Source organism: Molossus molossus, unplaced genomic scaffold (genome assembly GCF_014108415.1).
Source record: "Molossus molossus isolate mMolMol1 unplaced genomic scaffold, mMolMol1.p scaffold_m16_p_12, whole genome shotgun sequence".
In the NCBI taxonomy this organism is placed as follows: domain Eukaryota; kingdom Metazoa; phylum Chordata; class Mammalia; order Chiroptera; family Molossidae; genus Molossus; species Molossus molossus.
The window spans coordinates 73,846,252-73,968,147 of NW_023425347.1; the positions used below are offsets into that span (position 1 = coordinate 73,846,252).

The window sequence follows — 121,896 nt, forward strand, 5'->3', positions numbered from 1 at the left end:
CGTGTAAATAGCGTGTAAGTGCTTGGAATGGAAACTAAACAAAATTGCCAAACACTAAATAATTTCATGTAGAGAAGTGGTGGTTGTTTCAAGCATAACAAAACAGGATAGGAAATGGTTCCCAAGAGAAGTAATAATTAAGGTAAAAACAAACATTAAGATTACTTCTAGGTTTCGGCCAGTGTGGCTCAGTGAATTGAGCATCACCCCATGGACTGAGAGGTCCCAGTTCAATTCCTGGTCAGGGCACATGCTCGGGTTGCGGGCTCGATCCCCAGTAGATCAATGTTTCTCTCTCACATTGATTTCTCTCTCTTCCTCTTCCTCTAAAAAAAATCAATTAAAAACATATTAAAAAAAGATTACTTCTAGTTTTAATTCCACTTATCCCCATTGTATACTCATAGATGATGACAGTCATCTGCATAAAGCTATAGACGTAGGGAAGAAAATCAATCTTTTACTTCCTGTCCCTTCAGTACCGCAGCCACTGCTGTCAGAACCCATTGCTTTCGAAGTTTTGCCCATTGGATGTAAAGTTAATTAAAATTATTTGTTCAATGGGACTGCTGCTTCCAGAACAGTTCTGATTACTCTGCTCAAGGTCACACTTTCTAATTTAATAAATTCAGTGTATCTTCGTACTTCTGTTCAGATCTTTTCTACTAAAGTTTATTGTACCTCTATTATGAGTCACATTGGGCTACTCTTCCCAACTCCAAAAAACATCACAAATTGCATTTTAAATTAAATATTTGTGTGAAGCACAGTACCTGCTTCTACCTAGTTTTTAAATTTTTTTCTTTATTGATTTTAGAGAGAGAGGGAGAAGAGATAGAAATATCGATGAGAGAGAACATCGATTGGCCACCTCCTGCATGCCCCTCCACTGGGGATTGAGCCCACAACCCGGGCATGTGCCCTGACTGGGAATTGAATTGGCAACCTCTTGGTGCATGGGTCGACGCTCAACTAATGAGCCACACCGACTGGGCTCCACCTAGTTATTAATGGTAGTTTTTCAAATTGCGCTGTGGACCATCCTATGAATCATTTAGGGGATTTTTCTGAACTACATTTTTTGTGCATTCCCAACCCAAAACACAGGACACTGAGAGCTTTGAAAACTTCTCAGGAATTCAGAGATCCAGCAGGGCACTAGCCCAATACTGTCTTGCTGAGTGAAGAAAACAGTAATTGCAACCATTTATTGAGTGTGAATTATATGCCCAGCACCAGGCAAATACTTTATCTTCAATTTTATTTAATCTTCACAACAAATGACATTGTTTTGTAGAGATTATCCTCCTTTTACAGACAAGGAAACTGAAATTAAGTCAGGTGTCTAAGTTTATAGAGCTATTAGGTGGTAAAGCTTTGAGAGGTCAAACCTGTCTGACTCCAAAGCCCATACATACTCTTTACCACACTGTAATGCTTCCCTCAGGTAGGGATGATCAGTTGGTTCCAGGTTGAAGCCCAGGTTCTGTCCCTGAAGAGCAGTTCTAAAATACTTGAAAGATACATTGTTAATTCAAACATGGAGTAAATCTAGGACAAGAAAGCAGAGAGTAAAGTAGTGGGAAGCTCATCATTCCTCAGGCAATCAATCTTCAGAGAAGTGTCCTTCTCTCCTAGTCCCATCTTTGATAAATCCCAAAGAACAACATTTCCACTGTGTCAACTTTTGGGCACACACTTTATTGCACTTAATTTTTTATAAATCCATTTCCCAAACTAGATATGTTTATTCATCTTTTTAATCCTCATAATCATTAAGGCCAACCACATTGTAGGCATCAACAACTATTTGATCTTCAAAGCATGGCCATTCATGAATACATAATCCACTTTATAGTATGAAGAAGGTTGCTATTCAAACCCCACATGTATATTTTAAGGAATATAATCCCCAATTAGCTCTTTTTTTAACGGTGAGAAACAACTCATGTTCATTTTCAAAATCAAGATGACACATTCAGGTTGAGTGTGTCAGGTGGGTTGGTCATAACTGTTTTGCTTTTTTCATTTTTAATGAGTATGAAATGACCTTTAAAAGACAAATAGCAAACCATATTTGCCTGCACACCACTCACTGCTTTTCCCCTTCATTTTCTCTCTCTTTATGAAAGTAAAGGATTTATTCCAGTTCTCACCATCTGTAAGAGCCCTGGTCCACTGAATAATTTTTGATCCTATAGTTTTTGATCCTTCAGTTTTTGCCTTGTATAAAAGCTGTGTGTCGAGACTGAAGATCATCCACTATCTTCTCTTCTATCTCCATGCCTTTTTCTATTTCTTCCTCTGATAGCAATAACTTAGTTTCTGAGTCTTTGGTTACAATAACCACAAAGGACCTACGAGACTCAAGGATATTAGCCACCACCACTTGATGTCGATAAATTTCCAAAGCATTGCGTGCACGATCAATTACGATAGAGGGGTTAGTCTCCAACTTAAAGGAAATTACAAATGCTTTGGGAGCCCAGTCTTTAACCAAAGGAGAAAGCATTTTTGGCACCATCTTCATTGTTATCTGTGTTGGAAAAAGAAAAGCTTAATAAGTAAACAAAGGTCACTACCTGCCAGGTCAAGCTCATGGGAAACTAAGGAAGCAGGGGTTCAGATTTTTGGCTACGTCAATTTATGTGGGATTTCTCATTGTCAAACTTTTCAAAGCATATTAAATGCTTAGCTTAAAAACCTTGGCTCTGTAGGATGCTTAATTTCAAGGCTTCATACATATTCTCGGGCAAACCATGTCTTATGAATCAGCCCTGCTTTGCCACCCTCATCACCATTAACAGAACTCTAAAGAACAGCATTACACTTTCAGATGTTTCTCAAACATCTCCCTTTAATTTTTTTTTTTCTTTATTGATTTTAGAGAGAGGAAGGGAGAGATAGAAACATCAATGAGAGAGAACATTGATTGGCCACCTCCTGCATGCTCACATTGGGGATCAGGCCCACAATCTGGGCATGTGCCCTGACTGGGAATCAAACCGGTGAGTTCTTGGTACATGGGTCATTGCTCAACCACTGAGTCACACCAGCTGGGCTCTCCCTTTATATTTTAAGCTAAACCTCCAAATAAATGCCAATAATCTATTCATGCAAAAGTTACTTTGGCAGCTCAAATAAAGTTGGGTTTTTAAGGCTCTTAGCCTAAAATATTTCTTGCACTGGTAGAATAGCTATTGGATTCCATTGAAAAATTGTCACTTGTAACACATCTTAGCACTTAGAACTGATTTTCTTTATTTTCATCAGATCAAAACTCCTACTATACCATTCTCAATCCCTTCTAAAAGGAATGTTAAGTTGTTTTGAGAATTTCCAAGATAGCACTAAAAAAATACAAGATAGCCCAACCCATGTGGCTCAGTGGATTGAGCTTAGTCCCATGGACTGAGAGGTCCTGGTTCGATTCTCTGTCAGGGCACATGCGGGGGGGAGGGGGGGTGTTTCAGGCTCCGTCCCCAGTAGGAGGCAGCTGATAGATGTATCTCTCTCACATCGATCTTTCTATTTCTCTCTCCCTTCCTCTCTCTCTAAAAAAATCAATTAAAGCATATTAAAAAAACAAAACAAGATAAACTAAAGCTCCCAGAATTTAGATAGCATGAAATCACTAATCATCAGGTTTTTCCCTTATAAAATTAGAAAGTGTGATAGGGATCATATACCCGTTGTCCACTTTATTTTTCTTCTTAGCATTTATCACTATCTAACATAGTATGCGTTTGACTTATTGTCTCCTCTACAGAGTATAAGCAACAGAAAGGCACAGTATATTTCTTTTCCCTTCTTTATCTCCAGGTCCTACAACAGTGCCTGGCATATAGTAGGTACTCAATAAATAAACATTTGTTGAAGAAACAAACAAATGAACGATCCTACAAGGTCAGTAAGTACCCCAAAGGTAGAGTTTCTCCTATTTATTTATCCTATTTATGGTACAAATTCTATTTGTATCATCTAATAAATGACTAAGAACTCCCTGAGGTTACAAGAAGCCAGATCACCTCACATCTCAATCACGCAACTACACCCCCATACCTCTTCCTTAAAGTACAGCAATAACCCCCATCCAACCAACGCATGCCCCTCTCGGCTTCTCTAATTCACCTTTCATACTGATGCCACAATGTTCTCAAACAAAAACACTACCTCATTCTCCTACTTATGTTTCCTGTGGCTCCACTGGATAAAAAGCCCAAGCTCATTTAGAAGGAATATAAAGTCTTCTTTGAATTAAGCTGTTTCTTCTGCCCTTCACTCCCACCACTCTCTGCTCACCAGCCTTATCAAACAACTTCAGTTGAGTCACTGCCCATTCCCAAACGCCAGATGTGTACTCTATCTGGAATGACCTTCCCCACTTTGACTGGCATACTCTCTGCTTATCTTTTAAAACTCAGTTCAAGTCATCTCCAGAAAGCCTTCCTTGATTTCTCAAGATTCACTCACACCATGCTCTGACTTCACTTTGGCATATATCACTCTGTGTTGTAATTATGTCTGTGTCCAGTTCCCTTACTAAATTGTGAGGTCCTTGAGGGAGAATGATGTCATACTCATCTCTGTATCCCTAGTGCCTAGATCATATGAAATGCATCAAGGCCATCTCTAGATCAAGAGGGAATTAACCCAAGATAGGTTTCAGGGGATCAGATCTCTGGAAGAGAAGCGCCCATCACCTGCAGTGGGCCCCCAGACGACTGGATCTTGTGTTCGGGCATTTCTGAGACAGGAACATAGAAATCTGACACGGCCGCAGCCAGGTAAAACATCGCAGAAGAGCCTGCAAAGAGAAGCACAGTGTGTAATAAATCGGAGGGGTGTATGGGATCAGCTCCTTTTCAACTCAGGGTCCCCTGCTGTGAGACCCATGGGTAATGAGGGTGTAAAGGGTGTCTGCGAAGAAAGACTGCCTCCGAGCAATCCAGGGACTCCGAAGGCACGCACCTAGCGGATTGAGCGCCTGGGCCGCAGCCTGCAGCAGATGTAAATAGTCCGCCAAAGTGGTGAACTCCACCGCCAGGAAAGTGCCCGCAGCCGCAGCCTGCTGGTAGCTCCTCAGAGCCGCAGCGAAGCCCGGGAGTGTCTTCTCCTCGACCTCCAGGCTCAGTAAGCCCGAATTGGCTGGGCTGGTGGGCCGCAGAGCCGACAGCCAAGTCTGGGGAGGGAAGCGGTGGGCAAAGGGGAAGGCAGAGCGAGCGCGATACAGGAACAAGACTGCATAGCCCGCAGCCAGGAAGGCCTCGGCCGAGGTTGCCCCGCGCCGCCCGCTGCTGAAGTTGTCAAGGAAGCGCACCGGCCGCGCTTCCAGGGGGACCTTGGTGCCGCCAGATGTCACTAATACTACCCGTCTTCCCTGCGCGCCCAGCCGGGCGGCGAAGCGAGCCATAACCTCGGCCCAGCGCGCAGCGCCGGCGGGCTGGGGGAACTCTGCGACCAGATCCATTTCCGCCATTGAATCCCAGGGCTCCCCCGCGCCTGCGCACACTCCAGGGCCGCCTGCGCCATGCCCCCTGCCCCAGCTGGCTCGCGCGCCGTCGCAATATGTGGGGAGGGTCGCTTCCCTACGCTGGGTGCCAGCTCCGGATGTCTCCACGTCTGGAGATGCGTGCGGGTTCTGCTTCACAGCCCGGCGAAATTGACACTGAGCAGACGCGAGTCGGCTGGGCAGGCATCTGGAGAGCTCATAGTCCCCATTTCCTAGTCTGGGTCAAGAACTGGTGGCGTTTGACCCTTACCGGCCACCGTACAGTCTTTTCTGCATGGACTCCATTGGTATTAGATTGCTCCGACAGCAAACTCTGGGGTTGGGATTTGTGTGTGGGAGGGATGGTTGGTTGTCTTTTTTTTTTTTTTCCGCTTTGTAAACCCCACAAACGTACTCCGGTTGTTAGTCAAGCCACGCCCTCCCGCCTACCCTTGCAATGCTGGGAACGAGGGTGCCCCGTGGTGGTCACGTGCCAAGCGCGTCCCGCGTATCGTCACCCGGCAACCGTTCTGGAGACTGACTCCGCAGGCTGCACCATGAATGTGATCTACCCCCTGGCGGTGCCCAAGGGGCGCCGGCTCCGCTGTGAAGTGTGCGAAGCGCCAGCCGAGCGGGTGTGCACGGCCTGCACAGTCACTTATTACTGGTAGGCCCTGAAATGTGGCCCCTAGGCACCTCAACTGCCTCTCTCCCAATCACCCGTCTGGGTCTGGGTGTCGGTAAGGGGGTTTCCAGACAGGTCGCCAAGACTTCTGTGCCTCGTTTGCGTCTTGTTCTCATTGATCCTCATTTTGCTGAGCGCCTATGCTCTGTTAGTCATTGAGGGAACTTGGCGGACCATGTCCGTCAGAGAGCTAATAACATGTTCAAATGCGACAGACAGATATGTAAACAAACAGAAAATAAGATAGTTTCGGAGAATGATAAATGCCATAACGACACAGGAAATGCAATGGGAGGTTGGGCAGATTGCCGCTCTGAGGGTGGACTGTCTATCTGAAAGTAAAGTGGGAGCAGCCTGCCATGGAAGGGGCGGGGGGAAGAGTGTCACAGTAAGGCTCTGAGAGAGAAAAGACTTGGCTATGTTTGAGGAATAGAAAGAAGGCTATTTGGTGCACAGCCAAGGCTGAGGGTGTGGGGAGGGTAGTACTGGATGAGATCAGTTTTCATTTATTCAGTGTAATATCCCTTGACCTTTGCTTTAGAAGAGACCCTATTTGGGGCCTGAGACAAATCAGCTAGATTGCTGACTTCCAGAAACCTAGGGCAGAGCAGATGAACTTGTTTAAAAAAGAAAGTCATTGTAATACACCCTACATGACAAGTACTGTCACTCGGGGTGTGCTATTCCCTGGGACTTCTAAGGTGGAAGCATGGTGATTGGGGTAGTATCTGGAAATGTTCTCTGAAGAAGTAACATTTGAGCTGAGTCTTGAAAGGGTTAGTAGAAAATTGCTAGGTTAATGAAGAGGGAAGTGTAGGACATTCCCGACACCCAGGACCACCTGAGTGAAGGGTGAAAGAACAGTTTATTAAGAGCTGGGTAGAGAAGGTAGTAGTGGAGGGAGCAGTCACTGATTTTTAAGGAGTCCAGGACCCTTTAGCAGATCATGAATAAGTCACAACCAGCATTTTAAGAAAATAATAGAATAAAAATTATCGGAGTAATCCTACTTGAACTGTCTCTTGAAAATTTTAGTGTTTTTATGTGGGTATGTGCGTTTCTATTGGTAAAATGTATTTCATACTATAGGTTTAGTAAAAAAAAAAAAAAGTTTGAAAATCATTGTGATAGGTAGTAATAGGAGTTTAAACCTAGAACCAGTTTGGCTCAGCGGTTAGAGCATCAGCTGGTGGACCCAAGAGTCACAGCACACATCTTGGTTGCAGTTCAGTTCAGTCAATGTGTCTCGCTCACATCGATGTTTCTCTCTCTGTATCTCTCTGTCCCTCCCTCCCTCCATTCTTCCCTCCCTCCCACTCTATCTGAAGATAAATGGAAAAATATCCTCAGGTGAGGATTTAAAAAATAATAATAATAAAATAAAAAATAGCCCTGGCCGGTTTGGCTCAGCGGTTAGAGCGTCAGCCTGCAGTCCAGAGAGACCCGGGTTCGGTTCCCGCTAAGGGCACGTACCTGGGTTGCAGTTTGTCCCCGGCCCTGGTTGGGTCGTGCAGGTGGCAACCACTTGATGTGTCCCTTTCACATTGATGCTTCTTTCTCTCTTTCTCGCTCTCCCTCCCACTCTAGCTGAACAAAAAATTGAAAAAATGTCCTCGGGTGAGGATAAAAAATAAATAAATAAATAAATAAAATAAAAAATAGTTGATCATCGACCCATGCACCAAGAGGTCGCCAGATTGATTCCGGTCAGGAAACACGCCCAGGTTGTGGGCCCAATCCCCAGTGAGGGGCATGCAGGAGGTGGCCAATCAGTGTTTTCTCTTATTGATGTTTCTATCTCTCTCTCCCTCCCCTTCCTCTCTCTCTAAAATCAATAAAGAAAAAAAGTTAAAAAAAATAAATAAACCGAGAAGATCAAGATTAGGGCCAAACAGTGACATGAGCTAAAAGATTTTTGGAATTTACCTCTGGAAGGTCATGGATGATTTTGGTAAGTTCTCCTTTGTGTTAAGATGACAGATAGCAGTATGGAAGTTAGTCTGGAAGGTCGACACTGGAAGCTGCATAACTAATTGAGAAGTGGTTGCAGTGGTCTCAGTGGAGAGTGAACATACTGTACCTCTCAGACTGAATTAAGTGCCCATCCTTGCTCTCACAGCATTCTATGTCCCCATCCTAACTTATGACACGCTTTAAAATCAGTTGTTCAATGATGTATACTCCTCACTAGGCTGTGTGGCCCAGGAGGGCAAGGATGGCCTCTGTGTTTTCATTGCTGTTACTTTATTGCATTTAGAATACAATTCAGAAATTGTGACAGAAACTACAGTCCTGTTTACCTCTCTACCTTCATTTCCCACCACACTCACCCCCTTTTTCTTGATGTAGTTACAGAGACTTTCTTTCAGTTCTAATTTGCCAAATCTTTTCCATTTTCAGTTTCTTTGCCCTCTGCTGGGAACCTTCCCTTCATCCATGACTCTTCCTAGTTCCCCTCATCCTTCAATTCTCAGAAATGTTATTCAAAGAGGTTTTCTAGAAAACCCAATCTGAATACTCAATCACTTTTCTTCTTCACTTTACCTGTGCTTTTTTTTTTTTTAATTCTCACCGGAGGACATTTTTCCATTTTTGTTCAGATAGAGTGGGAGGGAGAGAGAGGGAGAGAGAGAGAGAGAGAGACATCGACGTGAAAGGGACATATCGAGTGGCTGCCTCCCATATGACCCCAAGCAGAGCCAGGGACAAATCGCAACCCAGACTACCCTTGATTGGAATCAAACCCATGACTCATTGCTGAACCTCTAACCGCTGAGCCAAATCGGCCAGGGCTACCTGTGCTTTTATTTATTTATTTATTTATTTATTTATTTACACACACACACACACACACACACACACATCTATAGTTTGTTTGTTTGTTTACTTCTTTAATATCTGTGTCTCTTACTAGACCTAGTACCTGCACATACCGGGCACTCAATGATCATTTATTGAATAAATGAACTTCTAAATGGATAATAAACCTATTAACTGGGGCAAAGAACAGAGGAGGTGGTGGATGACAGATTGAATTGGGGACATAGTTTGAGTGACCTCAGGCCACTTGGAAGAGGTGGCTGGGAAACAACTTTAAGTACAGACCTGGTATCCCTTTGCCTAATTATAAGCATCTACCTCTTCCCCTGTCCCCACTTCATCCCTCTAGGCATAAGTAATTACTTCTTCCTCTTCATTCATTTTGAAGTTATTCTGTACCTCACAGACAACTTTTTATTTTCCCTCTTCATTTTATTTGTTGGAAAGCATATTATCTCAATTTTATGATGCTCCATTAATACGGGATACTGCATCGAGTATGTGTAGAAGGACTCTCGTGTGCATACCGTCTTTTCATCTGTTTCAGGCCCATCTGAGTATGCCCACAGTCTTCAGAAAAGAGTCTTGAAATAGCTGAAACTAAATACTTGATGAATGTATGAATGACTAAATGATCATGTCCTATACCCTTATCCTCCATTATTTTTTTTGTCATTTCTCACTGCTTTTATTTATTTTATTTTATTTTTTATTTTTTTATCCTCACCTGAGGACATTTTTCCATTTTTTGTACAGACAGAGTGGGAGGGAGAAAGAGGAAGAGAGAGAGAGGGAAACATCGATGTGAAAGGGACACATCGAGTGGCTGCCACCCGCACGACCAACCAGGGCCAGGGACAAACCGCAACCAAGGTACATGCCCTTAGCGGGAACCGAACCCAGGTCTCTCCGGACCGCAGGCGGACGCTCTAACCGCTGAGCCAAACCGGCCAGGGCTCTCACTGCTTTTAATACTCCTTAAAGTCTTCTTTTCATTTTTTCCCCTCTCTTTTTCTCCATATTTCTATATCATTGTGCCCAGGAGATTACAAGATTTTCCTATAAAATAAAACTGAGGTAATTGTTCTATATCTCAAAAATAGGAGCTTTACTGCCCTCTTCCTCACAGGGTTTTCATGGTTGGATATTGAGTTGGCACGCAGTATCTATGTATTTATTTCCCTCATCCCAAATGTAAAGAGCAGGAAGGACAATCAATTTGAATTGGTGAAAATTTTTTTTACAGCCCTGGCCAGTTTGGCTCAGCGGTTAGAGTGTCGGCCTGTGGTCCGGAGAGACCTGGGTTCGGTTCCCGCTAGGGGCACGTACTTCGGTTGCAGTTTGTCCCCGGCCCTGGTTGGTCGTGTGGGTGGCAGCCACTCGATGTGTCCCTTCACGTCGATGTTTCTCTCTCTCTCCTTCCTCTCTCTCCCTCCCACTCTATCTGTACAAAAAATGGAAAAATATCCTCGGGTGAGGATAAAAAAAAAAAATTTTTTTTACAAAAGGATTTTTTCCTGAGTCTAAATATAATTAATGCTCACAGCAGAAAACTTGAAAACACAAAAAAATAAAGAAGAAAAATAAATCTATAATCCCACAACCCAGAGATTAATAACCTGATATTTTGGTGAATTTTCTTATATTATTTACCTATAAATCTATTTATTTTATATACTGTGTGTAATCTTGTACATATCTTTCTGTATTGTTCCCAAGGAATAGAACCCCCCCCCCTTTTTAATGTCAGTTTTATTAAAGTATACACTGAGCCCTGGCTGTTTGGCCCAGCAGTAGAGTGTCAGCCTGCGGACCAATGAGTCGCAGGTTCGATTCTGGCCAAGGGCATGTACTTCAGTTTCAGTTCATCCCCGGTCCTGGTAGGAGTTGTGCCGGAGGCAACCAGTCAATGTGTCCCTGTCCTGTCGATGTTTCTCTCTCTCACCCTTTCTCTCCCTGCCACTCTGTCTGAAGATAAATAGGAAAATATCTTCAGGTGAGGATTAAAAATACATAAATAAATAAAATATACACTGAAACATTACAGAGAGGTATAAGAGGCTTCAATATTATAGGTTAACAAATTATAGCATAGAGATAAGAGAATTTGCAATAATTTTTCCTTTTATTTAACATATGGGGCACGAATTAAAATGCCTTCATTGGCCAGGAAGAGAAAACAAACAGTGAAGTGATATTCAATAGTAGGAAGCAGTAAGAACTGTGGTGAATTGGAGAATTAATGCCCTGCCTAAAGACATTCAAATTCAGTTTAAAAACATGATAATGGCCAAATAAAACACGTCTAGCTCACTGTGACATGTGAGCCCTGGAAAAATATATTTTCAACTCCTTTTTTATGCATGGTCCTGTATTGGGGGTGAGACGTGAATAAGGAGAATATATAAAATATATAAATGAAGTTCACTTTACTTAGAAAGGTAAGATATGTCAAATTCTCTCAGTGGAACAAAAGTTCAGATAGCTAAGTTAATATTTTCATTGCTCACACAATTATCAAGCCCCTATTTAATAAATACCCTGTGGAACTCAACTATTTCTGTGTCCTGACTGTTAAGTGCTTTTATTGATTTGTTTACAATGTCTGTTTTTTAAAAACCCTTTAAAATGCTTTATGTCATTTCTGTGGTAGCAGTTCCAGTTTATAAAGAAAATACTTTCTTGCAGATCTCTTGTCCCAGGAGGAAGAAAAGAGAGAGAGTGCTATGTATTCTTGTCTGTGACCACCTGTGTGCTGTAATAGCAGAGTTGAGTAGTTGCAACAGAGACCATATAATTTTCAAAGCCTAAAGTATTTACTGTCTGGGTTTTTATCGAAAACTTTGTGGACCCCTGCCCTAGATTATTGTTATCTATTTTGGAATATGTATAAATGGAGCCAAACAGTTAACATTCTTACATTTAAGTAAAAATGTGTAATAGACAATAGCAATGCAAAAACCCATGGTTGTATGCATCTAACAACAGTCTTTAAATACCTGAAACAGTTATATGTCGAACATACCTCTTTTTTTCAAAAAGGTGAACATGAAAAAAACACATGAAGCTATAACTGTCAGAATTGAATGGAGCAATAAACAATTTAGTTGGACACTTAATAGTTGGATAGTTGGATACTTCAGTAGTATTCATTCCACTTTCAATAATGAATAGAACAACTAGACCAAAGATTAGCAAGGAAATATAAAACTAGAACAACAGTATAAACTAACTAGACCTAGCAAACATCCATAGAACACTATCCAACAACATCAGAATGCACATTTTTCTCGAGTGCATATGGAACGTTATCCAGGATAGATCATATGTTAGAGCATAAAAACAAGTCTAAAATTTGTAACGATTGAAATCACACAAAGTATGTTTTCCAACTGTTAACTGTTGTAACTAGCTAGCTAATATTAATAATAGGAAGGGAGCAAAGGGCAGGCCAGACATAAGCATGGTTGTCTGGGCAGCTTCACCTGGAAGCTGCAACTTTACACTCCCCGGAGAACCACTGGTCCATTCCCTGAAAATCACTGGGGGAAGGAGTCCAACAAAGGGAGAAATGGATGAATGTGCAGTGAAGTTGCGATGACCTATGGAAGGTGCTTGCCCATCAGTCTAACCTGGGAACAAAGATCATTGACTAGGAGGGTGGACCCCAATGGAAGCCTGCAAAAATTTGGGAATACGTAATCCTCAGGCAACACAATTCCCTCTCTCTTGTTTCTCTTGCTTTGCTCCTGCTTCCTTGCACTTACCCATGCTTCCTTCATAGCCATGTGGCCCTAGAAGCTGAATGGACCTCATGGCCATGCCATCCCCACATGCAATGGACTGCAGCTGCGAACACAAGCTAAGCTAGCCAGATGCTGGACTGAACTATGCAAGTATGGAATGGAAATTGGGCAATGAAAGGCTTTGATCGTAGCTCTGCTGAAGATAAAAATGGAACTTTTTCCGTGGTGGGATGGATGGAGATGGGACCTGGGAAAGTCAGGGGTTTAATTCCACAGAAATAAAGCTTTCCACAATACCTCATCCTCCCATTGGGGCCTCAGGAAATTCTTATTTCCAGGGTGCCCCAAGAGCTCCACTTCTACCAGCAACAGGTGGGGACACCGAGACAACCCCGCTGATTATACAATCACAGTGGAATGAAATTAGTAACTAATAACAAGAGAATTTGGGAAATTCTTCAAATGTGTGGAAATGACATTCTTAAATAATCAGTGGGTTGATGAAGAAATCAGAAGAGAAATTGGAAAATGCTTTGAGATGAAAAGAGAACAAAAGCACAACATACTAAAACTCACGATGCAGTGAAAGCAATACTCAGGGAAATTTATAGCTGTAAACACATACCTTAAAAATGAATGAACATCGCTTCTCAGCCTTTTGGCTAAGATCAAGTGTAAAAAAGAATGAAGATCTCACATCAGTAACAGTCTTCCACTTTAAGAAATTAGAAAAAGCCCTGGCCAGTTTGGCCCAGCAGTCAGAGCGTTGGCCTGCGGTCCAGAGAGATCCAGGTTCGGTTCCCGCTAAGGGCATGTACCTCAGTTGCACTTTGTCCCAGGCCCTGGTTGGGCTGTGCGGGTGGTAGCCACTCGATGTGTCCCTTTCACGTTGATGTTTCTCTCTCCCTCCCTCCCACTCTATCTGAACAAAAAATAGAAAAAAATGTCCTCGGGTGAGGATAAAAAAATAATAATAATAAAAGAAATTAGCCCTGGCTGGTTTGGCTCAGTGGTAGGACATTGGCCTGCGGTCTGAAGAGACCTGGGGTTCGGTTCCCGCTAAGGGCGTGTACCTCGGTTGCAGTTTGTCCCTGGTCCTGGTTGGGTCATGTGGGTGGCAACCACTTGATGTGTCCCTTTCACATCGATGTTTCTCTCTCTCTCTCTCTTTCCCTCCCACTCTGTCTGAACAAAATATCAAAAAATATCCTCAGGTGAAGATTAAAAAATAATAATAATAATAAAATAGAAAAAGGAGCAAACTCAAACCAAAGCTAGCAGAAGGAGGGAAACAGTAAATATTATAGCATTAAAAAAATGAAGTAGAGAATAAGAAACTATAAAATCAACAAAACCAAAAGTTGGTTCTTTAAAAAGATCAACAAAATTGATCATCTTTAGACTGACCAAGAAAAAGAGACTCACATTACTAAAATCAGAAATGAAAGTGGGACCATTGCTTCCAACTTTGCAGAAATAAGAGATTATAAGAGAATACTATGTACAGCTGTATGCCAACACATTAGATAACCTAGATGAAATATATTCCTAAAAAGACAAACTGGTCCTGGCTGGTTTGGCTCAGCGGTTAGAGTGTTGGCCTGTAGTCCCGAGAGACCCAGGTTCAGTTCCCGCTAAGGGCATGTGCCTTGGTTGCAGTTTGTCCCCGGCCCCGGTTGGGGTTGTGTGGGTGGCAACCACTGGATGTGTCTTTCTCACATTGATGTTCTTCTCTCTCTCTCTTCCTCTTTCTCCCTCCCACTCTATCTGAACAAAAAAATGGAAAAATGTCCTCGGGTGAGGATAAAAAAAAACAGACAAACTGACGCAAGAAAAAATAGAATATCTATACAACTAGAGAGATTTAGTGAGTAATCAAAAAACTTCCTACAAAGAAAAGTCCAGGACTAGATGACTTCACTGATGAATTTTTATCATATGTTTAAAGAAGAATGAACAATTATTCACAAACTCATCAAAAAACAGAAGAGGAAGGAATAATTCCCAATTCATTTTATGAGACTAGCATTACCTTGATACCAAAACCAGACAAAGACATCACAAGAAAGCTACAGGCCAACATCCCTGAATAATGATGCAAAAATCCTCAACAAAATACTAGCAAGCCAAATCAAGCAGCATATAAAAAGGATTATACATGATGACCAACTGGGATTTCTCCCATGATTTTAAGGTTGGCTCAGCATACAAGTATCAATCAGTATAAGAAATCATCCTAATAGAATTAAAGGACAAAATCCACATAATCATCTTAATAGATGCAGAAAAGGCATTTCACAAAATTCAACACCCTTTGTGATAAAAACACTTAACACACTAGGAATATAAAGAAGCTTCTGTAACTTGGTAAAGGGCATCTATGAAAAACCTATAGAGAAACACATAGCTAACATCATACTTAATGGTCAAAGACTGAAAGTGTTCCCTCTAAAATCAAGAATGGAACAAGAATTTTGCTTTCACCACTTTTATTCAACATTGTACTAGAGGTTCTAGTTGGGCTAATTAGGAAATACAATTAAATAAAAGGAATCCGGCTTAGAAAAGAATGAGTAAAAGGCCCGGTCTGTGTGGCTCAGTGGTTGAGCGTCAACCCATGCACCAAGAGGTCACTGGTTCAATTCCTGGTCAGGGTACATGCCCATGTTGTGGGCCAAATCCCCAGTGGGAGGCATGCAGGAGGCCACCAGTCAATGTCCTCTCTCATCAATGTTTCTATCTCTCCCTCTCCCTTAAAAATCAATAAAGAAAAAAAAATTTTTTTTTTAAAGAAAGAATAAAAGTACCTCTGTTGACAGGTGACACAATCTTATAGTGAAAATGCTAAAGAACTCACAAAAAAGCCCTGGCTGGTGTGATTGGCATTGACCCATGCACTGAGAGGTCACTGGTTAGATTCCCAGTCAAGGCCCATGCCCGAGTTACTTGAACCCCAATAGGGGTGTGCAGGAGGCAGCTGAATGTTGTTTCTCTCTCATCGATGTCTCTATCTCTATCTCCCTCTCCCTTCCTCTCTCTCTAAAATCAATAATAAAAACATTAAAAAATTTATAGGAACCCACACAAAAAACCTATTAGAGCTAATAAATGAATACAGTAAGGTTATAGAATTGCCATGCAAAAATCAGTTGTATTTCTATATGCTAATAATGAGCAATCTGAAAGTGAAATTAAGAAAACCATTTACAAGAGCATAAAAGAAAGGAGATGAATTTAACCTAAGTAATACAAGACTTATACACTGAAGACTACAAAATATTCTTGAAGGAAGTTAAAGAAGACCTAAATAAATGGAATGGTATTCATAGTTTGGAAGACTTAATATTAAGATAGCAGCACTTCTCAAATTGATCTACAGATTCAGTGCAATCCCTATCAAAATTCCAAGTGCCATTTTTGTCAAAATGGACACACTGATTCTGAAATTCATATGAAAACGCGAGGGACCCAGAATAGCCAAAACAATCTTGAAAAAGAACAAAGTTGGAGGACTCACACTTCTCAGTTTCAAAATTTACTACAAAGCTATAATGATGAAGAAATCATGATACGTATTGGCTTAAGGATAGACATTCAGAGATCAGTGGTCCAGAAATAAGCACATACATCCATGGTCAATTGGTTTTCAAAAAGGTTGCCAAGACACTCATTTGGGAAAAGAATTGTTCCTTCTGCATGGTGCCAGCATAACTGGGTATCTACATGCAAAAGAATAAATTTGGACCCCTACTTTACACCGTATACAAGAAAGACCTAAATGTCAGAGCTAAAAATATAAAACTTTTACAAGGAAACATAGTTGTAATCTGTGTAATCTTGGATTAGGCAACAGTTCTTAGATATGACACCAAAAGCACAAGGAAAAGAGATAGGTTGGACACCATCAACATTAAAAACGTTGTGCATCAGGAAACACAAAAAATAAAAGGAAAAGACAGCCCACAGAATGGGAGAAAATATTTGCAAATCATATATATCTGATAAGAACCTAGAATCCACAATATGTAAAGAACTCTTAAAACTCAACAATTGCTCTGGCCAGTTTTGCTCAGTAGTTAGAGCATCAGCCTGTGGACTGAAGAGTTGTGGGTTTGCTTTCCCAGTCAAGGAAACATACTTCAGTTGTGGGTTTGATCCCCGGCCCTGGTCCATGTCATGTGGGAGGCAACCAATCAATGTGTCTCTCTCACATCAATGTTTCTCTCTCTCTCTCTCCCTCCCTCCCACTCTGTCTGAAAAAAATCAATGAAAAAATATCCTAGGGTGAAGATTAAAACAAAAACAAACAAACAAACAAAAATTCAACAATAAGACAAAAGACCCTGTTAAAAAATGGGCAAAGGATTTGAATAAACATTTCTCCAAGGAATATATACAAATGGCTAGTAAGAACCTGAAAAGATGCTCAACATTATTAGTCATTAGGGAACTGCAAAATAAAACCACAGTGAGACACCACACACACTAGGATGGTTATAACAGAAAACAAGTGTTGTTTAGGAAGTAGAGACAATGGAACCCTTATACATTGCTGGTTGGAATGTAAAATAGCACAGCTTTTATGGGATATAGTTCGGCAGTCCTCAAAACTTTAAACATAAACATATAGTTACTATATGACCCAGCAATTCCATTCTTAGGTATATACCCAAGAGAACTGAAAACATTTGTTCACACAAAACCTTAAACACTAATGTTCATAGCAGCATTGTTCATAATAGCCTAAAAGCAGAAACAGCCCAAATGTTCACCAACTAATGGATGTCTGAACAAAAGTGATAGATCCATACAATGGAATATTAGTCATAGAAAGGAATAACGTTGATACATGCTACAACATGGATGAACCTTGAAAACATACTAAATGAAAGAAGGTAGACACAAAAGGTCATATATTGTCTGTTTCCATTTTTATGCAATGTCCAGAATAGGGAAGTACATAGAGAAAGTAGATTAGAGGTTCTAGGCATTGCATAGGTGGAAGGAAGAATAAGAACAACTGCTAGAGTGAATGGTTTCTTTCTGGGCGATGAATGTGTCCTGGAATTAGATAGGGTGATGATTATACAACCTTGTGAATATGTTTTTTGTTTTTGTTTTTTTAAACCACTGAATTGTACACTTTATAAATTACATATTAGTTTTAAAATGTAAAAAATGAAAACCCCATGATTGGAGGAAAGGTCAGATTTAAGTAATAGATTTGGGAGTCATTTATAGAGGAAATTATTTAAGGAATGGGAGTGGATACTCTGAAGGAGTACGGGCCAATAGAATTTTTCTGCAGTGATGCAAATGCTCTACATTTGTGCTGTCTTACTGAGTTTTTAAAAATACTAAATATGCATGTAAAACAGAGAAGCTATATACCAGACTATCACAGTGCTTCCCCTAGAGAGCTAAGAAACAGCTGGCTTTGGAGTACAGGCTTAGAGAAACTATTTAATGTCTCAACACCCATGCTTCTTTACCTTTAAAACAGTAGTAACTGATTTTGTTCTATTTTCAAAAGTTAATTAGGTACCTGCAAGACCACCTGTGGCACCTCTCGCTGGGGAGGCATTCCCAGTGTGTCCTCTGTGACAGCGCCCCCAGGAGCAGAGACAGGCGTGCAGGGGGAGCTCTCCAGAGTCCTGCAGCACGATGGCACCTATTGTAGGAAAGTGTATCCCAGAGCCTCATCAAATGTAAATTCCTTTCTCTTCCCCAAGAGAAAGACTCTCAAATCCCTCAGCTTCAAAGTTCAGCTATTTTGAAAATGACCTTAGAACAATGCAGGATTAAAGCTGTCTTTGTTGTTATTAAACACCAAGACAGAATAGCCACAGCATCACCATGTGGCTTTGGAACGTGAACCTGGGCCTGCACAAAGGACATCCTTCACCACCCCTCCCCAACCCCAGCATAGTTTTTCCACCCTCAAGTAATCACACAGCAGGAAAGAGACTTGTGTCAAAATGGCTTTGGGCTCCCTGTCTGGTTTGTGTTGGCCTTACTTTTTCTAGTTTCTAGGGCTAGGCCAGGAGCAAAGCCAATAGACTCTTAGGTCAGGCCTAAAGTAAAGATAACGAAGTCATGTTTTTATTGTCAGTGGAGTGGTTCATCAAAGAGCTGACTGGGATAGCATCCATGAGAAGATCTGCCAGCTCCTGATCCCACTGCGCACGTCCATGCCCTTCTACAACTCAGAGGAAGAGCGGCAGCACGGCCTGCAGCAGCTGCAGCAGCGGCAGGTGGGCCCTAGGGGACAGTTACAGGGTCAGCTCATGGCTGCAGCGAAACTGCTGGGGGGAAGGGGTGTGCGGGGTCGCGGTCACTAACCTGTAACCTCTGTGAGGGCAGAGATTTGGTCTTGTGTCATTATGTTTTTAATGCCATTCAGTCCATCGTTCTCCACATAGTTACTGAGTATCTGCTGTCTTAGTCTCCTGAGGCTGCCTAGCAAAACACCACCGACTGGGTGACTTAAACAACAGAAATTTATTTTCTCACAGTTCTGGAAGCTAGAAGTCAAGATGAACGATAGGTGTCGGCAGGGTTGGGTTCTTCTGCGGCCTCTGTCCTTGCCATGTGGGTGGCTGCCTTGGTGTGTGCCCTCATGGCCTTTCCTCTGGGCACACATAGCCTTGCTCTGGCTTTTGTGTCCACATTTCTTCTTACAAGGACACCAGTCGGATTGGATTAGGGCCCATCCAAAGGCCTCATTTTAACTTAACCCCCTATTTAAAGGCCGTATCTCCAAGTGCAGCCACTTTCTGAGGTACTGGGGATTAGGGCTTCAACATGTGAATTTTGGGGGACATAATTCAGCCATAATACCCATCTATGTCAAGTACTGTGATGAGAGCCAAGGCACACAGTGGGAAGTCAACAATGATGTGTGGATATGTAGAGGAGTGAATACATAAAGGAGATTAGGAAAACTATGATGGCATTGATAGCCTCTCATTTTTTATTTAAATCTCAAAACACTGGATTTCTCGATTTCAGTGTCACGTTGAGAGTGGCCTTAGAACAATGCGGAGTTAGAGTTGTTTCTGATATTAGATAAGCAGGATAACTCCAGAGGGAAAAGTCTCTTAAAATTAATTCAAATAGAAAGGCAGAAAGTTTTAGGTGGTCCTAAGGTATGACAGCTTTGTTAAAATAAAATTTTATTATAAATAGAAGAATAATATCCATTTAATAATTTTCTGTTGAGCACGCATCTATACCAAGTAGTGAACTAAGATGAAAATACACTTGTTCCTGGACCTGAAGGAACTCACTGTCCAGAGTTTGCCTTTTCGTATCACCTATTTTGGGTCTTGTGACCACCTTAATACAGGCAGGCTCACTATGTGCCAGTTCACTAGGTGTTGGCCTTGTCTCCAGTGTACCTATATCCGTCATTGTCTTTTACCTTTAGACTGTCTCAGATGGTCTAGTTTTTTCTTCCACAGAAGCATTTGATTGAATTCTGCTACACCGTAGCCCAGAAATATCTCTTTGAAGGAAAACATGAAGTTGCCGTCCCAGCAGCTTTGCATTCTCTTCGCTTCCGTATGAATGTGTACGGCCTGAGTTCAGTGGAGCTTGTGCCTGCCTACCTGCTGCTGGCCGAGGCCAGCCTTGGTAAGTGCCCCCCGGAGTCCTTAAGAAGTGCCATGCGGGTCGTAGCAGTGGCCAGAGTCCAGCCGCGGCAGTGGCACCAAGGCACCTTTTGAGGAAGAGCAGGGTTGCTGAGAATCCGGCGCAGGGTGGGGAAGGAGATGGCATGGACCTCTGGCCACAGCGGACAGGAACCCACTCGAGCTGGCCTAAGCAGGAGGACGTTTATTAGGACGGGGGCGTGTCCTCAGGGAACTGAAGCTTCACAGGTACTGGAATCAGAAAGTGGTAACGAACTAAGGCTGGTGCTCTCAGCTTCTCCTACTGAGGAGGCCAATCAGTGTTTCTCTCTCTCTCTCTCTTCTCCCTTCCTCTCTCTCTAAAATCAATACAGAAAAGGAATTTTCTAAAAAAGAGGAGAATTAACATTTTTGAGGTGAATTAACATTTTTGAGTAATTACAGTATTTTAGGTACCATGCTACCAATTTCTACTCGTAGCCACATTTATGTTTGTTTGTTTTTTAATCCTCACCTGAGGACATTTTTCGATATTTTGTTCAGATAGAGAGGGAGGGAGAGAGAGAGAAACATTGATGTGAAAGGGACACATTGAGTGGGTGCCACCCACACGACCCAACCAGGGCCCGGGACAAACTGCAACTGAGGTACATGCCCTTAGTAGGAATCGAACCCGGGTCTCTCTGCACCATAGGCCAACGCTGTAACCGCTGAGCCAAACCGGCCAGGGCTCGTAGCCACATTTAAAAACAACAACAAGCCCTGGACGGTTACTCAGTGGTTATTAGAGCTTTGGTCTGCGGTCCAGAGAGGCCCAGGTTCGGTTCCCGCTAAGGGCACGTACCTCAGTTGCAGTTTGTCCCCGGCCCTGGTTGGGTCATGCATACAGGAGGCAGCCACTCGATGTGCCCCTTTCACGTCGATGTTTCTCTCTCTCTCTCTCTCGTCCTCTCTCTCTCTCCCTCTATCTGAACAAAAAATGGAAGACTGTCCTTGGGTGGGGATTAAAAAAAATTTTTTTAAAAACAACAACAAACTTTAAAAAGTAAAACTGTTGGAAATACAGCACAAAGAACTGTTTTCTCTGAGCTACCTGAGAGTAAGTTGCTTACCTGATGCCCTATACCTTGAAGATTTCAGTGTGTATTTCCTGCAAAGATGTTCTTCATAATTGCAATGCAATCATCATCTACTGTCATCTACTAAGAGACCCCGTTGAAGTTTCTCCAGTTATTCCAATATCATCTTCTAGCAAAAGGATACAGTTCAAAATCATGCTTTTCATTCTATTACCGTGTGTCTTTAGTCTCCTTCATTTTGGAATAGTTTCTCAATCTTTCCTAGATATCTATGACTTTGGTTTTTTTATTTACTTGTTTATTTATTTTATCCTCACCCAAGCGTATTTTTCCATAGAATTTTAGATAGAGTGGAAGGGAGGGAGGGAGAAAAAGAGAGAAACACTGATGTGAGAGAGACACATCAATTGGATGCCTCCGCATGACCTTGACCAGGGCCAGGGATTGAACCTACAACCCAGGTATGTACCTTTAACCGGAATTGAACCCACAACCCTTGGGTACACAGGCTGATGCTCTAACTGCTGAGCCAAACCTGCCAGGGCTGATTTTTTATTTTTATTTTTTATCCTCACCCGAGAACAGTTTTGCATTTATCTTCAGAAAGAGCAGGAGGGAGAGAGGGAGGAAGAGAGACAGAGAAACATGGATGTAAGAGAGACACATTGACTGGTTGCCACCCACACAGCCCCAGTTGGTACTGGGGACAAACTGCAACTGAGGTACGAGCCCTTAGCAGAAACTGAACCTGAGACTCTCCAGTCTGTGGGCCAACACTAACCGCTGAGCCAAACTGGCCAGGGCCAGGGCTAATTTTTAAATATTAAAGGCCAATGATTGCATAAAATGTCCCTCAATTTGAGTTTCTCCAATGTTTCCTCATGACTAAATGCAGATAATGAAATTTGGCAGGAATATCACAGAAGTGACAATGTGTTCTTCTCATCCCTTCCTATAAATTGGCACATGTTTCAATTTATTCCATTACTGATGATGCTCATTTAAATTACTTCATTACGTGGTATCTGTGGGGCTTATTCTCTGTAAGTTACTTTCTCCCCTCTTTGCAATTAATAAGTAGTTTATGGGGAGGTATTTTGAAACTATGTAACTGTTCCATTTCTCATCAAACTTTCAATGTATTCATTCATTTATTTATTTACATTAGTATAGACTCTTGGCTTCCTGTTTTATTCAATGGTTTATAATCCCTTACTATCATTAATTTGATGCTCTACTGTCCCTGATTTGGCAAGTGGCTGTCCATTCAAGCTGGCTTCTGTCTCCACTTTGTTCTTTGATCACTTTCCTGCTTTCTGGAACATACCTCCAAGGAGCCCGATTTCCTTTAGTGAAAAGTGGAATTCAGAAGCCAAGGTTGTGCACTAGGTGTGTGCATTGCTATTGGAGTATGGCTGTTCCCAGGTCTTCTCAGTGGACAGATTTAGGGAATATGTGTAAATATAATAATGTGTGTACCTATACACACATTACATTTAAATTTACTTTTATCTATCTATATATCTGCCTCTCTCTCTCTCTCTCTCTCTCTCTGTCTCTTTCTCTATATATATATGTGCATACACACACACACATATATATGTGCATACACACACACACATATATATACACACACACATATATATGGTAGGTTAATAATAAATAATGTAATAGTTGTTAAATAAATAATAACACAAGAATAAACTGCTTCATGGACTCACAATTGAAAACCTACTTTTGCCCACCCCTGTATGTATGACCATGGGTCCATACCAGTGTACAAAATCCAGTCCGATGCCACCACAGGGTTTATTCTAATTGTCTCCCATTCCATATTTATAGTTCTCTGACAGTGAGAAAGCTGGCTTCCTTTTTCATTAGTATATTTACATATTTAATCCGCTCTCCTTCTATGAACCCATCTCCCATCTCCAACCCTATCCTTTCCCTTTGCAAGTTGCTCTCCTCTCCATCCATGGGCTCTGACCCCTGATTCCAGGCTACTTCCACATGGATCCCCTCCTCGCTGGTTTGGGCTCTGACTCCCTACACCAGGCCACTTAACTGTAAGAATGTCCTCCTTATCCCACTCAGGTCTCACTCCCCATCTGGATTATCCTTCCTCCAAAACTAATGGGAAAAGCACTGGACAAGGAGATGCAGCCCAGGTTCTCTTTATTTCTGACACTGACTAGCCATGTCAATGCCCTCTACCATTTTTTTCTCCATCTTAATAATCTTAGTTAAGAGTCATTTGCTCCTTTAAATTTGAAAGAACCTCAGCCTAAAGCTCTTATTTTATAGACAGAACCCAGATGAAAGATGTGACTTGCCATGAACCAGGTTCATGAGCCTAGGCCTCTTGCTTCTAACCTAGAATTTTCCCACTTTAGTTCTCCATGTTAGATTGAGCTTCAGTCAAGCAAAGTTACTTGCTTCCTCTTGTAGACTACTTCTTCTTCATCTCCCCTCCTTTAAATCAGTGGCAGATGATTACAACTAGAATGAAGCAATGCTTACATATGAACTAGGCCTGGGAGGAAGGACAAAGAACAGAAGGTTGACTTATGAGTGGTTTGTGTCCTGACTTCTCGACCCTTTCTTGGTGCCATTTCTGCTGCAGCATCCATCACACAAAATGCTTCACCCAGAGGGTGCCTCCTGCTCTGCAGAGGCTGTCAGTGGTTTTTCTGTTCAGTTCTGACAAGCTCCTTGGAAGCAAACAGGTAGGCATACAGCTGTTATGTATTTCTACAGCTAAACAAAAAGTCTTAAGTGTCAACAATATAAGAATATTAGAAATAATGTGACTTTGGCTTAGTAACCATATGTTGTCCATTCTAGCTCCTACGTGTCTCTTTATGTCTGTTTCACCTTCATTCGCTGTCTTAGCTCAGGCTCTTATCCGTGCTTGCCTGAACTATTTCAGAAGTCTTCTAGTGAGCCTTCCACTCTTCTTCCTCCTCTCCGGTCCCTCCTCCACACTGGCTCCAGAAAGCCTTCTAAATCTAAATCCAATTCTCTCTTCCTTTCTGAAAACCCTCTAATTTTTATCCACATGCCTCAAGCTCTTTGATGCAATTTACTAATCTCTCCATGATCTGTCCTCTGCCCACCTCTAACCTAATTTCCTGCCATTCTACCCTTACATTTTGTGCTCCAGCATCACAGACCAATATGTAACTCTTCAAATATGGCATACTATTTCATACCTCTATACCTTTGCATATGTGTTACCTCTGCCTAGGATGTTCTCTCCCTCATCTACCTGGAACACTTCTATTCATTCTCAAAACTCAGCTCTGACCTTCCTGATTGCCTTAGTTTGGCTGCCATAAAAAACACCACAGCCTGGGTGGTTTAAATAACGAGCATTTATTTCTCACAGTTTCAGAGGCTAAAATTCCAAGATCAAGGTACCAGCAGATTGGTGTCTGGTGAGGGCCTGTTTCCTGGCTTCTAGACAACCACCTTTTTGCTGTATCTTCACATGGCTGAGAGAGAGATCATCTCTCTTGTGTCTCTTCTTATAAAGGCACTAGTAAGGGCTCCATTTACATGGCCCAGTTACCTCCCAAAGGCTCTACCTCCAAATACCATCACTTCGGGGATTAGGGCCTCAACGTATGGATTTTGGGGGACACAACAGTCAGTCCAAAGCACTGAACATGCCTCTCCCCACTCCCTTGTTTTGGTCCATCCCACCCATAGAATGAAACACTTCTCACTCTGTGCCACTTCCAAACCATATGATGTTGCTCTTCTTGCACTTACACTATTTTATATAGGTATTTGTTTTCATGTCACCCATTCACTCCCAACCCAACTATGAACTTTTTCAAAGGTAATGGTTTTGTTTCATCTTTGAATCCCCATCATTTAACATAAGCCCTGGTACTTAAATTGATTATATATAATTCACATACCATAAAATCCACTCTTTCAAAGTATAATTCAGGGATTTTAGTATATTAGATTGTGCAACCATCACTATATTTAATTCCAGAACATTTTAATCAAGCAGAAATGGAACCCCATACCCATGTTAACAGTCATACCCCATTTTCCCATACTCACATTTCCTGGCCACCACTAATACACCTCTGTCTCCATGGAATGGCCTATTCTGGACATTTCATATAAATGGACTCATATAATATGTCTGTAGCCTTTTTTTTTTTTGAATTACAAAGCTACTTTTAATACTTTGGGGTGAGCCCCACAGGAATAAAAAAAACACTGGGAAGGGGTAACCCCCTCACCCCCAGGAGTGGCCCAGGGGGAGAAAGGCTACCCGAGGGGAAGGTAGCACACAAGGGACCCGCTGCAGACTCGGGGCAAAGGGAATACCCTCGGTGCTGGGACCTGCGAGCGCTACAGGAGGAAACGCGAGCTTGGGGGACTGGCTCCAGGCACACAAGCGAAGGGCAAGAGGGTTGGACACGAAACCACAAAGCTACTTGGGTTCCTCCTTCTTCTCGTTTGCTTTTTTCTCTTCTGCTCCATGACCTCCGAGTCCCTCTGCTTGTGGGCGACAGCAGAAAGCCCGTCATCTTGGCCCTTGCCTTTAACCGAGTCGCTCTGCTTTTTCATATTCTGGCCGGCGAGCTCGCGGTGGTTACTGCGGGTCATGGCGATGGCAGCGGCTCCAGCCTGCCTCTGTTGCGTCCCTTTGTTCACTCTGACGTTGTAGCCTTTTGTGTCTGGCTTCTTTCATTTAACATAATGTTTTCAAGGTTCATCCACATTGTAGCATGTGTCAGTACTTCATTCCTCTCCATGACTGAATAATATTCCACTCATGGATATGGATAGACCACATCTTGCATATCTACTCATCACCTGATGAACATTCACATTGTTTCCATTCTTTTGGTTATTATTATTAGGCCGCTATGAACCTTCGTGTACAAATTTTTACATGTCAATAAATGTCTGAGTTAAGGAATAAATGAGTGAATGCATGATGACATATTGTATTATGTGTTTTCTGGCCAGGATATTAATTATAACCTTCTTTCCTTCTTTTGGACAGGTCTGGGCCATATTGTCCAGGCTGAGGAATACCTATCCCAAGCCCAGTGGACAGTCCTCAAATCAACTGAATGTTCTTATGCCACCCACTCTTTACTGCACCGGAACCTGGGACTTCTCTTTATGGCTAAGGAAAACTATGAGGAAGCCCGTTATCATCTGGCCAATGACGTAAACAATCTAAATTATAACACCTGAATATTTCTGAGACCAGTTCTGTTCAGTTTGTTTTTGTTTTTGTTTTTTAACTGAGCATTTCTCTATAACTTTTTTGGTCTACAACTAACTATGATGAGGTATTAGCAAGAACACAATTTTAACCACCTGAGTTCAAGCCTTCTGACTTCTTGGCTGTGCAACTTTGGCCAGGGCACATCAATTCTCCAGGCCTCAGTTGCTCTGAGAATAATAAAGGGAGGCAGAGCAGTGTACTGGTTAAGAGAAGGGCTTTACTTCTAGTCCCAGCTCTGTAGTTCACCAGCTACTTAGTCCTGGACAAATTGTTTAACCTCTTTTATCATCTGTAAGACAGAAATCATAAACGGTCTCTCCCTCATTGAGCCATTGCAGAGATAAATAATAGGACAATATATGTGCAGCACTTTGGCTATTATTTTTATTATAATAGAGTGCGGTTAAGTTTCAATGAGCTGGTGGTATTTGAAAGTGCTTTACAAACTACAAAACTCTGTGCAAATGTTACGTAGGTTCATGAGGGTGATGATTGAGCAGTTCTAGAATTTCTGAGGTTTCTATTAGGATTTCAGTATTGGACAATATTACCAGAGGGGTTCCTGAGCCTGAAATCTGGGTGAGGTTAGGGTCAGACTGCAGTCTTCAAGTGTGTTGGTTTACTCTTCAGCCTCTCCACTGGGCAACCCTTCCTCTGGTTGGCTGCTGCTGCACAATGCCCATAGATCCAATGGAAACATTCTTGTGCTGATTAGTCCCCATATCCTCTCACCCCAAATTCATTCTCTGCCCTGGGAAGGTGACCTCTATGGAATACACAGCTCGGACTCTATTGCCCTGGCTTGGGTTTGGAGAGAGAGAGGTGTGTGAGGGGTTGGAGGTTGGGAGGAGAGAGAGGCAGGGACATTGTTCCTCTGTGGTCATGACTCCTGTCGGGTAGCCTTCTTCCATGGCTCGAGCTCTTACTGGGCCCTGGTAACTCTGCTCCACTTGCTTTTTCAGGAGTCAGGATGGTAGTACTTTCTTGCTGTGATGATCCCCAGTGCTTCTCTAGCTCGTGTTGGTTCCTCAGCCCTTCTGCACCTCTGTAAAGAATTCTTTTCATTAAACTGTCTTCAGGAAATAGTTTTGAGGGTGCCTATGAGCCTGACTGATGCACTTCTTCATCTGTGCTTCTCTATACAGAGAGACTCTACACCCTCTGACAAATTAAGCAGAAGCTTATTCTGTCTTGGGCTGGGCCACACTATTAAGAATTAGATCAAGCTCAGATTCCTCAGTCTAGCTTTAAAAACAAACAAACGAAAGAAAACAAAAAAACAACCACAGCTTTATTGCTACATACCATAAAATTTACCCACTTTAAGTGTAAAATTCAATGATTTTTAGTAAGTTTACAGAGTTGTGCAGCCATTAGCACAATCTAATTTTAGAACATTTTAGCACTCCAAAGAGGTCCCTCATATCCATTTTCTGTCACTTATCATTCTCACCTCTGTCACCCAGACAGGGACCGGCCTGAAGTGGGTCTGCCTCAGGCTGGCCTGTAGTGTGTGGGTTCTTGACTTTGTGCAGGAAAGATTTCACAATACAAGTCCAGGTACATTTGTTAAAGCTGGGACAACGAAACAAAGGAAAGACTTAGGATAGAAGAAGCAACAGGAGAGAGCCTAGGCAGGGCTGCTTTGGCTCACTGAGAAATAAAAGTCACTGAGAAAAGTGAGCCAAGGCAGGACTGCTGTTAGCTCACTGGACAGTCTGAGAAAAAGAGGGCCTTGGAGACAGGATCAGGGGACAAGCCCAGGACAAGCCGCCATTGCCTATTGCTCCCCTGGTTGCAAGCCTTGTGGGGACCCTTAGAGTTTAGGAGGAAGGAAAAAAGTTCATGCCTGAGAAGGGGCATGGGTGTGCTCTTGAGAGAGCCCATGCTGGGTCTTGGTCCTGAAGGTTTTTATTTTTCTTCTGTGGGCCAGAATCCTAGAGGAGGGTTTCAGCAGAATACTCAGCAGCTTTCCAAGTGCATTTGTAATATGCTGATGCATCAAAATGAGTGTATGAGGGAGTATGGGATTATTCTTTGGTCTGCTTTACTGTTTTAGTTTTTTCTTGGGTCTGTCTGGCTTTAATGGGGTTTTTGTTATTTGTTCCCCTGACTTCATCTGCCCTCGGGTTTGGCTGGCACAAATGGCATTAATTGGGTCTCTGTCCTCTATCTCCCCAACCAGGGTGATTTAAGCTATGTGTTCTCTGGTTAGGGAGGAGAGGTATACACCATTTGCTCTCAAGTGTCAGTGGTTAGGGAAGACAAGGTCTTGGTATTTACTAGTTGGCTGTAAGCTGTTCAAATTGTTTGATCTTGTTTAATTATCTTGTTTCAGTTTCCCCATTCCACTTGCCCAGGAATTTTCTTAGTTGCTTACTGTCCTGCCTCACCCCCAGTCCCAGGCAACCACTTTTAGTTTCTCTAGATTTGTCTTTTCTGAACATTTGATATAAACAGAATGATATGTGGGGTTTTTTTTCCACATCTGACTTCTTTCACTTGGTATAATTTGCAATTCATCCAGGTTGTTGTGTGTATAAGTATTTCACTCCTTTTATTGCTGAGTAGTAGTCCATCACCTGAATATACCACAGTTTGTTTAGCCATTCATCACTTGAGGGACATTTGGGTTGTTTCAACTTTTTGGCTTTGTGTGGACTCATGTTTTCGTTTTCTTGGGCATATACCTAAGAATGGAATTGCTGGGTCATGTAGCAACTATATGTTTAACTTTGAGAACTGCCAAACTGTTTTCCACAGAGGCTACATCATTTTATGGTCACACCAGCAATGTACAAGGGTTCCATTTGCTCCACACCCTTGACAATATTTGTATTCTACCTTTTGGATTAGAGACATTCTGTGTGTGAGAAGTGGTATCTCATTGTGGGGTTTTTTTGTTTGTTTGTTTGTTTGTTTTTTGCATTTTCTTAATGACTAAAAATACTGAGCATCATTTCTTGTGCTTATTAGCCATGAGTATAATATGTTCTTAGAGACATGTCTTTTCAGATCCTTTGCCCATTTTTAACTGGCCTGTTGTAAAAGTTTTTATATATCCTGGACGTGAGTCTTTTGTTCAGATACATGATTTGCAAAGAGAATGCAAACACCTTCTTTTTCTACTATAGATTTACTTTGCCAGTTGTGCATTCGGAACAGAGGACATCAGGACCTCAGGAGGCTACTTCCACCTAGCTAATATCTTCTATGGCCTTAATAAGTTGGACCTGGCAGACACGCTGTACACTAAGGTGAGCTAGGGAATATGGGAGCTGAGCCTTAGACCTTATGTCTTATAACTGGTGTCGGATCATTCATGAGAAATTTGAAGCACAGAGAGATAAAGTAACTTGCCCAAGTTTATGTAGACTGCTATATTATGTATTTCAATCTTTTTTTTTTTTTTTAAATCCTCACCGGAGGACACTTTCGCATCTATCTTCAGATAGAGCTGGAGGGAGAGAGGGAGGAAGAGAGAAAGAGAAACATTGATGTGAGAGAGACACATCGAGTGGTTGCCACCCACACGACCCCAACCGGGGCCGGGGACAAACCGCAACCGAGGTACGTGCCCTTAGCGGGAACCGAACCTGGGACTCTGGTTCGTGGGCCGACGCTCTAACCGCTGAGCCAAACTGGCCAGGGCATATTTCAGTCTTTTCTTCCTGTTTCTCCACTACCAAAATAGATCAGTCCTTAGAGTCCATAGGACGATTAATAAATAATAAGTGACAGGTCAATAAGAACCAAACACCTCCAAATAGATTGCCATATTCTCTGTTATACTGACAGGAACAAGATAACGTGGGTATATTGAGGTATGTGATAGAGAAGGAGATGATGTTTTTAAGGGAAAATTATTGCTAATAGGTCATACAAAGGAATAAAAAATATGAGCACACTTTGAAATTTCCATCTTTGCATGTGAAAGATTTTAAACTGTTTCTAATTTGTTAAAATGTTAGTTATGTTCATAGAGTAACACCTCACTTAGCAAGCGACCATTTCTGTGTATGATATAGGCTTTGGTGCTGTGACTGTTCCTATTTTAGGCCCACTTGTGAGGAAGAGGCATTGTGGTGTCGCTGAAAAGAAATGAGTCAGAGGCAGACAGACTTGAATTTAACTCCTGGCTGTGCCACAGAGCAGATCTTACCAAATGTCAGGTGTGCACTAATGTCTCTGAGCCTCTGTTTATCTCTCTGTAAAATGAGAATAATAAGACTATGACCTCATTTGATGTTTTGAGGATGTAAAGTTTAATTGTAGGTACTAAACAAATGGTAGCCATTGTTATCAGACTCCACCAGGGCTGTCCCCAGATCAGCCACATGCCCATTCAGCCCAACACATCTCACACTCACTTTGGCCAGGCCTGTTTGGGCCCCTGAGGCTCCCCCTGCCTCCAGGCACAGTGAGAGAGGGAGCCTGCAGAGGGCCAGGGAACCTGGCCAGAGATGCTGCCCTCCTAGCTGGCTGGTCCAGTGGCTAAGACCTGGCCTGCCTGTCTGATTGCATTTTCTTTCCCAACAGGTCTCTGAGATCTGGGATAAATATCTGAACAATCACTATCAAGTCCTCTTACAGGCTCGCATCCAGCAAATAGATTTACTGGGCAAACAATTTGAGACTGACACTGGCTTGGGTAAGTGGCAGTCCTCTGTCGGAAGCAGAGTAGCGACTTCCTCTCAGTCCACAGGCCTTGTCCGGAAAAGAGGGGGGGCTTCTGAGCCTGTTGTGGAGCACACACCCTCTCCCGCGTCTTGATTATGGGGAAACCGAGACGGGTGCAAAGGGATTTTACCAGAATTCACAGTCCTAGCTCTACACACAGCCTTTCAGGGGACATACTTGGAGGGAAAAAGACCCTGCCGGAGCCCACTGTGATTTCTGCAGTGCACCCATTCCTTAATGTGTTATCCTTCCAGGGCGCATAAGCCAAGGCAGACTCAACACAGATGTCGCATTACTCAACTGTCCGGGGCCTTAACCTCTTCCTTTACTGAACAGCAGGCTTCTTTGTGGCAGCGCGGAGTCTGGTTCATCTCACCATCCCCGGGCTCCGCAAGGGCTGCGTGTCGGGTAGCCCTGAACGGTATCGTTCCCTCTGAGGTAACAGAGACAGAGGATCCAGTTGGTGCTTAAAAAGTCATACAGTGCAGCTGGTGAGACAGAGCCCATTTGAAATACCAAAAGCGAATTTCTGTGAGTGCAAATGATATTATAAGCCAAGCCCCAGAACAAAGAGCTGAGATGGTGTTGAAGGCAGAAGACTTCTTACAGGAGAGGTTTTAAAAAAACCTTGAGTTGCCCTGGCCAGTTTGGCTCAGCGGTTAGAGCGTCGGCCTGCGGTCCGGAGAGACCTGGGTTCGGTTCCCGCTAAGGGCGTGTACCTCGGTTGCAGTTTGTCCCCGGACCTGGTTGGTCGTGTGGGTGGCAGCCGCTCGGTGTGTCCCTTTCACGTCGATGTTTCTCTCTCTCTCTCTCTTCCTCTCTCTCCCTCCCACTCTACCTGAACAAAAAATGGAAAAATGTCCTCGGGTGAGGATAAAAAAAAACCAAAAAAAAAAAAACCAAAACCTTGAGTTAAGGTTTAAAAAATTAGTAATTTTAGAAGGTCGTGAAAAAAGGACTTGGTGGGATAGCGCCATTTCTTCTTTCGGCTTCTGCGCCTTTCGCAGGGCTTCCAACAGCAAAATGTTGGGACAGAGCATCCGGAGGTTCACTACCTCTGTGGTCCGTAGGAGCCACTATGAGGAGGGCCCAGGGAAGAATGTGCCATTGTCAGTGGAGAACAAGTGGCGCTTACTAGCCATGATGACTTTGTACTTTGGATCTGGATTTGCTGCCCCTTTCTTTATAGTAAGACACCAACTGCTTAAAAAATGAGGATGTTTTAGTTAATCCATGAAACAGATATGAAGAGGAGCATTTTAAGAGGTGCAGTTGCTTTGAAAAATGGATCAAACTGTTTAACTCAACATACTAGATGTATTTGTAAATAAACTTATGGCATGAGTCCTTAATGCCTCTTCTCTGAAATACAAAAATGTCATAATTGAAAAAATAAATAAATAAATACAAAATTAGTAACTTTATTGAGCTTTCTCTTATGATAAGTGGTTCATGTTAAAGCAGAAAATGTGGAAATCATAGATATCCAGAGATGGCCAACTTTAACATTATGGTGTATAACTGCTCTCTGTTGCTCTAAGCTTAACACAGTGACTCCTCACTGTCTTTGACAGGCCCTTGGAAACTGGCGTTAGGCGAAATGATGTATAAGGAAACCAGTTTTACCACAGGCTAATTGATGTCCACAAGAGTTAAGTTCCTTCGGCATATTTCTGGTCATAAAAACATCACCAAACTCATAAATAAAGACCCCAAACACTTCTAATACTAAACTCTGAAATGAATGTGAGCTACATGTATGTTTAAGAAAGATTAATAAAAACAAGTAAGATAGCCCTGGCTAATTTGGCTCAGCGGTTAGAGGATTGGCCTACGGCCCAGAGAGACCCGAGTTCAGTCCCCACTAATAGCATGTACCTTGGTTGCAGTTTCTCCCTGGTTGGGTCGTGCGGGTGGCAGCCACTCAATGTGTCCCTTTCACATCTCTCTCTCTCTCTCTCTTCCTCCCTCCCTCCCTCCCACTCTATATGAACAAAAAACGGAAAAATGTCCTCAGGTGAGGATAAAAAATAAATAAATAAATAAAAATTAAAAAAACAACAACAGGCAAGTAAGATAATTCTTTTCCAACCTGATCATTCCAGTTCAAGGTCACAGGTGACTGGAGCCCACCCTGGCAGCACAGCACACAAGGTGGAGGTGGGCACCCACCCTGGACAGGACGGCCTTTCATTCCACGGCCACTTACACACACGCCCACACTCACTCAGACTGGGATGATTTAGACACAAGTCATCTACTGGGCACATCTGTGGGCTGTGGGAGGAAAACTGAGGACCAGGAGAAAACCCACACAGACGTGGGGAGGACATGCCAACTCCACACAGAGAGTGGCTCCTTTTGGGAATCGATTTTTCCCCCCCCTCATCAGTGTTAGAATGAAATGACGTTGAACAAAACAGTGTTATTCAGGACTTGCTATACTTAAAAAGTACTTTTAGGTACCTGGCCCATAACTCATAATAAGTCAATAAATGGTGACTAAAGGATAACCAAACACTGCTGGGGACATTGTGCACAGCCTCCTCAGGGAAAGCAGAAAGCCTCATTGGATTGGGGGAAGAAAAATTAAGATGCTGCAGCTGCAAGAAGCCCCCCTCTCCGCTCTTGCCGTAGAGTAGAAGCTGAGACTCAAAGGGAGAGAGCTTAGCAACACGGGCTGAGCGTGTTTAAGTCACTCTGACATGCTGGGCATGGCTGGGAGCTGCCCGAAACTGCGCCGCGTCCTGCCCCGCGAGCCAGCAGTCCTCCAGGTGAGAACTTGCTGTGGTTTGCGCCACCTCCCCCGGTGTCCCCGCGAGGGAGCTTCAGGAGGCCAAGCGCCCCCACAGCTCAGTGCCTACCCCGAGGTGGGCTCAGCTGCCCCCAGGACCCGATTCTTCTTTTCCTCCTTTCCACTGCAGATGAAGCCCAGGAAGCGGAGGCCGTTCGGATCCTGACTTCAATCTTAAACATTCGAGAATCTACATCTGACAAAGCTCCCCAGAAAACTGTCTTTGTTCTGAAAATCCTGGTCATGCTTTACTACCTGATGATGAATTCTTCAAAGGCAAGTTTCCCTAGAAAAGCAGCATGTCTAAAATGGAGATAGAAATTCCTCAAGTTGAATCCAGCTGTGTACTGCCCAATTGCATTAGCTTCTGCCCTAAGAGTAAGCCCTTACTCCAGAAAAGTTCAGATGCTCATGACATGTTTCATTTGTTGAGTCCAGCCTTCATACTGGAAACTGGATTCCCTTCTCCCCTCCAGAGGACCTTCCCAGGGTTGCGTAGGTAAACTGAGGTTGGGGCAGTGCTAGGAAGCCTGCAGGGCAGAGGGGCTCTGGAGAGTCCTTGCAGGAATGGAATAGTAGTTTTAACCATGCTCAGTTCGTGAGTTCCCACAGGATGGAGTTTACTTGTGGCCCCTATCATCTCTCTGCCTCCCAATGTTGGTTCAAAGGGCCCTAATTAAGATCCCACAAAGATCTCACTTTGCTTAGTTTGTCAAGCCAGGTGGCTTTTTCTGGTGCCCCTTTTCCCACCCAGCACACGTGTGGCTAGCTCTAGGGACCCAGTGTGCATTCACAGGTTTCCAACAAGAGCTCAGTGCCTGGTGTGAGAAGCTGAGGGGCCCTTTCCCATATTTCTGGGATTGAACACAGATGGGGCTTCCCAATGTAATGCTTCCCGGTGACAACTTCCTTTTGTCACTGCAATTCTATTCCAGGCACAAGAATATGCCACGAGAGCCTTCAGTCTAGCTCAAGAACATCAGCTCAGTGTCCATGAACAAGACACCATTCAAGAATTACTAACTCTCATCTCAGCTGAAGAAGCTTCCCCCGTTACTCAGTGACCCGTGGGTTCGGCGTCAGGGCCTCTTCAAGGGACTGCTGAACATGTAATGTGTTCCAGCCTTCAGCAACTGCTCTGAGGTTATGGATGAACTGCTGAAGTCCCACCTCTTCCCCTGTGATTTCACACCCCGTGCACTTTTATTCTTGCACGGCATATGTGAGGGAGTATAGAGCTTTGGGCACAGAAATCAGTAAAACTCGTTTATCGTGACCCTTGCCCTTGGTTTATCATGACTTTGTATGAATTTGAGGTAATATACTGTCAGCTCACTAATATGGTATTTGTAATTAAACTGAAAATAGTTTATCGTATTTCCCAGAAGTCTCCCAGCAATGCTTGTTCCATAGGTCTTTACCCAAAAAAGGGGGGTAGGGAACAAGCTATATTGGAGCAGTTTCCCTATTTTACTGGAATTAAGTTAGCATTAATCTGAGGTAGTTTGTGATTAAAATGTCCATTATAATTCCTAGAGCAATCACTAAAAAAATTACCCTAAAAATAGTTAAGATCAACAAAGGAATTTAAAATATACTAGAAAATATCCACTTACTGCAAAAGAAGACAATGGAGGAGAAATGGAGGGACAAATAGGACATGAGATATATAGAAAACAGGTAGCAAAATGCAGACACAAACCATAGGTCTTTGCCAGAGAAGGCCCCTGGGCGGCGCAAGGAGCCCAGTACAGACTGGCTGAGACACCATTCCAGGTTGGTGTCTTTCTCTTCCTAGACAATGATTTGAAGTAGACGTGAACCATCTATACTGTCTAGGGGAGACGTACTCTTAAAGGCCCCCTGTGATGTAGAGGACAGAGGGCAGGCCTTGGACTCTGATGTGCCTGGGTTCAAATGCCAGCTGTCTCATTTAATACTTTGTGACCTTGATCTCCTTCATAGCCTCATTCATTATTGCGATAAAATGGCCTAGATGTGGCCATGGCTGTATTAGCTTGTCCCCTGGATGACTGTTGTCACTTAGCATATCTTTTTTTTTTAGCTCCAAACTTGTCAAAGAGCCTGCCCATTAGCACACTTTGCTTCCTGGGTAGATTTGCACCCAGAAAGAGGATATGCAAGTCAAGGACCTGTCAGAGAATTTTATGTTCCTCACCGTAAATTAATTCATTCAGGTACATAATAAAAATAGGTCAGGTAGGCCGTCCTATCCCTTCAGGTCTAGGGAGAATCTGCTGGGAATCCCATTCCATAACTTTGGGAATTATGTTTCTCCAACACGCCTGTGAAGTCCCAGGGCCTGACTTTTCTACCAGCCTCTCACTCTGTCAGCTTCAGTTGCATTCTCACTCTTCACTGCTCATCTTGTGGTGGTTTTTTTCATCTCTTTAGGGACACCAACCCTTCTTCTTGATTCTCACCCTCTAACCTCAAATATGAGTTAGCTCTCTTTTTAAAAAACAGTTTTTTAATTGATTTTTGAGATAGAGAGGAAGGGAGGGGGGAGAGAGAGAGAAACATTGACTGGCTGCCTCCTGCACACCTCACACTTGGGACGGAGCCTGCAACCTGGGCATGTGCCCTGACTGGGGATTGAACTGTGACCTCTCAGTGCACTCAGTCCACTGAGCCACACCAGCTGAGGAGTTAGCTCTTTAAAATAGATGTTTAGTGAAGATTTGGAAGGGGTAATGAGGAATAGGGTCAACAACTCTTAGCAGATAAATTAAAAGAAAATATCAGAACGTCCCTATTCTAAAATGTCCTTTAAAGTCCCTTTCATTAAACTCTAGTTCTCTCCTTTACTATATCCATTGCCCTTTCTATTTCACCCCTCCATTATCTATTCTGTTTTCTCTACTGTTGAATTCTTGTTCATGAATCCTTCCCCACTGAGTAAATTTTAAAAATTATTGATTAAATTAGGTTGTTTAAATTTATTATTCCTATTCTCTGATTTTTCTCTTCATTATGTCTTATTAATTTAGTTTTCAGTTATTCTGCTTTCCTAACACTTGCATACAGGCTATAAATTCTCCTCTAAATACTGCTTTAGTTGATCTGCATATTTTAACTTCAGTATTTTAACTGTCATTTTGTTCTAAATATGTCTTAACTTTTTACTTACTCATAGTTTAGAAGTATAATTTTAATTTTTAAAAGAAGGTAACTTCTTTGTTGATTTCTAGCTTAATTTTATTGAGGTCATAAAATATGCTGTGTACAATTTTGACTTTTAGGAATTAGTTGAGATTTGCTTTATGGCTGAGGTCAATATTTGTAAATGATCTGTGTGGACTAGAAAAGAATGGAGTTATTGGGCACTATGTACTGTATATTGTCAAATCTTGCATATCCTTGCTGAGTTTTTGGTTTAAATCTGAGAGGGCATATAAAATTCGTCCTATGATTATGGATGCATCTATTTCTTCTAGTTCTGTCATTTTTGCTTTATATATTTTGAGGCTTTGTTATTAGGCAAGCACACATTCAGATATTGTATTTTACTAATTAAATATAAAGAATTAAATCCTTATATTTTATATTATGAAGTGCTTCTCTTTATCTTGGTAATGCTTTTGACTGTAGAATCTATTTTGGTTTTATAGTAACATATAGCTACGCCTATTTTCTTTGGTTTGGATTACTTCATCAGCAAGGCATCATCACTTACTTCTGCTTCAGCATTTACCTCTGCTTCAAGGGGGAATCTAGGAACTACAGTTTCTCTTTCCTTTTATGACTCTGGATGAATTTCAGCCAATGAGGGGCAGCTTTACCCAAGATATGGAAACTGGATGAGGAGCAGCCATTGATCTTCCTGAGAATCACCCACTGTTGCTTTCTTGAAAGCAGGTTTCCTGTGAAAGCAGCTTGCTGACCTTTGCTCCCTGATCTTTGTCACACAGCCCGATCAAAGACTGTGTAAGCCTCTAATTCCCTGTAGTGAGTAAATCCCTTTACTCAACGTGCCTACAGAAGCTTCTGTTTTCCCAACTGAACCCTGACCAAACACCTCATATCTCTTCTTGCAGCCTTTTACTTTCAAATAATCTATGAACTGATGTTTTGGATGTATCTCTTGTAAAAATAATATAGTTAGATATTTTCATAGCTGTAATTTTTTATTTATTTTTTTTTTTTATCCTCACCCGAGGACATTTTTCCATTTTTTGTACAGACAGAGTGGGAGGGAGAGAGAGGGAGAAAGAGAGAGGGAAACATCGATGTGAAAGGGACACATCGAGTGGCTGCCACCCGCATGACCAACCAGGGCTGGGGACAAACTGCAACCGAGGTACGTGCCCTTAGCGGGAACCGAACCCGGGTCTCTCCGGACCGCAGGCGGACGCTCTAACCGTTGAGCCAAACTGGCCAGGGCTCATAGCTGTAATTTTTAAAGAATCATTTAGTCCATTTATATTTTATTTATATGCTGAATTTTGGGGTTTAAATTTATGATCTTATTTTGGCCTTCTATTTGTCCTGGATGTTCTGTTTTCCCCTTTTATTTCTTTTGGATCAATTACATATTTTTTCTCATTTTATTTCTCCTGTCTGCTAGTTTGTAACATATATAGTGTGTTTTTATTATTTTAGTAATTACCCCAGAAATTAAATGATCAAAGTCTGAAGTTATTCAGGAAATTTATCCTCATCCTGGACATACAAGGTGTTAAAACTTCTCCTTTTTTTTTTCAAGGTGTTAAAACTTCTTAACTCCATTTACTTCCTCCTAACATATATTATTACTATTATTTATTTCAAATATATCTTAAACCCACAAGTCATGATTATTATTTTATAAAGTAGCCATATTTGTTCTTGCTTTTCACACCTTCTAGCTGGGCTTATATTACTAATAAATCCTTTAGTATTTATACACTGAGGGTTTACTGATGGCAAATTCTCAGAATGCAGGTGAAGTGTCCCATTATTCACAATGGCTCTATGAAGTGCGACATCTCTCAAGAACATTAGGTCACAAAAAACAAATGTTTAGCAAAGTAAATGCTTCCAGAAAGACAATGAAGCATCACTTAAATGACAGGCCATGTCATCATTTTGTTTGATAGAAAAAGTTTGTCTTTCCTGATATTTATCAAAATTGATGACATTGTGCCCTGGCCAATGTGGCTCAGTTAGTTGGGCATCATCCCATGCACTGAAAGGTTGCTGGTTTGGTTCCTAGTCAGGGCACATGCCCGGGTTGCAAGCTCGTTCCCCAGTCGGGGGCATGCAGGAGGCAGCTGACTGATGTTTTGCCCTCACATTGATGTTTCTCTCCCTCTCCCTTCCTCTTGCTCTAAAAATCAATTTTAAAAAATTGATGACAATCTGATGGAGATAAATATTTCATATATACACACACATACACACAGTTTCAGTAGTTAATAAATACTTAAACAGCAGCAAATTTTCAAAGCATATAAACAAGTTTACTATTGAGACCAGGATATAAAACCAAGATAATATATTATAAATATTGTCCTTTGTTTGCAAAAACCTTTGTAAGGGCTGTGGATATTCCAGAACATGTTAATGAACAAAGAAAGTTTTCCATGAAAAATGATCACTAATAGTTTGAAAGTCAAGTTTCACCACAGAAACGGAATTAGATGCAGGGGATGAGGAAGGTTGCAGGCAAAAAGGACTACTAGAATTTTTCCTTTTTCTGGTTTGAGCACACGATCAGCACTGAGCACTGAGGTGAGGGGGCTCTGGGAGAGGGGTGGGCTTGTGGGAGAGAGGTAAGAATCTGAATTCAGATTGGGGCATGAGAGTTTGAGATATTCATTGGAGAAGAGATGAAAAGGTAGGCAACTGGACATGCAATCTGACATTAAGAAAAGAAGCTTGGGTTTGAAAGATTAATTTGAGAGTATCATGTAGATGGTAATTAACACCATGGAAAGAGAGAAGATTGCCTAGGGAAGAGAAGAGAGCCTACGGGAATGCCTTGAAACGGAATGTCTAATGGAGAAGAGGCGAACCCAGCAGAAGAAGCTGACATAATTTCAGATTTACTCAGACTCTCCATACAAAGAATTCCCATATCCCTCTCACCCAGATTCCCCAAATGTTAACATTTTACTACATTTGTGTTATCGTTTTCTCTCCATGGATCATCCATTCATACGAACCATTTGAAAGTAAGTTGCAGGTGTTTCACCCTTTTATTCCTCCATATTTAATATGTATTTTCTAAAAACAAGGATACCCTCTTACATATTCTTATAATCATGAAAGTCAGGAAATTAACATTGATATGATACTATCAGAAAATAATATACAGACCTTATTCAGGTTTTACCAATTATCTTAATAATGTTCTTTCTAGCAAAGGAAAGTCCCTGAGCAAGCAGTGCGTTCAGCTGCCGTGTCTCGTCAGGGCGCGACCACACTCTGCCGCCCAGATGTTCTCTGGCTCGCCTCAGGAGCAGTTCAGGAAGGAGCCAAGGCCCTTCGGAGATCTAAAGAGCTGCGACACGGAGGGTACAGCAGATGGAGGCTGGTGCAGGTGAGGCAGGACAGTAAGAAGCTGGGGAAATTCCTGGACAAGATAATGAAAGAAGGCTGAACAATTTGAACCCTTGTAGGCAGCAAGTGAATCACAAGACCTCATCTTCTCTAACGAAGAACACTTGAGAGCAAATGGTGTATACCTCTCCTCCCTAACCAGAGAACACATCGCTTAAATCACCCTGGTCGGGGAGATACAGGACAGAGACCCAATTAATGCCATTTGTGCCAGCCAAACCCAAGGATGGATGAAGCCAGGGAACAAAGAACAAAAACCCCATTAGAGCCAGACAGGCCCAAGATAAAAGTAAAACAGTAAAGCAGACCAAAGAGTAATCCCAAACACTCATTTTTCTGTAATACTGTCAACAATAAAATATAAACAAACAAACAAAAATAAAACGCACCTGGAAAGCTGCTGAATAGTCTGCTGAAACCTCCCGAGATTTTTGCCTGCAGAAGGGAGATAAAACCATCAAAGGATACCAGTGCGGGCTCTCTCTAGGGCACGCCCATGCCCCTTCTTGGGCATGAACTTTTTACTTCCTCTTAAACCCTCAGGGTCCCCAAGATACTTGCTACCAGGGGAGCAGCAGTAGCGGCAGCTTGTCCTGGGTTTACCCCCTGATCCTGTCTCCAAGGCCCCCTTTTCTCTGACTTCCCAGTGAGCTAACGCAGCCCCGCCGTGGCTCACTTCTTTCCTACAACGTCTCTAAGGAGCCAAAGCAGAGCACCGCCTAGGCTCTCTCCTGTTGCTTCTTCTACCCTAAGTCCTTCCTTTGCCTCACTGTCCGCAGCCCTAATAAACGTACTGTCAAAATCACCTGGGCTTGTGTCGTGACCTGTTTCCTGCACAAGGTCGAGAACCCACACGCGACAGGCTGGCCTGAGGCAGAGCCGCTCTGGGCGGCCCCTCTGCGACAGAACGGTGATCCTTGGGAGAAGCCTGTTCCCTCATTTAGAAATCCCTGCAGCGAAAGACACAGCTGCAGGAGAGCAGTGACGTGGGGGCCCGTGTGACAGCTAGGTGGGTACCAGCAGCATGAAAGCTGTGGAAGTCCCACAGGAAGACTGGGATGTTAGAAAATAGAAGGGGACATTTCATAGGCTTATTCCTTGAGGGGAGGAAATTCAAAGAGCCAACAAGTTGGAAAGAGGTCTGCAGCCAGCCTAAGGATGTCCCCACTGGTGCCCTTCAGCCTGATTTCTGCCAAAGTCACAGTCAGGATGGGGGGAGGGGGAACAATCACCACCCCTTTCAAAGTACCTCCTGCCCTGCCACATACACTGGTCTGTGATGCGGCTAAATGTAGTTCTTTGAGACAGCCGGGGGAATTCCAGTATGAACTGGTACTCTGATGGCAGCAAGGCATTATTGTTCACTTTGTTATCTGTGAGAAAGCCTTAAAGAAATATCCTCTTTCAAAAAAGATGCATGGCCCTGGCCAAGCGGCTCAGTTGGTTAGAGCGGCGTCCAAGGTTGTGGGTTTGAGTCCCGGTCAGGGCACATACGAGAAGAACCAACAGATGCATAAATAAATGGAACAACAAATCGATGTCTGTACGTCTGTCTCAAGTCAATTTAAAAAACTGAAAAGAAAAAAAAGAGATGCACACTGAGGCCTGCCGGGGAGAAAAGACAGCATGTGTGATTTGCTTTACCATGCTTAAGAAAAAGAAACACATGGTTTAAAAATAGAAGTGTTTCATCATTTTAAAATCTGGTGAATTTACGAAACTATTCTACTTTTGTCTAGTTTGAAGATTTTCATATAAAATAAGAAGGAAGACCGGTCTCAGTCCACAGTGTCTGGGTTGAAGGACAACATGGATGATAGGACGGGCTCTCTACCCTCACAAGTCCAAAACAGCCTTGGTTCAAGGGTCTCAGACCTGTGCTGACCGTTGTTCGTTCTTATTTCTCTTAGTCACTGTTTCTCCCAGGAAACCTTCTGAAATGCCACGGAACACAAATCCCAACAGCTCAGCCCAACCTGTCAGAGTTTTTCCAGTGGGTACACAGATTCTTTCAGTGCCCCGGGGCCCCTGTGCACCATGCAGCCACTTTTAATGGTTTTCAGCTCTCACTTGCTATTTGAATCTTAATTCACATGTCAGTCCAGGAGAGCATGCTGAGCGGGCTCACGACGAGCTCATACCATCTGCATTAGTATTTTCCTCCATCATCTTGACAGTTGAGAGCTGGCAATATTACAATTCAGATGGCACTCTGCTTGAAAGGAAAATTATGGTTTTTCAGATGCAGCTGGTGTGCACGTGAACAGGATGAAGTTTCAATGAAGCTTGTTCTTCATTTTACGATATGAACATGATAAAATGGGGGGTCTCGGCATGTGATTCTTACTTTACACGAACAACAAAAAGACACAGAGTTGTGGGGACAAAGGCAAACAAAGCAGTCTGTTCCACAGTAATAATTTTAATAAAAAGCAAAACGATCATTTATAAATGATTTCTTCTCTGTTGGAGATGTTAACATGGTTATTGTGGTATAAATCACTTGGAAATGAGCTCTTTTGGCGCCCAGTTAAGATGTGATTTTTACAGCACATTTCCAGTTTGCCAATTAGGCAGGGAAAGCTACAATTCACTTCCAGGGAGAGGACTTAGTTGAGGTGCAGGCCACAGGTGAGACAGAACCTCACAAATCACTCCATAAGTTTAGCAGCAAACTCAACAGATTTCTCACATGTGAAAAGCAGAGGCAGGACAAAACAAGCAGAGGAGTGTTTTCACGGGTTTTTCTTTTATTGCAAGTCAGTTCTGCGCATTATATGGACACTTGCTTCCGAGAAATACATTGCACATGCTACCCGCCTAGAACTAAGACGTCTCAATGTTTATGTAGATCAATTTCTTTCTCGGTCACCAGTGGTACTAGTGTGCTGATAAATGTTTAACAACCAGCTCTCCAGAGGGCGAAACTTGATATGCAGCATTTGCCCATCTCTGTGGGGTAAAGACTCCCACCGTGGCTGATTTCAAGCTACCAATGCGATGTCACTGAAGGTGTGCACACAGCACACCATTGTATAGGATTTCCACCACAGAAACACAATAGATGCCAATAACCTCAAGAGCATGGAGAACAAAATGTACTAAAATAATTAGAAAGTGATGAATTTTGGGTATTTATTAAACTATGTCTTCAATATGGTATTTTAATTGTAGGTTTTTATAATTTAATTTTCATTGATGACTGTGTTTAACAACCAGCTCACAAGATGCCTGGAAATTTACCAGTCTGCTCTCTTGGGCTGGTACAAATCAGCTCCAGCACACCACTGGCATTCTGGGGACCTCCAGGTGGAACCAAACAAACCAGCCCCCTGCCTGGTCCTGCCTTCACCAAGACCTGTATTAGTTCTGCAGAGTGAGCCCAGCTCTCCCCATATAGGAGATCAGAGTTCCTTCTAAGTAGGAGATTCTGGGAGTCCCACTCAGCAGAATTTTAGCTGCTTTACTGTCTAGATCTCAGGGCTGTCATCCCTGCCAAGTCCAGATGGTGCTGTTGGACTATCAGAGTTCCCTGCACAGACCCCCCGGCCTTCCGCACTCCCCTCACCCTCTGTTTGACAGATTTAATTCAAGTCCCTGGCAACTCCTCTTTCCATTTGATGCAAAGCCAGCAAACCTAATACAAGAAGAGCCAAAGAAACCAGGTGGTAAATCACCCAAGGTCAGGCTGCTCATCAGCTTTCCAGCCTCCCAGTTGTCGGAGGCAGCTATCCTTCTCCAGGATTTGTCTAAGCCAAATGCACCGCCTATACCTTACACTAGAGCATCGTAGAATCTCAAGGATGGATGGGACCTTCCAGTCATTAAGCCTAAACCACAACATGCCTGAGCAGCCGCCAGCACCCTCCGCCCTCCCCAGCGTCTCCTTTCCCAGCTGTAGAGCTGCTGTCTGCTGGCTTTTATCCCTTGGCACTGAGCCAGGATCCAGGCAGGCGCTGTTTGATAGCTGACAGGGGAGGAAGCCAGAGGAAAAGAACCTGCAGAAAGCCAGGCATGTGGTTAAGTGCTTCACACTCATGATTGTGTTTATCACATTTATAGGTGATGAACCAAAAATTTAGCAAGATTAAGTGACTGTCCTTAGGTCACGGAAGCTGTAAGTGAGTGAGTCAGGGTTTGAACTGGGGCTGTCTGGCTCTAACTGGCAACACTTACATTAGTCCACGTTGCCTTCCACAAAGTGTGACGACCCTGACAGCTAGTGGTGAATGTGGTTGTTGTGATGACTGGCTACACTAGTGGGAAGAAGAGCGTATCACCTTAAAAGATGACACTCAAGTTCCCTTTGAGGAGGGGGCCATCTTTGTTTAGGAAAAAGCCTTTAATAAGCCACCCATGGTAGAAGGTGAAATCTTGAAGGTAAGGGTGTTGGCAGGAATCAAATTAAGAAAAGCAATGCCTATACTGCTGTACATGAGAACATAAACAGATTTGGTTTATCTCAGGAAGGGAGCTAGGTAGCACGTGGAGTGCAAGGTGAGTGGGCTCCTCTGCAGCATATCAGAAGAGCATTTTATGAATGGGGTGCCGTGCCTGCATGGCTGTAACGCCTTCCCCTTCCTCCCATGTCACTGAAACACACAGGCACATGTGCACCCACACACACTGACTCCTTTGAATTTTGGTGTGTGGAAACGGGAGGGAACTGAGCTTCACGTCTCAGCGGATGCAGTATAGGGATGAGACACCCCCCTGGCTTAAAATGAGGTAGCAGAAGCCTGGCGTCAGCAGTGACTGCCAAAATGTAGGTCCCTTAGAAATCACAGAGATCCAAAGGCCCAGATATCAGACTCACTGGATCTCGGGGTGGTGGAGGTGGAGCAGGAGTTCCCCAGCTGTCGTAGAGCTACAGCAGGAGGACTCTGCACCTAGTGGCTGGCAGCCAGGGGGAGGCACTGTGAGCTGGAAGTGGGAGGAAACTCTCAGCTTGGTGGCTGATTGCAGCTAGAACATGTGCATCAGTCCAGACTCCCCCTCACGTGTGCCTGATGAGAGAAGCTTGGAACCTTCTAGCCATTGGCCCCTTCAGAGGCCCCCAGAGTTCTCCCCAGTCTCAAAACATCTCGCAGTGAGGGAACATGAACCACACTGGGGCCGAAGAAGCCTTCAGTCGGCTGTGCAGGGGACCTCTCCCTCGCATCCCATCACTGATGGTGTGTGGGGCTAGGTGGCCTTGGCTGGTCTAAGGAAGACACAGGCCAGGAGCCAGCTTGCACCACGGAAATCTCACACACGCCTTTGAGGCTCTCACCGAAACGCCAGCGGAGTGGAATCAACACATCAACACCATTTCAATCCAGAGCAGAGGCTCAGCAGATGAGGAATGGGCAGAGGGTGGGCCCGGGATGGCAGCAAGTACTAGATACCATGGAAGAATACAGCCACCTCTGGAAGACAGCCTGGGTCCTAGCCTTGCTGACTAGCGAAGCGAGTGACCCTGGTTTCCCGGACTCAGATCCCCCACCTCTAAAACGGGACTGCGCTGGTCTCCACAGTGCTGCTATTCCTGTGGCCTCAAATCTGGCTTGATCCGTGACTTTCTTAGTGTTGCCCTGGAGCCCCCGTGCACGGGAAACGGCAGAGCCAGACCACCAAACAGGGCTGGGCCGGAGCACCGGCCCAGGAGAGGGCCCCCTCCAGGCTCCGGAACCACCCTGGAGAAGGAGGTGAAAAGGCTGGAAGAATGGGCGTGCTCAGCTGTGTGCGTTTAGAAGGGAGAGCGGCAGGTCCCACCGCAGACCTGAAATGGAAGTACAGTACTGTTTTAAGACAGGATTAAAATGACAGATTCCTGAGACGAATGGCCTTCCAGGTAAACACATTTGAAAGCCATCATCTCATCTTGAGTCTCAGAGGCAGTCAAAACAGCACCAGGCTTTCTACTGGTCAAGCACAGCTGCAAAGATGGCTGTTGTCAGACTCCTCCCAGAGCACCTGCACAGAGGATGCGGACAGAACCCTCACCCCAGGCGCCAAGGAAAGTGTTCAGCTGAAGCGCGTTACTGACTTTGGATTTCCTCTCCGAAACGACTGACTCCTTAAACGCACCTCAGAGAGCTGTGGCTCTGGCCTCCCGCACAGGTTATTCTGCCCCCTGCACCTCCGGGAGGGTCGGCTGCTACCTGGATGATCTTGGGAGCGCCGGTGAGCTGCTCAGTCTCCCCTGATTCTGTCAGTCCTCAAGGCCAGCATTTATCAGGACTCAAAGGTGGGAGGAGGCATGTCTCTCCCATTGCAACAGGAGAGCATGGGCACCCAGACATCCTGTTACCTTTATACAGACTAGTTTCAATGGGCCCTACTTCTTATCAATACATAGCCATGATTCTTTCATTAAAACAGAAGAGCGTTCTCGCTAGAATTCCAAATGACCCCCGTGTCTTATTTCTCTCACTGAAATGCCATAACGTTATCCCAGACCTTTCTCCTTCCCTTCCCTCCTCAACCCATGCCCGACTGTCATGGAATGCCCTCTCAGCGGGAGCAATGAGCCTGCAGTTGTGACAGCAGTAGCGCATTACCCACGTATATGGCATGCTGGTAACCCCACACCCTTCAGCAACCAGACACAGAGCATGAAGACATTTTTCCCAAGTGCAGAATCACATATATTCTGAGTGACTGAACTACTGGCATTCAGGTTTTGACCAGTTTCAAGATGCTACTACTAGATAATGGGAAGACCATATACAGACACTGCAATTTATGTTACATAAGAAAGACTGTTAGTTGGTATATGAGTCAAGAGTTTCAGGTTATATACGATACATTCAGAAGGCTGCTCAAATGCATGGTGAGACTTACTCCTTTCTGGTCGTAAAGACTCTGAGAAGCTGCACCCCGCCCTCTTTTTAGAGCCCCTGCCACTATTTAGTGTGCTGATGCCCAGACTTCATGGCCTCTTTCTGTCTTAACTCCCTCAGAGGACGGGTGATGAGAACCTGTTATAAAACCAGATGCGAGGTGTTCTTCTACCACCTCCCACATAATGCAGTCCCATTAATGAACTCACTTCAACCTCAAAGCATCCCCAAGAGTTAAACAGAACCGGCAGCTTCCCTATCTGAAGAATGAAGGCAGAGACCACCTGACTGTACAGGTTCAGCCAGCTGTTTAAGGGGCGAGCCAGAACCAGGATCTGGCTCTGTGCCCCAGCCACCTGCCTGAGGCTCAGAGTCCACAGCCGGTATGAGAAACCCTGGGTGGCTAGGATCCAGTTGTGATCCAGCTTTCTCCACTTCAGACAAGGCTGGGTTCCAAGTGATGAGGCCAATGACTACAGCTGTCACTAGCAGCTGGACGGTGAGCCCCTTTGACACATCTGGAAGCACTCTCTAGCTGCTCTGCTCAGCACAGGGCCCAGTAGCATGCTTTTAGGTAAAGTGGAAAGGCTGGGCTTACACTAAACAGTGAGAATGAGTGAATGCAGCTTCCAGAAGGTCATCACAGAAAGCATCTGGCCAACCCCAGAGAGAACAGATCTAGAACTATCTTTCTAAACCTACCCTGAGTGATAAATGTAAGGTACATGTCTTAACCTATACAAAGGTGAAGTATTACCATTTTCAACGGTTTAAGACACATTACTAAAGGTACAGTTTAGGGGCACGCACCCTATATTGGACTGCATTTAAACGACACCTGAGTGGTGTGGCATCTCCATGGCATGGCGCTGAACATCGTCCAGTTGTACAACTGTTACTTGGTGAGATCTGATTTTAGCCACGATATTTTAAAAGCCAATTTCAATTGACATGTGTTGTGGAAAAATGGGACTGTTGGACCTTATACACATTTTACATTTACAGCAGAATAAGTACAGGAGTTTATACACTCCAATGGTGCTGTTGACTTCAAAGTAGTCACCTTGGGAAGATGTATGTTTAGTCTAGTGAAGCTGACCTTACTCAGAACATTTCTAGAACTGTCCTTGGAAACTGTCTCCTTAGAAGTTTTCCTCGATGTTGTTAAGTCTTTGTCCTTTAAGGCTAGATTTATTTTTCAAGAAATGATTTTTTTAACAGCCAAAGAACATTAGAAGATAAGTCCGACAAATAAAATGGGTGCTGGGGCTTGGGACTACACTGGGGAGGGGTGATGTAAAAAACTATAAGGTGGTGAGCCCTCGTTCCTTGCATGGTTTCAAAAATAACTCCGAACAGGAATTCTGTGTGTTCTTGGCACATGCAACATCACAGCTCAAGAGTATGGCCTCCCAAGGAAGTAACCCTGATTATGGTAACTCTTGAGCGCGTATGTTTGGAGTATTTGGTTAAAAAGGTAGCCTTGCTCGTTTGCAGTCATACCTCACGTAGCAGGAGTGGAACACTCTTTCCATGGCTTCTCCCAAGGGAAGGCTCATCCTCTACTGCTTGAAGAGTTGAAATGAAAAGCACTTGGTGTCATGTCTACATTATCCAACTCCCCCCAAAATGTGCAATGAGTAAGTCCTGATACCTGAGTCTCCCCAGTTTGGAAAGGTGGGTGGAACCTGGATAAGACTACAATGTCAAGGGGACTGGAGTGTGTTTCCAATGGCTCTATCTACCTAAAGAGCTCACATACCAACTCACACAAGAAAACCTCCTACAGCTAAGCAGTACACAAAGTTTCAGTAGAGGAGGGAAAGTGGTGATCTCCCAGTAGCTTTCCATGATATAAATGAATGGCTTCCAGATGACAAGTGAAAATTGTCCACTGAAAAGAAAGTCCATGGTGTTTGGTTCTAGTGCACGCTTAAGAAATAAAGTATGTGGCCACTAGCTCGTTGAGGTGCATTTCCAGCTGAGGCCAAAGGCAGCAAGGGTGCAAGAGGCTGCTGGGCTGGCGTTAGTTGAAGCAGGGTCTGTAAATTCGAAGTGGCAAAGCAATTTGTAGAATGCCCAGTTACAGAGTAGGACATTTGCCAACAGTGAAGTCGAAGAATGTTCAATTTTACTTTCTACAAAGTGCTTCATTGAAAATGCTAATGAGGAAGCTCCCTGGAACACCATATCCTGAGTGTCAGAGAAATATGATCAAGATGGTGATGGATGGGGAGCAGAGACTGATCCTCTAATAGTATTCGAACTATGTATCCTCCAAGCATATCACTCACACACACACACACTCGCTCACTCTCTCTCTCTCAATGAAAAGCTCATAACTGCAGTCACATTCCACCTCTTCTGCACATGCCTCCATCCGGTGGTTGCCTTGAGAACAATATTTCTAGGAGCCTTTTCAAGTTAACAGCTCTACTGCTAAAAGCCAGAAACAGCAGCATAGAGTCAGCGCCTTAAAATCTGTCGTGATATCCAAGTGCTTACAGCAGACCTCGGTCTCAAATTGATCAGTCGGGATGTTGTTCCTGGTGAGTGTTTTTAGATTAGTCTTTGTGAAAACCACAAAGCTAGGCCATTTGCTTAAATCATCGTTAGAAAGAATGCTGAGTGCCCAGATGGGATTTCTAGTTTCTGTGCAAATGAAATGTTAGTCCAGATTTTATTCATTCAAAACTACTAGGGAAGCAGTAGGATTTGGTTTAAATGCTGCCAAAAAAAAAAAAAAAAAAAAGAGGCAGGAATTCACTTAAGTTTTAATTCGGAAGCAATCCTGTTGTTAATGTTGTAGCTGGGTTCGGGCAGCGTGGGGGGCTGGGGCCCCGTTGTGCTTGCTGTGGAACCCCGGACCTCTCCCAGTTCAGGCTCACTCTCACTCGAGGTAGACCCACTGTTGATGGTGTAGATGCTCTCTGCAACTCCCTGAGCTGAAGCACAGCCATCTGGCTCGCTCTTCTCCCTGGGACCAGACAGTCCTGGGAGGACGGCCATCTTCCCAGTCTGCATATTTGGCAGCAAGGACATGGCATAGTCTGCAATGATTGCACCCACATCTAAGTTGCACGCCTGGTCGAAGGCGAGGAAACCGACGTTGGCGTTTGCCTCACACACCACGAAGGAGCCATCATCCATGATGAGGAGATCAATGCCACAGAAGTCCATGCCCAGGATGTTGGACACCTGAACAGCCAACTGCTTGCCTTGTTCTGTCAGCGGGCACATGACGCCCACACCACCTGCGGGGGAAAGCACAGTGATGTGACGATGACCTCAGACACTGACTAACAAGCCAAATGACCCTTCGAGGAGGAGAGGGGGAATGCTGAGAAAGGGCAGCGAGCGGGTCATTTTCATTACTCATACAATGTCTGGAAGAAAATCAAGACACCCTTTCGGAAAACAATATGGTCATTTCTTTATCTAGAGTCTTAAAAATCCTTTGAGACGACATGGAGGGACCTGGAAAGTATTATCGTAAGCGAAACAAGCCAAGCAGGGATAGACAAATATCACATGATCTCACTTATTTGTGGAATATAATGAACAAAACAGTCTGAGGAACGGGGTAGTCCCAGAGACGTGGAAGTGGGGTACAGACTGACAATCCCCAGAAGTGGGGGGAGATAAACCACAGAACTTATATGCATGTGTGCATGAACAATGGACATGGACAACAAAGCTGGGGACAGGGCGGGGAGGGGGGGGAAGGGGGGGAATCAGTGGGGGGAAAAGGAGAAACATCTGTAACAAAAATAAATAAATAAATTAAATAAAAAAATAAAAATAAATAAAAAAAATGCTTATATCCTCTGACCCAGTTATTCCACTATTAAGGAAATAACCTTATGTAATAGAGAAAAGGCTTGATGCAGACAGATGTTGATGACAGAATTATTTAAAATACTGAAAAATCATCGTGTCTGGAACATAGTAGGAACTCAATAAATGTTTACTGATGAATAAATGAAAAATTATAATCTAAGTATCTCATAATAGTGGAAACAACATATTTTACAACCATTAATAATAATGCTCATAGACAGTTTGTGATCCTATAGGAAAATATGTAGGATTAAAGACTACAGCATAACCATAATGATGCAAAACGATACTACTAGAAAAGAAGATTGGAAGGAATAATGATATCAAAGTCTTCACATTGGATGTCTCTGGACGATGGGTTAAGGATAAATATCTATTCCTTTGACTTTGCTGTATTTTTCAAGTTTTCTACATTGAGAATGTATTCCTTTTATAATTAGGAATAAAACCAGAATTAACATCATTTTTTAAGTAGAGAGAGTTGGAGAGGCTTGTGAGACAAAATCCTGTACCAATGACAGAAAGAGTCTGATTGCCTTTACTTGTTAAAAAGCTAGGGACTCATTGTCTACCTAGAAAGACCTATGACTTGTTTTCTCAGGTCCAATAACTAAGAGTCTTTACCTTAACGCTGTCCTTCTCCACTTACTACACTGTACAAGAAAAAGGCTGCAGAAACAGCTCAGCAGGAAAAGTAACATGGGTAAAGTACAGAACCATGTGGCTCCTTGTCAGAGACCAAACAAGACGAAGCAGTAACACACAAGGCTCGGCACTGTGGCAGTGCACGTGGCTATCGTGAAAATTAAATGAGATAATATGTTAGGTACTTAGTCTTGTGCCAGCCTGAGCTTAAAATGCGCTTCTGTCACACCGCTTTGTCACAATATCTTAAAACCATCTGTTTATGTGTCTCTCCTTTACTGGACCACCAGCTCCTGGAGGGCAAGCGTCCCCTCACTGATCGCTCTACTCCCAGTTTCCGCTCATGGAACTGCTCACAGGTACTGATGAAGGGAAGACGAAATCAATGTCTCAGACTCTTCCTCAGTCGCTAGACTCGGCACCCTCATCTGGCGATTTAGGAAATAATAAAGATAGGTATTTTTTTCATATTACCAACATACAAATTCATTTAGTGAGCTTGACAATAGCTTTCTGTGTTGGGGATAAGGATTTACAGCCTTCCGGGAACATCTTCATTCAGCACAACAGAAAACAAACTTTATCAAGAGGTTCACGGGGCGGGGTCACGCATTTGACCCAGACATGAACTAGCTTTCTAATAACGTGACACACCTAAGGAAAGCACACCTTTCCACTGCAACAGGAGAGCGAAATGCTGCTCCCGCCCCTGCCTCAATTGCAACCCGAGCTCTTTCCTGCCTGAGCTGTGACAGCGGCTTCCGTTCTTGTCTCCTCGCCTCCTGTCTTATGACTTCAATTCATCCTCTGCCCAGATGTCAGTTTTTCTCCAACACAGATCCTCATGTCACTCCCTTGTGTAACCTGACTGCTGAGTCCTACACTACGGGACAGGGGTCAGACCTCAGTGTCCTGACACCCCTGGCCTGACATCTGTCACAGCACTTATCACACCATCTGTCCCCCTCCTGGGCTGCCTGCTGCTAAAGGAAAGGGCTTGATTCCAATGCCTGGCTGCTGAGCCTGGCACCCAGCAGAGGGTCTGACTCGACAGGAGGGACTGGTACACATTTACTGAATGGGTGCAAACATCCTGATGAAAAATCCTGGTGGCCTCTGGGAAGCCGCGGACAGACTGAGTTTTGACCCCTTACCGAGAGAACAGTTGCTCTGCATCCGTCCATCGGTGGAGCAGCGCAGCATAGAGCCTATCACCTGGCCCCCGACCACCACCACCCGGATGTCTTTTCCATGTGACTCCTTCACATACTTCTGGAACAGGTAGGGCACATCGTGGCGGATCAGATGGCAGATGTCTGAGAGGTGATGTTTATCTCTGGCAAGGAAAACAGCTTTTCCTTTAAGAAGAAAGACAAAGAACAAGAGGAGTGAGAGAAGCCTCTGAACCCTCTTGGCCATCCCTCCTCCCGGTCCCAATAGCCAGTTCTTTCTGAACTTGCTCACCTTGGTCCCTTCTGCTTCTCTGACTAGACTTTCGCTTCTTATCAAATGGCTATTGAACCTTATTTTCTCTTGCTTTTACTCAGGTCTTAATAATGTTGACCTTCTCCCTTTACCACCATTCTGTTTTCCAAATGACATAATAATAGACAAGGGATCAAAATAAAGTCCTAAGGATCTAGTCAATTCAGTTCCAAACCATTGAGTTATTAGCATCTCTTATCACCCTGAGGATGCAAATTAGGCAGGGTCCATGTCTAACTCATTTTTTAAAAATCCCCCCAAGCCTCATAGTGGACTTGATGCACAAAGCAGAACATAATTAATTGAACATACTTCAGAGGAATTCCAAAATAGATGGAGAGAGATCCAAAAAAGATAACTACAACACAGCATGATTTTGCACTGAGAGGTCTATGAAAACTACTATGGGAATTAGTTCAAAGGGGGAGCCACTGACAGACATCTTTCACCTTTTAAATATAAGAAACATAATTTGGTGACACCTATTAATTCTAAAAGGAATGATCTATACTTCTATTGATCTCTTGGGAAAGCATTCCTTTTGGACTCCAGATTCTTTATTTTCTGCTTGAATGACCAATGCGCTTTTGCAATTATGTGGCATCTGCTTTCCATTTGCATATTAGCTAACAGATCTGACAGGGGTTCCTAGGGGGTTGGCTCTCCAAACCTGACACGAGCATAGTCAATCTGAGCATTCTTGTTAACAAACATGGAATGGTTTTCCTAAGATTTGTGTTATTCTCTGAAAAGGAATGGGATCTTTCAGAAGCGTAATAAAGAGTGCTGGGCATCAGCCCCCCCGGGGCATAAAAGACTGGAAATATGTCTCCAAAACACTGGACGTTTGGCACCAGGAGATCTGGCACGTGGCACTGAGGGCTGGGACTCGGCTGTAGGCACTGTGGGTTCTCGGGACATCAGGTAGGATTTTCAGCAGAGATGGGGGCTGGAGATGGAGACTTGTTCGTTGGTTCCTGGCACAGAGGTTCTATTATGGGGCTTAGTCTTTGGTTAATAAAAGAGCCACAGTTTTTAAGGCAAGGAGAAAAAACGGGGGGTGGAGGGTGAGGGAAGGCACTAAGATGAGTTAATAATCTATGATGTGCCAAATACGTTTTAAAATAGTTTCATTTATACTTCATTACTAGCCTTGTAAAGCCATTAGGAGAAAGAGAGCTATTTGTGTTTTATAGATGAGGAAAATAAGGCTCCACAAGATGAGTCACTTTCTCAAAGGCACGGGCCACACCAGTGCACTGCCTTCTTTAAATTTATTTCCATATACTAGAGTCTAACAACAGCTGTGACTTTGTTTACTCCCTCTTCATTTTTCCAAAGATACTATGTATTACACTAGTAACTGACAACCTGAAAATAAAATTAGGAACACAATTCTATTTACAATCATATTTAAAGAAATAAAAAAATTCAGGAATACATTTAATCAAAGAAGTATAATACTTATACATTGAAAACTAAAATATTTCTGAAGACATCTCATGTCCAGGGATTAAAAGACGTAATATTAGGATAGCAATACTCTTCGAATTGATTTACAGATTCAATGCATTCCCTACCAAAATTCCATCTTCCTTTTCTGCAGAAATTGACAAGGCGATCCTAAATTAATACGGAAATGCAAAGGACCCCATATAGCCAACACAATCTTGAAAAAGAAGGACAAAGTTGGAGGACTCATTTCCATTTCAAAACTTACTATAACATTACAGTAATCAAGACAGTGTGGCCTGTCATAAGGATAGACATATAGATCAATGTAACAGAACTGAGAGCAGAATAAACCCTCACACAGATGGTCAATTGATTTTTGACAAGAGTTTCAAGGACATGCAATGGGGAAAGAACAGTTTCTTTAACAAATGATACTGGAAAAACTGGATATCCACAGACAACAGCATGAAGTTGAACTCCTACATCACACCATACACAAAACTGAACTCAAAATGGGTCAAAAACCCAAATGTAAGGGCTAAAACTATAAAACTCTTAGAAGGACACACAGGTGTAAATTTGTGTGAGCTTGGATTAGGCAAGCACAAAGCGACATCAAATGCAAAGTAACCAAAGGAAAAAAAATAGATGGATTGGATTTCATCAAAATCAAACACTTTTGTGCATGATAGGGCACTATCAAGAAAGTGAAAAGACAACACACAGAGTAGGAAATACATATGTTTAAATTATATGTCTGATGAGGGTGTAATAGCCAGAATATATATATAAATAACTCTTAAAAATTCAACAATGAAAAGACAAGCCAATTAAAATGGACAAAGGATCTGAACAGACATTTCTCCAAACAAGTTATACGAATGGCCAATATGCACATGAAAGATGTTCAACACCATTAGTCATTAGGGAAACATAAGTAAAAACCACAAAAAATACATTATACCCACTACAATGGCTATAATTACACAAATTAATAATAAATGAATTGATTAATTAATAAGATAAGGGTTAGGAGGATGTGGAGAAGCTCTAATTCTCATTCAGCCCTGGTGGGAATGTAATATGGCATAACTGATGTGCACAACAGCTTGGCGGTTCCTCTCCAGTTAAACACAGAGTTACCCCATGACCCAGCAGTTCCACTCTTAGGTATATACCCAAGAGAAATGGAAATGTATGTTCACACTATAACCTGTACACAAATGTCCACAGTAGCCACAAAATGGAAACTACCTTAATGTCCATCAGCTAAGGAACGGATGAACAAAATGTAGCATATCTAGACAACAGAATATTAAGTCATAAAAAGGGATAAAGTACTTATATATGTTGCAATATGGATGACCCTTGAAATTATTAGGCTAAGTCAAATGAGCCAGACACAAAAGGCCACATATTATATGATCCCACTGATATAAAATGTCCAAAATAGGCAAATTCATAGAAACAGAAAGTAAACTAGTTATCAAGGACTGAGAAAAGACAGTTGGGATTGGACCCCTAATAGGTATAGCATTTTTTGTTTTTTGTTTTTTGTGGTGATGGAAATGTCCTAAAATTAGATAATGGAGATGGTTGTACACAATAGTGAATTTACTAAAATCCACTGAATTGTACTCTTCAAAATAGTGAATTTTTATGTGACTTATATCTCAATTTTCAAAATGTTTAAAAATACTATGTATTGTATATAATTTTTTTATTGATTGATTTTAGAGAGAGAAAGAAAGGGAGAGAGAGAGATTTGTTGTTCCACTTATTCATACATTCACTGGTTGATTCTTATATGTGCCCTGACCAGGGATCGAACCCACAACCTTGGCATATCAGACGATGCCCTAACCAACTGAGCTACCCGGTCAAGGCTATTCTATTTAATTTGTTATTGTCCACAAAGTGAGCTCCCTGAGGGCAGGAAATTTTGTTTTGTTCCTTTCTGTATTCCCTAGAATAGTGCCTGGCACTTTGTAGCCACTCCATGGACATTAGTTGAATTTTATGTTATGTATATTTTACCACAATTTAAAACACACACACACAAGTTGAGAGACATTGCACTGTAGCACTGTACCATATCTGAATAGTATGGAGCCTCACCTTGCCACTCACACTCATTTTTCTTGCTCCTCAATAGGACCCCTTTAGGCTCACAAGTTGCTTTGCTCACACCTGCTTGTTCGTTTGCTCAACCCACTTCCTCCAGTTCAAACTCCACATTTCAACTTAAGTCTCTTTTTCTTCCAAAGAAGCTTTCCCTGCCGCACGGCAGAGGTGGCCCTCCCTCAGCTCAGCTCAAGCGGGTGCCTAGATATGCGTGCTGAACATCACCCCGCAGGGCAACCTTCTCTACTCTCCTTGACAGTGCTGACTGTGTCTAGTTCATCTCTGCTGCAGTCTCGGCATCACAGCATTGCTCAGTACATGTCTCTGTGGGGTACCCTGGGCATTTATGTATGCCATGTGGGCATCATCATGAGGTATCTGCTCACAGACTGGAGGAGGACTGCTTTCTGCTGCATCCATCCTCTTCAACATTGACTGAGCCCCTACTGTGCACTGAGCACAGAGTGGGTCTTACAGAGACAGAGATGCACAGGACCTGGTTCCCACCCCCAGCAGCTCCCAGTCAGGAAGGGGAAAAGGGCCTGGGCTGTAACTGTCATCAAGTGGAGCACTGTGCTCTCTGGAAACAAAGGGAAGAGCAATTAACTTTGTCTGGAAGGGCAGGAGGGAGGCCAGAGACGTGTAGGGAAAGGAAATGACACATGGAGCTGCCCTCAAGGACGAGCAGAAGCTCACTGGAGGGCAGAGGAAGACGGCATTCCCAGCAGAGGTTCATGGGAGGAAAGTGCACAGCCTCCTGAATAATATGGGAGGGTCATGTGGCCAGAGAAGCTGCAAAGGAAGTGGGGCTCTCCGTCCTGGGCCTTTAGTCCAGGAGGAGGAATATGGACTGTGTCTAATAGGCAGCACAGGCTCTGAGAGCGTTTTCCAACAGAAAGTGACAATAATGGAACTGTTTCAGAGAACAGAGGACGTGCCCTGGCTGGTTTGGCTCAGTGGTTAGAGTGTCGGCCCATGGACCAAAGAGTAGTGGGTCTGATTCTAGTCAAGGGCACGTACCTCAGTTGCAGTTTGTCCCCGGCCCTGGCCCTGGACGAGGTAGTGCAGGAGGAACCAGTCAATGTGTCCCTCTCACATCGATGTTTCTCTCTCTCTCTCTCTCCCTCCCTCCCTCCCACTCTATCTGAAGATAAATAGAAAAATATCCTTGGGTGCCCAGCTGGTGTAGCTCAGTAGTTGAGCATCAACCCTGATCAACCAAGAGGCTGCGGATTGATTCCCAGTCAGGGCACAAGCCCAGGTTGTGGGCCCAATCCCCAGTGAAGGGCATGAAGGAGGCAGTCAATTGATGTTCTCTCTCATTGATGTTTCTATCTTTCTCTCTTCCCTTCCTCTCTCTCTAAAATCAATAAAAAAAATTTTTTTTTTAAAAAAGAGCCCTGGCCGGTTTGGCTCAGCAGTTACAGTGTCGGCCCGCGGACCAGAGAGTCCCAGGTTTGGTTCCCGCTAAGGGCACGTACCTCAGTTGCAGTTTGTCCCCGGCCCTGGTGGGGGTCATGTGGGTGGCAGCCACTCGATGTGTCACTTTCATGTCGATGTTTCTCTCTCTCTCTTCCTTCCTCTCTCCTTCCTGCTCTATCTGAAGATAAATGAAAAAAAAAAAGTTCTCGGGTGAGGATAAAAAATATATATATATTTTTTATCCTCACCCGAGGACATTTTTCCATTTTTTGTTCAGATAAAGAGGGAGAGAGAAAGAGAAAGAGAAACATCGACGTGAAAGGGACACATCGAGTGATTGCCACCCACACAACCCAACCAGGGCCGGGGACAAACTGCAACCGAGGTATGTGCCCTTAGCGGGAACCGAACCCGGGTCTCTCTGGACCGCAGGCCGACACTCTTAACTGCTGAGCCAAACTGGCCAGGGCGAGGATAAAATAATATTAAAAAAAAAGAAAAATGTCCTTGGATGAGGATTAAAAAAAAAAAAGAACAGCCCTTACCGGTTTGGCTCAGTGGTTAGAGTGTCGGCCTGTGGTCCAGAGAGATCCGGGTTCGGTTCCTGCTAAGGGCACATACTTTGGTAGCAGTTTGTCCCCGGCCCCGGTTGGGTCGTGCGGGAGGCAGCCACTTGATGTGTCCCTTTCACATCAATGTTTCTCTCTCTTTCTCTTCCTCTCTCCCCCTCCTACTCTATCTGAACAAAAAATGGAAAACTGTCCTTGGGTGAGGATTTAAAAAAAAAAAACACAGAGGATGCACTGGCAGTGGAGTTAGGGAAACCAGTCAAGTCAGGGTCTGCCTCCGTGGTCCAGGGAAGGGAGGGGGGTGGGGATGGAGAAGAGGGGACAGAGGTAAGGACTACACCGCAAGCTCCTCAAGGGGGAGCTCTTGCTCCCAGCAGCGCTTCTGCCATGCCTGATGAGGGTCTTGTGACAGAGCTGTGGCCCTAAAGGAACCCAGGAGCAGCACTGACCCTGGTGTCCTCGTGTGCTCTTCACCACGACCGGGTAGCCCAGGGGCTCAGCTTCATCAATCATTTTTGAAAAGTCTTCATGCCCACCTGCCAAAAAAAGGTAAAAGTCAGTGAACGTAAGGCTGATGGTTGTGGAGCATCAGCCCAATACAGCACCCTCTGGGGGAGTTATTTTGAGGCCTTCGGTCTCTCTGAGTAAAGCAACTCGAACCCGTTCAATCCAACAGGCATGCACTGTGCACCTGTAATATAAAAGGAGGGAGCGGAGAGATAAGGACGCCGACATTTATCAAGACTTCTATGTGGCAAAGGCTTCATAGGCTCTGGTTCGTGTAATCCTCATCACAACCTCACAGGCCGGCCACGTATTTTTCTCTTTAAAACGGCAGAATTCTAAGACCACTCCGAAGAGTCCTACCTACTGGTGTACACGCCTTGTCAATCCCCTCCCTTGAGTGTGGGAGGGACCAGTAAATATGATGGCCAATAAATATGATGGGATATCACTCCTGAGATTAGGTCTACTTTGAGTTAATTAACAAGGGATGGGGTTCATAGTGGGCCTGACCTGATCAGGCAAGCCCTTCAAAAAAAGGTGAGGTGCCTGGCCAGTCTGGCTCAGCAGTTAGAGCATCAGCCCTAGGACCAAAGAGTCATAGGTTTGATTCCAGTCAAGGGCACGTACCTCAGTTGCAGTTCATCCCTAGCTCTGGTTGGGGTTGTGTGGGAGGCAACCAACTGATATGTCTCTCTCACATCAATGTTTCCCCCCCACCCCTTTCTGAAGACACACAGAACATACCCTCGGGTGAGGATTTAAAAAAAAAAAAAAGGTGAGGTGTCAGAGAGACTCTCCTACTGGCCTTGAAGGAGCGAACTGCCATGTCGTAGAGGAGGCCTTGCAGTAGGGATAGTGGGCAATCTCTAGGAGCTGAGAACGGCCTCAGTTGATAGCCAGCAGTTCCTATAACTGCAAGGAACTAAATGCCAACAACCAGTGAGCTTGGAAGACCCCAGACCTCAGGTGAAATCATAGCCCAGCTACCCTTTGATTTCAGCCTGGTGAGACCCAAGCAAAGAACCCAGCTATGCTGTGGCTGGACCTCTGACCTACAGAAACTGTGAGAAAATAATGGGTGTTATTTTAAGCCACTAAGTTTTCAGTAGTGTGTTATATAGCAACAGAAAACCCATACCCAAAGAAACCAAGCCTGGGGATTTGTCTCATCCAAAGTTAAGACATGACTCAAAAATATGTTTTTATTGGTTTTATTTATATTTTTTAAACTTATCTTTATTGTTGAATGTATTACAGAAGTCCCCCCCCCACACACACACACACACATTTTTATTGGAGAGGGAGAGAGAGAGAAACATCAATGAGAGTGAAACACTGATTGGCTGCCTCCTGTATGCCCCCTACTGGAGCTCCCAACCCAGGCATGGGTCGATGCTCAACCAATTGAGCCACACCGGCCAGGGCCACATTTGCCTCTTTGGGGGACCACTACTCTGCCTACCAAAGGTGGTATTTTTTTTGCAAAGCAAAATACTCTGGAATACTAATACTATTACCTGTTCTGTTCACAAAAGTGCTAATGAGTTTTTAAACATTTTTTAAATCCTCACCTGAGGATATTTTTTCATTGATTTCTAGATAAAATGGAAGGGAGGGGGAGAGAGAGAGAGAGAGAGAAACATCAGTGTGGGAGGGACACATTGATTGGTTACCTTCCACACGACTCCAACCAGGGCCAGGGATTGAACCTGCAACCCAGCTATGTGTCCTTGATTGGGAATCAAACCTGAGACCCCTTGGTCTGAAGGCTGACACTCTAACCACTGACCAAACCAGCCAGGGCGCTAATTACTTTTTAAAATAAAGATGCATTGTAGATAATTAGGGCATCTTCAAAAGAGGATGTTTTATAAAAACATAACTCCCAACTGCCTGACACCTGCTGATAAATTCAGCTCTTTTCTAGCCATCCTCTTTTTTTTTTTTTTAAATCCTCACCTGAGGATATTTTTTCCCCCATTTATCTTCAGATAGAGTGGAAGGGAGGGAGAGAGAGAGAAGCATCGCTGTGTCACACCGCCTGGTTGCCTCCCACACAACCTGACTAGGACCAGGGACTGAACTGCAACCAAGGTACGTGCCCTTGACGGGAATTGAACCTGTGACTCTTTGGTCTGTGGGCTGACGCTCTACCGCTGAGCCAAATTGGCCAGAGCTCCAGCCATCCTAATACAGTGAAAGAGGAGTCCTTGTCTCAGGCATCCCTGCACCTGTGCTTTGAACCCCTTTCCCTCTCACCTCCTCAGGGATCTTGCACCATTCAGTGTCCCTCTCTGCTGTATCTTCAACCTCCCAGTTCTTGGTTCCATCACCATTTTAAACATACTCAGTTCTTTCCCACCCTAAACAAATAAAACCCCTGTTCCTTGACCCTGCCTCATTCCTTCACTGCAAGTCTGGGTCCCTATAATCAAGCTACTTGAAAGGGTTTCCATTTCCTCACTTCCTATTCATTTCGTCATCCTTGACAATTTGGCTTCTCTCGCCATCACTGAACTGAAGCTGCATTCATTCGATTCCCTGCTGCTAAATCCAACACACGTGTCTCAGTGCTTATGTTACTTGTCCTTTCAGAATCGCTCAACACTTTTCATTGTGCCAGCCTTCCCGGCCATCTTTCCACTGGCTCTGTCATCTCTCGTTCTCCTCTCACCTCTCCAGCTGCTCCTGCTCCGTCTCGTGTGGGGGTTCCTCTTCCTTTACCCGTTCCCTAAAGGAGTCCCTCTTGAACCCGCTTTTATTAAATTTAGTTTTTATTGTGGTAAAGTATACGTTAACGTAAAATGTATCTTTTAAACCACTTCAGGTGTACAGTTCAGCCTTCTTCATTCTACATATCCCCCTGGAGTACTCCCATCCCTTCTTGTGACTTCATTCAACATAACAAAGGCTTCCAATTCTACCTCCCCCGTCTACACTTCTCTCAGGAGCTCTGGATCCATTTATGAGGTTACTGATTATTTTTACTTGCATATACTACAGATACCTCAAACGGAACACATCCCAAACTGAAATCCTCTCTCCCCCACAACCCCTCGGCCCCCCACCCACCGACCTGTGTCTCCTCTCCCACGTTTCTGGTCTCAGAGAGAGTTTGCTATCATAGCGGGTTGCCCAAACCAGAAACCAGAGTCACTCTTGATTCCTCTCCATACTCCTCCTACCCGGTCAATCATCATGTCCTATCATTTCTCTCCTTCATAATTCCTGAACCTGTTGACTTACCTTCATTCTTACTGTGGCTGCTTTTGTTTGGATCTTCACTGCTCTTTTGAATGGTTTAAAGAGAATGCCACTGCATATATTGTTTCTACTTTGCTTCTGCCTAATTCCTTCTTCGTAGTGTAGCCAAAGTGATATTCTGAACTCTGATCAGGCCACCTCCTTGCTTAAAGCTCGGTAACTCCCTGTTAGTCTCAGGATTAACGCTGCTCTCCTTCCTATACTGTACATGGCTACCTGTTTGTTTCTAGCCTTATATCTCAACTCGGTCTCCCTTTCATTCCACAAACTACTCAAATACCACCAACTGATTGCTCTCTCTTGCCTCGAGGCCTTTCTATGTGCTTAGACCACTCCCCTACCCCCCTTGCTTTAGCGGGATAACTTCAACTTAGTTTAGACATTATTTCTTTTGGGAAGCCCTTCTCAATATCTTCTAAACTCATTAGGAGTCCTCCGTATGCCCTTACCACCGAGCACTAACTCTTATCGTGGCACTGACTACGCTGCACTGAACTTGCCTGGGTCACTTGCCGTCTCTGCCTCTGGGAATGCCTCCAGGGCAGGACTCTCACTGCTGCTACAGTCCAGTGCCTAGTATGGTGGCCAGCGCGTAGTGTGTGCCAGATGCATATTTAATGAATGAATTACAGAGAGAAAGAAGCAGAGGCATTTCAGACAGAAGGAATGACCATGATAAAGACTCAAGATGTTGAGTTGCCTAAGATGAACAGCTCCGTATTGAAAACCAATAAGACACTTGGGGCGACTAGGGAGAGAAAACAGAGATGCAGCTGGAAAGGATAAACTTCAGCCCTGTTTCAAGGACACTCACCATAGGAGAAGGTGTCTGGCATGGGGACCCCATGTCCAGCCAGTTCTTGGAATGTCCAGAATTTGTTGATGCAGTTTAAAATGCTCTGCGGGCGGTTGACTAGGCGGCAGCCCAGCTTCTCCAGGTGTCGCAGGACTGTGATGTCACTGTCCGACTGCAGCAAGGGCGTGGACACCCGAACAAGCACCACGTCTGGGAAAGTGGTGAGTGCCTTCTGGTTCAGCTGCAGGCCTGCAATCGAAGGACAAGAGTGAGCTCTGTGCTTGCCGCTGTCTAGTCCCACCAGCAGAGCTGGGTCCGACAGACGCCTCGAGACTGAACCCAGCAGGAGGAGAGCGTTAGGGATGGCACTTGGATATCCTGCTGTAACGAGAAAGCCACAGTCAATCCGACACTCCAAACACACGGGCGGAGCATGATGATGAGGAAACACAGAAGGACGGACAGAAAGAAAGGCAGCATGTCAGGAATAATCCACAGTACAAGAATCCACAGGTGATACTCTAGTTCAGCACCCTCCTCCCACACAACACGAGTGGTTCTCAAAGTCTGTGGCTTAGGAGGCCAGAGACCTGATGAAAAGGAAGCACTAGAGTTGACTTAAGGGATCCTTCCTTCTCTTGTATGACTTCACCATTAAAAGTCCAACTGAAATAAGCATTTAAATAATTTTTATGAACATAATGAATGCAAAAATGTCAATGTTAAGTGAAGAAAATGGTACAAAATTACAAGTACAAGTTAGAAAAAGCTAAAAGTAAATCTACCAACACTTGAACAGTGGGTAATGAGATTTCGGGGGATTTCCTATTTAATATTTATCTGAATTTTCCAAAATGTCTCCAAGTACACATTACCTTTATAGCAAAAACAAAAACAAAAATACTTTTAAAAGCCAAGCTACTAAAAACCAATTCTAAAAAAATTCTAAAACTAGGAGGCATCCGAAGACAATTGCTCCATGTAGCAAAAGAACTTGAACCTGTATTACACTGGATAAACTGGGAGTATCAGCTTGAAGTGAGGACTCAGGAATAGGAGTGTAGTCTGCAAGTATTTGTAGGGTGTCCATGGAGAAGAACTATGTGGCTTGTCTTTGATGACCTCAAGAGACAGAGCTATCCATGAGCTACCCATGTCTGTTCACTTCTGTAGCCCCAGCCCCTCGAACAGTGCCTGGTGCATGATAGGCCCTTGATGCCCTTTGAATTGTACAGAAGCTACAAGGAGATTGATTTGGGATCAGTGAAAGGGATACCTTTCCAGTGCCTTAGGGTGGAACGGGCCGAGGCTCACAGGCACCTGAGGATGGCACAGAGGGAATGCAAGGGTCAGATAAGCTCACAGCAATCTGCTCGGTCTCTTCCAACTTCGATATCCTACGGTTTGTGTTGCCGCGAGTGGTTATCTAGGCACCTGTGGTGCACCCAGCACCTGGGGCTGGAAGGATGGACATGAAATGAGATGTGAGCAGAGAGTTCAGGGAACAGCTGGGTCTGCCTTCGTGAACCCTGAAGGAGCTTCCAAAATGCTCTAAAGAAAATATGTGAGACACAGTTTCAGAACCATTTTACAGGCTTTAACCTAAAGCACCTTCTATTTCAAAAGTGATATTCTGCACAACTGCATGACTCCAAGAAAACAAGAGGTGCTAATGATGTTACTAGTTCTCCCTCAGGGCATGAATAATATTAATACAAAAACAACAAACAAAACAAAATAGGACAAGGGCAAGCAAACATAAACACAAAAATACAGTATGGCTCTAACTTGCACAGTTTCCCCCCATTTCTAGGAGACAGTCCACCAATTTAAAAAGAGGGAGTAGGTCTAATCATTAAATCGCTTTCAGTATTTCTGCTGATAGTGTGAACCCAAGGAGCTGGACCGTCATTCTTATGGATGGTTTGTAAAGAGCGTTCAGGTTATTTTCACTTCGCCATCAGGAAATAGTACCATTTATAGATGACTTTCCCTTTGCCACTATATGCTCTGTAGGAAATAATATGAAAGGGGGGGAAAAAGCAAGCCCAGTACAGTATTCTCAAAATTGGCAGAAGAAAGAAAAGTATTCAAGTTGGTGCAGATGGTGAGGAAATACAGAACACTCAGGGAAAAGCAACAGCCCGGGACAACATTATATAATGAGATAAAATATTAAAAAATACTTAGAAACTATGAAATGCTATACATAGTATGCAAGGCGCTGGCATTAGCATTGCACAGACATTCTGCTAAGCAAGGTAACAATTGATGGAGACTTGTACCACCCGATGAGAAAAACGGCTTTGCAACAGAAAAGAGGCCTAGAGAAATGAGAAGCAGCAGAAATATCTGGCTTTTAAATCCCCAAATGAGACCACAGACGGACAGTTACACTTCCAAATGCGAAGAAAGGAGTTCAGTCATTTCTGGAAATACCGACCACAAGTGGACAGAGACAGCTCAGCCTCAACAAGCAGATTCACATATACCTAGGAAGTCTTACCAGGACTTCATCTCTCTTCTCCAAAGGTAAATCTTTGGGCCTGGCTCATTCCAACTGAAGCCTTTAATAAATGAAGAATGGAATGGGTTAAAGTGTAGCTGAAAAGGCTCTACCAAACAGTTAGACATGTCTGGGCTCTGACTGTGCTGACTGTCCAGCTCTGTACAGACAGGGACACGGCAGGTTTAGGGTTACAGTGCTCACACAACCAGTTACTTCACCCACTGGACACAGCTCCATCATTCTTGCTATGGGCAACTTCATTTGTCCTCTGCTCATTCCCATCCTCCATTGTCTGAACCTAGTTTACATCACCATTTCTAAGAGTAGTAGACAAGAGGCTGCCACTCACTGTGGCTTCAGTGGGGACAACATTTCCACACAGTCATAGCCAAGAACAACTTGGGTTTAAGTCTGGCCCTTGATAAACCTGTCAGTGAATCCTGAGACCTGCAACCGCTTAAGTAATCACTCTCCTTCTCTTCATTAATCTCTGTCCTTACGAAGGACCTGATAAACCTAATACAGGACGGACCTTAATGCGTCACCCTTCCCAGGATCCACTGTAATCTACAGGCTTCAAGCCAAGGGAATGAAGAGCTGATGCAAGACATCAGGGAGGGCAGGGATCTGCTTGGCTGCAGTGAATGGAAGGAAACCCTCAATGGGCAGGGGCTTACTCCCTCAAATCACAAGGGATTACATGAGCTTCAGTGCCCTAGTGCTCTCGGGCATCACCTTGACCTAGGGAGCAGGGCTGGGAGAAGGGAGCTGAGTTTCTTCTGGGATATTTGGGGTCACCCAGACACCTAAATTGGGCTTGAGATTTACTATTTAGCTTCAATAATATTTTCTCCATACTACAATCATTTACTTTCATGGGTAATTATATTCTGATTCCCTTTGGAACTCTATTATTTATATTTGGAAATATTTTAATGTATTAAAACAAGATAGAAAATGCATAACTTTACCTAAAGAATTGAGTCTGTTTTCTCACTTATATATTGGGTGGAATTAAGTTACTTCTATAGAACTAGACTTCTGTATTTGTATGTGCAACAGCAAAGACATGCACTTTATAATGTAGAGAAAATGCTTTAGAAATAAGCAAATCATTATTGGAAAGTAGAGCACTAAAAGTTAAAAAACCAGCCTCAATCACTCCTGTCCACAGGGGGAAGAAGCAGCATGAACAGTAAAAGGCAGTCATTCAGATCTGAATCTGGCTAGCATTTTTATTAAGCATTAAGTAGTTCTGACTGTAAAAGTCTTTGCCTTTACACAGAACTGACACATAATGGGTCCCCACCCTCTCAACCTGTGCACACGGAGCACTAATTTACACACACACACACACACACACACACACACACACACCCCTAGCTTCACAAAGAAAGCTTCCAAACTAAACTGGTTTCTAATACACCAGAAATATACCATAAAAAACCTGCACGTACAAAGCAAGGAGCAGAAACAAGAAAACAGGACCCATAGCATGAGAGCAAGCAAGGACCCCAGTCATGGCGGCTTTCAGAACCATTACATGTTAGCAGGCTCAGGTAACAACGGTGGCTGGCAGCGAAGCTCTGAAAGTTGTCAGAAAGGAATCAATAATATAAATAAAGTAAGTGGATAACCCATTAAGGGCTTCACATTCTGTAGTGTTACGAGGGCAGCTTGCCATCCGAGACATGACCTGGCTCATCACACGCTCCAGGTCCCCCCTCCCGCACCCTCCCCCCAGTTCCTTCTATCCTATCCTCAGCATTTTCTCATAGGAAAAGTTAGTTTTAGTCTTAACAAGTAGATGTCATTGTCACTCCCCCCGCCCTTTTAAAGTTCTTCTTTTTTTTTATCCTCACCCGAGGATATTTTTCAACTTTTTGTACAGATAGAGTGGGAGGGAGAGAGAGGAAGAGAGAGAGAGTGAGAGAAACATCGACGTGAAGGGACACATCGAGTGGCTGCCACCCGCACGACCAATCAGGGCCGGGGACAAACTGCAACCGAAGTACGTGCCCTTAGCAGGAACCGAACCCGGGTCTCTCCGGACCGCAGGCCGACGCTCTAACCGCTGAGCCAAACTGGCCAGGGCTAAAGTTCTTCTTTTTTTAAAATAAGTTTTATTGATTTTGAGAGACACACACACACACACACACACACACACACACACACACTGATGTGAGAGAGAAATATCGATTAGCTGCCTTCTGCACACCCCTCACTGGGGATTGAGCCGGCAACCCGGGCATGTGCCCTGACCAGGAATCGAACGAGGGCCTCTCGGTCCATGGGCGACACTCAATCCACTGAGCCACACTTGCTGGGCTAAAGTTCTTTGTTACAATGACCAGAGAAATCTCACCTCTGCCTCATTAAAACCCCCAGTGAGGCCCTGGCCGGTGTGCTCAGTGGTTAGAGCGTTGGCCCAAGGACCAAAGGGTATCAGCTTCAATTCCTGGTGAAGGGCACATACCTGAGTTGCAGGTTTGATCCCCGGCCCCAGTCGGGGTTGTGCAGGAGGCAACCAATCAATGTGTCTCTCTTACATGGATGTTTCTCTCTCTCTCCCTCCCTCTCTCCCTTCCACTTTATCTAGAAATCAATGGAAAAATATCCTCAGGTGAGGATTAACAACAACAACAACAACAACAAATCAGAATCTACAGTGAGTATGTGGCTAACTTTCTCTTTCCACCAACTGCTATTTTGAGGTCATTTAATTCAAAGCAACCTTTACTGAACAGCTGGAATGAGTCAGATACACTATGAACCAGGTGGGCTTTGCCTACCAGGAGTGTACAGTCTCCTTATGGAAGAAGAATTATACACAAATATCCATTCATTCACTCACTCAACACACATTTATTGTTTCATGCATTCATTCGGCCAACATTTGCTTAGCGCCTCCGTTGGGCCATGCCCAGTGCTAGTATGGCCTTCCCCAGTAGCACTCCCGAGAGCAGGACTTAGGTAGGGAGGTTTATTATGACAGTGGTTAATGTCAGGAAACACTGCTAACGAAGCTGAAAAAGGAATGAGGCAATAAAGGGTGTGTTGTCACGTGAGCGCCCACCTTGGCAACTGGGGCTTAATCCTGCCATGTAGCAGTAAGAAATGGTGCCGTGCATGCACCTCGGTTACCCCGCCGAGGGGCGACGCAGCTGGTGAGATGCAATTTTAAATCTTCACTTGAGGATATTTTTCCCTTTTTTTTTTTTCAGATAGAGAATGAGAGAGAGAAACATGGTGAGAGAGACATTGATTTGTTGCTTTCCACATGACTCCAACCAGGGCCAGGGATCAAATGGTAACCGAGGTACATGCCCTTGACCGAAATCAAACTTGTGACTCTTTGGTTTATGGGTTGACGCTCTAACCACTAAGCCAAACCAGCCAGGGAGAGATATAATTTTTTTAAATGTTTTTATTGGTTTTTTAGAGAGAGAAGAAGGGAGAGAGATATAGAACACTGATGAGAGAGAACATCGATCAGCCGCCTCCTGCACGTCCCCCACCGGGGACCGAGCCCACAACTGGGGCAGGTGCCCTGACCGGGAATCAATCAAATCAGGACTTCTCAGTCCACGGAGGATGCTCAATCCACAGAGCCACACCAGCCAGGCAGAGAGATAATTTTTGATACACCAACTCTGTCTTTGGTGGAGAGCTGCCCCGGGGGCATGGCGTTGAATTCTTGGCCCTTCTGGCTTGCCAGGCATGTGTGGGCTAAGTGAGCTCCTATGACAGGGAGAAGCCCTCAGGCAGGTTCAGGTGCTGATGGTTAGAAGTGGGGCCCCATAAATGGTAAGAGCAAAAGAGAAGGGGAGGGCCACTGACAGCTAAGGAACAGGCAGCATCTTAAGGGCTGGGAATGGGGGTTGAGGTGTGTGAACAAAACAAACAATAGTTCCTGAAATTTAAGAAAGACAACACACAGCTGTGATAATGCCGTTGATGTCCTCTGCAGAGCACCTGGGTATTAAAAACAGTATCAGCCCTGGCCAGTTTGGCTCAGCAGTTAGAGCGTCGGCCCACGGACCAGAGAGTCGGCCTGTGGACCAGAGCCCTGGGTTCAGTTCCCACTAAGGGCATGTACCTCGGTTGCAGTTTGTCCCTAGCCCCGGTTGGGGTGGCAACCAGTCCATGTGTCTCTCTCACATCGATGTTTCTCTCTCTCTCTCTTCCTCCCTCTCTCCCTCCCGCTCTGTCTGAAGATAAATGCAAAAGGAAAAAAAAAAAGTAAAAAGAAGAAGTATCAGTCTGGGGCAGGGCAGGGGACCTTTTACAACAGTGTGAGAGGTGCTTGAGGGAGCAATTAGGTGATTACCTCTGAGGGAGAATCAGGAAGGTTTCAGAAAGGAGATGTTGACTCATGATGCCTCTGGCCTCAGAAGAAACGTGTAAAACGAATAAATGCATAATGTCTACCTCTCAGAAACAAATCGATAGGAACAGCATGGCATCTTATAATCAGAGTTCAGGGATACGTAGTATCTCAGGGCTAACCTATTTTTAAAGGCATTTCAAGGAGTTGAGACAACATGAGATGAAAGACAATTATGGCAGAGTGGCCTCCAAGTCAGAGGCTTGATGTCATTCCTTGTCATTTAACAGCTTGGCAAGACATAAAAGTCTCTCTGGGTCTGTCTCCTCTTCTGCAAAATGAAAGGGTCCCAGAACCTGGAAACCTCCCTCTCCCCCGCCTCCCACGCCCCCCACCTCACCAACTGGATCTTTCTTGCAACCATGAGACAAAGCCCTTCACCTTTCACATCACTCACCCACGACTCCAGGCTCCAAGGCCATGTGATTTCCCTGACCTCTAAGCCCCGCCTGGCTTTGACTTTGCCTTTTCTCCTCCCACCTTCCACTCCCTCCCATCTCCACTGTGCCCCTGGGGACTCCATAGGCAGTAAATCCCTTTCCTTCACTTTCCAGTGAGTGTTCCCTTCACCTTCTTATTCTGGGTCCCACTGAACCCCGGGTGTCCCCAATAACACTACTTCCCCAGCAGTCCTCCCAAGTTGTGGCTGTTCTCTCTCCCTCGCACCTGCGATTACTGGGCTGAGAGGCAGGAGGGATGTGCTCCTTGCTCCTTGTTGTGGCTCGCAAAGCATTCTCCTTCTCTCCTCCTGGCACACACAGCCTGACTCTCAGCAGACTGCACAGCATCCCACCTCTGCAAGTCAGCTAAGGACCGGTCACTCGCCTCTGTCCTGGAAGCTTTAGCGCCTGATTCGCTGGATCTCCCGCTCTGCCACAGATATTGGTGATTTTGGCCTCCTTAGGGAGAATTCTTCCAATGCTCAGGCCTCTGTTTTTTTATTTCCTTTTCTCCGTGGGTCTTGTCTACTACCGCACCTCAGCCACCCCTTCCAGCGACATTTTAAATTTCAAGCACTCATCATAATTCTAATCTCCAACCACTGTCTCTTATCTTTCCAGCTTCTCCCTCTAGTATCCCAACTCCAGCCATACCTAGACCCCACCAGGAACCGCCATGCGTGGATCCCCTATCTTTCCACTGCCCTTCACCCCCTTCATTCACTCTTTCCCTCTTACTCTGTTCAAATTCCACAGACAAGCACCACACCAAAAACCCTAAATTCTTGTACCTGTTTCTCTTTTTTGTTTTAATCCTCACCTGAGGATATTTTTTTCAAATATCTTTAGATAGAGTGGGAGGAGGAGAGAGGGAGAGGGAGGGAGGGGGAGAGAGGGGGGAGAGAGAGAGAGAGAGAGAAAGAGAGAGAGAGAGAAAGAGAGAGAAACATTGACGTGAGAGGGACACATTGATTGGCTGCCTCCCATACAACCACCACCAGGGCAACAAACCACAACTGAGGTACGTGCCCTTGGTCGGAATCGAACCCGGGACTCCTTGGTCCTCAGGCCGACGCTCTAACTGCTGAGCCAAACCGGCCAGGGCTTGTACCTGCTTCTTGCTTGGCTAAATCACAACTCTGGTTAGACTGCTCCAGCTTTCTGCCTACTGTGTGTGCCCTCCTGTACAATGAAAACATGCCCTGGCCGGCATGTTTTCTAGATTAAAAACACACTAACATGCCCTGGCCGGTTTGGCTCAGCGGTTAGAGCATAGGCCTGTGGTCCAGAGAGACCCAGGTTCGGTTCCTGCTAAGGGCATGTACTCTGGTAGCAGTTTGTCCCTGGCCCTGGTTGGGACGTGTGGGTGGCAGCCATTCAATGCATCCTTTTCACATTGATGTTTCTTTCTCTCTCTCTCTCTCTCTCTCTCTCTCTCTCTCTCTTTCTCTCCCTCCCACTCTATCTGACCCCCCCCTCCCCCAAAGGAAAAATGTCCTTGGGTGAGGATAAAAACAAAAACAAAAACACACAAACCTTGCTGACTGGTCTCAAGGGCATCCTTATTGCTGTGTGGCAAGTATTATATTTCCTTAGTCCATTCACTCTCCCACAACCCTACACACCTGTTTCATAATTTCTCTTCTTGTCTCAAACCTTCACTACTTCTGACCTCCTCCTCATTCTCACTCTTCCTGTTTCGATGAGAAAAACCAACGCAATCAGAAAAGAACTTCTCTATAAGCTCCCATCATCCCATCATCTACTGGAGCACCTGTGCCTGTGCCATGTAAGTTACCTTCTCCCTTATTATAATGGCTGGCGTATCCTTACTCCTAGCTTAGGCCAACTCTTTGTTCTTATTTTATTTAATTATTATTATTTTTTTATTCCTCACCCGAGGATACTTTTCTATTTATCATCAGATAGAGTTGAGGGGAGGGAGGAGAGAGAGACGAACAGGAACATCAATGTGATAGAGCCACATCGACTGGTTGCCTCCCGCACAACCCGATCAGGGCCGGGGACGAATTGCAACTGAGGTATGTGCCCTGGGCCACAATCGAACCCGCGACTCACTGGTCTGTGGGTTAACGCTCTAACCATTGAACCAAACCGGCCAGGGCTAGGTCAACTCTTTGAAACATGCAATAGATCCCAACCCCTCTCGCCCACTTAAGCCACTGTTCCTGCAATTCACCTTTCTCCTACATTGCCAGGTCCTCTCTTTGTACCGAATTATTCATACCAGCATATAGCATGTTGTTATTTCTCCCTTCTTTAAGAAAAGCCTCTCAAATCCATCTCCTTTCTGAGCAAAGTCTCAGTCAGTTCAAGCTGCTGTAACCAAGTACCACAGACTGCATGGCTTAAACAACAGGCATTTATTTTTTACAGTTCTCAAGACTGGAAGTCTGATATCAGGATGTCAGCATGGTTGAGATCGGGTGAGAGCCCTCTTTCTGGTCTGCAGAGAAGACAGTTAGTTGCCTTCTTGCTGTATCCTCACATGGCAGAGAGAGAACAAGCTCTTTGGTTTCTTCTTCTTTTTTTTAATCTTCACCCGAGGACATTTTTGCATTTATCTTCAGATAGAGCGGGAGTAGGGAAGAGAGAGAGAGAAACATCGATGTGAGAGAGACACATCGACTGGTTGCCACCCACACAACCCCAACCGGGGCTGGGGACAAACTACAACCGAGGTAGGTGCCCCAACAGGAAACGAACCTGGGACTCTCTGATCTGCAGGCCGACACTCTAACCGCTGAGCCAAACCAGCCAGGGCTGGTTTCTTCTTATAAGGGCACTAATTCCATCATGAGAACCCCACCCTCATGACCTCATCTAAACCTAATTTCCCCCCAAAGGATGCATCTCTAAATATCATCACAGTAGGGGTTGGGGCTTCAACATGAGTTTGGGAAGGGACACACTCTAGTTCATAGCAAACAATCAACCCATTTTTCTTTTTTTATTCTCACTCGAGGACATTTTTCCATTTTTTATTCAGATAGCGTGGGAGGGAGAGAGAGGAAGAGAAAGAGAGAGAGAAACATTGATGTGAAAGGGACACATCGAGTGGCTGCCTCCCGCACGACCCAACCAGGGCTGGGAACAAACCACAACCGAGGTACATGCCCTTAGCGGGAACCAAACCTGGGTCTCTCTGGACCGCAGGCTGACGCTCTCATCACTGAGCCAAACCGGCCAGGGCCAACTCATTTTTCACCTTCCCTTCATAACAAAACTCCTTAGACAGTGTGTATATTCACTGTTTCCATCACTTCACTAAAACTGCTCTTATCAGGATCACTGTGCTAAATCCAACGGTCAATTCTCATTCCTCACTTTACTTGGTGTACCAGCAACATTTGACACAGTCTGATCACATCTCCTTCTTGAAATGTCTTCTCTACTGGGCTTTCAGGATAGCACACTCTCCTGGATTCCTTCATTTCCTTTACTCAGGAGTCTTTGCTGGTTCTGCCTTCTCTCCCTGATCACAAACACTGCAGTGCCTCAGAGCTCAGTCTTTGGACCTCTTCTCTTTTCTAACCTTAGTCATTGCTGTGAAAAGTTACAGAGATACTCCTACTTTTTGGTCCTTGGACCAGGGCTTTCCACTTGGATGGCACCACAGACTGAGTCCTGATCCCCACCACCTTCCCAAAACTACTCCTCTCACATCCTGTCCACATGAGGAAATGGCCCCTCACGCTGAACACTCTGGAGTCCTCCTTGGCTGGTCTGTCCTGCACACCCAACATCTGACCCAGTAGGTAACTCCTGACAAGTCTGTCTTCAAATGATCCGAAATCCAGTCACTTCTCACCTCCTCCCCTGAAATCATTCTAGTCTAACAATCATCGTTTCTCACCTGAATTGTAGCAAACACTTCCTAAGCAATGTCTCCGCTTCTGCCCTTGCTGCCATCAGCCTATTATCAACACCGTGTCCAGAATGACCCTGTGCACATAAGTCAGGTCATGTCACTCAACTCAAAACCTTCAGTGATTCCCAACTCATCTGGAGTCAAAGTCAAAGTTCTTCCATGACCCACAAGGCCTACGTATCTGCTCCTTCTGCATCCCTGCCCCTCCGACCTCCTCTCCTAATGCTTGCCCCTTGGCTCCAGCCACACTGGTCTCCTTGCCATTCCCTCCTGCCTGAGCTACACTACTCCCGGATATGGGAATGGCTTGCTTCCTCACCTCCTTCAGGTCTGTACTCGAACATCATCTTCCGCGTGAGGACCACACCAGACATCCCATCTAAAATTGCAGTCCCCAATCCAACTCCAGAAACATGCTATCCTTCCACACTGGGTTTTTCCTCCTTAGCCCTTGTCACCAACAGACTATGTATTTCACTTACCTTATCTGTATTCTGTCTCTCCTATCTAGAATGTAATCTCTGTGAGAGGCAAGGATTTCTGCCTGTTTCATTCTGGTGCCTAGAACAATATCTTACACATAGTAGGCAGTCAACAGGTATTTGTTGACCAAATGAATGAATGAATGAAATCATAATGAGAGTGAAGACTGTGTCTGTTCTTACTTTCCACTATATCTCCAGTGCCTGGCACAGAGTAAGCACTCAATTAATATTTGTTGAATAAAATGGGCAAATGAATAAGATTGCTATGAAGATTAAGACACAAAAAAGATGTTAAAGTATTAATAATAAAGTTATAGGAATGAAGACCCATTATTCCTGTTAGTTCTTCAATGCAAAGTAACTTAAATTTAACACTCTGTCATAGTGCAGTCCTTGAGTTACTTTTTAATAGCAAAGAATCACATAGAAAGAGATTCCAAATTTCAGATCTGTTATAGGCTTTTGTTAAAACAATATAAACCCCTAATAAGGTGACGTCTCAGGGAAGTGAATACGGTGGCCGAGGAGGGGCTGGAGTGAGGCGAAGCTAGCACCTGATGTCAGTGGACTCTGCTGGTAGGGGGCGGACAAGGAGGTAGGGAAGGCCGGGGATGACATGGACCTCTTTGAAGATGGCTACACCCCTTCCACCAGGCAATCCTAACAAATTTGGTGGAAGTGTTATGGTAGCAACAATAGGTAGTTCAAAATCTATAAGTAGGGCTTTGAGATCCACTAGGGATCCCAATCTATGGTTCTAGAACTCTTCCCAATGCAGTTCATGAAGTATCCCCTAAAATTGTTAGAAACATAAACATAAAATATACATCCAACCCCCTGCGGTCCTTGAGGTCTGCCCACAGACATAAACGTGGACCCAGGGGGTAAAGCATATCCATTCAGTGCTCACGTCAGTTTGGAAACATTATATGGTAGGTGCTTCCACCTACTCTCTGACCTTTCCACTAGTGCTGGATGGTGGTTTATTCGGATTACAGGGAGTCAGGCACAGGTCTTCAGCAGGGACTGAGGTTAAAGCTCACCTCGTGCACAAAGGTTAGCATGGTACCCTTTGCTGCCAGTGCCTTCTTGCGCAGTAATGGGAGTCCGTCCTTTCTCCAGGAGGCCTCTGTTTTCTTTTGGAAGGCTGCACTAAGAACATTTCCTCATATAAATTTAGTTAGGATTCCCCGGGACCCAAACCTTTTCAATCTTATTCACCTGAGTATAACAAAGAACTAAGTAAAAGTATCCCAGAACACCATAATTTAAAGAACCTGACCTAGAAACTGCCATATGGCCACCAGATTTTAGCTCTGAAAGTAAGGGCAGGAATGCTGAATCATTCTGCTAAGAGACAAACTATAACATACCCTGGTTTCCAGGTCAAACTTACTGTTTTCTCTTTTGGTATCTGTCCCTGAGTTTGTGACTATACTTGTTTTTTGTTTTTTTGGGGGGGGGGCGGGAGGGGGGGCAACAGTTAATCGTAAAAACCTGTGGGTGGTCAAAGACCTTAATTTACACAAATGACTCTGTCTTCATATAATGGCTCATCATAAAAACATTTACAAACGTTTACACATCCAATCATGATCTCCCAAACACAGAAGCTAATTACAGTAAAAGTCTCATATACTTCAAATTAGCCTTTAAAAGGCACCCTATTCACTCATCCAAAAATATTAACTCAAGGTCGACTGTATACCATCACAGAGCATACATCTGAGGAACTCCCAGTTACTTAGTGGGAAAGGGAAGACAAACTTTGTAAACAGATAAATTACAATAAAATACGATGAATGCTATTTTTAAAAGTATGTGCAATGTTATTTGGCAGCAGCTGGAAGAGAGAGAGACTGCTTGGGGCAGGGTAGGGAGTTCAAGAAAGACTTTACAGAGATGAGTGACTTGAGCTGGATATGAAGGAAGAATGAAAGTTTACTATGTGGGAGGGAGCTGGACCAGATGGGCATCTCAGACAGAGTGAATTCCGTTGCAAGGGGCAGGGTGAAGTCAGTGTAGGCGGATGCAGGGGGTGGAACAGAAGAGAGGAAACAGAAATTCTGGTTCTGCTGAGACCAGAATTACTGAGTATTAGTCCTTACTGCCAGCCTGGATGCCCTTACTGATGTTTATAAGAATTAATATGTAAAAAGAACCTACACCTGTGCCTGCACACAATAAACACTACATATATATTGCTTTGGTTTTTATTGTGTGCATTTTCGTGCCACATTCACCACCAACTCATTCCCAGGGTTGAGAATAATTTTTAAATATTAGTTGAATGAATGAAGAACTTTGGGTTTCTAAGAAGGAAATGAAGATGGATATGATTCTCATAAAGCTACATCCAGCAGAAAGGTGAAGGGCAAGTGTTTCTGCAGGATCGCTTCAGTCACCTGAGAGTCACTCCACTTATTCCAGTAGTCTCCCCACCCAAATCTGTGCTGGGGAGGGTAGATCTCAGGGTAAAAATAATAATCATAAAACCTTGCATTTGCATAGCATTTTCAGTTTACTTGTAATATCTTTAAAATTACTATAGTCTTTAAATCCAAAACTTTTTATCTCTTGTTTGAATCCTATTTCCAGATACAACCTGAAATTCCTCCTCTGGATTTGGGCCTCCACAGATGGAAGCTCAGGAAAGGATTTAAGCAACTGCCCACGGCACTGACTCCTTCATCTACTTCAACTCCATCTACTTCGTCACCAATCTCAAGAAGGAACAGAATGGAATGAAGGTACGAAGACTTTGTAAAGGTGGTACCTTAACTTCCTGAACTATACAATTATTTTCTTTTCTTTTTTGTATCCTCACCCAAGGACACTTTTCCATTTTTTGTTCAGATAGAGTGGGAGGGAGAGAGAGGAAGAGAGAGAGAGAAACATCGACGTGAAAGGGACACATCGAGTGGCTGCCTCCCGCACGACCCCCAACAGGGCCAGGGACAAATCGCAAGCGAAGTACGTGCCCTTGACCAGAATCGAACCTGTGACTCATTGGTTTGTGGGCCGACGCTCTAACCACTGAGAAAACCGGCCAGAGCACTATACAATTATTTTACAAAGTCACTATCTAGCCTCAATTTAATTCAATTTGGTTCCATTTCACATCTATTGCGAAAAGTTCTATAGATTGCAGATGTCCCAAAGCATACTTATTCCATATCACGGGGCTGGGCATTAGGACACTGAGTTTTTAACTTTGGGTTTGCTGCTAACTAGCTGGATGACATTGAACAATTCACTTCATCTCTTTGAGCATCAGGTTCTTCATTTGTAAAATGAAGGGGTTGTGTGCCCTGGCCGGTTTGGCTCAGCGGTTGGGGCGTCAGCCTGTGGTCCAGAGAGACCCTGGTTCGGTTCCCGCTGGGGGCGTGTGCCTCAGTTGTGGTTTGTCCCTGGCCCTGGTTGGGTCGGGGGAGGGGGGGAAGCCACTCAATGTGTCCCTTTCATGTCGATGTTTCTCTCTCTCTCTCTCCCTCCCACTCTATCTGAACAAAAAATGGAAAAACCTCTTCAGGTGAGGATAAAAAAAAAAGAAGGGGTGAGAATGGATGATCTCAGAGTTTTTCCCAGCTCTCACATCCTAGAATTCTCAAATGGGAAACAGCATCCATATCATTATAACTATCTGTTTCTATATTTCAGAGCCAGTGTGTTCTCGAGGGTTATTTTGGCTTAGCAAATTGCCAAGGGTTTTTCACAGCTTGACTATGTACAGAAGAAACTGGGAAATAGAGCCCATGATCTTTATTCATTCAAAAATGTCTGAGTGCCTACTATGTACAAGGCACTACTCTAGTCACTGTTGCAGCAGTGAACAAAGCAAACAAGCTCTCTCTTCTCAGAGGACTCACTTCCTTGTGCTTTAATTAATCCACCCCACAACAAATAAATCTTTTGATATTTTAGATGTCAGAAACAATGAGCTAATAAGTTTGCTTTATGTGTTGTGATATGTATGTGGTTATCTCTGAACTGGCAAAAAATTCAAAAATGCATAAAAAATACATGTTTTCAATTTCTCCACTGACTAGGCAAATAACCATGTAGACTTTGTTGTAGTTTAAAAAGTAGTAACTTGTGGTTCATGAATTGATTGAGAGACATAGGACTTCAGTTAAATATTAAGACACTAAACAAAAGGGTTTAAATGCTTCCTGCAGCTTCTCTTTTTCTAGGGCTGATTCTTTAAAATGGGATTTTCGATATAACACAGAGCATTTCCCTATCCTTTCACAGCATATGTTATGGGTCTATAACAGGAACACATGGGATTTTGGTTACTGTATCTAGAAAAGGCATCATTATAAGCTGTAAAATAAATAAGTAAAACAAAGAGCAAACAAATCAATCCGGGGTTTGAAATATGTATATACTAGGTCTAAATCAGTAAAATATAACAGATTATCCCATTTATGTAGGGTACTGACACAGAATTTTAGAGCTGGAGGAATCTTAGCTCTTGATTTTATGAACTAGAAACCTGAGATTCAAAGACATTAATAAGAATCCAGGTCTGCAGATTCCCTGTTCTGGAATTTAGTTCTATATTAACTGAGAGTTTCAGCAAGGCAAGGGGAGAGAGAGAGATGGTACCCTTTACGGTCGACAGACACTGTTTTAGACTAAATGTGAGATATCTAATATTTGTAGTATAATTTCTCCAATAGGCTATACAATCTGATACTACTTATGAAGGATTTAGATAAATTTTTGGATGAAACATCTAGGACAGATACCTTGCACTAAGAAACAGGTCATATTCAAAATCTCACTTGTAAGTAGCTGGTTCAGAATTTGTAATTCCTTTCCCCCACCAAAGAGAATAACAAATTATGATCTTATTTAAGCAAGTACTGCTGAAATAATATGAATGGTATCCCAAGAAGTACCCTTGGGCCCAAACCCCCTTGAGTCCTAGACCCTCCTGAAGTGGCTGCAACCAAGGCAGAAGGTCCTAAACCATGGATCCCTAAGTCAGAGAGTGCTTGCATTAAGATTAATTAAAACTACCTAAAAACATTATTAACCTTTTGAAGTCAAGGCCACAGATGATAACCATGTCTTACAAAAAAAAAAAAAAAAGTCTCTTAGACACAGCATTGAAGAAATCAATGAGACCAGAATGGTCTGTACCTGAAACCTTGGCTTTTCTGGGGTCAGAATTCAACATTTTTAGGGTGGGGGATGAGTTTAAAGAAAACCCATCAAAGATCTACTCTTCCACTCTACACTCAAGGGGTGACTCCAATCTTTCTCAGATTTCTCCCCATAGTTTGAGAATAATAGTCTATGTAGTGCATTACTGACGCTTACACACGCGTGGAAAACTTTTAAAACACTCGTCGTAATGGAAAATGTCAATTTAACGTGGGTTCCTATAAATCTAAACTAACAGGGTACCGATGCAAATTTGGGATTAACAGCTTGATTTTCCCCAAACCTCTAGGCGGCTTCAGGTAAATTCGAGTTCCTCCTAAAACAAAGTACCCTAAGTAAATTAACTCCTGCTCTCACATCTTGGCCTCGGGGCAGATGGCGGTGGTCAAAAGAAGCTCTCAAGGTTAGGAGCTATCCAACCCAAAGAGGTCTGGGGGAAAGAGCGGCTGGTTAGGGGAACCCGAAGACTTGCCTGGGGGAGGACCAGGGGCGCGCGCCCACTGGCCGGCTCTCGGGGACCCGGCGCGCCTCCCCGCCCTCCCGGGCACCGCCGCGCTCACCGAGGTGGCCGCCGACGACGGTGACGGCGATCTGGTCCATGAACACCGCCCGGAAGCGCACGTCCTGCTCGGAGCAGCGCTGCCGGAGGGCGCGCAGGATCTGCACCTGCGGGTAGTCCTCGCGGATGCGCCGGTCCGTCAGGAACCAGAGCTGGGAGCACATGGCGGCCAGGACGGCGGCGCCGGGCGCGGCGCGGACCCTTGGCTCCCCGGGCCACTCGCTCTGGCTGGCAGGCGATCGCGCGCCGCGGCTCCGCTCCCGCCGGTGAGCCAGGCGCCTCTGCAGCCCTGACCCAGCGAATCTGCCGGCCACTAAACGCCGCCGCCGGCCCGGCCAGCCAATCAGCGCGCGGCGGCGGGCGCGGGCCGGCCGCGCGGCCAGCTGCAGAGGCGCCCTGCGGCTGCCGGGGGAGGGGTGGCGGGGCCGGGGGCCTGCGGCTGCCCGGGGAGAGAGGATGCTGGCGGGCTTCGGGGCTCCGGGGGCCCGGTCGCGTGGACGGGCGACCGAGATGCTGAGAGAGGGCATTCTGCCCCGGACCCCCCCGGTGGGCGTGGCGCTCCCTGCCGGGGCAGCTGGAATGGGAGGGGCCGGGGCGGCGGCCCGGAGGATTGGAAGGGGTGGTCCGGCTGATGGACGAACGTAACGATGCGCAGCGGGATGTGTCCGAAAGGCGATCGCGAGCTTCGGGGGCTGGAGTGACCGGTGTTCCCCCTACAGAGCCCTGGCGGGGCCTCAGGGACGTCCCAAGGGGGACTCTGGAGCCTGGCGAAGGTCACCAGACTAGGCCCCCAGTTGGACCCACGCTTTGAAATTCTCTGCCAAAATACTGGCCTGGAGCTAGAGGTGGGGGTTGATGGGAAGTTGGGTTTTAGCTGCCTCCGGTTTAGATAGTTTCAAGGTACATTTTTTAGGGTCTCAGATGTTCTCCTACTGGACACCCCCTCCTAGTTTGCAGCACTTCTGGGCCTGTAGAACCTCAAAGTGATGAAAAAGGATCCGAGACTCCTCTTTTAGTCAGATGGACCACTGGCTGGTCTTCCCCCTCAGTTCAAACAACTGAGTCATCTTTAAACACCATCCCTGGTCCTAGCCAATTGCAAATTCTGCCTGCAAACAACGTTTGACGCTAGATTTTCCTTTATAAATAAATGCTAGGCTGAAGTTAGCCATCTTTTTAGATTGCAGTTGCTCCTCCAGCTCATTAAAAGATAAGTTGTTGTTTTGGCTTAGGGAAGCAAGAGTAATTTCAAGGCAGGCCCAGCAATGAATTTAGAAATGGAGTAAGATGTCTCAAGTAAGACAGGCTTCACTGTAAAGTAAATATTATGTAAATATATGCATTTACCCACTAAATGTGCCTTTGGAAAGTTCTGGCTAAAAAGAATTTTAAAATTTAATTCTTTTCAATCAATGTTAAGTAAATCCTTTTATGTTACCAAATTCACCCCCATCCCACGAATGTAGTTTCTTAAAGTACCCAGGAATGTATTTTCTGAAAGTAACAGTAACCTAGTGCTCTGTGGATTAGTAACATTCAAAACTCTCTTCTAACTACAAATCAGCGTGGACACTAGAGGCTCTATTTTCTACATGGACTGTTTCCTTGATGTCCCATTGTATATATTTTCCCGACCCTGATGCTTTCTACTGAGCTTCTGCATTTTCATACATAGGATGTCTAGAAGATGATCAGAACCATAGTTTCCTGGAACAATAATTTGTATATGACCCAGTAAATTTAGAAGTTACTTATAACCCATTTTCATAGTCATCTACACAGACTAGAATGTTTGTCATGTGCAAATGGATACCAAGATCCCTGAAACCCAGGCTTGAAGAGATCAGGACCTGAGGACCCAGATGTGATCATCACTTCCTCTCTGCCTTTGCTCTCCCTCTCTAGGAGGTTGCTCCCATCTCTGATCTCCCTTTTCTAGGATGGGTAAGAAGTGAGGAGGTGAAACAGTGGTTTATCCAGTTAGGAAATGGCTATATTTGTATAGGATAATGTTTTGTTTATTGAAATTCCTCAAGAATTCCCCAGGGATTCCAAGAACCCCTGGAATCCTATCCCAGAGATAGGATTATTTTCTAAAATGTATTACTTCATGTAATATTTTCCATAGATGACTTCCAAATTCAAATTTAACCCTGACGTCTCCTGAGCTTCAGCAACATAAAGGGATGCTGTCCTGCCATCACCTCAATGTCCCTGAAGCTAAACTCATTCTTTCCCCCTCCATTCCATTCCTTATTGTCTCAAACAATAAGGAAAATGTATTATCTCAAGTAACAAGAAATAAGGGCAGGACAACTCTAGAGTTAGTTCATTCAAAAACTCAATAACGTTATCAGGGACCCAGATTCTTTCCATGTTTTCACTCTGACATCCTTAGGCCAGTGCTCTTATAGTTAAAAATGGCTGCCACAATTCTAGCTGACATATGTGCACACACGCAATATCCAGCTGAAGTGTAGAAACTGTTTCTTCCCGTGTGTCTCATTTTATTAGCAAGGAAAACCTGTCTCAGAAGCCCTCAAGCGGACTTCTCACACTCTCCCACATGTAAATCAGTCACCAGCAGGGAGTAAGAAACCATCACGAAATGGCTTAAATTAATTATGATTCACCCCCTGTGACTGGGAATTAGAATCTTCTACCCCAAGCACATGTAGAGTTAGGTAAATACCTGGGTAAAACTGGAGTTTCCTTAGGAGGAATGAAGAGAGAATAATTGGGAAAGTAAACAATGGTGTTTGATACAGATGGTAATAAAGTAAAATGTATCAGTCAGAATAAACTGGATTAGGCTGTGGGAACAAGTGATTCCGGAGGTTAATAACAACAAAGTTTTATTTCTCAAAATACTGTATATGTTCATTTCAGGTGAGCTTGGCTGCATTCTAGGTTGTCTTTAAGCTGGCACCCAAGCTGATAGAGCAACCCTTATCTGAAACAATGTTCGTCTCGTGGAAGAGGAATAGCGATCATGGTGAATCATATACCAGCTCTTAATACTTATGCCTGGAACCTATACATGTTAGATCTGCTCACATATTCTTGGTAGGAACAAGGTCACCTGGCCAAGTCTGACATCAGTAGGGTAGAAAAGTATATAATCCTTCCCCAGGAAGGGCTGCAAAAATTTGTGAAAAACTTTATGACCAACAATACATTCTGCCACAAACGAGGACCAGAAATAGCCAAATCCTGCTCTGCTAATCATCTGTCCTCTCCCTGGGATCAGCAAGGGAAATATTCAAAAGGAAGACATTAGAATAGAAACTAAAGGATCATTTTATTCATAGCTGAGCTACATGCAATAACTTCTAGAACAGAACTCTTTCAAAAGACTGAGTCGAATCACATGATTTAGTTCTAAGACTGATGTGAAGCTTCCTTATTTCTTTTTTTTTATCCTCACCCGAGGACATTTTTGGATATTTTGTTCAGATAGAGTGGGAGGGGGAGAGAGAGAGTGAGAGAGGGCCGGGGACAAACTGCAACCGAGGTACATGCCCTTAGCGGGAACCAAACCCGGGTCTCTCGGGACCTCAGGCCGACGCTCTAACCGCTGAGCCAAACCTGCCAGGGCGAAGCTTCCTTATTCCCTGCTGCCCCTCCACCCTCTAAATTTTGGAACTAGCAGGCATAAGCACGCCTGCAGAAAGAGGAGCCGATGATCAGATTTGCAAAGCAGACCACCTTTCCTCATCTAAGTGTATCCTGAATGGAGACCGGGCTGAGCCTACTCAGCAGGCGGTAGGGAGCACAAGCAGCACACATGGCTATGCAACCTTTCAATCACTGTTGACCCCCAACCACTGGTGAAATGTGGACCAATGAGAGTCCTGGGCTCTGACCAATCAGATGAACAACTAATTTTTTCCTTCTGAAGGTAACTAGTAAGAGAACAGGACAGAGGAGAAAGGAATTCCTTCCTATGCTCCCACATTCTCACTTTGTTCTCTCTTAATCAGTTAGGAAATGTGTCCTGTCAAACAAATGCATGTGCATGATCTATTTGCCTTCTTATTTAGACTGAAAGCCTCTTAAGAGCAGGGGCCAATGCACTGTGTATCACGGTTTTTACATGTATTGAGTACGCAGGTATCTGCTGATAACAGTTATAGGTGTCATTTAAAAGACATCATTGCCATTTCAATTGACAAAACTATGGTCAATTACAGATATACTAGGGTTTTGTAACCTGGGATTCTGAGGTTATATTTTTTGTCTTACTTCCAACCTTTACTATATATTGGCACAAAAGGTTATTGAGATGTGGGTCTGGACAGTGGAAAGAAAGTGAAAGTCTTCATAAATATTACATACAACCCCAAGCAAACGGATGTGCTAAGTATATAGGTCAAAATTCAATTGACCTCAATAAATTAGAGAAATGGTCATCAATAGCAGGTTAAAATGCACCAGAATAAATGGAAAGTAATACATTTAAGGAGCAAAAGAAGAATCACACACACATAAATTCAAGAGAGAAAAACTGGCCATGCAGAAACGTGGCCAAGAAAGACCCGTTAGATGTGGCAAATCAATCACAGAATGAATAGAAAGAGTGCAGATATATTAACAGAAGCCTAGGAGGCCAAATTCACCTTCATAATCCCTGGAACCTAGCATGATACTCAATATTGATAAATATTTATTGAAAAAAATATGTGACTTTAGCTTTGATCAGGTTGTTTATGCTGTTCCCTTCCTCTGACAAGGTCAAGTCTTGCATGACCAATTCCTATCTACTCATAAAGACCCAACTCAAGGTTTGTAAACAAAACAAAACAAAAAGACCCAACTCAAATACAACTTCTTCCATGTCCCCTTCCCTAAAATTTACCCTGCTCTCAGCTAGTAGAAATCTCTTCATTTCTGAATCCTCATGAGCAACTAATAACTGCTAGCAGTTACTATGCCAATAATGGGTACTCAGTAATTGGGTGAATGGTAACTCTCAGATTGTAACAATCCAGTGTACATTTTAAATTACAGCATTAATGACTAAAGAAAGGTATTTGAAATTTTAGAATTGTTCATCAATAGTACTGACTCTCACTTTCCTTGATCTAGTTTTGTTCTGCTATGTGTAATTCAGCCCCCCCCCCCCCCGCGCCGCTTGTATTCAAGCTCACACACCTTATATCCTCTCATACCGGGGTCTTAGTGAACAAGCAGAATTTACAGAAGGGGTGACATGATTCACCTCATGGAGATTGCAGCCATTCACTTGGAAACCCCCTACTACAAGGCTCTCTTCCAAGCACTCTCTCACCCTCTCCAATTCTGCCAGTGGGTATCTTTTCCACTCCAGTCCTCAGCCTCCAGCCTTGCTACTCTTCACCCCCACTTCCCAGAGCCCCATGCAGATTCCTTAGCCCTTCATTATTCAGAGGAATGCATTTTATCCCAGTTTCTACTCCCAAACTTGCATCCCTAACAAATTAATGTGTTAGCAAAGCAGACAGTCTTTCAATTAGAAGATCCATCCTCTTCAGGAAATAGAGGGGGATTTAAAAGAACATTTCTCTTTTGTAAACATAATTAACACAAAATGACGCAGAGGGCTTGATCAAGGACGTCTTCACTGGAAGCTTGTTCTAGAATCAGCTTTTGAAGATGACAGTGGACACAACTTTGCAGGGCAGAGTGCAAGGAAGACCTTCAGGTGATTGCTAGCTGCGGTCCTGCTTTGGATGAACTAGGCTCCCACAACCGGGTAGTTTATAGTTCTCAAGGGGCTCTCCCTCTCGCTCTCCAGACAAAGCTGCAGAATAGCTTACCTTGCTCTCTGCCAGCGCTAGCCTCACTCAGCCTCAGTCGTTCAAGAGAGATGTTTGTCTCAGCCTTTCCTAGCTCCTTAGCCATTTCTGACCAAGTTGGGAACTATATTAGAAGCCTCAAAACTATCTTTTCTTTCCTCCCAGATATAGGGTACAGGCTATGGTGCTATAATAAAGAGACCCCAAAAGACAGCGACACAACACGAAATTTATTTCTCTCTCAGTTATAGTCTGGTAAGGTGGGTGCCCAGGATGAAGAGGTAGCTCTGCTCCAGTTGTTCATCCCGGGACCTGGGTTCCTTTCACCGTAGTGTGCCACCTGCTCCGGGTGTGGTCATTGTTGGCATGTTTGAGGCTGTCTCTCTCTCTTTTTTAAAACATGGTCATGGTCAATTTTATTTTCCCTAAACCACAAAACAGAGTTTTTGGTTGTATAAAGATCACTAGTTATAGTCTTGACGAGAGGCCCCAGCTGGGGAGGGGGCAGTTAGCCTCCAGAACTCCTGAAGGGTCTTCTGTGGCTCAGTGGTTGGAGCAGTTCTGTAAACCCAAAGGTGCTGGGTTTGATTCCTGGTCGGGGCACATATCCGGGTTGCAGGTTCGATCCCTGGTCGGTACCGGGTCGCACTGGGCGGTGGCAGCTGCTGCACGGTGTCACCTCCTGCCAGCCCATGGCCTCTGGTGAGGGCTTGCCCAGAAGTCCCCCTGCAGGCCGAGGCTGGGAGGCAGTTCCAGGGACCTCAGCTCCTCAGCAAATTCTGGGGGCAGGCTTCCCGGGGAGATGCTGTCTGGGGGCAGGAGGGCAAGGTCTTCCAGGGAGTGGGTGACGGGGGGTGGATGCAGGCAAAGAGGCCCCGGCCAGCTTCTCCGGGGGCCCACGCTTGCTCCGGCTCTCCTAGGATTTGCTGAGAGCCATCTGTGCGCGGAGGGCGTCCTGCTCCAGGGACTTCATCCTAGCCGCCTTCGGCCTCAAGGGCGTGGAGTTCGGCGGGGACCGGGCCTGCTCAGGCATCGTCTGCTCAGGACTCTGCTTGCTCTGCCACTCCTGATGGAGCCGCTCAACTTTGGCCATCCGCACGGGGGCGCTGCTTCCCAGAGGCGGAGGGGAGAGACTGCTCTCTTGGCCACAGCTGTGTTCCAGACCTCTGGAAAAGAGAAAGAGAAGAAAGACAAAGCGAAGAGCAAGTGCCTTTCTTAATGATGTAATATGAACGCTATACTTCTAACTTCCACTCACATCCCAAGAACTTGGAAATGTAGTCACATCTGCAAGGGAGGCTGGAGGATGTATATACTCACGAGCTGGGGAGGTATATGCCCTGCTACAACTAGTGGGGGAGAGAAGTGTTTCTATTACTACAAGGAAGAAGAAAAGTGAAGGTGGCGGTGGATGAGCAGTTTCCACCATACTTCCCTGTCCCAGTGTGGGATAAACCTCCTAGCATGTCATGAGACCCTATAGATCTTTGGCTCTCCAGCTTAGTGATATCCAGTTACTTGAAATGCCCTGAATAGCTTTTCTGTGTCTCAACTCCTTGACTATTTATGGTAAACAATTCTCACTTTTCTTTGTCTGCTAGAATCAGCACAAGTAGCATCTTTTCCAACATCGGTTGTAGCTTTCACCCGTAATGGCCAGGCCTTGTAAGTGGAAATTCTTATTCCTATTTGAATGCAAGCACTAGCCTGAAACCTTTTCTGGTCTATGATCCTGATCCTCTTGTTAGCTCTTGTGAATTCCTGCCTCTGGGGAATACCCTAAGTGCTGGCTGCTAACCCAGAACCAGGCAGGACCGCTATTTGTTGCCATTGATCTTGGACCCACTTCTGGGCTTCACCTGCTATGCATCTTTCTTATGCTGAGATTGGCTGGATTTCAGTCCTGGCTTACTCCTTGTTGTGGGACATTGACAAATAACCCTTGTACTAGCTAATTTTCTCCAAATTCTGCTCCTAGTGGCCCCTGACTTGCATCAGTGGTTCATCCTGCGAAGGCTCTGTCATACCTGACTTGTGAATGAATTTTCCCACGTTAAGATTAATAAGTATGGTTGGTACTTTCTGTTTGAAGCCAACTAGTCCAAAATGGGAATGGATTCTCAACTTGTGGCATATCACTGGCACAAAATTCAACTTGCATAGACTTTCACTGGATGAAAATATATATATATATATATACATATATATGTATATATATATCTTAAAAACATTAATATTTGAGTATACAAAGAGTGTTACTCTTTTTACAAATATTCTTTATTTTACAAAAAGATTTTCCAGTAAAATCTTAGGAATTAATATCCCTCTTTTGGTATAACTTCTGCAATTGTTCAGTGAGGCAGGATTCCCATTTCAGATAAATGATTTGGTCAGGCACATAATCTGTCCCTTTGTATATAGAAGCAATGGGTCAGAAGCAAGGGATTTTAACCACAAAAAGTCAGGAATTTAGTCAAACCACCTCAAAAACCTTGGCAATATCTAGGGAACTGAGAGGTAGGTAACTCTAGCATTCTTGATGAGATGAAATGTATTGGCAATTTGTAATGAATTAAAGGTTCCAGACTCCAAATGGTCACTTAAGCGTTAGCAATAGGTCCCACCTGCATAGCTGAGGCGCTCAAAACCCTTCCAAGTTCCTCTGCCTGCATTAGTCAGAAGTCATTCATTAACAAATGACAGGAATCCAGTTTAAACTAGGGTAAGCAAAAAAGGGAGTGTACTGGCTTACAATCCTTGGCAGTCTAGGAGTAGACCTCAATCACAACTAGATCTAGTGACTAAAATACATTTCCAAATTGGTCTTTTAAAATTTTTAAATTATAGTTGACATTCTGTGTTCTTTTATATAAGTTTCAGGTGTACAGCATAGTGGTTAGATAATCATATAATTTACAAAGTGATCCCAATATTTCAAGTACCCACCTGGCACCATACATGGTTATTACAGTATTATTGACTATATTCCCTGTGCTGTATTCACATCCCCATGACTATTTTGTTACTACAACAAACCGATCTTTCTCACTCTTTCAATCCTTCTCTCCTCCTTTCTCTCTCTTTCTATTCCTCTTGCTCTGCTTCTTTCTATGTGTTGATCGAATTATCTTCTACAAGAGATACCTTCCTCCATGTGCCAGGAAGATAGTTTCCATTCACATTCTCAATGCTCTTTATCTGGAAAGCCAGGCGCCTCTTCTTCTATCTCTAAATTTAAAAATCTGCGGGAAGAACTTTGATTGGCTTACTCCAGAACCAAACATTCTGGCCAAAGCCGCGGGGTTCCTTGGAAGGCCGGGTTCTGTGGCTGTGGAATGGGGTGGTCTAATTAGCAGCTTCATTAGACTCACATAGTTTGCCTGGGTCTGGACAGACAGAGCTAGAAATATCCACCACACTTTTCTTTCTAATGCCTGAGAGTCCCCAGTAAATATCTCAAATGTTCCCACTTAACAGCCCAGGCTTCACTTTATACTTTTGCTTGTTTCTATTCTTAATGTTCCACACTGGGAATGAAAAAGGGCCCACACAGTAGACCAACACGCTCACAGGGCTACCTGGCAGGCCTGACAAGCTCAGCGACGGCAAGCAATCACACAGGATGGTCGGATCGTAAATTCCTAACTTGGCAGGTCATGGCAGGTAGTCCCATCCCAGGCCTATAGCTTCCTTAGCAAAGGTCAATCTTTAATTAAGCTCTGCCTATTGTTCTTATGCATCTAGGATAACTTACCTTTGAGATGTCAGGGTAATTTTCATTTCCAGACCCCTTGAAGGTAAAACCACACCGGCACCAGAGCGCGAGACCACCAGCAAGAGGCCAGGAAACTCCTTATTGTTATCTTACTGTCTGCATACCATCTCTATTTACTGCAAACGTTAAATGTTAACTATCCTACATGCACCAATGTAAAGAAGTATGTATCTCTGTTTTGCTTTTTATTAAATCCTAGAGATCCACCCCCCCCCACTTTGTTTTTTCCCAACGCCTTAATCTAAATTTCATGTCATCCTCCTTACGTCTTCCCCTTTGATTCTAAGTGTACAAAAAGAATTGTAAAACTCCCACTCTCTGGAGCATTTTCTCAATCTGTTGAGATCTTGCTTCCAGGCATACCCTCAAAAATGTAGCTCAAACAAATTCCTATAACATTTTTCTCCAGGTTTGGATGTTCTTAGGTTGACAACACTTTATGACCACCGCTTGCATTCTGTGCGGATCCCTGCTCAGTGGTTCCCTTGGGCTGCCACTGGCACTGATACCATTTATCTGGACCCCTGCTGGCCACTCTGCCGCTAAGGCCAATGCTTGTGCCACTTTTCTTTCCTGGACCTCCTCTCAGGGGTATATCCAGAGACGTGCCCATGAGCTTCTTTGACAGGGACCGGTGCCCACAGTGGTGCTATTCTGCACGTGTGCAGGTGGTTCGGCACACAAGGGCACTCCATGAGGGCACACATGGGTAAATGGCTAGTTCACATGTGTTCTGCAGGAGGATGAAGCACGTGTTCCACTTGGACAAGGCACCAAGCCATGCCCCCAGGAGCTGTGACTGCCCCCAGGAGATGGCTTTTTCTACTTCAGGTGAAAGTCCCCGAAGGGCCAGCAGCAGCACAGCTCTTGCTGTTTCCTGTGAAAAGGGTAAAAACAGCTTTCTGTCTGCTGTTTGCCGTTGTACCAGAGGGATGCCCCCAGCATAAACATGCTGGGAGAGCAGCAGGGACCACGGGCGCACCCCCCCAACTATAACAGCCTCATATGCCCTCCCAGTCTGCCAGAGCAAAGAATAATGAAAAACCATCACAAATGTGACGGAGCTGTCAAAAACACACAGAAATCAGCTGTGGAATTTGGAAAGCCTGTTGGTTTCCATGTTTGTTGTTGTTGTTGTTTTGAAATTGAGAGAAAATAAAAGTCAAGAGACTTTTCATCAAGAGAGAAAATAAAAGTCAAGAAAAACAATGAGAACCATCTTGTGGTTCTCATTGCCATACCCAAGTAACCCATGTTCACATTTCATCACACAGTTGGATTCTAATGGCTCTCAGATGTATCAAAAAGAGTTCTTTTAGTGTTACACACAGCCTTAACCTGCCCCTCTCCCTCCTCCCTAGAACATGTGCAAGACACCAATGAGGAGTAGCTAGGTCTGGGCCACTTTAGGTAGTAGCCACGGTGTGGGTCCCAGCTCTGCTGCTCGTCAGCCCTCCAGCCCTGACGCGGGTGTGGCTGGTCTGCTGCGTGCATTCCCTCCTGATGATTGCTCTCATAGGAATCTGGGGCCCTGCCTGCAATTTCCTCTGTCGATCCTCCCTTTGCCTCTGCTCCCCCAGCTCCTCAGACATACCTAGATGTGAATTGTGGATATGATTTAAGGTTTTTGTTTTCTTTTTTTTTCTAGAAGGCTTCTCAACGGTCAGGCAAAACAGAGAGTGCAGCAGAAAACCAAAAGAGCTTCCATTTTACTGTGCTCCAGCCACATCCAAATCCCAGTTTCATCCCAGTGGGGACGCCCTCCAAACGGAATAGTAGAGAACGTGGCCACTGTTGCCACCAGGTATGACCTTTGGAGTAGTAACTAGGTGAAATCAAAGGTGGTCAAACACATGTGCACATTTCTCAATCTATCTCACATACTGCTGCCCTCTGATTTTATTCCTGTTTTCTGCAGAAGGACATGGAGTTGAAGAATAGGAGTGCTACATAATCCGCCACACAGAGACGTTTTCTTGTTCTCCTTTTGTGTGATCGTCAATAGAAGTAGTTTGGATGGGGTTCTAGGCAAGCACAGGGCAAGGATAAAAGGGGTGTATGGAAGGGACATGTCCCAAGGTGGTTACTAAATACATGAAAAAGGATCCAAAGAACCTAATTTCGTGAGAATAGTGAAGCAGATGGCTGTAACCACTGGAGTTTAGGTCTCAGCGCTCAGATGAAAGGAAATAGAAAACTGTAAGGAAAAGATAACTTCAACAGTGGGCGTGAAACGACTTTGAGTAACCGACTTTCAAAGTGATCTGCCGACAGTCTTGCACCTACTGAACTAAATCCTTGGTGAAAAGCAAAAGTTAGATGAGTCACACCCATTACTTGGAAAAATTAGTAATTGTCTTTGTCCCTTCTTGCCTGGAAAGCTGACAACATACTGTCAGTGTTTGGTATTTAGTTTGTCATGTCTTGCTGAAGCCTTCAGATTTTATTTATTTTTTAATCCTGAAGCCAGCTAAAGGTTCGGAGGAACAGTTGTTATTTGACAGCGTCAGATAATTTAGTCGTGTTCAGTAAAAGAGAGTGTATTGAGTACAGCAGGCATTAGGTAGAATATATAAGAAGCAGTCGGGTATGAAAACACACACACACACACACACACACACACACACACACACACACACTGAACTAGAAGACCCAGGTTCTTGTCCTGTGCAGCTAGCACTACTAACTAGCCAGCAATGTGACATTAAGAAAGTGTTTGTTTTAAAAAAAACATTTTTTTTTTATCCTCACCTGAGGACATTTTCCCATTTTTTGTTCAGATAGAGTGGGAGGGAGAGAGGAAGAGAGAGAGAGAGAGAGAGAAACATCGAAAGGGACACATCGAGTGGCTGCTTCCTGCATGACCCAACCAGGGCCAGGGACAAAGCACAACCGAGGTATGCGCCCCCAGTGGGAACTGAACCCGGGTCTCTCTGGACCGCAGGCCAACACTCTAACTGTTGAGCCAAACCGGCCAGGGCAAGAAAGTATTTTAAACCTCCTTAGCCATATTTGTAAATTGAAGGATTCTTAATTAAATAACCTATTAAATAATAAATAATAAAATACTTAAATAGCTTCCAAGGGTAGCTTTAAAATACTTTAATCCCATAGTCTCATTGGAAGTGTCACTAGGTATTCAAGAAACTCATAGACGAACAACAAGAGCCAAGAGCAAATTAGCTGAACTGAGCCAACTACCAAGATGAAACAAGCCCAAACTGGTCAAGACCAGAGGTGCAGCTACAAAGTCTGCACTCATTTCCCAAGAAAGTGTGTGATGGCTGGGCACAGGGGCAGTGACAGACGGCAGTGGGGAAACAATGTAGTCATGGGTTCACTAAATGTTCCTTTCAATCTAGGTGTGAGATTTGAGATACATCTAAATGTTCTCCATGACTTGCCTTTTTCAGGGGTGGAGGATGGTCTATTATTATATCTCTAGGAAAATATATCCAAAAAGACCTACTCACACAGTCAAGTGCTTTATGTACCTATAGAGGCTGTGAATAACATAACAAATCAATGGTAATACTAGCATAAAGAGTTATGTTGTTGTAGCCATTCTGGATGTATCAAATGTGGCCCAAAGATTACTGGCTATCTCCTGGCCTCACTTATCTATGATATTGTTTATGTTCATAAGATATTTGATATCACAGCTTAGGCTCCAAATGACCCTTTAGTTGTCTATAAGAATAGAAGAGAGGACCCTGGCTTATAGGAGATAAGGCTTGGTCTAAGTCTGGGCAATACCTTACAACCCCAGAGATTGCAGACAAGACATATGAGATGCTTAGGAAATCTTTCTGAACTATTTCAAGAAATAGTCCCAGTCTACGTACCAGGTCTTATGTTCCAATACACAATTCCTGGAGTCAAGGCATTGTTTGCAATCATTTGCTTATAGTTGAGTTCAGTGGCCTGGGCTTCCCTGGAAAGTATTACCCCAAAGCTTAGGCCTTTGGGGAGTGATTAATGACACTTCCCTTTCTATCTAAATTCTGAACCACTTAATAAACAAGACAAGAGCTGGTAGATGGAAGCCAAAATAACATGTTTATTTACATTACAATAGAGAATGTGGCTTAGATGTGAGAGTCAAGCTGTTTTCTTAATGCTGAACCTCAGAGTTAGATGAATTCACCTCCTGGTCAGAGAAATCACTGAATTTCTGTAGGGCTCTTCCATAAGGGAAGGACATTTATAAAATACACATGAAGGAGCTGAGCAGAGAGCCTGCTACCTGTGGCCAGACACACTACTCCCCAAAGGAAGGAGATAGGAAGGGGGTCTGCTGTGCAGGCTGTTTCTCCTTCCAAACTAATCAATCAGATAAGTTACTCTTCTCCCCAGCATCATGCTAATAATACTGCTCCTGCCAAATGGAAGGGACATTGAAAATCGAGAGGAAGCATTGTTCCACCCAACCATTTTCTCCCATTAACAAAGACCTTTTTCTAGACTCACAGGGAGGCCTAGAGTTTCAACAGTGGAACAGCACATTTCCCCTCTTTCTAACCCACCCCTTGGGACAAAACAAATTCCTAATACCAGGCAGAAAACGGTTCTTTATGGGTGCAGTGGACAAAGACAGAAATAGTGTGCTCGTCTGCTTTCTTCCAACACTGCAATTCTTCCTTTGGGGTAACTGGGCTAGCACAGGGTGTGGTGATGATAACTTGTAATGAATAATTACTTGGAAGCTGCTGCATTCTTGTCCAGAGACTCTGGGGGTTTTGTTCTAGGGAAAAACCAAAGAATAGAGAATCCAAGAACATGGGATTCAACAGGCCAACTGATACAAAATTAAGGGCTTGCTTATCATTGCTCTATTCTCCCCATGGGTACTACATCAGACACCAGAATTCATTCTTTTTTAAATAAACTTCATATTTTAGAACAGTTTTAGATTATATTTTGCAGAGAGTTTCCATATACCCCACATTCAGCTTCCCCTGCTAGTAACATCACACACTAGTACAGCACTTGTATTATAATTAATGAAATAATGTTGATCCATTATTATCAATTGCAGCCTAGACCTTGTTCAAATTTGTTTAGTTTTTGCCAAATGCCCCCTTTCTGTTCCAGGATTACCACATTACATATACTTGTCATGTCTCCTTAGGCTCCTCGTGGCTGTGACACTTTCTCAGACTTAAGTTGTTTTGGTGACTTTGAGAGTTCTGAGAAAAAATGGCCAGGTATATTATGGGATGGCCCTCAGCTGGATTTGTCTGATGTTTTTCTTGTGATTAGATAGGGGTTATGGCCTTTTGGGAGGAAGACCAGAGAGGCAAAATGCCATTTTTTTTTTACCATGTCATATCAAGGGTACATACTATTAATATGACTTATTACTGCTGATGTTGACATTGATCACCTGGCTTAGGGCGTGTTTCAGGTTTCTGCACCCTGAAGTTACTCCTTCCCCCTTTCTGTACTGAACACTTTGGAAAGATGTCACTGTGTGAGCTGCACTTCACCTCCCTGTGGGCAGACCTTCTACGTAAACAATTTGGAATTCTTTTGCACAGGAGATGTTTTTCTTCTCTCTGTTTACTTCTTTACTCAATCACTGTATTGATATCATCCAGTGACTTACATGTAGTTTTTCATTTGGCCACGTGCTCAGAATTCAGATGACAAGAATCACACTGGATTCTCATGGATATTTACTTTATACTTGGGTTATAACCCAATAATGATGTGATTATTTTCTTTCTTAAATTATTCCAAATTTGGCCATTAGGTGTCCTTTAGGTTGGTCCCTACGTCTCTTTGACATTCCCCCATCATTGTCTCATTGTGTTGTTTTGTATTTTAGCTCTTCCTTTTTGGCTCTACAAGATGCTTCAGGCTCATTGCGTACCTTTCCCAACTCAATCCTAGAATCACCTCTTTCAACAAAGAGCCATATTTGCATCTAAAACTCTAGAAACTGGTGAGGGAGGTGGGAGTAGAATGGGTGGGACTCCACATCTTACTAATTCAACTATTTTACCTTGCTTAACCTCCCAAAAGTTTGAAACCTAGATTTGTTTCCTGTTGTGGTGGTGACGTACACAATGTCTTCTTGCAGCTGTCGCAAATTACCATAAACCTAAAACAGCACAAGTTTATTTTATAGTTCTCAAGGTCTGAAAATGGCTCTTCTAGGGCTAAAATCAAATGTTGGCAGGGCTGTGTTCCTTCCGAAAGCTCTAGGGAGAATCAGTTCCTTGCCTAGTTCAACTTCTAATGGCCACCCGCACTCCTTGGCTCGTGGCCCCTACCAGCAATGGCATCTCACCAACTTCTGCTTTCATGGTCCCGTCTTCTCTCGCTCCCTCTCACCTCCCTCTTCCATCTTTTAAGGCCCCTTGTTGTTACCTTGGGCCCACCTGGGTTATCCAGAATGATATCCCTGTTTTAAAACCTTTTATTTAACCTCATCTGCAAAGTCCCTTTTGGTATGTAAGGTAACATATTCACAAGTTATGGAGATTAGAACATGCACATCCTTGGAGGGTTATTATTCTCTCCGCCACCAAAGCCAAAAACCAACAAGTGTCATTTGCTGATAAACTGCAGTTTTACCCATTTTCTTTATACCATACAGGATGTTCTAAATCTAAACATTTTCAACAGCTTCAGACAATTGTTTCTCCTTTTCCCAAAAGGAGATCATAATAACAATATCATTTAATAAGCCCTTCTAAACAACTATGTCACTTTTTTGTATTTTACCCCCAAAAGTAGCTCAGTTTCCCTCACTCGTTCTAGTGATATTTTCCGCAGTAGCAATTTAGAACATGTGGGTTAAATAGTCCATGTGTTTGATGTGCTTCTCTAAAATGATCTCTAAATGTGAACGGCTAAGCCTTTATCCAGGCTCACAGGGTCAGGATGACTCAAAGCCTATTCCTTGTCTTCCACGTCTTCTCCAGCCTGATAGTATAAGGCCCCATCAGTCAGTCATGGAGGTCAGAGAATCTTCGACTATGTGTCTCATAAGATGGACCTAATGTATTAGCCTTCAAGTTAAATAATTGTGGATTTTTTTCAAATGGAAAAATATTTATAGTAATGAATAGAATGTTATAACTTTCAGAAATGTTCCCCATTAATTTTCCTTAGCAGTGGTACCTTCAACACATGCTAGCTGACAACAAAAGGAACAAACAGGATGTCCATTAATAGAAATAGAAAAAGTCAGAGATGAAAATAAATAGGTCATGCCTAATCCAATAGGTCATAGTGCTTTTCTATAATTCATGTTGCATCTATTCAATAGAGAAATATTTTGCTAGCCAATATGCTTTATCACATATTGAACTCTAGATGTAAAGGATAAATATCTTCCCTTAAATATGGTGGAGCCAGCTATTATTTCTTCATTGTTTTAGAGAGTTTTTACAAAAGGGTACCATTTCTGTCTTGAAAAAGACTAATTTAATCCAGGAGGGGCAAGAATATGTATGGACTTTGGAGCTAGGTAAATCTGAGTATGAACACCTTACTAGCTGCGTGACTTGGAATACGTTGCTTCACTGAATAATTTGAACTAGTCAGGAATTACATTTGGTTGTTCGTAGAAGATTGTAATTAAATCAACTTAAATATAAAAGAGGCTTATTTGTCCCTCAAAATAAAGGTGGAAGGTCAGGACTGGTGTGGTGGCCCCTTGATCATTACATTTCTAGGCTCTTCCTTTCTGCATGCCCCACCATCTTTATTTTATTTAGTTTTTAAAACACTTTTTTTTTCCCCTCTATTGATTCTTTAGAGAGAGAGGAAGTGAGAGGGAGAGAGAGGTAGAAACATTGATGAGAAAGAACATCGACTGGCCACCTCCTGCATGCCCCCACTGGGGATCAGGCCCACAACCTGGGCATGTGCCCTGACCAGGAATCGAACCAGCAATCTCTTGGTGCATGGGTCAACGCTCAACCACTGAGCCACACTGGCCAGACATGCCCTACCATCTTTAGCGCGTGACTTCCATGTTCTAGGTCACGCGTGGTCCAATAAGGCTTTTGAAGTTCTAGCCACCTAATCTGGTTTCCAAGCAGCATGGGAGAAGAAGGAAAGAAGGGCAACCAAAGCTTTGCAGGGAGCCCCACCCAGGGACTTCTGCTTCTGTCTGCAAAGGAAAAGAGAAGTGTAGTTTTTCACATGGACACACTGCTTAGAATCTGAAAGGAGAGGATCACATGGGAATCTGTGCCAGAGATGCCTAAACAGTCTCCATATGATCTATGATTTCCTTCTTCTTTTAGTGATAGAACCACCACCATACCTGCCCACCACGAGTTTTACCAGGGCAGCTGACCGCTGAGGAGGAGCTACATTCTTCTGTAGTTATCTGTGGCGATGTGACTATGGTCTTTCTGGACAATGGGATGTGAGTTAAAATGTGTGTATAATTTCCTTTAAAAACGAAATGCCTGTCCTTCATCCTCTCTCTCATCCTCCTTCCCACAAGCCGGGGCCTGTGTGTGTAGTGGTGAGCTGGCTTTCCCCAAATAGATGAGCACAACACGCTAGACCAGCGGTTCTCAACCTGTGGGTCGTGACCCCTTTGGGGGTCAAACCCCCCTTTCACAGGGGTCGCCTAAGACATAACAGTAGAAAAATTACAGTTATAAAGTAGCAACAAAAATAATTTTATGGTTGGGGGTCACCACAACATGAGGAACTGTATTAAAGGGTCGCGGCATTAGGAAGGTTGAGAAGCACAGCACTAGACGATGGTGGACTAACAACACCGAAGGTGCTGGATCCCTCAGTAACTGAGTGAAGCAGAGCCCTCTGCCACCCTGGACTTTCCATCGGCCTCTTTGTTTTGTGAGAGAAAAATAAACCTCCACCTTGTTCAAGCCACTGTATTTTGGTATCGCTGTGTCACTGCAACTTAGCTTGCACCCTAACTAGTACCCCCACCTGTCTGTGCTTCAGTTTATTTTTCTGTAAAATGGCAGTGGAATTACGTACTCCACTGAGTGGTTGTAAGTAAGGCACCTGGGTTATAGCTATTATTTGTCATAGTTATTAACACGGGTTTCATGAGAGGATTCTGCGAAGCTGATGAAAACACTTGAAGGAAAGAGGCAGCGGGCTCCCCACCTGTTATGTGCGACTGGATCCTTGATTTAGCAACAAAAGCATACGCACAATAAAATCTTGGATTTAGCCCTGGCCGGTTTGGCTCAGCGGTTGGAGCGTCGGCCTGTCGTACAGAGAGACCCGGGTTCAGTTCCCGCTAAGGGCATGTACCTCGGTTGCAGTTAGTCCCCGGCCCTGGTTGGTCGTGCGGGTGGCAGCCACTCGATGTGTCCCTTCACATCGATGTTTCTCTCTCTGTCTCTTCCTCTCTCTCCCTCCCGCTCTATCTGAACAAAAAATGGAAAAATATCCTCGGGTGAGGATAAAAAAAAAAAAAAAAAATCTTGGATTTAAATGTGAGGAAGCTAGTTAAAATGTTTAGAAAAATACCTCCTGGTGCATTTTTTCTTCTTGACAATAGAGGTTATTTCCTTGCCTGAAGTTGGCATGAGGCAAGTACAAAAGGCAGCAATGACCACTCTTAGTAGCTGTCATCAGAATGATACTGATAAAGACAAAGTGGAACCAGCTTACCCTCAGGGGCTTCAACAGTGGGATCAGGGAAAGCCACAGGACAGCATGGGGTTCCACCCCTGCTGCTATGAGGGGGCAACAAAGCCAGCAGGGAGTGTAAATTCTCAACTGACTAAATTCAATTTAAACTCAGAGACATAAACACGGATAGAATTTCCCCATGCTATGAACAGAAATAGGGGTTTGAGTCTAAGATAGGATTAGCTGTAGAAAACAATGAACATTATATTCTGTTGCACATCTGAGTTTCAGGAGGTAAATTTCTATCCTGCTACATGACACTTAGAAGGTCAGTACCAAAAAAGTACAAGTATAGGTCTATTTCATTTATAGAACATAGATTCTATACTCTTAACTAAAACATTAGCAAATTTAATCCATTAGGATAGTAAAAGAATAATATAACACATCCAAGTAGTGTTTAGCCCACAAGTGCAAGTCTGATAGGATTTTAAATTGGAAGTTTCAGCCAGAAACCCTAAGGCAGCAGATACCAGATGACAAAGTTGTCAGCAGACCATCTTGTAGAAGTTTCCAAGGAGATAATAAAAAATTGGTTTCAATCCAGTCCGTGTGGCTCAGTGGTTGAGCATTGACCTGTGCACCAAGAGGTCAGTGGTTCGATTCCCAGTCAGGGCACATGCGCAGGTTGTGGGCCAAATCCCAGTGGGGGACATGCAGGAGGCAGCCAGTTGATGTTCTCTCTCATCAATGTTTCTATCTCCCTCTCCCTCTCTCTCTCTCTTCCTCTCTTTCTAAAATGCAATAAAGAAAAAAAATTGATTTCACAATTCTCAACCTCACCCTCAGGAGCATAAAGACGGTTGGTGTAACACTTTATGATGGTTTTTCTACAGAGAGCTGTGCTGTGGGTTGGGAGAAGCTTTCCCGTTCTCTTCAAGTCAGGAGGGAGCCTTTGCAATGGATCCACTTGGAGACCTTGCTATGTAGCTCCTCCAGGTGGTGGGCCGTGTCTGACTTATGCCTGGAACATGTAAAAGGCAGAGATGGGCTGGGCTAGCTCCTCCAACCACAACGGGGAAGGTGAGGTGACTATGTCAAGTGGCCTGACCTCCAGGAGTCAGTCAGGGTGGATGGTTTCTTTGGAAAGAGGGCAGGCTTAAACCCTTTTATATCTTGCTCAAGAGAATTGCTTGGTAGAGCCACGGGACTCCAATGGAAACACCCAGTATTGAGCGGACCAACAAAAAACAAAAGCTAAGCTGGGAACAGCCAGTGAGAGGCAAATTATATCACCTGCATTATGTCAGGTATGAAAGAATGTTCCTTCTGGGGGCTTCTGCCCACAAACAACTCAAGAGAAAAACAGCCAGCTTTCAGGATCTGCCAATCCCAGGGAACTGAAAAGTATTTAACAAGACTGTTTTTCTCCCAAACCTGAGAGAGTCGGCTGGAAGAGGAGGTACCCTCGGGGGGGAAACAGTTTGGCCATGGCCCTACCTCCCCTCTATTCCTACCATAGTGTTCATGTGCAAGGTCCAAGTTAGAGGAGGGAAAGAGTTTTCACTTTAAGTAAAGTTTGATATTTTGATTCTGTGCAGAATTGGGCATTCTGATGCCTGAATTGAGATTGTCATTTATTATGACCATTGGACTCTTTATCTAAGAGTCATGTGAAAGCCTGAGGTTCATCAAAAGCAGAGGTTCAAGCTTCCTCAATGAATAAAATTTAAAGGCACATTGTGAGTAAGAGCCAAAAAGCATAACATTTTTAAAAAATTGGTAAATTGAATTCATCAAAATTTAAAATTTGGGGGATGTATCTACACAATGGAATGTTATTTAGCCATAAAAAAAGTGAACTACTGATATGTACAATAACATGGATGAACCATAAAATCAATATGCTCTGTGAAAAAAAGCCAGACACAAAAGAATACATAGTATATGATTTCACATGTATGAAATTCTAGAGAAAGAAATACTAACCTACAGTGACAAGAACCAGATTAGTGATTGCCTGGGGCCACCATGCTCACTGCAGCGTTATTCATGATCACTCCAAATGGAAACAGCCCAATGTCCATCAACTGCTGCATGGATAAGTAAAATGTGGTATCTAATAAAAAGAAGAGAAATACTGATAAATGCTACAACATGTAAATTCCTTGAAATGTTGTGCAAGTGAAAGAAGCCGGTCACAAAGGACCACATGTTATATGACTCCACGTATTTGAAATGTCCAGAATAGGCAAATCTACAGAGTCAGAAAGATTAATGATTGTCTAGGGCTGGGGGAAGAGTTGGAGTTAAAAGGGTATGAGGTTTCTTTTGGGGGTGATGAAAATGTTCCAAAATTTATTGTGGTGATGCTTGTACTACTCTGTGAATATTCTAAAAACCATTGAATTGTACATTTTAAATGGGTGGATTGTATGGCCTCTCAAGAAAGCTGATTTCCAAATACTGACGTTGGAGACTATGGAAATCTTTAGGGAAAGAGTCAAGTTGTATTCCTACCAGTACCACTAAAAAAATACACATCTGATTAAATAAAAACCTAAACATAAAAAAATGCTATGAGGATATTAGAAAAAACTATAGAAAAATGTTTATGACCTTAGGAGTAAAAAAAAAAAATCTTGTTGTAAAAGATTAAAAATTTTAAAAAAGCTTAAAAGGAAAGTGATACATTTGACTGTATCAGTATTAAAAACATCTGGAAAACAGTAGATAACATAAAGAAAGCTAAAGGCAGGTAACAGACTGAGAAAATATTTGTAGTATATGTATCAGAGAATTAAGATTCATAATGTGTAAAGAACTCCTATAATTAATTACAAAAAGGAAAGGGAATAGAATACCAACAAACAATTTACAAATGGGACAACATAGCTCTGGCCGGTTTAGCTCAGAGGTTAGAGCATCGGCCCGCGGACCAATGAGTCTCGGTTGGATCCTGGTCAAGGGCTCGTACCTGGGTTGTGGTTCGTCCCCGGCCCTTGTCCTGGTCGTGTGGAAGGCAGTCAATCCATGTGTCTCTCTCACGTTGATGTTTCTCTCTCTCTCTCTCCCTCCCTCCCACTCTATCTGAAAGTAAATGGAAAAATATCCTCAGGTGAAGATAAAAAAAAAGTAATAAAAAAATGGGACAACACAAATGACTAATATACACATTAAAATATACATTTGATCAACTTTCTTAGGAATCAGGAAATTTTAATTTAAAGTAAAAGTTTTACCCCTCAGATTGTTAAGAATTTACAAGATTGTTAATATTAAGTGTTAGAAAGGATATGAAAAAAATTTCACAAAGTTGAGATGGATAATTTTCACAGAGACTGCTGGTAGGAATATAAATCGGTACAGACACTTCGGAGGGCAAATTGGCAGCATCGACTGAAATTTAAAATATGTGGGTACCATGACCTAGGCATTTACCACAGTGAAGCATCTATCCATGTAAACAACACACTTGTACAAAGATGCTGCGTTCATTGCAGCGTTGCTCATCATAGGAAAATTAGCAACAATGTGAAGGTCTAGGGTCTATCAGAAGTGGATTAGCTATGCAGAATTTAAAAGAAAAGATTGATTTCTATGAGAATGACCTCTAGGATTTATTCTTGGGTGACAAGACAAAGTTGTAGAACAATATAGTTGGTATGATATCATTTAGTTAAAAGAACATCACACAAAATGATATTATTGGCAGGTACACATATATTTAAAACATAAGAGAAAGGTCTGAGATTCCACTGAACTAAGCATAACAGCTAATAATAGCACTTAACATAATACTGAGTGCATTCTATTTAAAGAAATTGCTCTAAACCCTTTGTAAGATTGAACTCATTCAATCCTTACAACAATGCTGTAAGATGCGTACTATTATTATCTCCATGACGATGAACTGAAACCGAGAGAGGTTAAATAACTTGTCCAAAGTCATAAGTAAGTTTCAAAATCAAGATTTGAACTTGGACAATCTAGCTCCAGAGCTATCAGTCTTAAGTTTGATTACATGAGGGGAGGGGCTGAGATTGGGGTAGTGATCAAAGAAATTATGGCCTAATTTGTAAAGTCTTTCTTTTTCAAAGGTGTGTGAATTTTTTTTTTAACAAGTAATTTTATCTATTGTGCAAAGAGAGGGTTATCTGGCCCCCAAGCACGGTGTGGGCTCCATTAAGACCGTCCATGTACAACTCTACTCTAGTTCTTAGAGATGAAGAGAGCCAAAGGCCTGTGATCATGAGCACTGATGAAGCCACACGCCCTTTGGCTCCAGTTAAGTCCCTGGTGTTTGACGTGAGTGGGAGCTGTGCGTGCTTGCTTCCTGGTCCTGTCGCGGCTCCAGAAGTAGCTGGTTTAGGAGTGTAAGGTCGCTGTCTCTGCGAGGCAGGGGCAGGGGTGGGACATTTCCCTTTATACTCCATCGCTGCCATCTTAGCCCGATCCTGCTTACTCTGATTTGGGATCTGCAGTATTCTCGTGGAGCCCCCATTCTGACCTTGGTACCGAGGGGCCAGTATTTGAAACAGTTTTGGGATCAAGTCTTTCTCTGTGAGCCAAGAAGTCAGCCATGGGCATGGCTCGCTGGCCGGTGTCTCCCAGCTTCCCATAGTCGATGAGCTGTGAGGACACATCACTGATCCAACCGGAACAAGAAGCGAGGTGCCAATCTTATTCCTCTGATGCTACACTGCCCCGTTCGTTCCACTAGCCACCCTTCTCTCTAATCCAGCCACCCCTAAGCCCGCAGCCCTAAGGGGCCTTCATTGGAGAGGCTGGAGGAGTGGGCTCAGCTCAGGACACCGCAGGGTTCAGACTTGGGGGCAGGCTTACTGGGCCGGCCCCATGCCTCCCCCAACTCCAGCCGGACCCGCCCCTCCGGCTAGACCTGGGAGTCCCCACCTGACCTGCTCAGGGTAGCTCCGCATCGTCCACGCGCACAGGACGCCTCGATGCCTTCCTGTCGCACTAGTCCTGGAAGCAAGTTCCGCAGCAGGCGGATGGGGACCGAGGCGCAGGCGGCTGAATACGCAGCCGGGGGAGGTGGCGGCCGGGCCCGACCGACGGCCGCGTGTTCCCTGCCCCTCCCCAACCTGGGAGGCTGGAATTCGGTGTGTGAATTCTTTGTGCCAATAAAAATTTATTTAAAAAGAAGTGTGAGAACTTACCAATTATTTTAGAAGGTTAAGGAGACAGCTCTGATCCACCTTACTTTGTTATCCTTGGAAATGACATAGCACAGGCTTCTTCAGAATGCTGTAGAAATGGCAGGTGACTACTTTCTGACATGACTATTTAAAATACGAGTAAAGCCCTGGCCGGTTTGGCTCAGCGGTTAGAGCGTCGGCCTGCGGTCCTAAGAGACCCAGGTTCGGTTCCCGCTAAGGGCATCTACCTCGGTTGCAGTTTGTCCCCGGCCCTGGTCAGTTGTGCGGGTGGCAGCCACTCGATGTGTTCCTTTCACATCGATGTTTCTCTCTCTCTCTCTCTCCCTTCCACTCTACCTGAACAAAAAATGGAAAAATGTCCTCGGGTGAGGATAAAAAAAATAAAATAAAATACGAGTAAAATGCTTTCAATTTGTAAACTACAGTAAATTAAAGTTAAGATTAACTTTCTTCAGTCTTACTATAACCTATCTTCCCAAACTTATCTCTCCCGTCCTCCTGTACCTTCCAGTAGAAGACTCCTACGCTCTATTTCCTATCCACGTCTGGCTGAATTTACTCCCATGTTCTCCTCTGCTCAGGATGCTTGCACCCCACCTCTTTGGTTCCCTCAGTCCTTCAGGGAACCATCTGCACCTGGTTCAATGCATAGCATGGAGACCTCTAACATGTGTTAATAGAGCTCAGAATGTCTACAGTAGAAAACTTCTTATTCAGCAGAATTGGGATCAGAAATGGAATAATTCTACTAAAGTAGGAAATCACAAAATGTGATCTACCCTTATTCGAATATTTTATTTTAACTTCAAACATATTTAAATACACTTATTCACCAAAGTTTTGATGTAAGGCTGGTTGTGACTGAATACACTATTTGGAGCTCTGCATTATCTTTCTTGAACAGACCACACTCACAATACACTTTTCTATGATTCCCAGTGTGGGTTTGTTTAAAGTGGAACAAAAACTTAAATACACCTGGGAAAGAAATCTGAGTGCAGGACTTTAAATTACTTAGAATTATTTATCAACATTTTAAAATAGTTTTGCCCACACTTATTTCAATGGCAGTTTTTGTTTTAGTAACTCAGCCTTTATTGAATCTTTTCAGAGCATTTCACTTAGTTAAAAAAACTAATGAAACATTGCAAACATACAAGGATAAAAGCAGAATGAACACCTGTTCCCGAGCTCGCTGTATGAATGCTAACGTTTTGCCATATTTGCTTTTGAATTTTTAAAGAGGAGTAAACATTACAGATAGAGTTGAAACCTGTGTACACTCCATGTTGATTTCATTTCTATCTCATGCTCCCCATTTATAACAACTATCCTGAATCATAAATAGATGGCTTTGTTTTGTTTTTCATCTTTTTTTTTTTTTCCATTTATCTTCATATAGAGCGGGGGGGGGGGGGACATTGATGTGAGAGAAACATATCAACTGATTGCCACCCACACTACCCCAACTGGGGCCAGGGACAAACTGCAACCAAGGTACATGCCCTTAGTGGGAACCAAACCCAGGACTCTCTGGTCCATGTGCGGATGGATGCTCTAACCGCTGAGCCAAACTGGCCAGGGCTGTTTTTCATCTTTTGAATCTATATGTAAATGGTATCATACTGTATGTGTTATTCTGCAAATTGATTTTTTTTCTCTCATCATTATGTTTGAGATTTATCCTTGTTGATATGTGTAGCTCTAGTTTATTATTTAAACTGCTGCATAGTAGGCCCTAGCCAGGTAGCTCAGCTGGTTGTCTCGATATGCCAAGGTTGTGGGTTCAGTCCTCGGTCAGGGCACATACAAGAATCAACCAATGAATGTATAAATAAGTGGAATAACAAATCAATGTTTCCCTCGCTCTAAAAATCAATTAAAAAATAAACTGCTGCATAGTATTCCATTTTGTAATTATTACAAAACTTATTTTTTTCTCTTGTTGAACATTTGAGTTTTGTTCTTTTTTTCCATTACAAACAACATTGCAGTGATTACGCCTTCATAGATCTCCGTGTGTGTATGTGTTTCTATAGTCTAGCAAACATAACAAGAAATTGAATTTTGAGGTCAAAGGGCATGCACATCTGTGCAAGTATCTTGTCAAATTATTTTCTAATATGGTTGTAACAATTTAGCTCTCACTAGCCATGTATGAGAGTTCCTTGTTCCATATCCAACATTCATGTTATTATTCCTTTCCATTTTTTTCCAGTTAGATGAGTGTGAAATGGTATCTGAAGTGGTTTTATTTCAATTTGCCTAATCAATAATGAGGTTTTTTGTTTTTGTTTTTTAATCCTCATCCAAGGACATTTTTCCATTTTTTGTTCAGATAGAGTGGGAGGGAGGGAGAGAGAGAGAGAGAGAGAGAGAGAGAGAGAGAGAGAGAAACATCAACATGAAAAGGACACATTGAGTGGCTGCCTCCTGCACGCATGACCCAACCAGGGCTGGGGACAAACTGCAACTGAGGCACGTGCCCTTAGCGGGAACCGAACCAGGGTCTCTCTGGACAGCAGGCCAATGCTCTAACCACTGAGGCAAACCGACCGGGGCTGTTCTGTTTTATATCTTCAAAATTATCTTGTCATTTTCCTTTTCCATATGCATTTTCAGATCAGGGTGTTTAGTCTCACAAATAGTCATATTTGGATTTTATTTAGAATTATATTGAATTTAAGAACTAACTTGAGAAGAATTTACATTTTATGATATTGACTCTTCCAAGTCATTTATTAAGGTCTCTCCCTGTGTGTGTATGTATTTGTATTCTTCAACTTTGTACTTTTTTCCACAATGATTTGGCACACTTTTGGTCAGATTGCTTCCTTGGAATCTTGTTATTTTTGTCACTATCGTGAATGGGGTTTTGTTCTTACTACAAGTTCTAGTCACTTTCTGATGTTAAAAGGTTACTGATTTCACCCTGGCCGGTTTGGCTTAGCAGTTAGAGCATCAGCCCATAGACCAAAGAGTTCTGGGTTCGATTCCAGTCAAGGGCACGTACCCCTGGTCCGGGTCGAGTGGGAGGCATCCAATCAATGTGTCTCTCTCACGTCAATGTCTCTCTCTCCCTTCCTCCCACTCTGTCTGAAAATAAATGGAAAAATATCCTCGGTTGAGGATAAAAAAATAATTAAAAAAAATTAAAAAGCTATTTGTTTTTTTTTTAAACAAAAGGCTACTGATTTCTTCATATTGATCTTGATTACAACAAATTTGCTAAATTCCTTTATTAGTTTTATTAGATTCTATTCTGTGTGATTGGTATGTAACCAACTATATTATCTGTAAATAAGGACAGTGGCCATGTAATCTCATTTTCAAAGGTTTGTGTTTTTTTTAATCATGAATGAGTGTTAAACTTTGTTGATACCGTTTTTGCATTTATTGGAATGATCATTTTTTTCTCCTTCAATCTGTTCAAGTGGTATACTACATCAATGGGTTTTAGGATGCTGTATTTCCTTGTATTTCCAGGATATTCCACTTAATCTTTGTAGAAACAATTCTCATTCTTTTGACATTCATATTACATTGCTTTACATACCTTTAAGTTAAATTATATAGTTATATCGCCCTGGCCAGTTTGGCTCAGCGGTTAGAGTGTCGGCCTGCGGTCTGGAGAGACCCGGGTTCGGTTACCGCTAAGGGCACGTACTTCGGTTGCAGTTTGTCCACAGCCCTGGTTGGTCGTGCGGGTGGCAGCCACTCGATGTGTCCCTTCATGTCGATGTTTCTCTCTCTCTCTCCCTTCCTCTCTCTCCCTCCCACTCTATCTGTACAAAAAATGGAAAAATATCCTCGGGTGAGGATAAAAAAATAAAAAATATAGTTATATCAAGTACACCTGGCATCAACAGGTTATGAAATAAAATACAAGTGACTCTCGATGAGCATAAAACTCAAGTGCACAGTAGCCCATTACCTACAAGAATTACACTGATGGTTCTTTTAAGACAGAATGGAGCTTGGCTGGTGTGGCTCACTGGTTGAGCATCGACTCATGCAACAAGAGGTCACCGGTTCGATTCCTGGTCAGGGCACATGCCCAGGTTGTGGGCTCGATCCCTAGATGTTTCTCTCTCTCTCTCTCTCTCCCTCTCCCTTCCTTTCTCTCTCAATAAAGAAAAAAAAGACAGAATGGAGCCTATCAGTTAAATGAAAGTCAATTAAGAAAGTGTTCACTATTTAGCCTGGCTGGTGTGGCTCAGTGGCTGGGTGTTGACCCATGCACCAAAAGGTCACTGGTTTGATTCCTGGTCAGGGCACATGCCCAGGTTGTAGGCCAAATCTCCAGTGAGGGGCATGCAGGAGGCAGCCAGTTGATGTTCTCTTTCATCAATGTTTCTATCTCTTTCTCCCTCTCCCTTCCTCTTTCTCTCTCTAAAATCAATAAAGAAAAATAAATAAAATAAAAAAAGAAACTGTTCACTATTTAATAAAACCAGTGGACATGGTGCCAAAGCACACACTCTATAAGTCAACATAAGTTGTCTCCATCCAACTAAATTCAAGAAATAGTTCCTGAGAAACTACTATACGTTGAGTGCCATGTTAGGTATCATGTTTAAACACAAGGTAAAGCAAATAGTTCCTTCCTGTTTACAAAATATTTTCCAACCTAGTAGAGACATAAAGACCAAGAGTTCGCCCTGGCCGGTTTGGCTCAGCGGTTAAAGCGTCAGCCTGCGGTCCAGAGAGACCCGGGTTCGGTTCCCGCTAAGGGCATGTACCTCGGTTGCAGTTTGTCCCCGGCCCTGGTTGGTCGTGCGGGTGACAGCCACTCGATGTGTCCCTTCACATCGATGTTTCTCTCTCTCTCTCTCTCTCTCCCTCCTGCTCTATCTGAACAAAGAATGAAAAAGTGTCCTCGGGTGAGGATAAAAAAAAAAAAAAAGACCAAGAGCTCACCTATAAACATGATACGAGAGTAAGATAGATGTCCGAGGAACTTCAAAAGCTAACATGGAAGGAGGGTGTACCTGGGGGAAAGGAGTGATCAGGAAAGGAGTCTTAGGAGAGTAGATTATGCAGTGAACTGTGAAAGGTGTGAGACCATTGATGTCCATACCAGTCAACCCTTTTACTACTCCCTATCAGTCAGCAATTGCCTTGAAAGCAATGAGAACTATACTGTGATCTGTTCTGGCTAGCATTTATCTTCTTGTTGGCCTTGCACACAGATTCTCCCTGTCTGCCCAGCCCTTTCGGATGAGATGTCTACACTCTAATCCCTGGGAACTGTGAATCTGTTATGTTACAAAAGGGAGAATTAAGATTGAAGATGGACACAAAGTTGCTAATCAGCTGACCTTAAAATGGAGAGACTATCCCCATGGGTCCAGCGTAATCACAAAGGTCCTTAGAAGGGAAAGAGGGAAGCCGGAGTCAGTACCAGAGTGATGCAGCATGAGGAAGACTTGACCAGTCGTTTCTGGCTCTGAAAATGGAAGGGGGTCCTGAGCCAAAGAATGCTGGCAGCCTGTAGAAGCTGGAAAAGGTGAGGAAATGGATTCCTTCCTAAGAGCCTCCAGAGGAATGCAGCCCTGCGACACTTTTAGTTCAATGGGACCTATTTCAGACTTCTGACCTGTGGGACTGTAAGACAATAAATTTGTGTTGTTTTAAGCCACCAAGTTTGTAATAATCTGCTGCAGCAGCAATAAGAAAGTAATACAAAAGGTTAATAAAGCTGATCAAATGGAAAAACAAATTTTGAGGGAGAACTCGTGGCTTTGCTCATGTTGAGCTGAGGACCTGGTGGTTATCTGTGAAAGGGCCAGAGGCCACTGGAAATGCAGGTTTGGATCTCAGAAAAGAGGCTGTGATTTAGGATCCTAGACCCATTTCAAAGAGGAGGTACTTCACACCTAGAGCGTGGGTGAGATAGCTTTAGGGAGGAAGTTTAGAACAGGGCTGTCCAATAAAACTATAACACAAACCATGAATGTGAGCCACATTTACAATTCAAATTTTTCAGTAACCACATTAAAAACATAAAAAGAAACAGCTGAAATTACATTATAATAATGTATTTTATTATACTCAACATATCCAAATATTATCATTTCAACATTAAATCACTATAAACATTATTAATGAGATTTTTACATTTTGGGGGGGGTATGAAATCTCTAAAGTCTGATGTACATTTCCTTCCTATAGCACATCTCAGTTCAGCGCATCTATAATTAATTTCAAGGGCTCTATACCCATCATGTGGCTGGTGGCTATTGTATTGAACAGTGCAGTTTAGAGAGAGAGCAGACACAAAGCAGGGGGGTCTGGAGAGACATCTGCATTTTGGAGACAGAGAGAGAAAACAGAGCCAATGATGGAATAGACAGAGGTAGGAGGAGAATCCAGATAGTGCAATATTTCAAAATCCAAAGGAATTACACTTGTAGAAATGGGGTGGGGTTAGGGGGCGGGCAGGTAAGCATCATATACTCTTTTTCTTCAATGATCTGGCTCGTTCAACTATTACACTTTAGAGATTTTCTCCCTTTCTGTAGGGAATCTCTACACTACAAAGTCACGTTTCTTTGCTCTGGCTTCAGTAGTCTCATATACATACCTAGCCATAAATTTAGGGGCTCAGACATAGGTGGCTGAGGATAACAGGGTGACTAGGGTGGCATGAGGTTGTTGAAGGATGTCATGATTTGGAACAGGTACCTGGTGGGAGTAAGATGGAGATGATGTTACCATGACAACTGATTATTTCATTGGTCCAATGACCAGTTGCCATGGTGATGAAATCTTTGTGTCAGTGTGACATGGATCCCAAGGGAGAGGATGCTTGTGCAAAGGACCTTTGCTCATTGGTAAAGCTCTTATATTTGCAATAATTTCTCCATTGCTTAATGAAGCCTCCCCCAGGAATTCAATCAACATGGATGTCCCCCCTCCTCCTTCCTGTCCATTTATAGCAATTACCACTTGGACAATGCACACGTTTTTATTGTTCATGTTCCATATAGTGTTTTCTTTCTACTTTTTTTTTATTTTTATTTTTTGTGGTACGTGCACCTAGCAGGAACCAAACCCGGGACTCTCTGGCCCGCAGGCTGATGCTCAACTGCTGAGCCAAACTGGCCAGAGCCATATAGTGTTTTCTTAATTGTTTTAGTAATTCGTCTCTTTTTCCTACACAGATATAATCCTATTGAAGGCAGGGATCATTCTTACAATTCAGTAGTGTTTTCAAGACTTGGGGTTAGTGGGAAAAGCAGACAGATCTCCCTTTATATACCACTTCTGCTTCTGCCATCTGCCAATTGTATGGCCTTAGAAAAGTCATTTTGTCTCCTTGATTTCTTTTTCTTCTATAAAATGGTACAATAAAACTTGCACTGTGAGGTTGCTTATGGTGATTACATATAAGCTAAATAAAGTAGCTGGCCTATGGTAGGGACTCAATCAGTGTTCCTATTATTATAACATGATGCCCAGTCCAGTCCCACATGCCGTGATTAGCAATACTTGCTGAATACTTAGTGATACTTGGTGAATAATAAGATAATGGTGACAGATGACAGGATAACAGTTAGACTCAATTTAATATTCAGGATCCTTAAAAATTAGTTGCCAAACTATACATCAGCTGCAATTCTTGTTTTCCTTTTTTATTGAATTTATTGGGGTGACACTGGTTAATAAAATGATATAGATTTCAGTTGTACAATTCTATAATACATCATCTGTATATCGTATTGTGTGTTCACCACCCCAAGTCAAGTCTCCTGTGCAATTCTTAACTTGCAATCCAAGTTATCCTGATTATAACTTCTTGGGAGGAAAAGTTTTAAAGTATTCAATTAGGAAAAATGAGAGACTAGATAACCAGATATTTTGTGCCTCCTTTATGAAAGAACATACCACCAATGAAGTAGTTGTGCCCCCCAGAAACCTCACACATGAATCTGATTCAGCCTTTAGACCCAACTACTGATTTACAGAAAACACAGATGGCAGAGCACACGTTATAAACCACCACAGGGGAGTATTCAGCAAGATCAAGTTTGTGGGAAATGCTTTAGGAAAAATAATGTAGTTTCTTCAACAAACATATATTTTTTATTAATTAACTTTTTGTTACAGATGTTTCTCCTTTATCCCCCATAGACACCCTCCTCCTGATCCCACGCCCCCCCCCCCTCACAGCATTGTTGTCTATGTCCATGGTTATGCATATATGCAATATAAGTTCTTTGGTTTATCTCTTCCTTCCCCTTGCACTCCTTCTCTGAAGTTTGTCAGTATAAACCCTACTTCTTTCTATGTCTCTGGGTCTATTTTGTTCATCAGTTTATTTTGTTCATTATATTCCACAAATAAGTGAGATCATGTGGTATTTGTGTTTCTCTTATCGACTTTTTTCTCTTAGCATAATATTCTCCAGGTACCCCCATGTTGTCTCAAAGGATAAGAGATCTTTCTTTCTTACAGCTGCATAGTATTGCCATTGTGTATTTGTACCACAGCTTTTTTATCCACTCATCTATTGATGGACACTTGGGCTGTTTCCAGATCTTAGCAATTGTAAATAGTGCTGCTATGAACATAGGGGTACATATATTCTTTCTGATTGGTGTTTCAGGTTTTTAAGATACGTTCCTAGGAGTGGGATCACTTAGTCAAATGGCAGTTTAATTTTTAATTTTTTGAGGAAACACCATATTTTCAATAAACATATTGCAAGAAAAAAGGAGTGGAACAGGAATTTATAAATTAAAAATATTCAAGGGACACATCATCCAATTTCCATGTGTGAATGTTATTGGAGCCTTGGCTAGTACTTGGTAATTGTTGAAGCTGGATGATGGATATATGTGAGTTCATTGTATTATTTGTCTATTTGCATATCTGTCTGAAGTTTTTCACAGAAAATAAAAAAGTTAAGAAATCATATTTATCCAAGACTGCTCACACAATAAAGATGCTTAGATGTAAGGAAATATAGCATATTCCTTAGTACAGTGTTGGACAAATGTATTGTGATGGTTTAATAAATAAATTGATGTATATTTCCCCTGACTAGTCCTTTATACAAAGGTTTCTACATTGTACACATAAAATACATTTTTCTATTTCAAATTACAAGTAGTATTATCCATAATGTTGTAGATTAGTTTCCTGAAAAAACAGATTCCAAGAAGGAGTTTGTGGGCAACAAGTTTTCCGGGGAGTTGGAGAGGTGTGCTTTTGTGATCAGTCCTGGTGGGGAAGTGAAGTAAAGGGGCGTGGGCACAGGAGGAGTTGAGGTGTGACTCAGTAGCCAAGCAGAACTCTTCTGATTCAGTGTACTCCCCACCCCAACAGCTAAGGAGGGAGCTCAGGAGATGGAAGCCCCTCCAAATCTATCCCATCTTGAACAACGGAGCCAGGCCTTTACATTTGGAATTACCCTCCTGCTTACCTTGTCCCAACAAATTTGAACTCCTCCTTTGAGGCGGAGTTCAAATGTTTCTGTGTTTGTGAACTCTTCCTCAAAACCCCCATCTTGAGTCAGTTCAAATTCCTTCCTCCATTCTCCTTTCTCTGCGTCCCACACATAATACTTCTTTTATGCTAATCACTGTGTTAAGCATCTACATGTGTCTTGTTTCAGTTAACTTACAACATACTTATGCAGTAAGTACCATTATTATCCCCATTTACAGATGAGAAAACTGAGGCTCAGAGAGAATAAGCAACTTGCCCAACTAAAGTTATTTGAGCTAGTGAGTGGCAGAGCAGGGATTTAACTCCAGGTAAGGAAGCCCATACTCTACCCACTGATCACTATCCCTCACTTGTTATCACTAGCACATACTCTTAATCACTTTTATGCTATACTGCCCCCTAGCTACTACTTTATTTTGTATTATGAGCCCTGAGCACAGTGCCCAGCCTAGAGGTAGCTTTTGACAAATGTTTACTGAATGAATGGGTAGCCATCTTATCAGCATTTCTAGCAAATTTCATTTCAGAAACAATTTATAAGCACAAAGATGTAATTTATAAGCACAGGATGACATAGTTCGTGGTAGCAAGGAACAAGAAACCCCACTAGAAGGGTTAAATTTAGATATTCTTAATCTGGCAGAAAAAGAGATTAGATAAGGGAAGTGGGCATAGTAGGCCATGAATTAACAGCTAAATAGTTAGAAAGGAAAAACCATACTTAGGTACTTAAATATAACCTGTGTGTGTGTGTGTGTGTGTGTGTGCGCGCGCACGCACGCGTGCATGCGCTCATACCCACAGGCCTTCTGGCATCTCTTGCTTTCAGAATCGTTGCAAAATGACAAGATTCCACATTCATTCTACTAAGCTGAATAGTGGAGAAAGCCATAGGTGGATCGTGAATTCAGATTAAATGCAATGATAACAATTTCATGAGTCAGAAAGTATTCAAAATAGTTACTCAAAAGTGGAAAGGTAGAAGATATAGGGATTACAAATACATTTCCATTATATAGAAAAACAACTCTTCTCCATTTCCATTAATGTATCAGGATCTGAGAAAACATATTTAGACAATCAGTGTTGGGTATTAGCAAAAGAAATTATTTCAAAGTCATAGAATTGAGACTTAAGTCTTCACTAGTAATGTGAGCTCAGTTTTCTTTACCTGTAAAATGGGGACAACGATCTTCAACTTTCAGGACCATTATGGAGATTTAGTAAAGTAAACTATGATTTTCCTTTTCCACTCCCTGTTCCTGAGAAAAGCTATTGTTCTCTCCTCTGAACTTCTATGGACATCAACATTTTGCCAGTCTTGTTTCATAGATCTCTTACACATTTTTTTCCTGGAGTATTTCAAAAATATTTTTTCTTTATTTGATTTTAGAAAGAGAGAAAGGGAGAGGGAGAGAGATAGAAACATCAATGAGAGAGCACATCGACTGGCCACCTCCTGCATGCACCCACTGAGGATTGGGCCCATGACCTGGGCATGTGCCCTGACCAGGAATCGAACCGGCGACCTCTTGGTGCATGGGTCGATGCTCAACCAGTGAGCCATACAGGCCAGGCTTTTCTGGAGTATTTTAAAGCAAATTCTAGACATCGTGTCAGTTCATCTTCAATATTTTAGTTACAAGGATTTCTATATTTTACAACTTTAAAAAACATAAACAATTTTTAAAATTTATTTGTTGGTTTTAGAGAGAGAGGAAGAGAGAGAAAGAGAGAAACATTGATATGTTGTTTCACTTATTTATGCATTCATTGGTTGCTTCTTGTATGTGCCCTGAACAGGGACCAAAACCACAACCTTGGCATATTGGGACGCCGCTCTAACCAACTAAGCTACCTGGCCAGGGTGAATATCTGTTTTGTTTTTTTTTATCCTCACCTGAGGACATTTTTGCAATTATCTTCAGATAAAGCAGGAGGGAGAGAGGCAGGAAGGGAGAGAGAGAAACATCAATGTGAGAAAGACACATCGAGTGGCTGCCACCCACACGACCCCAACGGGGTCCGGGGACAAACTGCAACCAAGGTACATGTCCTTACGGGAACCGAACCCGAGACTCTCTGGTCCATGGACTGACGCTCCAACTGCTGAGCCAAACTGTTATTTTTTTTTACCAAAAGAAACCCCAACTTGATCTCCTGGAGGAAAAGAAGGTTAACCTTAATAGGTTAACTAGATAGCTCTTCATTTCTCTGCTTTGCAATAGCCCTTGGAATATTCTAATTACCCAACACTATTATACTTCAGAATTAGATGCATGTTGTTTTTGTAGTATTTTAACTTAAAATTTAAAAAAATATTTAATTAATTATATTTTTTATTACAGACATCTCTCTTTTTTACCCCTTGACACCTTCCTTCCTGCCCCCACCTACCCCCTTCACTGTACTTGTCTGTGTCCATTGGTTATGTATATATGCAGCATAAGCTCTTTGGTTTATCTCTTCCCACCCCCCCACCCCCTTTCCCTCTGAGGTTTGTCAGTCTGTTCCCTACTTCCATGTCTCTGGATCTATTTTGTTCATCATAGTCCATAAATGAGACCATATAATATTTGTCTTTCTCTCATTGGCTTATTTTGCTTAGCATAATGCTCTCCAGGTCCCTCCATGTCATCTCAAATGGTAAGAGATCTTTCTTTCTTATAGCTGTATAGCATTCCATTGTGTATATGTACCACAGTTTTTTTATCCACTCATCTATTGATGGACACTTGGGTTGTTTCCAGATCTTAGCTATTATAAATAGCACTGCTATGAATGTAGGAATACATATATTCTTTCTGATTGGTGTTTCAGGCTTCTTAGGATACATTCCTAGAAGTGGGATCACTGGGTCAAATGGCAGTTCAATTTTGCTGTATTTTAACTTTTTAAGTGAGTAGTAGTAATAACAGGTTGAATCTGTTTCCAATTTTGAAGGACTAAGATTTGGACAGTCCAAATTCATTTTCACAACTGTCTTTAATGCTTGCTTCAAGGCTGTTCCATGGAAGGTTTTTTAATTACTGCCCTTTACTCTATGGAGATGCCTGGCAAGTGCTCAGCCTTAGACTCCTGCAATTTTGTCTGAGTTTAACCTTCATTTGCATATTTTCTTAATTGGGTCCCATTAAAAAAATGTGATATGTAGTGCACTTCAGCTAAATTTCTCATTGCCAAGTTCCCTGGCTTTCAAAGTTTACTGTTCTTTGTAATTTCCTCAGGGAGGTTTTGTGTGCCTTTATTGAATACCTACTATGCTCCAGCCTGCAATCCTGATATTCCAGATATTTTTCACTTATGTAGCATTTCCAAAAAATGGAGTACATATCAATTGTAAACTATTATGTAAAAATTAGCTAATATTACCATAGCCTTTCCCTCCCAGATCCCTTAACCCAAGTGGGCAATGAGCCACAACATAGGAAAAGCCTTTGTGGGGTGTTAGGAAACCTGAGTTGTGGTTCTAGATCATTCAGTAACATTAGTTTAACAAAAATTTATAAAAATGTTTCGAGGACCTAGCAGGTGCCAGGCATCCAATACAGTAGAACAAGGATGCAGACACATGAAAGTCTGAGTTGGGCCCTGGCTGGTTTGGTTCAGCGGTTAGAGCATCGGCCTGTGGTCCTGAGAGACCAGGGTTCAGTTCCCGCTAAGGGCACGTACCTCATTTGCAGTTTGTTCCTGGCCCTGGTTGGCCGTGTGGGTGGCAGCCCCTCGATGTGTTTCTTTCACGTTGATGTCTCTCTCTCTGTCTCTGTTCCTCTCTCTCCCCACACTGTACCTGAACAAAAAATGGAAAAATGTCCTCGGGTGAGGATAAAAAAAAAGAAAGTCTCTGAGTTGATGTGGAGTTAGTCTTGGCGACTATGGTCGTGCTGGGGTAGACTTCTCTTCCACTTCCTCTGCTGTGGGTTTGGTCTCAGTAGACCTACAGCTGCAGCATTTCATTGAGGTGGAGACTCAGAAGCAGCGCTTCCAGCAGTTGGTGCACCAGGTGACAGAAGTTTTTGGGGAGAAGCGCATGGATGAACGTGGGCCGAAGTTGGACAGTCAGGTCAGGCCTGTTTTGTGAATTGCGTTGAGTGCTTTGTTGAGACAAGCCAATTCATCTTGAATGGACTGGAATGACCCGGAAATCTAAGTCAGTCTTTTCAGAAACCCGTTCTGACTGATTTCAGCATTACTTTTTTTGGAAAAAGAAGGTAATTCAAGAACTGAAGAGTGGCTGATAGGAGGTTGAAGAAAAGGCTGTTGGGGGATTGGCTCCCACATTTGTCACTCTTGGGACATCCTGTCATCTGAGAATGAATGATGACCAATTTTTTTTGTGTGTGTTTGGGGTTAGAGGGTCATATGTGTATTTGGTTGTATGTGTGTGTGTTTTTTTAATCCTCACCATTTATCCTCAGATAGAGTGGGAAGGAGGGAGGGAGAGAGAGAGAGAGAGAGAGAGAAACATTGACGTGAGAGACACATCGACTGGTTGCCTCCTGCACAACCCTGACCAGGGCTGAGGATGAACCGAAACCAAGGTACAAGCCCTTGATTAGAATCAAACCCGAGACTCATTGGTTTTCGGGCCCATGCTCTAACCACTAAGCAAAACCAGCCAGGACTGGTTGTGTGTTTTTTGTTGTTGTTTTTTATCCTCACCTGAGAACATTTTTGCATTTATTTTCAGATAGAGCGGGAGGGAGAGAGGCAGGAAGAGATAGAGAGAAACATCGATGTGAGAGAGACACATCGACTGGTTGCTACCCACATGACCCCAACCATGGCTGGGGACGAACCGCAACCAAGACATGTGCCCCTAGTGGGAATCAAACCCAGGGCTTTCTGGTCTGTGGGCCGACGCTCTAACCGCTGAGTCAAACTGGCCAGGGCTGGTTGTGTGTTTTTTTTTTGTTTGTTTGTTTGTTTTTTATCCTCACCCGAGGACATTTTCCCATTTTCTGTTCAGGTAGAGTGGGAGGGAGAGAGAGGAACAGAGAGAGAGAGAAACATCGATGTGAAAGGGACACATCGAGTGGCCGCCACCCACATGACTGACCAGAGCGGGGACAAACTGCAACCGAGGCACGCGCCCTCAGCGGGAACCGAACCCAGGTCTCTCAGGACCACAGGCCGACGCTTTAACCGCTGAGCCAAACTGGCCAGGGCTGGTTGTGTGTTTTTTAAAATATGTTTTTTATTGATTTCTTAGAGAGAGGGCAAGGGAGAGATAGAAACATCAATGTAAGAAACATTGATCCGTTGCCTCCTGCACGCCCTCTACTGGGGATCAAGCCAGAAACCTAGGCATGTGCCCTGACCAGGAATTGAACCTGTGTCCTCTTGGTGCATGGGTTGACGCTCATCTACTGAGCCACACTGGTTGGGCTGGTTGTGTTTTTTTTTTTAATCCTCACCGGAGGACACCTTTCCATTTTTTGTTCAGATAGAGTGGGAGGGAGAGAGAAGAAGAGAGAGAGAGAGAAACATCGACGTGAAAGAGACACATCGAGTGGCTGCCACCCGCATGACCAACCAGGGCCGGGGGAAAAACTGCAACCGAGGTACAAGCCCTTAGCGGGAACTGAACCTGGGTTTCTCTGGACCGCAGGCCGACTAACCGCTGAGCCAAACTGGCCAGGGCTGGTTGTGTTTTTTAATGTTAATTTTGCAAAAACAATCCACAGATGAATAGAAAACTTGACTAGATGCATATTGCTGTGTGTGGGACTATGTTTTTCTTAATGTCCTATTAACAGCTTCCTATAATTTGATAGTGGGACTATATGGGCAAAATCTATCATTTGCATGGATTTGCTGCAGATCTCTGGGGACTTTGATGCACACATCTTTGTGTCTCTGACAAAGAGTGGCAGCAGGGGAAGGGAACTTGGTCCTTTACTGTAGGCCTCCTTATCTAGTGTTTTCACCATCAGTGCTGGAAAAAAATCTATGGAATGTTCATACAACACAGTTCAGTTTTCTAAATTATTTCCCTTTTTTGTACTGTAATTTACTTAAATATCTATGTAAAGTATGGTCTTGAGGTAGTACAGGTAGCCTGAGTGTCTAGAGGCCTTTAATTATAAAAGGAATCTACCCTGGCCAGCTTGGCTCAGCAGTTCCAGTGTCGGCCCATGGACCAAAGAGTTGTGGGTTTGATTCTGGTCATGGGAATGTACCTCAGTTGTGGTTCGTCCCTGGCCCTGGTGGGTCATGCGGGAGGCAACCAGTTGATGTGTCCCTCTCACGTCAATGTTTCTCTCTCTCTCTCTCTCTTTCCCACTCTATCTGAAGATAAATGGAAAAATATGTTTGGGTGAGGATTAAAAAACAAACATAGGAATCTATCCAGTGAACATAATTCTCATTACTAAACCTTCCACAAGGAAGAAGTTAACTTACTCTGTTTATCAGGGTCCAAGAAATTCAAAGATGTGCCTAAATAAGTTGTAAAGATTTAGTCCTGTCAAAAACGAACAGCAGTTTCAGGTGAGAGGTGTATGCCTAAAGCTAATCAGTTTAGATGCCATTTACTTTATTCTTTCAATCACTGAAACAAAAGTTTCTACAAGATTTATAGAATTAATGAGGATGGACTTTGCCTCAAGAACAGTGACTATATCTTAACCTTCTTTGTACCTTCCTCTGCGACATGACATGGTTTGTGGTACATATCCTACAATGGCTTGTCTGATCCCCTAGATCAGGACTGAATTTCAAATTCTGTATTTTAAAGCCTTTCACTACATTGCACCAATCATCCCATTTTCTATGTCTTATACTTCCCAAGCAACCTCTTTTACCTGGGGATGACCCCAGAAATCTGGACTACCAACAGAAACAAATTCAGAAAGGGTCTGCATTAGTCAGGATAGGCTTTGTTACACTATGGTAGCAATTCCCAATTCTCAATGGCCCAATCAGCAAAAGGAGTTTTTTACACCTGTGCTGTGTGTCCTTCCCAGGTCAGCTGTGGCTTTGTTGTG

At 43.5% G+C, this 121,896-nt stretch overlaps 4 protein-coding genes and 3 pseudogenes across 5 annotated transcripts; 3 read left to right on the top strand and 4 right to left on the bottom strand.

The window, feature by feature from the left end:
- Positions 1 to 1,310: 1,310 nt before the first annotated feature.
- On the bottom strand, positions 1,311 to 5,807 carry PPCS (phosphopantothenoylcysteine synthetase). Of its 2 annotated transcripts, none has more exons than XM_036256199.1 (3): positions 4,972 to 5,807; positions 4,704 to 4,807; positions 1,311 to 2,536 (listed from the first exon to the last, which is right to left on the bottom strand). In XM_036256199.1, the coding sequence occupies exons 1-3, from the start codon at positions 5,477 to 5,479 to the stop codon at positions 2,213 to 2,215; spliced, it is 936 nt and encodes a 311-aa protein (XP_036112092.1). In that variant the 5' UTR covers positions 5,480 to 5,807; the 3' UTR covers positions 1,311 to 2,212. The 2 variants fall into 2 exon arrangements, with proteins under 2 accessions (XP_036112092.1, XP_036112093.1); XM_036256200.1 differs by having other exon boundaries at positions 5,321 to 5,370.
- A 223-nt stretch (positions 5,808 to 6,030) lies between these two features.
- On the top strand, positions 6,031 to 35,566 carry ZMYND12 (zinc finger MYND-type containing 12). The gene is made up of 8 exons (XM_036256262.1): positions 6,031 to 6,158; positions 18,855 to 18,996; positions 20,206 to 20,377; positions 26,488 to 26,657; positions 29,853 to 29,975; positions 31,258 to 31,369; positions 34,323 to 34,468; positions 35,128 to 35,566. The coding sequence occupies exons 1-8, from the start codon at positions 6,049 to 6,051 to the stop codon at positions 35,254 to 35,256; spliced, it is 1,104 nt and encodes a 367-aa protein (XP_036112155.1). The 5' UTR covers positions 6,031 to 6,048; the 3' UTR covers positions 35,257 to 35,566.
- On the bottom strand, positions 25,909 to 26,084 carry LOC118626492 (annotated as a pseudogene).
- LOC118626491 (cytochrome c oxidase subunit 7C, mitochondrial-like) lies at positions 32,362 to 32,765 on the top strand. Its single transcript, XM_036256263.1, has one exon. It carries the CDS (start codon positions 32,422 to 32,424, stop codon positions 32,611 to 32,613), a length of 192 nt encoding a protein of 63 aa, XP_036112156.1. The 5' UTR covers positions 32,362 to 32,421; the 3' UTR covers positions 32,614 to 32,765.
- A 14,560-nt stretch (positions 35,567 to 50,126) lies between the features above and the next one.
- Positions 50,127 to 81,394, bottom strand: RIMKLA (ribosomal modification protein rimK like family member A). The gene is made up of 5 exons (XM_036257397.1): positions 81,136 to 81,394; positions 63,706 to 63,936; positions 59,570 to 59,656; positions 53,220 to 53,423; positions 50,127 to 50,834 (listed from the first exon to the last, which is right to left on the bottom strand). Exons 1-5 carry the CDS (start codon positions 81,296 to 81,298, stop codon positions 50,344 to 50,346), a joined length of 1,176 nt encoding a protein of 391 aa, XP_036113290.1. The 5' UTR covers positions 81,299 to 81,394; the 3' UTR covers positions 50,127 to 50,343.
- A 23,165-nt stretch (positions 81,395 to 104,559) lies between these two features.
- Positions 104,560 to 116,118, bottom strand: LOC118626791 (annotated as a pseudogene).
- A 1-nt stretch (position 116,119) lies between these two features.
- On the top strand, positions 116,120 to 119,088 carry LOC118626792 (annotated as a pseudogene).
- Positions 119,089 to 121,896: the final 2,808 nt, after the last annotated feature.

Bases quoted from the DNA above. Each gene is read 5' to 3' on its own strand.
- LOC118626491 (XM_036256263.1), top strand. From the start codon at position 32,422: ATGTTGGGACAGAGCATCCGGAGGTTCACTACCTCTGTGGTCCGTAGG.
- ZMYND12 (XM_036256262.1), top strand. From the start codon at position 6,049: ATGAATGTGATCTACCCCCTGGCGGTGCCCAAGGGGCGCCGGCTCCGC. The intron at 6,159-18,854 runs GTAGGCCCTGAA...TTTTATTGTCAG, and splicing joins TGCACAGTCACTTATTACTG to TGGAGTGGTTCATCAAAGAG. The intron at 20,378-26,487 runs GTAAGTGCCCCC...TCTTTTGGACAG, and splicing joins GCTGGCCGAGGCCAGCCTTG to GTCTGGGCCATATTGTCCAG.
- PPCS (XM_036256199.1), bottom strand. From the start codon at position 5,479: ATGGCGGAAATGGATCTGGTCGCAGAGTTCCCCCAGCCCGCCGGCGCT. The intron at 4,808-4,971 runs GTGCGTGCCTTC...TTCTCTTTGCAG, and splicing joins CCAGGCGCTCAATCCGCTAG to GCTCTTCTGCGATGTTTTAC. The intron at 2,537-4,703 runs GTGATGGGCGCT...TTTCCAACACAG, and splicing joins CGTCTGGGGGCCCACTGCAG to ATAACAATGAAGATGGTGCC.
- RIMKLA (XM_036257397.1), bottom strand. From the start codon at position 81,298: ATGTGCTCCCAGCTCTGGTTCCTGACGGACCGGCGCATCCGCGAGGAC. The intron at 63,937-81,135 runs GTGAGCGCGGCG...CTTCGATTGCAG, and splicing joins CGTCGTCGGCGGCCACCTCG to GCCTGCAGCTGAACCAGAAG. The intron at 50,835-53,219 runs GTAAGGGGTCAA...TTTCCCCCGCAG, and splicing joins GCAGAGCAACTGTTCTCTCG to GTGGTGTGGGCGTCATGTGC.